The sequence below is a fragment of the Sus scrofa genome, chromosome 14, assembly GCF_000003025.6.
Source record: "Sus scrofa isolate TJ Tabasco breed Duroc chromosome 14, Sscrofa11.1, whole genome shotgun sequence".
NCBI classification, from domain to species: Eukaryota; Metazoa; Chordata; class Mammalia; order Artiodactyla; family Suidae; genus Sus; species Sus scrofa.
In genome coordinates this window covers 111793830-111929468 of record NC_010456.5, presented here as the reverse complement: position 1 = coordinate 111929468, position 135639 = coordinate 111793830, and the positions used below count along the sequence as shown (strand labels likewise).

Here is a 135639-nt window from a genome sequence, read left to right as displayed (position 1 = left end):
GTCTCACATTTGATTGATATTTTGGTTGCATATAGAACTCTAAACTTGAAATTATTTCCTAAGAATTTTTAAAGTTATTTTTCCTTTATCCAATAATTCCATTGTAGTTGTTGAGAGGTTTCCTGTCATTGTCAAACTTTTGTATGTCCCCTTTTTCTCTCAATCTGGAAGTTTTTCTTATCCTTTGGTGTTCCAAAATTTTAATTTTTTTGGTATTTATTTATTTATTTTTGTCTGTTTAGGGCTGCACCCGTGATGCTGGATGTTCCCAGGCTAGGGGTCCAATCAGCGCTACAGCTGCTGGCCTACGCCACAGCCACAGCAATGCTGGATCTGAGCTGCGTCTGCGACCTACACCACAGCTCATGGCAACACCAGATCCCCAACCCACTGAGCAAGTCCAGGGATAGAACCCTTATGGTTACTAGTCGGGTTTGTTAACCACTGAGCCATGATGAAACTCCTGGTGTTCTAAAATTTTATAATTATATGCTTTGATGTGAGAATTTGTAAATCCTTTGTGCTTGGTATTTGATAGTCCCTTTCAATCTAGAAATTAATGTCCTTCAATTTGGGAAAATTTATGGAATTATTCCAAAATAATTTGCTTACCTCTGCTTTGTTTGTGCTTCTTTTTTGAGACTCCCATTAGTCAGATGTTTATACTTTCTGTATTTATCCTCAGTTTTTCTTATTTTTTTCCTTTTCTAATTTCATCTCTGTGGCTACACAGTCTACTTTCTGGATATTTTCTCAACTTTACTTTGAAAACATTCTATTAAATATTTTTAATTCCATTATATTTATACATAAACACATGTTCATATATACACATATACATGTATTAATTTCTAGGAGTTACAAATTGTTTTTTTGTTTTGTTTTGTTTTGCCTTTTTGCCTTTTCTAGGGCCACTTCCTGAGGCATATGGAGGTCCCAGGCTAGGGGTTCAATCGGAGCTGTAGCCCTCGGCCTACACCACAGCCACAGCAACATGGGATCTGAGCCGCCTCTGCGACCTACACCACACACAGCTCACGGCAACGCCAGATCCTTAACCCACTGAGCAAGGCCGGGGATTGAACCCATAACCTCATGGTTCCTACTTGGATTCATTAACCACTGCGCCTCGACGGGAACTCCACAAATTGTTATTATTTTCTGAATGCACCTTAAAAGTACATCATTTTTATTTCATAGATGTGAGTTTCGCTTCCTCTCTGAGGTTATTAATTATAGGTAGTTCTTTGGGAGGATCGTTTTTAGTTTTCTCCTCTTCCATGAATTGGCTTTGATTCTTTCAAGATTTTTTTTTTCTTCTTGTGGTAGTTATTTCTGGTCTTTATTTTGCATGTTGTAAGCTTATTTTAAAACATTAGTATCCTTTCCTCTCCATCAATACACCAATGTAAGGCAGTAAAAGACTGCTTGGAAACCCTGTGTGCATGTTTGGGATTTGTTGAATAATAAACTTCACTGAAAAGTGATAAAGTGGGTACCCAGGTGTTTTGTGGGAGACCCCAGTTGCCAGAATTTAGAGGTATTCTCTTTCGGGCTGGTCAGATTCTTTAGACTCTCCATCCTGGACAGCTAAGCCATTGAATTTCTGAAAGTCAAGATGGGAGAGATTACAATTCCCAATTTTAACTAATTTAATCTAACAGTGGTTTAACATTATATTACTGTTTTTATTGGCCACACCCATGGCACGTGGCAGTTCCTGGGTCAGGGATCAAAATGGTGCCACAGCAGCATCCCAGGCCACTGCAGTGACAACACTGGATCCTTAACGTGCTGCGTCACAAGATAACTCTGACATTTTTATTATTGAAAATTTCAAACACATACAAAAGTAGAGAGGGTAGTATAACAAACACAACTCTAACAATTATCAACTACTAGTCTCCAACCATTCCACCCCCTAGATTATTTTATAGTGAATTCCAGACATTATATCATAAAATCTATAAATATTTATTTGTATTTCTAATATAAAATGACTTTCAAAAATGACCCTAGTATCACTAGCACATCTAAAAAAACCCTCATAATGTACAATTAGTGCAGTATTTACATTTCCCTGATTACTTTGTCAAATTTCCTCTTCCTGCTCCTCCTCCTCTTTTTAACTAATTGCAGGATTCAAGTGTATTGCAGTTAGTGCTATGTTTCTTAGGTCTCTCATATTTCCCTCTTTATTGACAAAGTCAGATTATTTGTACTAAAAGTTTCTCACAATCTGTGGAAATTATACAAGCAAGAGCCTAGATTAGATTGCATGCTTGTGGTTTCTTTGTTTATAGTATTTTCTGTAAAATGGTAGTTACATCTAGAGGCATGATTGGATTCACGTTTGATTTTTTTGGGAAGTACTGCTTTTAAGGATTTTTTGTTTTTTGTTTCTTTGTATTTTCATCAAGAGGCAAATAAGATTCTATTGTTTCTCTTTTTGTGAAATTAAAGCCATCAATGATCATTATTCCATAAGGGGTTGCAAAATGATGATATTCCAGTTCTATCCATTCCTTCCTCATTTATTAGTTAGAGGACTTCTATAAAGAGAAACTTCCCCTTACCAACAATTTTATTTTCCTGAGGTATAGTTTTTTTTTTAAATGAAATCAACATTTTGAGGTGCAATTCTTTTAAGAAATGCAATAGAAATGCCTGATCCTTTCTCTTTATTTTTCAGTTTCCTAAACTGTTAGTTCCCTCCCTCCTCTCCCCTCCTCTAAAGAAGATCAACAAGGTTTTTCCTTTAAGTATAATTATGTATTCATGGATTTACATCTGTTTGAGGAGTTTCAATCGGTTGTAGCTATTGTTCTCATTGATGCTCAGTTGTCTAGTTGTTGGTCAATGGGAGCATCTAGTTAGCACCTCAGTCCTTTTGACATGACCCTACTTGTCTTTATTAGCTTCCTTACTTTCTGTTATGACAAGATATCCAGGATCGTGTTGTACAATTCTTGTTTCAGACTTGACATCTTTCATTTTCCCCAAAGAATCCACATTGCTTTTAGTACAACCAGGTGGTATTTAAAGACCACAGTTTGGAACCAGAGGTGTTTACTGCTACTAAGTTGGTCAGTTTCTTGTCTTTTTCAGCATAGAAAGCCAGGACATGACTTTTTTTTTTTTTTTTTTTTTTTTTTTTTTTTTTTACTATTTTAGGGCTGCACCTATGGCATATGGAGGTTCCCAGGCAAGGGGTTGAATCAGCTACAGCTGCCAGCCTACACCACAGCCACAGCAATGCCAGGTCGGAGCCGCAACCTACACCACAGCTCATGGCGATGCCAAGGATCAGACTGGCATCCTCCTGGATACTAGTCAGCTTTATAACCTGCTGAGCCACAAAGGGAACTCCTGGAAATGCCTTTTTTAAAAAGGTAAAATGCATCAAGAGTTATTACTAATACATCCAATTAAATCTAGGAACACAAGGCTTTTACTTATCTTTATTGATCTTCCATCTGGTTTTGTTTGTTTTTCCCACACCAAAAAACTCCAAGAATATAATTATCATTATTATTTGCCTTATTGGTGTATAGCCCACTAGGGAATGTGTATATATATCCAATTACTAGGTTTAAATTATGTGGAATAGTTTCTCTCTATGTGGTTATGATACCAACTCAGTAGACAGTAAGGTTCATTTGCTTCATTTTGCTCTTGTTTTTCAGGGATTGCTTATTTGTTTACTTAATTTTGTTGTGACATTATGTGAAATATTTACGTGGTTCAAAAGTTGAATGTACAGTACAAGATATAATCAGTGATGTCAGCCTTCTACCCTGTCTTCTCCGTTTTGTTTCCCCCCTTCAGTAAATGAACGTTAGAGAAAACTTTTTGGTTTATCATTCCATTTTGTCAAATAACAGGTAAAAAAGTCTATGTATTCAATTCCTCCTTTATTTCTTAGATAAATGCTTGCCTATTATATACATTTTTGTCCACCTTAAAACTGGTCTTTTGATGAAATTTATGTCTAGGAATATGTTACATGTTTTTGCTGTGCCTCAACCTGCTCCCTGGTTTGCTTCTTACCATGTCAAGGGCATGGATGTGCCTTAAAAGGGAAATGAACCTGGGTTTGAACTCTAGTTCTACCCCCTACCTGTGGTATGACTTTGGGCAAATATATATAGTATGTCTTGATCTCATAATAGGGCTATTGTGGATAACGTGGGGAAAGCCCTGAGCATGAGCGAGTGCCTAGTTCATGCTGAAGTCTGGATAAATGTGAGTTATTTTCAATCATGTTATTATTAGTTCTGAGTTTTCTTTTATATTCTTGTCAATTTGATGATTCCAGGACTCTTACACTCGCTGAATGGGATTTACCATCCCTTTAGCTCCCGAAGGAACAGATGCCACTTGGGCTGAGTGAGTACTGGGAGCAGTCAATGCTGTCAGGCCTGCTCAGTCACTACTCTGCAGTTAGAGCCTGCCTTCTTCTGTCCCCAGCCCGGGCCTCTCCATCTGGCCAGCCCCACAGAGCTGTATGATGCCCCGCAGAGTGGGACACGACCATTAGTTCTTGTTTTCCCCACTTCCCTTCTTGGCCCAGCTCTCTCCTGTCCCCGCCTGCATCTTCCCTCCAAAAGCTGATTCCAGACCTCTGCTGCAGCCTGAGGAAGCTTCTTTTCAAACTTGGAAAGGGTTCCCTTCCTCCATTCTCAGGGCCCTTAGGCTCAGGCTGGGAGTTCCATCCTCTTCCCTTCCACTGTCCTTGAGGCTTTATTCTTCTGTGCCATCATCACCACTCTGCTATTAGGTCATGACATCATTATATCAGTACACCATTACTGAATTAACATGCCGTCATGTTACACTGTAAGTCTGTCATTTCATTGCTTGGTTGTGTGCTTGTTACAGTCATTTCAGCACAACAGTGTCCCTGATTACAGGGTTAGTGCATTACCCCAATCCAGCCTCATATTGTTAACCAATAAATCGACCCATTACCTCCTGGTTGCTATTAATAAATTATCATGGGGTTATCCTGTTTCTGGGTTACACCATCACAGCCATACCCTATCACTTGTACCAGGTGACACATCTTTACTGCATTATATTATTGGAGGACCACTTTTTTCAGTATTATACAGTTACTTTGTCACAGCGTTACATTGGCCCATCTGAACCGAATGCACATTTGGAGGATAGGAGTGGGGGCAGGAAGATAGATCTCCCAATCCTACATCCCAAGGCAAATTCACTCCCTTAACTACCTCCCTGTAATTCTTTCTATTGGACATCATGCTTATTGCTTCTAGTCCCAAGGCAGCCTCTCTTCTTACCTCTGCTGGGGGCTCACTCAGTCACCGAGCCTCTTGGAAGTGGTCATTTTTGCCCTCTCTTCCTCACCTTCAGACCCAACGGACAACCAAATCCAAATACGCCATCCCAGTGAGGCTGCCATGAGGCCTCCTTGAGCTGATTGATGGCGCTCCCTCAGCTCACCTCAGCGCCCTCTGCCTCTACTGGGAGACCTCTCTGTCACAAACTTTCCATCCACAGGTCAATTTCTCTCTCTCTTTCTCCCTCTCTTGCTCCCGCTCCCTCTCCCTCTTCCTCTCTCCCTTTCTCATAGCAACACCAGCCTCTTAATGGTGTCTCTGTATCAACCTGCCACTTCAACCACACTGCTGGCATCCAGAATCAACTTCGCAAATAAACCTTTGCATCTGGCTTTCTTAAGAAGCAGTCCATGATCCCTCACCAAGGGCAGGAAAAAGGCCAAACTTAGCCTGGCGCTCATTGCCCTTCCCAAGCTGGTCTCCTTCTCCTTCATCCTTTTCATCTAATCGGCATCCTCATCTTATCAGTTCAACCTTAGGTAAAGATATCAAAATCACTTCTGGAAAGTTCACTTTCCACCTGTTTCTTCCCCTCCACCTCTGATCAGCCCCATGCTTCACAGGCACTCACGTTGCTGCATGGAGCATGCTTCTTCCAGATCCTGGGCTTTGCTCTTCTAAGTCTTTCTGGCCATGAATTCGCTACCATTTTTTTTTAAAGAGCTGCACCTGCAGCATATGGAAATTCCCAGACTAGGGGTTGAAGAGGAGCTGCAGCTTCCAGCCTACACCACAGCCACAACAACGCTGGATCCTTGGCCCACTCACTGATTGAAGCCAGGGATCAAACCTGCATCCTCATGGATACTAGTCAGGCTTGTAACTGCTGAGCCACAGTGGGAATTCCTCTCTCTACCATTCTAACCTCCAACTCTCCACGGCCTCATCTGAACCCACCGAGCAGAGCTGGTTTGGGTCAGTCTGCTGGGCTCACAGGACGACAGCGTGTTCCTGAGGGTTTCTCATCTGTCCAGCTACCCTAGCATAACTTGGGCTGCCAGGAGAGGTCTGCCTCTGAGGAGCTTGGCCCCAGAGTCAAGCCGGGGATAGAGCCAAGACAAGATTAGGCCTTTATTCATTCAACAACTATTTTCTGGTATCCATGAAGGGCCAGGCTTGAAGGATAAACACACAAACTCCATTCTTGCAAAACAACATTTGGTGGCAAGAAAGACAATGAACAAGCAGGGTGACATGTTGATGAATGGGGACGTTTGGGAGCTGGAAAGCACAGTTCGGGGTCAGGGAAGGCTTCCTGGAGGGAGTGACATTTAATCTGAGATTTCAAGGATGAATAAGAGTTGGTCAAGTGAATGGTGAGGGTCACGGGGGGAAAGTGTTTCAGGCTGAGCTTGTGCAAAAGCAGGAAGGGAAGGTCAGTGGGGCTGGAGCAGAGAGAGCAGGGGAAGAGCCCTGGAGGTGAGATTGGGTGGGTGGCAGAGGTTGGAGCTTTGTGGCTGGTGAATCATGTGTTTGGACTTGATTCCCTGCAGGCCCAGGGTGGTCCACCAAAGAGTGTTAAACTAGAAGTTTTTGTGTATGTGTGTGAGTATGGCAGGGAGCACGGAAGGGTATTGTTTGCATTTTAAAACATAGTATTAGCTCCAAGCAAGAGCCTAAATCAGGAGAGCACGCAGAGCTGCTGATGGTGGTGGCAGTAAGCTAGGAGCAGGTGGCTAGGGTTTGCGATGTTTCCAGGAGTTTGAACTGACAGGATTTGGAGTCTGATTGGCTGAGTGGGATGAGGGAGAGGGATTCTGACTTAAGCAGTTGAGTGGAAGATGGTGCCATTTCCTCAGATTAGGATCAGCGATTGGGACCGTCATGGCTTGGACTCTGAACAAAGAGTCCCCCAAGATGGCTGAGGGTAATGATGAGGGCACAGGGAGTTATGGAGCCTACCCCAGGCAAGGTGCCAAAGATGCCTTCCTAATTAAGATAGCTGATGGCAAGGCCTTGACTATATGCAGCTAAGGGTCTAAGATATGAGGTTGGGCCTAGGCTTGGGGTCTGGGGGCGCCTGGAAGCTGAGGGAGCAGAAGACCTGGAGACCTGGAAGTGGACCCAGGGTGGCCAAGTCCTGGGTGACTCTAGTCTTGGTTGGTGACAGACGGCTGGGCTGGGCTGGGCTGGGCTGCCCTCTCCTCCTCTGATAATTAATCCCGCACGGGGGCCGCGGGCGATGACAGGGCTGTCTAGCGTGCACTTAAGCATTAAATGACCAATTTCTGTCAGACTAACTTCCCCAGCCTCCCCGTCCCCTCCTCTGCCGCCCACCCCCCGCCTGCACCCCCTCCCTCCATTCCCTGCACTCTGAGTTTTTCAGCAACTGATGGCTCCTGGTTCATTTCTGTGGAATTAATTGGTCCCTGAATGAATTCTGTTGACAGGGCAATTTATCATGTGTTTGGGCTGACAGTGCGGGTGTCGGGGGTAGGGGGTGGGGAGATGAATGGGGGGGCCGAGATGAAGGGGAGGAGGGGGTCTGGATTGGGGTGCCTATTGACCATAGATAGGGACCTGAGAGGTGCCAGCCCAAGGGCTTGGGATGCTACAGAGCACACTGCAATCATGGCTGCGTTCTTTGCTACCCATCCTTGGTCCCACAAGTTTGAGAGAGGACCCTCCAAACTTTGTCCAGCTTCTCTCCATCCTTTCAACCATCTCAAATGAGGTGTCTTCATTGGGAGAATTCAGCATCACACTACATTAACCCTCTGAAGGCTGGAAGAGGACCTGGGGCCCTGGGCTCTGGGAGAGAATAAGGCAGTGTGTGTGTGTGTGTGTGTGTGTGTGTGTGTGTGTGCGCGCGCGCACGCGCGCACTTGTGCTCATGCTCATGCACTCAAGGAGCAAAGGGACTGATTAGTCTGGGGGGTAAGGGGGCTGGTCCCTGGGGAGTTGGGCGCTCAGCCGGCCTGGCTAACAGGGACCTAAGGGACTAGCTAATTAGGGTATTGGGATGGTTTAGGCAGGTGTGGGTGTTGGGGGGAGGCAGGAAATGTCATTGGTCCCAAATAGCTGCTTCCTTTGTCTCTCTCCCATAGTCCTCTACCCTGCACCCTCAATGGTCCCCACTGTTCTCCTGGAGGTCTCTGGGCAGACACTGGGAAGAAAGACAGGAAAAGATAGCACAAACTCCCCAGTGGGAGTGATGGCAACCGATCAATAAATCCCTGCTTCTTTTTCTAACTTAAAAAGTTCCCCCATCCCCTTCCCCATCTGAATGTACCCAGTCCACCCCACAGAGCTTTCTTGACCTTCTCCTGGCCACAGAGATTGCTGGGCCACCTGCCATAGACAACTAGAGGATGTCAAAGAGGAGAGGAGGCCGAGGCGCCATCTGCCTTTACACAGGAGGAAACTGGGGCACAGTCACAGGGAGGGGCTTGTTGAAGGTTCCCTGGGATCCTGTGAGCCAACCTCTGGATCCCTTTTGCTCTCAGCTTGGAGAGGCCTCCATATGCATATGCTTTTTGTTCTGCCTCTAGAACAAAAAGCATTTTGGGGCTAAGCATTCCTTAGGGAGGGAATCCGTCTTCTACAAGCTTCTTTTACCAGGAAGTGGAGGCTGAGCCTGAGTGCTTGGGGATGGACAGTTACAAAGATTAGACCGGGGGAGTGGGCCCAAGGTGCTGCTGGGGTTCCATCAATTAGGGAGGCCACTGGAAGGAGGGGGATGTGGATCAGGTGGGGGAGGGGAGAACAGTGTACTCTGGGGGCCTTGAACTCCGTGTCCCGAGAGATGAGCCAGCCAGGGGAAGGAGAGCCCTGGATCCGGGCAGGGATCTACCACCTCTGTGTGCTCTCTCTGCTGCTACCTGGCAATGTGCTCCTTCTGCGCTCATGGACTACTTTCCAGATCTCCAGGAAAGATTCTTCCAAAACTCTTTATCTTCCCCAAGACTGGACCTAGCCCTGCTCCCACACTCTAGGCTGACAGCAATTGTGTCTCCTGCAAGCTCTCTGGGCAGCTAGGGCAGCCCCCACCCCATCATGATCTGCTCTCCCCTGCAGAATTCTCCGATTGTGCCCCAGCCCTCACCTCTATGCCGCCACCTCCTTCTTTCAGGCCTCCTACCCTAAGTCCCTTGGTCCACCTCTGAACAGTCTCTCTGCCCTGCCCTGCCCTGGCCTGCCTTAGCCCGCAGGCTTGTCCTCATCGCCCTTAGCCTAAAAAGATCTTCCACTGAGGTCACAGATCACAACATCCCCTGGTCCTTCTTGTTTTCCCCTTCCTTCCAAACTTTTCAAAAGAATTGTTTATACTCTGCCTCCATCTACTTTCTCAGGTCTTGGCCCTCCTCCCCTGCCAGCCCTCCTTCTACCTTCAGAAAGTACTAGCTTTCTGGTCACCAGGTGCCCCTAGTCACCAAATCCAAAGACCAGTGCCCTTCCCTCAGTCAACAACAACAAAAAGCAAAGTCTGGTGTATTCACTGCATGGTTATGCTCATCTGTGTCAAGGACTTGGTTGCCTCTTGTTTTTAATTTAAATTTTATTAAACTCAAAATTACATTTAAAAAAAGCATACTCACAGGAGTTCCCTTGTGGCTCAGTGGGTTAAGGATCTGATATTGTCCCTGCTGTGGCTCGGGTCACTACTGTGACGTGGGTTCAGTCCCTAGCCTGGGACCTTCCACATGCCATGAGTGTAACCAAAAAAAAAAAAAAAAAAAAAAAAAAAAAGTGAGTCTATTATGCCATTTTCTCTTGTCACAAAACTTTCCATAGCTCTCAATGTCTATAGAAAAAAATTCAAAGTTCTAACAGGGCATTCATGGCCTCCAGAAATGTTCAAGTCAGAACTTTTGGGTTACAGTTGGCAGACACTCAACGCATTTGCTTAAGTGAGAAAAAGAATATACTGGCTTATGATCCTGGAAGTCCCAAAGTGGCCTTGCTTCAGGTCCAGGTGGCTCCAGAGGCTCGAGGGGTAAAACTAGAGCCCTTTTTCTGTCTACCTCTCGGCTCTGCGTGCCCCTGCCTAACTCTGGGTGTGACTGCACTGCACTCTCAGGCAGGGACTCTCCATACTTGGGGAACTGTCCCTAGGAGTCCAACGCCCTCATCATTGCAGCTCACAGTCCAAAGGAAGAAGGACTCTTCCAGTCCCTAATAACAAGCCTTCTGAGAGGAATTTTCCTAACTTGAGGTCTATGTGCTTTGAAGAGAGACATGGGATCTCCACTGGCCAGACATCTATGGGCAGGAGCTGACGTAGCACCATGATCGACAGTCCCATTAAGAACTACACAAGATGCTGGAGGGAGAGTTTTGAACAGAAGGGGGGGTGCAGAGACCTTAAGGAGTGGAAGAGCCAGCCAGGATGCTCCCTGGGGGAAAGGAACACCAAGAGAAAATGTCCTGATGTCTTGAGAAGGCCAGTGCTTGGTGTAAGTGGAGCTCAGCATAGTGGCTGAAAGGCTCAGAGCAGAGTGAGCTGGGGGGTGGGGGTGGGATGGCGGTGGCGGGACAGGGTGGACAGTCAGAACAAGTGGGGCCTTATAGATCAGTTTTAGGATTCTGACATTGACTCTGAGGGAGAAGGGGAGCCACTGGGGGGGGGGGTCTGACAGAGGCGGGACAGGCTCTGGTTTACACTTTGGGGGATCACTGCTGCTGGGGGAGAATAGACTGGGGCAGGTGTGGCAAAGATGGAAAATAGGAAACCAGTTAGAACTATTTTTGCAAATCGAGGTGAAGGATCATAGTGACTTGGATTGGGATGATAACAACAGCGCAGATCATTGGAAGTGGTCAAATTCTGGGTCTGTGTAGAAGCAGAGCTAGAGTTCCCTTCGTGGAGCAGCGGAAATGAATCCAACTAGGAACCGTGAGGTTGCCGGTTCAATCCCTGGTCTTGCACAGTGAGTTAAGGATCTGGCATTGCCATGAGCTGTGGTGTAGGTCACAGATGTGGCTTGGATCCTGGGATCCCGCGTTGCTGTGGCTGTGGCATAGGCCAGCAGCTACAGCTCCGATTGGACTCCTAACCTGGGAACCTCCATATGCTGCGGATGCATCCCTAAAAAGAAAAAAAAAGAAAAAAAGAAAAAAAATAAAGGCAGAGCTGTCTGGTTTTGCTGGTGGATCAGATGTGGGATGGGAAAGGCAAGAGGAGTCAGGGAAGACTTGGGGTTTTAGCTTGAGTGACTGGTAGAATGGAGCTGTCCTTGACTAAGATGAAGAAGACTGCGGATCCCTTCAGGGTTTCCACTGGACTTTGCCTGTCATGGTCAATGGCCCCAATCTCTCTATACTTCCTAGTTCTGTATCCCAAGAGAGGTGGACTGATGGCTCATCTTGGATTTGTGCATAAATCCAATTCAAATAACAGAGGCATTGGTGGATACATAGCAGGAGGGGTTGTGAGTGGGGCAGCTTCCTTGAAGAAGCTGTCAAGTGATGGGTACCATTTTGACATTTCTAGTGTCCTGGCTCGCAGCTACATTTAAGCCTCAGCTCATGCCACCTCCTCCAGCCTCCCTCTGATACTCCAGCCGCCTTCTATCTGGTATATTTACATGCCTCTGTGTCTTTATTCCTGCTGTTCCCTCAACCCAGGACAGTTTCTAACTGTCATACGTGGTGAATCTCAGCTGGGAGCTCTGTGGGAGTAGGGTGGGGATAGAATTAGGTGAGTTCTGTGAAACAAGAAAGCTTGAGAACAGGCTTGTTTGTGTTAGGACTACAGTTAGAACAGCCAACTGGTCAAGGGCCGTAGAATATGTTTGGGTGGGTGGCTGGGGCCCTCAGGATCAGACCAAGCAGAAATCAGCACCCCAGGAGGGACACAGCATGAAAACTTCTGGGCAGAGGTGGTCTCTGTTGACAACAGACTCTCACTGTCCAATTTGGTCCTAAGGAGACCAGAAATAAAACGGAAAGTAAGATGTTCTGATGGGTTCCAGGTAAGAGGCCCTGGCTCCCAGTCTGACGAACTGAGCAGGACAAGGCCCCCATTCTGGAGGCAAAATCAGTCAGTGGGGCCAGAGAGCCTGCTCCATATGATGAGCGCAACATTGACTGGGCCAACCTGGTACCCCGACAACTTCCAAGAATTCACTTGCTGGGCATCAGGCAATAATCAGAAGTTCCGCCATGCTGGATTTTCGTGGGTTCTGAGCAGGATCTCTGAAGTGGGGTACACCTTTCCAGGGGGCACAAGGTAATCCACTTAGGCATGAGAAGAGAATATTAGAATGTCTATGTTTTCCAATCTCATCTTTTCTCTGTGTCTTATAAGATTCATAGTATGAGTCTAGTCATACATTTATGGAATTTGTAAATAAGTGAATATGCTTATATTGGGAGTACACATTTAGAATTCTTTTTACTGCTAGGGTGTATGATCAAAGAAGTTTGAAGACCCCTCTTCTAAGACCCTGGTGAGCCAGAGAAGGATGAAAAAAAGTGGGACTGTCATTTGCTAAGATGGTAATAGGGAGGGGACATAGGTGGGGAGTGAGAAGGAGGGAGACAGACTTGATTAGAGGCTTGCTGCTTTGTTGGGGGTCCTCCAGTGTCATGATGTAGGTAGGCTGGGCAAATAGGCTTGGGGAAAGATAGGCCTATTGGAATCATGATGGGAAGGAGGTTTCCAGGAGACACTGCCCCCAGCCAATGGGAAAGCTCACTCCTCAGTCTGCCTCTAGGCTCTGCTTGCAGCTGCCCAGCCATCCTGGCAGCTCAGAGCTTCAAGAGCCTTTCATGTGGGAGGAGGCAGAGATGGAAGCTGAGTGGGGAAGTCTTCCCAGGGGCAGAAAAGGAAAGTTACCCAAGGGTGGAGAATGTCTGGAAGCAGCGGCCTTTGAGGAATGGCTGGCACTGGGGGATTGCTGAGGGGATGGAGAGGACACCCCTTCCAGGTATCTCAGAAGCAGCCTGGACTATCCGGACAATCACCCCATCCCTCCCCCAAACAGGAACAGACTCACAGGGACAAACACACCAATCCTTCACTGGATACCCAGGCACAAGAACAGTAAAGATGCCTGAAAAACAAAAAACAAAAAGCAACCAAACAGTTCTCCCACTTCTTCCCCCCCCCAGACCCACCCAGGGACATAAGGACCCACACAGATCAACTGAAAAAGGAGCCACGAACGACCAGCCGACCCACAGAAATAGGCGCTTGCGCGCCCTCTCCGGGATACACCCAGACCGCGCCAATCCTAGCAGCTGCTCGCCCAGGCCGGGGCTCCGCAAGACACAGGGGGCGCACGAGGTTGTTTGAGCCCTCAGGTTCTCCTCGGGTTTCTGTAGAGCTGGATGCTGTCCCCACCTGGAAAGAAATGTCCAGCGAGGAAACTGATGGCAAGCGTTCGTGGTCTCTGTGCGAACTGGGGGATAAAAATTGTGGCTGCGCAGTGGAGCGGAGGAAGGACAGGGCAGTAGACAATCCCCTACCCTACGAGGAGAGGGCCTCCGACGTCGCATTCTAGGAGCCTGCACCCTAAGTTTGGATGTGGGTGGAGAGGTGGGGCGACGGAATTGGCTCATTCTAAGTTATTCTGAAGTTTTGCAAAGCAAAAACTCCTTGCCTCAAGGGCGGGGGTTAGTGGAAAGGAGGGGGCTACTGACGGGCTGACTTGTCTGGGCCATGGCTTGCTTTCAGCTGCGACAAGAGGGACTCCTCATAGAGCGCGGGAGCGGGGGGGTCGCAGTGGGAGGGTAGTTAGTTTGGAAGATTATCGAGGGTTTATTTGGGATCAACTAGTATGAGGGAAGGCCTGTCCCAGAGACAGGTAGAGACAAACCTGGAGCCATGGGGAGTGACATACAAAATTTTTATTATTATTTATTATTATTATTATTATTATTTATTTCTTATGTGCACAAAAGAAAAGAAAATAAAGGAAAAAGAATCAAAACGAACCGACGCGCTGAAAGTGGCCAAGGAGACCAGAGCCATCGGGGGAATCTTTCGAGGATTCGGCTGGGTCTGGGTCTGGGGCCCCCGTCGGGCCAGCCCCACAAGGCTGGGCCTTGGAGTTCAAACCTCGGCTCCCTCGCCACCCGGCTCGGGCCACGGAGCCTGCCTGGGCACCGGCGGTTCCCTTGAACTGTTCTCTTTTCTCGTTTTCCTTTTCAAATAAAAAGGCTCGAAGGGGAGAGAGATCTGGGCGAGGACTCCAAGCCTTTTCGGATTTGTTCAAGGATTTTTATTTATTTATTTATTTTTCACTTTTATTGACTTTGTTTCTCTTATTTCGAGTCGTCACGATCCACGGGTGAGGAGACATGCAGGGCGCATCGCCGCTACGGAGAGAGCAACTACGGGGCGGGGCGACCCGGCCGCCGGCAGCCCAGGGCGCGTGGGGCCCGGCTGCGAGGGGGCAAGCCCCGGGGGCTGGAGCTGCCACCTCTGATCTAGCCTCAGGGGGCAAGGCCGCCGGAGCAGGGCTGGGGAGAGAGGCCGAGGGAGGGACAGAGATAGACAAGAGGGACGAAGACCGAGAGAGACAGAGACAGAGGGGAGAGAAGCAGAGGAAGGAGATGGAGAGAGGAAAGATGCAGAGGAGAGAGAAGAGGAGGAGAGAGCGCAAACACGGAATTACAGAGAAATAGCCAACAAAACAGAGGCGAGAGGAGTCCACAGGACCACGTTCGTCATTTTGCATAGAGATTTCTTTCGTAATTTTTTTTTTTTGTAACATAAAAAATGCCCCCCTCCCCCAGGACGTGCTGTGCTTTAGTGGGCGTGTAGCTGTGTCCCCCCCTCCCCCCCAGCGAGCGGCGACTCTCACAGCACAGACAGCGGGGCGTATCTACAGGCAGGGCGGGCGGGCGGGCGGGCAACGGGGACTCTACCGGGCGGGGCTGGGCGGGGCGGGCGGGGCGGGGTTATATACACACTTGGGTTCGCCTTCACACGACACACACCGTCTTTCTACAAAGCAGCAGCCTGTTAGGTTTTTGTTTTGTTTTGCTTTTTGTAAAGACCGTCACATTAAATAAATGTAGACTTTTTGCAGCTCTGTTCAGTTCCTGCCCGAGGAGGAGGCTAGAGGCTGGAGGTGGGTGGGTGTGGAGTGGGCAGCCCCCCACCTTCCACCTCACGCAGCTCGAACGCCTGCTCAGGACCTGCTCCTACCACCGGCAGATTGAGAGTCTGTGTTGGGGGCATCAAATAACTGCTTGGGGAAGACTAGTGCCCGCCGCCTGTGGAAACTGGTCCTGAGGCAGGCGCGGGAGAACCTCCGGTGGGGCGGCGAGTTAGGGAGGAGAGATGCAGAGCGTCCCGGGATGGGGAAAGGACGGGCAGGAGAGGGAACTGCGAGGTCAGCAGATGGAAGAGGCGCTGAGGTAGGGGCAAGGCGGGGCTGAGAGTCTGGTCACTAGTAGGAGATGCCTGGACCTTGGGGTACAGGGCAGTTGGGGCGGAGTATGGTAGAGCCAAGAGTCGGACTCGGCGGGTGCGGGCTGCTGGGGCCTGGGTGCCTTGGGTCTCAACCTTGGAAACACCTGACGACCCCGAGCCCGCCCCTAGAGCCTGGCCCCCACGCCTTCATTCCATTCCACCTTCTGGGTTGGGGACACTCGGAAGGTGGGGGCAGTCCAGCTGGCCCGGGGGTAAGGACTTTTCCCCGAGGGCTTGGCAGGAGGCTATTCCTCCTTCTGCAGAAAATCGTTTTGTCCTTAATTTCCTTTGCCCAGTCCCTCCAGCGAAGCCTCCTGGCGCCGGAGCGTCCGAGGCGGGCTGCTCTGGGGCTGGGCCGCGCTGCAGTCCGAGCTGATTGTGTGTCACAGAAACGCGTCCACCGCGCGCAGCGGCGGGCCCGGCCAGAATTCGGCGGCGTGGCTGGTGGGCTCCGAGACAGGCGAGGACGAGCTGGGTCGGCCCTCCCCACGACGTCGCGCAGTCCAGGCAGGCGGGGAGGGGCGGCGGGCGAGGATGGGGAGGCGGGGCCGGGCCTGAGGGTCCCGCCCACGGCCCCACCCGTCTGTCCGGCCTTCGACCGGGTGCGGTGAAGGGCTGCAGGGATCCTGGGATGGGGGTGGGTCTGGGACGGTGGCCGGGAAGCTTCGTGTCGCGTCGGTCCTCCCTCCCTCCGGGGCGGGCGGTCAGACGGGGACGATGTGGAGGCCGAAGCTGTCGGCCTGAAGCTTGATGTGGTCCCCGCGGTAACTAGTGGCGGTCATAGGCAGCGGCAGCAGCGGCAGGGGCGGAGCCCCGGGGGGCGGCACTATAATAATAAGGGGAACCTGGAAGTTAACACAGGAGAAGAATGGGCTGGGTGAGAGGACAAACAGGAGAACAAAAAAGGAAAGAAAAGCAAAGAAAAGACCTCCCCGGGCTGGGATCTGGAGGGATTCGGGCAGGAGGCCTTGGCTGGGCTGCGGGGCCGGTTGTCCCCAGGAGAGCTGTATTCACCGGAGGGGAGAGGGACCCGATCGGTGACCGCCGCCGCCCGACTGCGGATCTTCAGGGGGGCGGAGAGTTGGGGGCGGCGCAGAGCTGCTACCTGGGAGGGAGCGGAGGGGAAGGAAGGGGCAGGAGGCACGGGCGTCCTCTAGGGATCCCGGGGCCTCAGTGCTGCGCTAACGAGCCTGCCCCGGCTGGGCACCCAAAGATCGGGTCCCGGGGAATTGGACCCGCGTTCGGAAGCAGCACAGCCGCGCTGGCCGGCGGGCGGGCGGACGCGCTGAGCCGCCGGCCAGCCAGGTGGCGTACTCACTTAGTAAGGCGGGGTTGCTGAATCTCCAAGCCTCGTTGTAGGCCGTGTACTGGGGGTGGCTGTACGGGTTGCCGGAGAACTCGCTCCCTGCGGGAGGGCGGGGGAGTTGGGATCAGACACGCGCAATGCCAGTGCGAACCCGACGTGCTGGGCCAGTGGCCTCCCCTTGGGTCCCACATGCAAGTGCAGCGGGCAGGGCGATGCCCGCTGCAGGCAGGTGGCCGGGCGGAGGCGGAGCAATCCACCGGGTCTGCGTGGGGAGGGCCCGTGGAGGTGGTGGTGCAGAAGCACCGACGCGCCTCGCACACCCGCGTGGAGGTAGCTGCCCGGCAGTGCCAGCCCAGAGCTCCCTGCGGAGGCGCTCTGGGCCAAACAAGGAAGGGTTTGTTCCGGTTCCAGGCGCACCTATGCTGCTGCGTTGGGGGTCAGGGCCTTTTCAGTGGAAAGTCTGGTCCTAGGAGCCACAGCCCCGCAGGGTGGAAGCGGGGGAGGGTGGTGAAGATAGGCCCTTGGGACACTTTGTCCCAGAAAGTCCTGAGAATGGCATCTCAGTACGGTGCCAATGCAAGGGGTGGGGCACTCTATTGGGAAGCACCCCCTCCCTCCTTTTTCTACAGAGATTTGATCTGTGGGTCACTCAGCAGGAGAAGGAGGCGGCGGGAGGCAGGTGGACTGCCCGCCGGTCAGCAAGCGGAGGGCCCCGTGAGCCGAGGGCCCCGTGGGCTGGGAGCCGTCGGAAGCTGCTTCCCTCCCACCGCGGGAGAAAGGCCAGGCCTCTGGGTTTCCCCCTCGCCCTTTCTCCTGTGTGATGACCCCAGACTGTTTACAGTGATCCCTAACCGCGGGTTAAGTAGAGGAGAAGGGGCCCCTCTCGGAGAGGGAGCTGGGGTGGGGGTGGGGGATGCAGCCACTGGAAAGCCTGTTTATTGACGAGGAGGGAAAGCATGCGTGCAGCAGGATAATGAGCTTCTGAGCTCAACTGTGACCAAGAGGAACTGAGCTATCTCCTTCCCCATCGCTAATGAAACAAGTGTAATTTCCTCATCAGCACTAGATTCTGTTTAACGACTCCCCCCTTGCCACCATGAGCTCTCTCTGCGGCTCCCCTCATCCCCACCTCCTTGCAGGCGCCCCCCCTGCACCCCCCACCTCTCTAAGACCTTCTCCAGCCTCCACCTGCTCACTGCTGGGACCTTCCCAGAAGAATCTCCTTGCACCCAACACTTCTGCTCCCCTTACCCCAAATCTGGGCAGAAAGCCCCCAACCCACATCTCCAACTCTCCTTGCCCCATTCCCCCAACTCCCTTCACCCCTATGCTACAGCACCCTGCAGCAGCCTCCCTCTCTGCCTCCTCCCTCTCCCCAGTTCTGCTTACCCAAGGCTGTCCCTGAATAGACGGTCCAGGAATGGGGTCTATTCTATCCCCTCCCTCATGAGAGCTGAGCTTCAGGGAAGGGGCACACAGAGGGCAGCCAGCAGGAGAGGATGCAGGGCAAGTGAGTCTCATCCTCTTTAAGACGTGAGTTTTTTGGTGTTTGTGTGAACAGAACTTCGACTCTCTTCAGCTCCCAATCTGCGGCGAGGGGTTGGGGACAGCACAACCTCCAGCTGTAGTCACTGGACCCCAAACATGACCACTGTCTCTCTGATCCATGCAGCCCAAACCCAGCTCCTTTCAGACTGGGATGGGTCAGAGACCCCAAGAGCAATGAGGGCCTGGGGTTCCTCTGAGATGTGGGGGTGCTCTAGCTTGTTTCTCTGAAGCCAGTCTCTTTGGTTCCTGCCACATCCTGTCCTTGCTTCCTCTTTCTTTAGGGACAAACTCCCTCCATTCCCTGGGGTGGGGTCGGCCCTCAACACTGGTCTTCCCTGGGGGTGGATTTGGACCAGGGTGGCTTTGTCTGAGTGACTGACATGCCCCTGGAAATGGTTCTTGGCTCCAAGTTTCCATGGAAACCAGGGCAGGCTCTTCTAAGCAGTGTCTGCTGGCTGGGGGTGGGCTGGGGCTGAGGCTGAGCGCTCCCTGGGCACAGGCTGGGGTGGGTGGGGCCAGGACATTGAGTAGGGTGCACAGACGGGGCCGCTTCTGCAAGCTCCCTCCCTGGGTTGCTCATGAGGGAGGATGAAGGATGGGCTAAAGCCTCTGGGGAGAGAAAGGGCTAGAACGGCAGTGGTTTGTGGGGGAGGGGATGGTGGGTCTCCCCCCACCCCCAACCTCAGACTACAGACCCCTTAGCAGCTCACCCACAATTTAGCTACCCCCACCTAAATCAGGCTGCTGCAACATTGTCACCTACCGGGCACCATTCCTGCCAGGGTGGAGGTGGGATAGCTTCCCTGGCCAGTGGGGGGCACGTGAGGGGGGTAACCAGGCAGAGTGGTGCTCGCCATGTCACGACCTGGAAAAACACAAAGGGGAAGGGGTGAGGCCTGGAAGAGAGGGGCCTGCCTCTGCTCACACCGGGGTGCTCCATGGAAAAGCAAGTGCTGAGTGCAGACATGTGGGAGCACATCTGGGTGAGAAGGTCCAGGTGTGCCCGTACGTGTGTCTAAACTTGTTACCTAAATGTCCTATGATCAGCTGTGTGTATGCACCTTGGCTCTATGTAGCTCTTTCTGTGTTTCTCTGTACATTTGTGTGTGTGTGTGTGTGCACGTGTGTGCGTGTGCATGTACGTATGTGTTTGCCTTTGCTCGTGTCTCTGTAGCCCAAACCCAGATGGAGAAGGGGGGGAGATGACCTGGTTTTACTCCTTCTTCCCAGCGAGAGACACTCAACTGTGATCTCTCCAGTAGCCAAATGGACCACTATCATCTTGCCCCCCTCTCTAACACTCCTTATTTCCTTCAGGCTTGGAGGACACCCCACCATCACCGCCCATAAGTAGCTGATGGGTTTTCCTTGTCCTCTCCAAGTAGAGCTGCAGGTGCTGGGCCTGGCAGGTGTAAAGAGTCGAGGGGCAGCCCAGTGGGCTATATTGCTGTTAGCGTTTATGGCATTTAAAGACAGAAAACCATTGCTGAAGCAAATCAGGAGTTTTGAGCCAACAGTGCAAATGGATCAGATCAAGTTCCAATGAGCAAAATCTGCTCCCCTCACTAGCTGCTAGCCTTTTGTCCCTGGAGGTGTCTACTAGCTAGAGTCTGAAGGTGGGAGGAAGGGCTTTCCTTAAGTGTCCTGGAGGGAAGACAACGTGAGTCAATACTAGGGAGATACCCACGGTCCACAGACATTTCCTGCGGACGCCTGAATGGCCTGCCCCATCTTTGGCCGCCCCCTCCATCTCTAGGAAGGGGTCACTGCCTTCTTTGCAATTTAGCAGCCTCGAACCTTTAATGACCATAATTTGCTCTCTCCCATACGTCCATGCCCCAGGGACTAGTTCCTCCTCTTCTGGGTCCTAGATGCCATTTATCCTCTCCACATTCTCCTTTACTCCTCTTCAGCCAGGGCCACTCTCCCACTCCAGTGCCTCTGTCCAACCCTGGGAAGGCAAGAGATGACTGGAGGGAGTCCCAGAACTATGCCTCTCTGGCCTACTTCCTCTGCATCAATTGCCCTAGTCCTCAGCCTCCCCACGGCTCTTCTCTCCTTACCACTCTGCCCTTAAATCTGACCCCACCTCCGACGTTCCTGAAGTGTGTGCGTTTCCTCACCACTATGGTGACACACCTGAGTGATCCATGCTTCCCTAAGCAGACAGAGAGACAACTGAGGTTTTTGCATTCCCAGCTACCTATGAACCATTTCATTAGCTGTCCCATTGTCACCTCAAACCTGCCAGGGAAAAAAGGCAGATCATCTCCCCAACCGTCAGTTCTACTGACCCGCTGGAACACCATCAGACCCAAACTCTGGAGTCCTTCTTGACTTAGCCTCCCCTCCCGGCCCCATCTGAAGTCAATCACGAAGCGCTGTCAGTTTGCCTTAATGATGTCTGTGACATCTGTCCCATCTCCATTTCCTCCACCATCTCCACTGCTCAGTTCCACAGCACCTGCTGCTGGTGGGCCACGACAGATTTTGTGCTTGGATTCCCTGCCTCCACATTCTTCTCCTTCAGTCTGTCCCACATGTGGCTGCCTGGCTGGTCCCCATGAAATACGACCTTCACCACATCACTTCCCTTGTAAAAATTATCCCTGATTCTCTGTAGTTGACAGTTGGGGTGTCTCTTTGGCAGTCTAAACTCTGCCAGGCGTTCAAAGCCTCCCAGGTACTCTGCCCCACCCCACTTCCTCGGCTCTGATTCTCACCCCTTCTGGTTTAGTTTGACTATTTTCATTGACTTGGATGCTGTGAAACCTCTGCTTTTGCTGTAACATTTTCTTCTTCTTACTATAGTGTCCCTCTCCTTCCATCTCAAGCCTTAAAACCCCTACTGTTCTACTCATTGGAGAATTTTCTCTCTTCTAAACAACTAGAGTGTCTGTGCTCCATGGTTTTCCTTGTCATAGTTCGTGAAGCCCCAGCCTTGTTGTTTGCTTCCTCAAAAAGATCACAATCAAACTGAGGGCAGGGACCTATCTGCTGCTCTATCTTGCAGTTGAGAACATGATAGATGCTCAGTAAAAAAACTTGTTGATTAATTCTCTATTAATCTTACTAGACTGCATAGCCAATTCCAAGTGGGTTATTTTGTTTTCTGTTTCATATATGTTGGTGTCCTTTGAAGAGGTAAAGGCTTAGACAAAATGTGAATGTTTGAATCTGCTTTTTCTCTGCAAATAGTTTGAACAATGGATTATGAATTTTTATAGGATGATGAAAGATTTATGTAGGATGATAAAAGTGAGGGACTCCTATGTTGTGACGCAGCTTTATCATGCAACAGAATGTTTTTCTTCTCTTTCTAATGTAGCTGATAGCTTACATTTTAAAACTCAGAAGCAGCAGACCAGAAGTGTCAAACAAGAGAACACTTCAGACTCCCAGAGAGATAGAAGAGAGAAACTGTGTTTGCTTTGCTGTGGGTTTCCTTTCATTGACTTCAAATGTCAATTAAAGGTACACTCCTCCCGACCATCTCTTAGCCAAGAGGACCTGAAGTGCACAACTCAGCAATATCTCTCAGTTCCTAGTAATGTGGCATTTCATGGTCAAAAAAGGCCCAAGACAGAGGAAAGTTAGAGGAGGATGTAGAGGTTTTAAATTAGAAGAATTCAGAAACCCAGTTACTGGTCCTGAGATCCTAATATCCACAGAGCAGTAAGGAAAAGAAGGATACTTCTTTTTCAGTAAACAGGAATTTAAATGCATCTGAATTCTGATTTTCAGCTGCAAAGTTCCCGAAACGTGTCACACACAAATTTCTTGTACTCTAAGGCGGTGCCACACAGTCCCTGACCTAGCTTCAGGAAAGAAGAGGAAAGGGGTGGTGACCAGAAAGGTGTTCCCAGCTAACCCGAGGCACCCCTATTGCAATGTTCATTTCCATGGATTTCTCTTTCTTTCCTTCCTTTCCTTTCCTTTCCTTTTTTTTTTTTTTTTTTTTTTTTTTTTTTTTTTTTTTTTTTTTTTTTTTTTTTCTTTCCTTTCCTCTTTCTTTCTCTCTCTCTCTTTTTCTTTCTTTCTTTCATCTTAGGGCCGCACCCGGGGCGTATGGAGGTTCCCAGGCCAGGAGTCTAATCGGAGCTACAGCTGCCGGCCCGTGTCACAGCACAGCAATGTGGGATGTGAGCTGCATCTGTGGCCTACACCACAGCTCATGGCAATGCCGGACCCTTAACCCACTGAGAGTGGCCAGGGATCGAACCTGCAACTCATGGTTCCTAGTCAGATTCATTTACCACTGCACCATGACAGGAACTCCCATGGATTTTTCTTTTACAAATGGTTCAACTTCTAGCATATAGAAACTTTTGCCTGTTGAACTGTTGATTAAGAGACACATTCCAAATGCTATTTTAAAAAACTGAGCACAGCAAAGGAAACCATAAAAAAAAATGAAAAGACAATCGACAAGGGATTAGTCTCCAAAACATACAAGCATCTCACTGAACTTTATATCGAAAAATAAAAAATCCAATGAAAAATGGGAAGAAGCTCTAAATAGATAATTCTCCAAAGAAGACATCCAGATGGCCAAAAAACACATGAAAAATGCTCAACATCACTAATTATTACAGAAATACAGGTCAAAGCTACCATGAGGATTTCACCTCACACCAGTCAGAATGGCTATCATCAAAAAGTCTACAAAGAATAAGTGCTAGAGAGAGTGTGGAGAAAAGTGAACTCTCTTACACTATTGGTGGGAATGTAAATTGGTGAAACCACTATGGACAGCAGTATGCAGGTTCTTTAAAAAACTAAGTATAGAACTACCATTTGATCCATCAATCCCACTCCTGGGCATCTATCCAGAGAAAAGTCTAATTCAAAAAGATATATGCACCCCAGTGTTCACTGCAGCACTATTTATAATAGCCAAAGACATGGAGGCAACCAAAATGCCCTGGACAGAGGTACATGTATACAATGGAATATTATTCAGCCATAAAAAAGAATGAAAGAATGCCATTTGCAATAACACGGATGGACCCAGAGATGATCATACTAAATGAAGTAAGTCAGACAGAAAGACAAATATATCACTTATATGTGGAATCTAATAAAATGATGCAAAAGAACTTATTTAAAAACAGAAATAACTTACAGATTTCAAACTCAATCTTATGGTTACCATAAGTGAAACCATTGTGGGGAGGGAAGAATTGGGAGGGTGGGAATAACACATACACACGACTGTATAAAATAGATGATTAGCGAGAACCTATTGTATAGTATATGAAAATCTGCTCAATAGTTTATAATAACCTATGAAGGGGAAAAAAGAATGGATATATTTATACGTATGACTGATTCACTTTGCTGTACACCTGAAACTAATACAACATTGTAAATAAACTTACCATGATAACATTAAATTAAAAATTAAAAAAACAATCTGGAAAGTGCTATTCAGACATTTTTAAATGCAAGAGAAGAGACCCATGATGAAGAAAAAGTACAGCTTCCTGATGTTCTGCAAACAGCTGTGCTTCTGCTGCTCTGGATTTTGTCACATCAGTATCACCACCAAGAGGCGCCCCTTCAAGACCCCTGAGCCAACAAAGGTATAAGCCACTGCATACAAAAGCACTCTCAGTCGCTTCATCAGCACACAGGTAACACCTGAAGAGCAGGAACAAATTGACCAAACTCTTGCCAGAGTCATATAATCTTCTGGAACACCACTGTCAATAATGGACAACACGTACTGTAGGAAGTTTTCAAATTACTCAGACCGTCATACAATTTGCCCAGCAGCAGTCTTTGAGCAGCCTCTTTTACTGTGAGCATATGAATGGATAATGTAATCTGTGCAAGGAAGAATCGACGGAGCCCTGGGCCTCACCTTACTACAGAGGGATGGACAAATGGGAGCAGAAATGGACTCTAAAACTTTAAGACACACAGCCACCTTCTTAAAACAAACAAGCAAACGCAGGGAAAGAGAAGATAACAGCTTCGCAGCAGAATAAATGCCAGGAACATGAAAGCAGCACCAAGAAGCACACATGGATAAAAACTCACATATTACAAGAGGATGGGCATTTCATGTTGGATAATTGTTTCCTAAGATTACAAAGGGTTTTTTTTGTTTATTTGTTTTTTGTTTTGTCTTTTTAGCCTGCACCATCGGCATATGGAGGTTCCCAGGCTAAGGGTCATATCAGAGCCACAGCCACAGCATTGAGGGATCCAGCTGCGTCTGTGACCTATACCACAGCTCACAGCAACGCTGGATCCTTAACCCACTGAGCGAGGCCAGGAATTGAACCTCCATCCTCGTGGATATTAGTCAGATTATTTTTGCTGAGCCACGAGGGGAACTCCCAAGATTACAAAGTTTTAAAGATGGAAGAGCCTTTCAGATGACCGGTCTCACATCCTTATTTTAAAGTTGAGAAAATGGGGGCACAGAGACACACCATGCCTTTCCTGTGGCTACAGAGCTAGTAAATGACAGAGCTGCAGTGTGAAGCCATGTCTGAACCACGCTGCCTTTTAATGATAACATAAAGCCAGAATCTCCCCAAAAGAGCCAAAGAAAAGGCGAAAGAAGTCATCTGACAAGCAAAATCTCATACTGTTGCTGCTGTCATTAGGATGAGGCAAGAAAAATAGGACACAAAGAATAAAATATTGACACTGCAAGTCTGTAGTAAAACTCCATGGGGTTGAGTACTAATATCCTTTGAGAGTTTTCTGAAAAACAAAGAGGCTCTTCAAGAAGCAGGAGTAGTTGAGAATCTAAAGTACCCAGAAGTGTTGGAAGCACTGTACTTGATGAGGATGTCTTCTCAGTTCAACTGCACAAGTCCCTGAAGATTCTAAAGCCAATTTCTACAGCAATCACTACATTTGAATCAGACAGTGCACTTTTGTCAGACATTCCTTACCAAATGGGCCAGAGCAAATCAACTCTTTTGGAGAATCTAAGTGCAGTTCCTCTTACGGGTACAGAGAAAAGCAAAGTGGAAGACTTCATTAAGAAAATCTTGGAGTTCCCTGGTGGCTCAGTGGGTTAAGGATCCGACATTGTTACTGCTGTGTCGTGGGTTTGATCCCTGATCCCAGAACTCCCACATGCCATGGGTGTAGAAAAAAAAATTCAGTCACCACTGGGTAATTTATGCTCTGTTGTCAGGTCTAAGAGGCAAGGGCAGAGTTGTGTTTCTACTTGCACCTAGACTAGCTAGCATGCACTGGGCACCTACTACTATGCTAGGTGCTGTCATAAATGTTTTCTGTATATTGTCTCATTTACTCCTCATCTCAACCTATGATGTTGATCTGTTTTTAATCCTCATTTTATAGATGAGAAGTTGAAACTCAGAGGTGATAAATATTATGTCCAAGATTTCACGGCTGGTAGGTGGCAGAAACTGGGCTACAGAACAAGCAGTAGTCTTGGGAATGGATTCTAGAATGACCTGCTCAAACACTGTAGGCCCACAAAAAAGATAGGAAGGTAACCTGGGATTTGGCTAAGCGAATCCTTCCTATAATAGAACACCTTGTTGCTTCTTATTTCTTGCATGTTTCAGGTTCTTCCATTTTCTACAGTAAGAGTTTGAAATTGGGGTTCACTGATCCTGTAGAACAGCACAGATGCGCTTCGGGGAGTCCCTATAAAGTCATACATAAGATGTTACAGACACACATATGTAATATCTAGATGGCTTTTATCAGGTTCTCAAGAGTACTGAAGGCTCAAGATTAATAAGCACTGTTTATAAAAGACCAGAAGAACCTCTGTTCTTTGGAGTATGAAAGACACTGATTTGTTTGAAACTATTTGAATGATACCAATAAACAAGATCATACAAAGAATAGTAAAATAACATGTGAGGCGGGCTTATCTCAAGCAATGCAAATGTCAGCATCCAGAAGACCAAGGAAATAATAAAAAGGAAGCCACCAAAACATCAGAGATGCTTTGGCTCAGTGACAGCAAGACAACAAGACTTATCAGACACAGATTTATACAGGAAAAGTTATATTCAGTGAATTTAGAGATGCTTTTCCTCAGCATCTTTCTCTGAAAATGAGCACTTTTGCTATCCACTTGACATCATGGAGCACCCTAAGGCCAGAAAACATAACTCTTGTTTTACTATCCTAACCTCAAGTTTTGTCGGCTTCTCATACAGTAGTGAAAATGAAAGCATTAGACTGCTTCAAGGTTGGCAGTCTGTGCCTGCATTTGACCCAAGCATTTATAATATTTCCAAGAATACACAGTTACTAAATTTGTAATTACTGCCTAAATATACTGGTCATTTACATTTACTGTACCAATTCTGATCACTTTATGACCAACCCGAGTGATAACAGAACACACCAAAGTAACAAACTTTAAATCTGTAAAAGGTGCTTTGAATGGAGAGGGAAAGTGTTTTCTACATAGTTCATCTTGTTCCTCACTTGCCAGGTTTCCAAATTCTCTTAAAGGTTTCTCCCTGGGGGTAGAGGGGTGGTGGGGGGCAGAGGCCCCACCCTCCTCATCCTGAGGCCGGTCTGCTCTGGGTTCCAGCAGAGGGGGCTGCATCTGCAGCTCAGGGCAGCTGCTCCCCCAGCTGATTTCCCTCCCACCCACAGCTGGACCTTTAGTCCCCAGTGTGTCCTAGGCAGGGATGCAGGCCAGGTCTGTGTGGGCTCCGTGAGGTCTGCACCTCAACAGCCAACACGCTGGACACAACCAGTCATGCTGTTTCCACGTTTTCGCCCAGCACATGGCCCTTGACTGGGCTGTGGTAGCCTGCTGGCCTAGGGCCCGCAAGAGGCAGTTTCTTTCTAACTTGGCTGGACCATGGATGAAGCTGCAGCCTCAGGATCCTGACAGCGGAGGGCGTGTTGGGGAGAAGCACATTCTCAAAGGGCTGAAAGGGAACTTGAGTATCTTCTAGGCTAATTCCCTTATTTTATAGAGGAAGGAACAGAGGCTCAGAGTGGGGAAGACTCCCACACCTTCCTCAGTTGGTTCAGGTCCCCCAGGCTACCTTCTCTAGCTCCATCAGCAAGTTGCAAATGAAGATGAGCTGGGCGGTACTGGCATTCTGGAGGCTGGGCCCAGGCTCGCTGATGGGCTCAGAGCAAGAGAGTTCCTTGTGCTGGGTGGGCAGAGGTTAAGCCTGTTTGCACGGTCTCTCGATACTCCAGGTCTCCCAGTTCCTCTCTGGCTTTATTTTGTTCTCTGAGAGCACTGAATTGTCAACTCTAATCCCTCCGAAAGCGCAGTGTTTTTCAGGCGCTCTGTGTAAGTGAAACCCTAATCCCAAGGAAAACGGCCACTTAAGCTGCCCGAGCATTAGGCTGCTTTCCGAGCCTGCGGCAGGATTTCCTCCCTCCCTGCCCGCCAGCCCAGCCGCCACTGAGGAGGACAGGGGAGGATTCCAGGCTGAAGGCTTGCAAAGCCCTCTCCCAAGTAACAATAGTGGCAGGGCTTGCCTCCCAAAGCTCAGGCTTGAAAAAAGTGCTGGCTAGTGGCTAGTTTGTCCTGAGGCTACAGCTAATGGGGAGGGGGGAAAGAGGAAGGATTCTGATCACCCTGGGGGGAGGTGTCTTCCTGTCACTTGGGGGTGGCTGGCTCTCTGGGGGAAACAGGTTTTAGGTCTTACCTAGGTGATGCTTAAGGCCACCAGGACATTTCTGAGCCCTTGGTCTCAATACAAACCTGTAAAATTCACTGGGACGCCACTATTTAGGGGTTCTGGTCATTCAGAAATGGTTGGGTTGGCTGACTTCCCTTTTGCTTAGCCAAGCTTTTCTTCTTAGAAAGTGCCAAATAATGCAGCAAACAGGCTTAGTGCTGGGAGAGACCGCCCTTTGGAGAAGTCTCCTTTGAGACGCCCCAAGCCGCTCTAAACATCATCAGCAGATTAAAGATTCCCTAAAACCCAGCTGACCAAGAAAACAGTGTTTTCTACTAGTGAACACTTTGTTAGCCTGAAGATGGTTACTATGGGCGCTAGAAATTGAGATCGTTGATTCCTTGAAAACATTCTGATTCAAATTCAAACTGTCCTCTCTCCTTGATCTCTAAATGAATTAGTGAGTTCATGCTGTGGGAAACCAAGCACAGCCCATTTGGATGCTCAGCCTTTGGATCTCATGGATGGAGCCAAGAGATGAAGGGAGGAGTCAAGAAGAAAGGCCCAAGGTAATGGGCCAAATTCGAGCTCGGCTTAGAAGACCACGGAACTACATCTTTGCTAAGATGCCTGGGAACGCTTCATACCTTTTTCCTCCTCCTCCTCAGGCCTTTCCTTCCCTCTGCAGCTCCACTGGCTGCACCACGGGCTTCTGCCCAGGCACCCTACTGGGGAGGGCAGCCCCTCACCCTTGGGATGGCTGGTGGACCCAGACATGAGTGTGGAATTGGGGCTGGAGATTTGGGTGGTACAGCTTTTATTCCGTTCAAATTTGACCTGCCTCTCCCAGACCTAGAGTCAATTAATGCCTTTTCTTTGCAAGATCTTTTCCCTCTAGAGATGAACTGGATAAAGGAGGAAGAGAAAGAGCCCTGATCCAAGGACTCCCTGGGCTGCAGACCCAGGGCACCCACCTTATCTGTCAATGTCTCATTGCTATGGAAATGCCCTGTAATTAAATCAGAGCTGAGCTCTGGGGGCTGGAGGTCCTTGTGGATGTGGCTGGAGGCCTCGGAACTGTTTGGAGGAGGCTAGCCTCTTTCCAATGGGCCTTCTCAGCTGAAGAGGAGCCCTTGGCTTGGTTCGGCCTCCACAGCAACAGACTCTCAGATTTGCCGTGTGTCTGAAGGTGCCCTAGCCCTCTCCTTTCAAGGTTGGAGAGGGACTCTGATGTCTGTGCCCTAAATTCCTCCAGCTAATCAGAGGCTTTGAGCCGACAGACAAGGCTAGGAGACTCCCAGCATCCTTCAGAAACATTTCTCAGCCTTTATTGCCCTCTCCTCCCCCAAGGGGCTGGCCAAGGGCTAAGCTGTTTGTTTTATGGAGGGAAATGCAGTCGCATTGGAAGGAGGTTGTTAACTACAGGAAAGGGGCACTTCCTAGCGGTCCTCAGGACGCCCTGAGCAAGGGGGAGGAGGGGTTCCCAGAGTCCACACCTCTGGCCCCTAAAAGGCCACTTTGCTAACCTTCCCAGATGTGGGCAAGGAGTCTGAATTTCTAAGAGTTTGCGACCCTTTCTTAGAAGGTGAGTCGACACTACCCTCCCAGGTCTCTAGCCCCTGGGGGCCAGCCCCTGTTTTTTTTTTTTTTTTCTTTTTAGGGCCATACCTGCTGCATATGGAGGTTCCCAGGCTAGGGGTCAAATGGGAGCTGCAGCTCCTGGCCTATACCACAGCCACAGCAACTCGGGATCTGAGTCGCATCTGTGACCTACACTACAGCTCACAGCAACACGGGATCCTTAACTCTCTGAGCAAGGCCAGGGATCGAACTTGCGTCCTCATGGATACTAGTTGGGTTCACTTCCGCTGAGCCACAACGGGAACTTGGGCCAGCCCCTGCTCTTCTTTGAGCTTTGCCTTACTGACCTCCTCCACTTCTGCTCAAATTTGCCAGCTTCCAGGAGACCCGCATCTTCTGTTCTTCCTTCCCAGTGTGTGGGCACTTCCCTCTCAGGCAGCACCCTCATCTCCTGGACCTTAGCTACAGATTCCCCCAGAGTGGCAGTCTCTGGGCATCAGGAGAAGCATCTCCCAAGCTTTTCAATAAAACCACCTTCTCCCGCATGAGGGAGGAATGGACTGTCCCTGTTACAGTTCTCCAATGTTCAGACATTTTTCCAAAGAGAAGGGAAGGTCTTCTGCTGAGACTTCGCAGTCTGAGAGCTTGGCTAAGCGAGGAACACCTCTGCTCTCAGGGATGCTGGGGCTCCTCTCTTCCCCTGCCTCCTGAGCCCCAAAGCATCAGGGACTATTGCGACAGGTGCATTCTCTGCCCTTTAGGATCTCCGTTACCTGACAATGTGCTGAGCAGCTGTGGGGAAGGGGATGTGGGATCAAGATCTGTAATTAAGGAGTTCCCGTTGAGGCACAGTGGTTAACGAATCTGACTAGGAACCATGAGGTTTCAGGTTTGATCCCTGGCCTCGCTCAGTGGGTTAAGGATCTGGGGTTGCCGTGAGCTGTGCTGTAGGTTGCAGATGTGGCTCGGATCCCGCGTTTCTGTGGCCCTGGCGAAGGCCGGTGGCTACAGCTCCTATTGGACCCCTAGCCTGGGATCTCCACATGCCACAGGAGCAGCCCTAGAAAAGGCAAAAAGACAAAAAAAAAAAAAAAAAAAAAAAAAAAAGATCTGTGATTAACACAAACGTACTTCTCTTGTATCTTTTAAAATATTAAATATGCTTACTTTATAGCTGCTCTGGATTGTTCTATGATCTCTAGTTCTTGGGGGGTACTGACTGCCCCATGTATTGCTTCTGCTAACTCTCCCTCGCGATTGTTTGTATTCATGTGAGGTGTCTAATTTTGTATCATGAGCTCATCTTTAGTGGTGGATTGTTTTCTGTGGGAGTCCCCTGTGTCCTGGATCATAGAATGTCTCTGCAAGGAAAGTGTGCCCTTGTTCCTGCTAGGGTTCCCGAGGGGGTTACTATCCTGGACAGATTTTTATGTCCATTCTTGACTGGGGGTTCCTACCACGTCTTCCTGGTAGAAATTTGGACTCTCAACCAGGGTCAGGCTTGGGGTCTCCACGTCTCACGGAGACATTATTTTCCCTCACCTGCTTCCCCGGGGCCTCTGGGATGAGTTTGTGGGTTTCCCTTCCTTTCATGCACAGTGTTGCCCTGTTCTGTTCCTGGCTTCGTGCGGAGAGATGCTCAGTTCTAGCTTCCTGCTGCTCTTGGATCCAAGGTCATGTCTTGTGTCTGGTGGGTTAGGGTCTACCTCCAGGTGATACCAGCCGTCTCTCACTGTTGCTCTGGCTCTGAGGCTCCCTCTGTTTCTGGCACAGAGAGTGAGGTTTGGTTGTATATTAGCAATTCCTATTATATTTATCCAGCTGTGTTTCGGTGAGTTTAGCCTGCCTTGTTTCTGGACATCAATCGCATCCTCCATTACCTCTTTGGGATTAAAATGAGAGTGGTGAGAACTACACTTGCACAAAGCTCTCTCAGTGCTTGGCAGCGAGGCCCGCCAGAGGCCCGTGAAGCCCACTCGGTGCAGCAGCTCTGGGCCCTGGCGCATCCCTCAGCTTCGAGAGAGAGCACAGAGCACCGCTATACCATCCCCAACTTCCTCCAGCACCCTCTTGCTCCATTTGGGCTCTGGGGTAGGAAACCTGCTCTCACTATCAGAGTGGATTTTCACCAGGCCGAGGGAATCTCTATTTAGGTGCTTAGAGGCATCTCCGAGTGACTCTGGGAATACTTAAACTAGTGTTCATCTTCTCCACGCAGATCAGCGTCACGGAGAAGATTCCCCTCACGCTCCTCCACGGCTCCGGGCCTGGCCGGGCACAGGGGGTGGAGGGAGGGGGCGAGGTAAGGAGGTCATGGGGAAGGAGAGCTCTTTGCTATCAGTGATGGGAGACTTGAAGGTACCAGCACACAGTTGGAGCCACAGTCCTCCCTGAAGAGGCCCTGGCCCAGAGGCCCCTGGGGCTACAGCAGAGTTGGTGGCATCCCTCTGTGGGGTCCTTTGGAAGGGGAAGAAGGCGGTAGAAGGCACACACCACAGCCAGCCAACCTGAGGAAGCCTGCGGCCAGCGTAGCGCCCCCCGCCCCCATCTACTTTCTCATCTAGTTGCTCCCTTTTTCCTTATCACTTAGGAGAGACTCGGCTCCGTTCCAGACCAGCAGCCTAGAGCACTGGGCTGGAGAGAAGAGATGCTGCTAAGCTAGAGCAGCCCAGCGGCGGAAGGGAAAGTGGGTGATAAATTTAAATAACCAGCTTGACTTGGCAGCTTGCTGAGTTGTGATGCAGTGAAATTAAAATCTCGGCAGAACTTGCAAACACTACCCAGAAAAATCAGTCTCTCTCCTTGGTTCCATGATGGAAGGTGCGGAGGGGAGGCTTTGGGGACGAGCCCCAGCCTCTGGCAGCCACCCTTGCCTGCAATGTGATTAGTTGTGTCCTGGCCCACTGGGCCCCGCTCTCCCCTCCACACAATAGTCCAGACTCCTCTCTCCTCTCAGTCCTGACCTTGTGGAACAGCTGCATCAAGTGGCTGGTGAAGTTTGAAATCAGCCTCCAGTGCCAGGAGGTGGCAGGAATATCAATAAGGTCAGCTCTTCAGGCTAGGCTAGGCTTTCCTGGGCTGGTTTCCTCAGGACCCACTCCCAGATCCTTGCGGCCCCAGCTGCCTGTGCCCGGGGAAGGTGAGCTGGGTGTTTAGGGTGTGGGGAATGAAGGGAGCTCCTTGAACACCTTGCTACGTGCGAGCCAGGCTATGGGCACAGGATGGCCTTGCCACTCTCTCACCTTTAGCACACACCTGGCCAGAAACACCTGCCAGAAAAGGCCTGCCTTTTCTCCTCCACCAGTGCCCTTTGTATTCTCCACCTGAATAAGCTTTTAAAGCATCTTGAAGAGGAATTTTAATAAACACACCAAAAGCCACTCCTCATCCCCGCTGTGCTTGGAGCTCAAGTCTCACAGATGCCAATGTCTTTCTAGAATGTTCTAAAGTCTACTTCTTTGGAGCCTGCTCTCCTTACACCACTGCTTACCACTCCCCGCAAACTCAGGGTCCGAAGGCCCACTTACGGGACCCGCTCCTGAGATGGCCCATGAAGTCTCTGGGCACTGCCCCGTTTCTCACCTTGACAGCACCTCCAGCAAATTCTGTTCATCCCCGTAATAAACACATCATGAATCATTCATCTTTAATAGATTATGCAAATTAGGAGGACATAAAATCAACAAAGATCAATAACTGCAGCCGTTTAATTGCCAGCAAAAACATTTTAAGAATGAGCATAATCTGTAGCCCTTTCTCGGGTAATGGCACCATTAATTCAAACATTGGATCTTGGCCTGAGTGTAGAAAAATCATTCCCTGCCCCCTACCCCCGCCCAGCACCCCTCCCCCACCTCTCCATACACTTCTCTCTCTTTTTGGTAATTTCCAGTTTCTGAGTGAGTTTCCCCGTCATTACCACTGGTGAACAGCTCCGAATGTTAATGGTTCTGCTTTTGTTACTCCTCGCTTGATTGAAATGTCGCATACAGATTGAGATGTTAGTGCTAACTTGCCACCTGGGAATGTCAAGCTGGGTCTGAAATGAACTTTTCTCACACTTGGATCCAGATGGATCAGCCGGAGATGTTCCCAGGCTGAGCTGGGACCGTTCCAGGGCCATGGGGGGGAGGCGGGCGGGGGATGCTCAAGGTGGAGGCACTTTTCTGCACCAGCCTGAGCTCTCCTGCAGCAGGAACCCTGCCCTGAAGATCCAGCTCTCCACTCCAGGAGGCCTCTGCCTTCTGGACTGTGGCCCTGGGCCCAGGGAAACACAGCTGGGGTTGGAGAAAAGTCTCCTGGACTCTGTTTTGCCACTGCCTGTGGTGGGCCACCTTTGGAAAGTGACCACTGTGACTCAGCAGATCAGGAGAAATGTGGTCTGGGCCATCGCCCTTTCTTGGGCAGAACCCCCACAGCTCAGAAAGCTTCCGAGCTGGGCTATGGAGGGCTGCAGCTGAGGGCCAGTGGATAACAGGCTGTGTCCTGGAGCCCGCTAAGACTGTCACTCCCAAAAGCCCATCCAGTTCTCCGACACTTCCAGAACTTAACCTCTGATCGCCCAGCCAAAGAGCTCAACTCTGTCCAGGCTGGAAACAGTTGTACCAGGACACCCCTGAGGGAGAATCTAGCACAGCTAACAGCAAGGCTCTCCCCAGCCCCCCAGCTGGAGGCTGGGAGGCCACTTGCAGCCCATCTCAGGCTGAGCTGTGTTCAGAACAGCTCCAAGTCAGAACCAGGGCCCTGGCCTCCAGTGGGGCCATGCCCGCTCCTTGTCTTTGCCATTGGCTGTGACGCTGGCTGCTTGCAGCTCTGCTGCCGGGTTCCCAGGCCGCCTCTGCTCGCCTTGCTCGGCAGGTAACGCCTCAGTGTCTCCCAATCCCCACCGAGACCCTTCTCAATCATTCTGTCTCCCAAGGAACAAACGGCACATTGGCTTTAGTGTCTCCAGAATAATTAGGTGAATTTTAATAACACCTCAATGTGTGTCTCTCCCACTTGGGCACTTTCCTGGCCTGGAAACCCTTCTGCAGTGCCAGGCGCCTTCCACAACCCAGCCCTGTGGCCTGGAGCTTCATCTGCTGGGCCCTTCACCTCACGGCACCTCAGCCTTCTTCCCTCTAGCTGCCTCTGCTGCTCCTAATCCATTCGAGCATCCGCGTAAGGTGTCTCCTCCCCTTGTATTTGACCGGGACGAACCTGACCCTGCCTGGCCTTGAAATCAAGCCTTGGTCTCAGTGATTTCTCTGGGAAGCTGGAGAAGGGCTGAAATAATAGAGCTTATCTATAACCACAGTGCTGGATGCCATGCCCTGAAGCCCAAAGCTACAGCCTTGGTACACCCAGGATGTCCAGAGGAGAGGAAAGCAGGTCCCCCAGGAGCCCTGGGGACACAGGAGTATGGAGGCTCCGCTATTTTGCCCTCTGCATTCTTCTGCACATGTCCTAACAAGAGGTTCATAATTCTGGTCACCTCGGCGGAGGTAAGAAGAAAGGCAAAGAAAGAATCGAGAGGATGGGCAGAAAGACCCAGGCATAGCCCCTTCCGGCTTTGACCTTTCGATTCTGAAGCCCACAGAGACCCTGACCCCAGTTTTTTCTCCCACATCTGCACACATCTGCTCAGGAAGCACCCTGGCTCACTCTCTCTGCAGAGATCATGGCAGGGGGCCCACTTGTCATCCTGGGCCCCAGATGGCACGGGCTGAGGCGCCCCCCTCTGCAAGCAGTTTCCCCAACCTCCTGGAAGCCCCCTTACCGGTCACAACGGGGTATGTCTGTGTGCCTGACACGTTGCTGCCCAGCTCGGGGTTGGTGGATGCAGATAGACTCGACTTGACTTCATCAAGCCCAGGGGTCAGGGCTGGGAGGGAGTACTCGTTCCCCTGGGAGGAGAGAGAAAAGAGACAGCTCACGATTGACGCACACAGGCGAGAGAGGGCTCGGAGCGCAGATGGGGAGGAGGACCAGGGAGCCCTCCCAGATGGGGTGGAAGGAGCTGGCCAGGCAGAGGGCGGTGGGGGGGAGGGGCGGGCTCAATGGCTGATGGAGCCTTGTGTGGGTGGGGGCGGACCCGGCTCTGGGAAGTCAAGGTGCAGCCTGCGCACTCTCAGTGGTCATCCCAGCGCCTCTCAGGTCTCTGTCCTAAGAAGCCCCAAGGGCGGGGTGTAGCTGAGAGGCAAGGGGTGTTTTAAGGTTCCCCTGGGGTGGGGAGTCTGGGGGAGGAGAGGTGGCAGTAGCTGGGGGAAGGGCCTCCTGGGGCGTCCAGCCTGGCACTGCTGGGCCCGCTGATGGCTGAGCGAGTGCTGGCGCCCCTTTTTTAAAAACAAACAAAGACAGCCCCACGGGCCCCTCGCTCTCTGCTTGTGCACTGGGGTATGAAATTGGGGAGGGGGAGAGTCCACATGGCTAACAGAAGGGTGGGAGGGGGCCAGTCATTGACTCTGAAAGGGTGTCCTGCCCGAAACACTCGGGTAATTGGCTTTTTATTGCAGCCACCGCCAAGCCAGACCCCAGAGCTGGGCCGACCAGGAGCCCGCACAAAGCAGGAAAAGTTGCTCTGATTAATATTACGTTAAATTAAAACTGATTTTCTGCTCTTTCGGGTCCGTTTTTTTCCCTTCCGCTTCCTGGCCCCCCCAGAGGGCCCCCTCCCCACACCGGCTGGACAGGATTGCCTCGTCATTTCCAATTCCTTCTCGTATTGATCTTCCTGTAGAAATCAGTTTTGTAATTAGCTGCAAATTAGGCCTTCTACTGGGGGTGAAGCTGCCCCCTGATTTATCACCAGAGTAATTCGCTGTGATCGGAGAGAAATTAAAATGAACTCAATTAGGCTTCGGATTTGCTTTATGGGCCCTGCTCCGAGTTTCAGGGGGAAAAATGACTGTGCTGGTGTTTAATAGTCTAATGAAAGTAAATAAAGGTTATTCATTGTAATACAGCCGGGGACTCGGGGAGGGTGCACCCAGCCGCCCGCCTCGGCCGGCTCCTCCTTTGTTGGTTTATGGCTCAGGGCACCTTAAAAAGACTTTTGATTTTTGTTTTATGAAGACAAACAGCTTATGGGATAAAAGGACGGGCGGGGAGAAAGGCGAATGGCTGGGAGCTGTTGGAGTCCTAGAGCGGAACTGTGCTGTGCGGAGCCTGTAAGGCTGAGCGGATGCGTATTTGAGTGAGTGTGTGTGTGTCTGAGTGTGTAACCACGGCAGGCTGTGTTGTGCTGCGGCTGTGGGCCTGGCCTGGGCTGTGGTATAGGGGGAACAGGTGTTGGGCCCTGTGCGCAGCAGCCTAGCCTGATGCATGGGTGGAGGCAGGCATGGAGCTGTGCTGAGCCGGTAGTCTGGGGGCGCTGGGCCAGGTCCTGCGAGCTGCATGGAGCAGGGGTGGGGACGGAGCAGGTGGGTAGTGGTGGTGTGTGGACACATGTACACGGGTGAGCGTGAGGAGTCAGGAGATGGCTTTCTATGCTGTATATTGTGCTGCTGTGTGGTGGGCTGCATCCCAGGCGGCCTGCTCTAGGCTGTTCTGCCTCTGCGGGAAGTATTGGGTCCGAGGGGTAGCTGTCAGCCTGCCTGGGGTCACACTAGACAGTAGGATTAGGGGGCAGGAGGTAAGCACAGTGGGTTCACCTCCTGACACCAGACAAGAAGAGCACCCCAGGATTACGTGGACTTTCCATAGGCTGCTGGGGGCATTTAGGTAGGAGGACCCCCTGCGTACTCTAGGTCAGAGCACAGAATGGCGAGGCTGGGAGGGACCTGTTGGATCACACATTCAAGGCCTTCATTCTACAAGACAGGGAAACCAAGGACTGGAACTGAAACAGCAGAAGGCTTACATAGGGCCATGCTCGCCCCGGCACTCACTATCTCTAACTACCATACACGACAGTGATTTTCCTTAGCTTTGCTCCCCAATGTCCCAGCGTAAGTGTGTCCATATGGTGCACACACAGCACACCCACAGGTGGCCCCTGCGATGCTGGGCGTGTGTGTGTCTCACCCGTGAGCACATCCTCCAGGGGCCCTGCTCTGCCCAGGCCCTTCCCACTTCTGTGAGCGGAAAGCGCCTTCCTCACCTGTTCTGATTTGATGTGCTCTGATGCCTGGAAGACGTCAGGGTAGGAAGGACGCTCAAAGACCCGATCCAAAGCTTCCAGCTGCTGCTGGGTGAAGGTGTCAGCTCGCAAGTGCTTCCGCAAACTGTCCACGCCACTCTGGGAGTCTCCATTGGGGACTGAGCCCTCGGACACATCTGGAGGACACATGGACGCTCGGGATATGAGCTCAGGCCGGCAGGGGCACAGAGCAGGACAGTGGGCCGAGGGGCCGGGCACCTGGTTCAGCCCCCAGAGCTTTGCACCCATGCTGGACCCCCTCACTCCCAGCTTGGAGGCTGGCGGGGCTGGCCAAGGGCTGGCCATGCCTCAGGGATCCGGCTGAGAAAAGGAAGTCGTCACAGCAGAGGTGGAGCCAGTGGGGCTCCTGGGGGCTGTGTCCCGAGGGCATGTCCCCCCTGAACCCCTCTGTCTCCCCGCCAGGGTCAGCCTCAGGGAGGAGCTGGGTGTCTCGGGCTGGCATTACTGAGCCTGTGGAGAATTGAACTGGGCTCTGAGATGAATTTCAGTTCCACTGACTCCAAGGGTGGAAAATCACCAAATCTCCGAGGCTGAGTGTAACATGGAGACTGAGTGAAGTAATTAACTTCATCACTGAGGGAGGAGGGCCTCCGAGGGCCCAGCTGAGGCATTCTGCTTGCGTTGGGCCAGGCCTGAGACTGGAGCGTGAGGACAGCAGGTGGCACGACAGCTGTAAAACGCTGACGCAGGCAGAGCCTGAAGACAGGGTGTCTGTAGATGCTGCTGTGCCCAGGCCACCCTCCTCAGCCTCTGTCCCTGACCGGGACTCTGGTTAGGCTTTTTCCAGGGGCCAGTTCTTTGGTTCCTGGTTCCTCCCGAGGTCTTCACAGGGAGCTGAGATTAGCACCTTGCGTGAAAGGCCAAGGCGGTGCTGCAAAGTGCTTGCTCCCTGGGCTGCAGGTTGGTACTGTCGGGGTACCGCTCTCCCTAGACTTCCCCACCACTCTGCTACCCTGCTGTCTACACCCTGTCCATCGGGGTTTGCAGAGCGCACAGTGAGCCAAGTACCTGCTCTGCCCATGCTCCCTGCACGCCCACCCCGCAACTCCCCCCCACCCAAAGCTGGGTCCTCCCAGCCATGCTTGGCCACTCCTTGGCTCCCCTCAGCCCAAAACCAGCTGGGGCGCCTTAGGGGCTGGCCCGTGCCATAGGCCCCAGGGTGTTCCTCTGGGACTGTTATATATATCAGTTTATAGGTGATTATATGATATGATATAATCAATATTGCATTATATACAGTAACACGGTACAGTATCATTCAGGAGACCATAGAAAATATTACATATTGATTAACCTCAACCTGCAGCCATCCTCTCTTGCTGGCCTCCCAGATGGAGCAAGGGGTCTGCTCTCCTAGTGAGGCTTCCTGTTTTCACTCCATCCTGGAGGGAGTGGCAAAGCGAAGAAAGAGTGTGTGTGTGTGTGTGTGTGTGTGTGTGTGTGATAGAGAGAGAGAGAGAGGGAGAGAGAGGGAGGAGTGGAGACCAGGATCATGTGGACAGACAGACGCAAGGACAGCCTTGATGATATTTCTATGTTCCCTCTGTTCTCATGGCCACAAAACCTGGTTGTGGTGGTTTTTTTCTGTGTAAGCCCCTGGAATGATTTTCTGCCTTAGGGGGAATGTATGCATCTCTGTATATGAGTTAGGATGTGGCATATTTATCTTTCCCATTTGTGTATTTTCTGTGTATACGCATTTGTACACGTATCAACATCCAGATAAATACATGTCTGCGTATGTGTAAGCGACAGAACAAGAAGCGTTCTGAAACAGTGCATGTGTACGTGTGTGACCGCCTGGGGAGTGTGAGCCGACGTCCCCTGTGTTTCTCCTCTTTCAAGGATTTGCCATCATCCTAATTCCACCCCTTGGAGCTATTTGCATGTTTTGCTGTGTCTAGTTCTTTCTTGCTGGAGTCCTCCTACCTTTCAGGAAAGCCCCGCTGTCAGGGCTGAGGGAGACAGCAAGACTCTTTGTGTGTGGTGACTGCAGTGTCCCTGATGGGTCATGGGGAGTACAGTGCATTTGTCTGTGAGCACATGCTCACACGTTATGCGCAGGGTATGTGCATATGTGTGTGGTAAGACTCATGCTATGCTTCTGTGTAGATTTGTGTATATGCCTCTGTGTGGCTTGGCTCAGCCCACGTGTGTGTGTGTGTGTGTGTGTGTGTGTGCGCGCGCGCGCGTGGAGGGGCTGAACTGAAGCTTTGTCCTCAGGTCACTGGCTGGAGGAGTCTCTTTTCCTTCATTTATTCAGGGGCCCTTCAGATCTTGACAAATCTGTCACTCTAAATTTGCGAGAGATTATGGCGCTCTCTCCCCAGCCCGCAGAGAGGTGATATATGATATCTGCTGCCCCTATTGATTGCCTGATCTGGTGGCAGAGGCCGGCGAAATGAACTTGAAATGAACATCATGCCTCAACTCATTGTGCGTATAATACACTACTTAATCCCACATTTTTCAGCCGCTATGGAATTCAATTGATCAATCATGTTCCACTGATAGTACTGTTTTAGGGGTTATTGCTGCTCCCTCCACTCACTGACCTTTTTATTTATTTATTTTTTTTGTATACTCAGGCCCTGGTGATAAGACAGGTTACAGAGGCAGCAACGGAAGGCGGGAGGGAGGGAGGAAGGAGAGGCAGGAGGAAGGCTGCTCCTGGAAGAGGTGGCCCGAGGGAGGTGGGAAAGGGAAGAAGAGGCGAGTGAAGGGGGGTGAGGTGAGGAAGGGACCGAAGGTGCTAGAGGAGCAGAAAGGCAACCCGGTGTGATGAAGGCATGAGAAAACCACCAAGAGAGGCTGCAGGAGACATAAGGAGACACGCCCCAGAGAAGAAGGAAGGTGATAGGGAGGTGGGACAGGCAGAGTCCTGATGATGAAGGAGCACAAAGGAAGTTCTGGGGGGCAGGGAGGAGAGTGCCAGGGGCAGGGAGAGGGCAGTGGCATTACTGATGGGGGAGGGCGAGGCAGTGCCCCAAGTCAGCTCTCGCAGGCTCTCTCCAGAGGGCGGGGCGAGGGGTGCTCCTCCCTCGGCTGGAGCAGGCAGGGAGGGGCAGAGGCAAGGAGGAAGGCCGGGAAGGGAGTGAGGAAAGGAGGCCAGGAGAAGCCTGGGCTCAGAGGTCCGAGGAGGAGAAGCTTAGGGAAGGAGGAAGCCGGGAGACAGAGGCAGAGAAGAAGAAAAGGAAGAAGCCTCCCACACCAGATGCCCAGGGAGGCACAGGTTGGGCTGAGGGCATAAGAGTGAACCCAGCTGGCTTTGCCTTCCGGAAGCCTGGGAGTCCAGATAAGGAGGGCAGTCCAGGACCTGGACTGGGGCGGGGGGTGGAGGAGGACAGCGCCACATGTCCTGGGCTTTCTGATTTCCAATATTCTTTCCCACTCTCAGGCCACATTTTTAAGATTGAGGTTGGAAAATGTTGCTGTAGGTTTAGTAAGACTGCCCAGAAGGAGGAAAGGGACCTGTGCTGGTCAGTCTCCACATGCGGAGGGCTTGGCCCTGGTCCGCAGTCCCCCGCCCAGCCACCATCCACCGCACGGTGCTGAGCACTTTGTACATGCCATTTAATCCTCCCAACGACCCTGTGAGGTAGGTAAGTGCTGTGATACCTGTTATAAAGATAAGGAAACGGAGGCGAAGAGCAGTCGAGTCGCTTATCCAAGGCCATGCAGCTGGTACACACGGCAGTCAGGATTTGAATCGGGGTCGGTTTGACTCCAGAGCCTGCCCTCCACCTCACTTCACCCTGTTACCTGGGTGCCAAACCCAGGGGACCTGGACCCAGCTGAGGGCCACCCTGGGTCCCTCCCTACATTCCCTCCTTTTTGCTTTGCACCCTCCCTACCCTGAGGTTGCTGACTATGGCCCCTGGGCTGCTTGAGCCCAGACTGTGCCCAGAATGACGAGGGGACACCTGGCCCAAATTCTTCATTTTATGGTAATGAAAACTAGCGGGATGGGTGGTGAGGTGGGAGAGGGGAGGTGACCAGTCCAAGGTCGCATAACCAGGTAGCAGGATTCACAGGACTGAGCCCTTCCAGGTGCTTTGTCCCCTTGGCGTGAGCTGTAGCAGCTCTGAAGGAGAGCGAGCTACCTCAAGTCCTTTTTGGAATGAGGCAGGATATACAGACATTAATTAAATTAAACAAACTGCTGAGTTAAAACTTTGACGCAGATTATTCTTTCAAGGGGAACAAAGGCTCATATTGTCTCCTCCTCTGACCGCTCCTTATTTGCTCAGCAGTTAACAAAAAGCTTTCCTCGACCTCCTTACATTTTTCGGGCTTCTTAACTATTCTCCAAGGTAACTAAGGATTCGAATCTCCTTTTTACTGATGAGGAAACTGAGGCTGAGAGTAAATGAAGGGCAGAATAAAGGAGGGTAAATAGCTAGATCAAGGGCATATCCATCAAGGAGCCTGATGCAGGGAAGGTGCCCCTGGATGGTTGTGGCCTGAGCAGCAATGAGCAGCTGCTGCTGCCCGCCCAGCCCACGGGCAGAGCCTGGGCTCCAGGAGTGGGACTGGATCTCCACGCAAAAGAAGAGAATTGCAAAGCCAAAGGTCACCGTGACCCCCGCCCGCAGGATAACAGGGGTTACTTCCTGACCATGAGCAAACTCTTTCCTTCTCATCTACGTTTTTCTGTATGGTCCAGTCTTTGTACAACAAGCACATACCACTTCTAGTATCATTAATAAAAATGGCTTTGATGTGATCTCCTCGTTCACTTAGCCTTGTCACTCCCCATCTAGTCCTGGGTGGTCCTGGAGCTGTAGCCCTACCTCCCACCTCTCTGACCCCAAACTAGAACCCTCTTGCTGGCCACTCATGAATAGAGCTGTCCAGGGAGGTCTCTGCAGCTTGGGGAGAGGGACAGTGCCTAAACACCATGTATCAGGGATGAGGGCTAGAGACAGGGGACAAAAGAGAAGTGTTCTGTCCTCTTTGTGTGTTGACATTATTCCTGAATCCCCAAAGTAATCACTGCAAGGGACAAGAGAAATTCTTGGGCACTGACCAAAAGGTAGGTGTGGGTAGTGGTAACAGACAGAGTGAAATAATGCCATTGCCTTGGTCAGAAAGCACCGGGGCTCATCAAAGTCTATGAAATCAAGGTAGAAGGAACAGGGACTGCTCACCCAAACCTAAGAAGGAGAAATAAGGCATTTAAGAGGAATTCTGTTAAAGCCCAGCAAAGAACTAAACTAACTTTAGTTTTCTAAGCCCGAATGCAAATACCTACCCAGCGATGGAGAAACTGACAATATTCCACCTACACTCATTAAATCCATTCCATTTTAGGAGGTATTTACCATTATGATTCTCACTTTTCAGATGAGAGGCAAAATTATTTGTTCAACATCATCCAACTAGAAAGTAGCCAAAGGCTGGATTTGAACTCAGGAATATCTGTCTCGAAAGCCCTCTCCATTCTATCCCATTTGCCTTCTTTATCAAAGATCATCACCACCCTCACTTACTGAGCGCTAACTATATACTAGGCAGCCTCCAGGTGCTTTTATACATTAGCTCTAATTCCCAGGAAACACTTGCAGAAGAGATGCCATTAGTTCAATGTTAGGAAGGAAGAAACAAGCTGAGGGAAAGTGAAAACATGGGTGTGATCCCACAGCCAGGGGGAAGCAATCTGGGCGAAAGAAGTCTTATTTCACCCACAGACCAAAAAGGACCTGAGGAAGGGATATAGGAAGAAAAGAAAAAAGCGTGAGGAAGTGGGAGGAGTGGGTGATGGGCCTCAGCCTGCAGGGGGCTAGGGAGGCAGGAGTGGTGGTGGTGGGGCGCTGAGATGGGGCGGGTGGCTTTGCCGCATCCCATTCTGACCCGTGGCCCCTGCCCCTCCTCTCTCTGCCTTAGTTCCTCTCACACCACCTTCCCTCTTTGAGGGGTTCAGCCCCAGGTCGTCCCCCAGTCTCCCCAGCTGCCAGTTGTTGCAGTTTCAAACTCAATTGTTCTCCTAGGTACTGAGGCAAATGGAGTCATTAATTACCTTCTATCGGCTGGGCTGAGTTCAGAATGCGATCAATATCCCCGCTTGTCATTCAGGGCAGCCCGCCTGTGCAGCCCCGGCCCCACCCCCACCCCCACGGCGGCGGCGCAGGACCTCGGGGTCTGGGCTGCCACCCTGGCCTCCCATCTGATTGAGGACAGGGAGAGAGGTGGGGATGCTGACGAGCGAGCGAGCGAGCCGGGCTGCTTTCCAGACTGGAGAAGGTCGAGGATTAACGGCATGGGGAGGGTTGGGGGCAGAGGGGAGCGGGAAGGAGAAAGGAATCGGAAGGAGCGTGGCGGGGCTGGGGGGTAGGAGATAGGAGAGAAGGGCAGGAGACAGGAGATCTAGAGAAAGGGGGGGGGGGGAATGCCGCCAAGTGCTGGGAAGGGGCTGAGAGGGCTGGGCCAGAGAAGGTGCAAACCCTCTCTGTCCAAGGAGATGGGATGACATTCCCCATGGCCTCCCGTCGTTTTAGCAGACAATTTGTGGCACTGTGCTGGCCAGGCACCCTGAGCCAAGCTCAAGAGGAGGGGTCAAAGAAGCCCTTGAAACTTGGCCCAGGAGTTCCTGTCCTGGCTAAGTGGTTAACGAATCTGATTAGGAACCATGAGGTTTTCGGGTTCGATCCCTGGCATCGGTCGGTGGGTTAAGGATCCAATGTTGCCGTGAGCTGTGGTGTAGGTCGCAGATGCAGCTCGGATCCATGTTGCTGTGGCTGTGGTGTAGGCCGGTGGCAACAATTTGACCCCTAACTTGGGAACCTCCATATGCCGCGGGTGCCGCCCTAGAAAAGACAAAAAAAAAAAAAAAAAAGAAAAAGAAAAAAGAAGCTTGGCCCAAAGCTTTGGCTCTGAGCAAGACCAGCTTCTGTCTAGCCTTCCAGCCTTGGCAAACCTACTGTCTTTGACCAAGCCCCACTTCTAAACATTCCAAGAGAAGTGGAAGGCAGGGCCAGACCTACAAACCTACCTATCTACCTGCCTGCCTGATCTCAGTCTTACTGGGCCCACATACACCCAGCCATGTGCCTCTGGGAACACCAGCTGCGTCAGTAGCCCTAATGTAATGCTACACTAGGAGTAACATCTCCTGCGTTGAAATCCTAATTTTGTCCCTCACTTGCTATATGACCTTGGCCAAGTCCCTCGAGATGTTCAACGTTGAGCTTCCTCAGATGAACACCAGAGGCTTGCGAACTCCTCCCTCAGCAGCGTTCAATTCTCTTTTCTCTGTGTTCCAGTAGCCATCTATCCAAACCTCTATTGTAGACATAATAATAATAACTAAAATCGATTCAGCTCCTATTATGGTACCAGGCACTAGGCCTAACATAAGCCACTGATTTAATCCGTACAATAATAGCAGCTAACATTAAGTGCTTACTATATATTGGGCACTCATCTAAGAATTTTACATGTATTAACTCATATAATTTTCACCAGAACTTAAGCAGGAAGCTTCTACTATTATCCCTGTTTTGTAGGTGAGGAAATGGAGGGCAGAGGTTCAGGAGCTTTCCCAAGGGTACACAGCTAACAAAGGACAGAGGAGGCAGAAGCAAAGCCAGGAGACGTGCCTCTGGCCATTGAGCTCAGAACCTGAAGAACCCGAGGGCTAAAGAGGTGAAGTAACTTGCCCCAATCACCTACTCCAGCCAGTAAGCGGCAGAGCCACGTTTAGAATCTGTATGTATTACAGTTATTTTTTTAATGTCTATTTCTTTCTTTTTTTTTTTGTTTGTTTTTTTGTTTCATTTTTTGCTTTTTAGGGCTTCACCCACAGCATGTGGAGGTTCCCAGGCTAGGAGTTGAATCGAAGCTTCAGCTACCAGCATACACCACAGCCACAGCAATGCCAGATTGGAACCACCTTTTCGACATACACCACAGCATATGGCAACGCCGGAACCTCAACCCACTGAGCGAAGCCAGGGATTTGAACCCGCAACCTCAGGGTTCCTAGTCAGATTTGTTTCTGCTGCGCCATGATGGGAACTTCTTTAATGTCTATTTTTTCCGCTAAACTGTGACAATTTTAAAGGTGGGGACCCATTTTTTTTCATTTTTGTAAACTTAGCCCAGGGCCTGACACACAGGAGGTGACAAAAACTGTTGGTTGATTTGTCAGATGGAATACATTCTATACTTGCCTTGCAAGTTGTCTTTTAGCAGGAAAAAGCAGCAGCCTAGGAAGTTGCTACTCTAGATCCAGCGTTATCACATTTCATAGGTAGAAAGTATCATAGAGATAATTTCATCTGATTCCCTCTTAGAGAGTTAAAAAAAAAAAAAAAAAGAGAGCGGCTCAGAAAGGTTGAATAATTTTCCCATGTCACACAGCTAGTCATCATTAGGATAGAAACCGAGGTTCTTAGTCCGTGCCCTTCCCACTATTCCAGGTTGCTTAATTCTGACCAAGAAAGAAAACTTGATGAAAGGAAAGTGTTGGGGATCTGAGAAGAAAGCAACCACGTTTAGAGGTGACGGTAGCAAAGGAAAGGGGTGTTGGCAGACTCTGACTCCAGGAAAGCAAACTGCTGTGTGCTGAGGGAAAGAATGACTGTGTGATCCCATGGCAAGAGACTGTAGAAGGGAATATAACTCCATGAGCACAGGATACTCTAAAAATGAAATTCTGCCTCTACCAGCGTGAATAATCAACCTGACAAAGTAAAGGGAGTGGGAGTGGGGGAGGGGTGGAGAGCGAGGGCATTTAAGGAAAATCATTGTTGTTGCACACGAATAAGCTTTAAAATATGATGAGTCTAGGTTTTAAAAGGACATGTACACCGAAGAGTGGAAGATTATGCAGCCATTAAAAAATCATGTTTTCAAAGAATATTTAATGATATGTGAAAACGGTCCTATATAATGTCAAGTGAAAATAGCAGACACAAGCTGCTTGTACCATCTCATTCCAATTCTGATAAAAAGTTCATATAATATATATACTTTTTATCAGAATATAGACATAATTTTATCAGAATATATATATTTCCTGAATATATAGTTCCTACATATACAGGAAAAAAAAAAGACTGTAAAAAATATGCCAAAATTCTAACAGTGGTTCTCTCTTAGTGATGAGATTGTGGGTGGTTTTTAAAAAATTTATTATTATCTTCCCAATGCTCTTTTACAAGGGCATGTATTACACTTATTATCAGACACAAGTTATTGTTTTGTTCTTAGAGAGGACACACAACAGATGGACGGAGGAGACCATAACCAAGGATGGATGCGAGAGGAGAGGAAGCCCGTCGGGAAGACAAAAGCTCAGAACAAGCTGAAACGACAAAAAAGGGCCTTGGTGGCTGTGTCTGGAGAAAGAATAAAAAGGAAGGCGGCATGAGGCTCTGTGCTTAGGAGGGGAGGGAATAGGTAGAGAAATGGGAGGAAGGGTAAAACTTCTCCACCCCCAGCTTGCCTTTGTCTTCTCCGTCAAAGGAAAGAATCTTGAAAATGGGACCAGCAGGAGTTGCCTGGGTCAGAAGGAGACCAGGCAGGTAACTCTTAGCCATTTCAATTGGGTTAACTCTCCCAGGCCCAGATAATTCATATATCAGAAACATGAGGTCAGGGGGCAGTAGGATCCTAAATTTTGCTGCTGTTGATCATCCTTGAAAAGTCACGATGAAAGGGCAAGGCTGTGACAAAACCAACGCCATCATGCTTCGCAAAAAAAGGAGGAAAAGAAAGCTCATGCGAATATCACTCTATACATTTAATATTAGGGCCTGGAAACCTCGTAGAAGAAACTATCATGCAGTTAATTCGTGGGCATTAGAAAAGAAAACAGTCATACCATGGAGCCTGCATGCACCCCCCAAGAATAAGCTGTAGCACATTAACTAGTTATCAATGCTTAGATCAAATGCCGTCCCCATCAAGACTTCCTCAATAGCCCTGGTGGGAAGAAACTGCTCCCTCCTTTTTTTTTTTTTTTTTTTTTATTGTTTATCACAGCACTTTCTACCTTGATCATAGCATCTATCACATTCTGCTTGTATGCACATCTATCTCTTACTAGATTAGAAGGTTCTTGAGGTCAGGGACTGTGTCCTATTTGCCTTTGTAAATCAATCCTGCTATGCATTATACACAGCAGGCATTCAATCTGTTCATCAACTTATACTGGATTTTTAAAATCTTCCTAACTTTACGGACAAGATGAAGAACAGTGAAATGGCTGATGGCTGTTGGGCTCAATAGTCCCTAAAGCAACCAGGTGAGGGGCGTCTCCACTGGTGGGTCATGTAGCTTTCTTTTATTTTAAAGGGAAATAACTCTATTTAAAAAACTGCTTGAATGATGACATAGAAGACATCCTTACAATCTTAATCAGGTGGAATTAAGAGCCCGAACCAATGAGATGAAATTCAACAGGGATAAATGGAATGCCCTATGTTTGGGTTTAAAAAAAAAATCAATTACACAAGTGCAGAAAGGGGTAGATCTGGCTGATAGCAATTGATGTGAAAAAGATCTCGAGGTTTTAGTTGACCACGAACTCAATATGAGTTGAGTCTGACACGGCTGCTAAAAAATCGAATGTAATCTAAGGCTACATTATGGATGTAGAATCTCCAGGTGGAGAACAGCAATGGTTCTACTGTACTTGGCTTTGGCTAGATTTTTTCTAGACTTTAGTGCTCTTTTAAGAGAGACCGCACCTGTCAAGAAGGAATTCAGAGATGGGTAATCAGGATGGTGAGGGACCTCCCTCCAGGGCAGGGACCACACCATGTGAGGAACGGAAATCCACCCAGGGCTCAGCCCAGCGCCTTTCCGGTGGAATGAATGGAAGGGAGAGAAGGAGGGAGAGGAGAGATGTTGTGTGGAGATTTTTACCACCACTCTACGTCCCATCTATTTTAAATGAAGGAAACCAGATTCGGAGAGATTATGTAATCAGCCAAAGGTCCCAGCCCAAGCAAGGGGTGGAGATGGAGCCCGCCATTCAGATATCTGAGTTCCAACTTCCATGCGCTTCCCTCCACACCTCAGTATAAAGGCAGTGCTGCGAACAGCGACAACTTTCTATCTATGTCCTGTGTCCAGGCAGGGGCTGTGACCTGTCAGGCAGAACTGCTGGCGGGGAGAATTCTATGGGAGTGGCAGATAAGAACAGAAGATAAGAACCTGACTCTGCCTTGTCACCACTCTCAGCCCAGCCACTGGCCTCCCTCCCCATGAGAGCCTCTCTGAATCTCAGCCAGTCCCAGGTTCAAGTCCCACTTCCTGCTTGCTATTCTAGCCACATCCCCGGATTCCTACCACATGCTCAGCCACATGGCTCGACATTTATGCAACAGCTTATGGTCAGACCCAGGGTAACCCTGCCTCTTCAAAGATTGTTAAGTTCCTTGGGATCCACCTCCTGGTGGTTTACACCGCTCATATATCTCAACCCAGCGGGAACTTGGGCCCGCAGAGATCCCTAGAGAGGTGAGTGCAAGTCTTCTCAATATCCCGCTCACTGACAGGCCAAAGCAAAACCACAGACGCTCAGCTCTCCAAAGTGGTTTATGGGAAATCTGCCCAAGGTCAGAGGGTTGGCCTGAATGATCACTTAAGACCCTCATGTCTCCAAACCAACCAGAGGCGAAGAGGAGACAGGGGCAGGCCTGGAACCCCAGAGAAGTTACTCCCCCTGCTTTTTTGTCTTTTTAGAGCCGCGCTCACGGCATTTGGAGGTTCCCAGGCTGGGGGTTGAATTGGAGCTACAGCTGCTGGCCCACACCAGAGCCACAGCAATGCCAGATCCCAGCTGCATCTGCGACCTACACCACAGCTCACGGCAACGCCAGATCCTTAACCCACTGAGTGAGGCCAGGGATTGAACCTGCATCCACGTGGATGCTAGTCAGATTCATTTCTGCCAAGCCACGACAGGAACTCCTACTTTCCCTTTTTTGAGCCGATTAGTCCCCCAGCTATTGTTAGAAAAGAAGGGCACGGGCACCCGCTGCCAACACACAGCCAGCCTGGTGTGTGAGATTCTGATGAGAAGTGGAAGGAGGGCGAGCGGGTGTGTATGGGGAAGGGGAGCAAACAGGTAGTGGGAGAGAGAGGACAGCTGTGCAGAGGAAGGGCTGGCCAGGGTTGGGGGGAGGTTGGGTGAATTCCCCGGAGGGATCAACTTTCCTGGCTGAGAGCCTGTGCTGTGCCTTCCTGCGGGTCCTCGGGGCTCTCTGGTGGCCAGCGGGCATGGAGGGCTGGCTGTGGCTCTGTCTGGGTGGGACCCGGTCCTCCTTCAGCCCTCCCTGGGCTCTTGGGAGGGACTGGGGCCTCCTGCCTGGTGCCAGGCTCCAGCTGGGGCCAGAGCCAGTTAGGAACCTCTCTGGAGCCGGAAGGGAAGGGGGCTTTGTTAGCTCAAAGGACACAAGCAAGGCGAAAAATTACATACCAGGCCGCTCTAAGTATGCTTGTTTAGAGAAACTGCTTGCATTTATGAAGTCTTTGGTGCGGAAAGCAGGGTTGCAAATGACTGCATCAGAGCGACAGTAAAGGCCATTAATTTCCTGTTATGTTTTCCTGTGTTGGGGGCTTTATTAATTTAATTTTACACTGTCGAACAACAGCGAGAGCTGACACTGCCACACCGCCACGGCTGGGGTTTTCTTTTTGTGTGTGTAGCAAGGCTTTGCCTGACATGCAAATCAACGCTATTACCGGAACCAATAAAGATGTGCGGAGGGAAGGGGGGAGGGATGAGGAGGAGGAGGGAGGGGAGGGGAGAGAAAAGGGGAGAGAAAGGGCAAAAGCCATCCCTGGGCAGTTCCTGCCTCCCTCCACGCCCCGCATCTCCTGGCCTCCCAAAGCATCCTCCACAATCAGCAATTTCTAGCCACCCTTCCCTTTCCCCTGCACCCTCTCCTCCTCGACTCACAGCCTTTGGATGACTCTCCCGCTGTTGTCCCCCTCTGTCCCAGCTCCTGGAAGAACTTGAATAGGGACACAGGGTTCCCAGGAAGAAGTGGGAGGTCAATTTCTCCCCTGCCAGTCCCCAGCCCAGGCATGTCACGGAAGCAGCACCGGGGGCAACAGACTGGCTGTTGCCAACACCTCTGCCCCCCCCAGAGCCAAGGCCTTGGCTACACATTTCCCTTTCTAGCCATTTTTCTTCTCCACTCTCCTTTTTCCTCTAAAGTCGAGTATTCTTATTGTCAGTATTAGTGTTAGTGAATTCACACATGAACCCATGTGCTTGTGCCCATGAAGCAGAGTCTAGAAAGGCAGGTGCTTCACCTTGCTTGTAAGTCCCTCTGAGAGCTCCCATATCCCAACCTAGTCAACCATTTATTTCCCCTGAATTCCCAGAAAAAAATACTGTCTCTGATGGTTTCTCCACAAGGAACTCCAGCAGCTGTCTTCAGTAGCTGTGGGGTACCGGGTTGGTCTAGACCAAGGTGCCAGAAAAATATGGATCCCTGGCACTGGCAAAAAGGCAGGTTCTTGGGAGACCACATTCTGGTCCCTTTTACTCCCTAGACCTCAGGACCACCCGCCCTGCCCTTCACCCACAGCAGCTTCCACAAGCCAGTTGCCCCAGTGGTCCACGCTGCCAAGGAAATGGAGATGGGGGGCGGGGGTAAGAGGGAAGGGAAGCTCCTGGGTCCCTCCTACCAAACACACTTGTCTGTATCCCTCCATCCTAGTTTTTGCAGGCTGCTGGGGCCGGGGGACATCTGTGTGAGCCAGTGAGGAAGAGAGAGAGAGAGAGAGAGAAGAAGGGAGAGAGAGAGAGAGAGAGGCCATGCATTTCTCTCGGTGTCACTTGCTCACACTCCTGCCGCACTTTCTGCTTCGGGAGCTGTCTGGCCGGCTCCAAGAGGCTGTTGGATGGACTCCAGCTCCCCCCAGGAGGAGATCATAAACTTCATAACTGCATTTACTTGAATGCAGGTTCCTGGGGCTGCTTTCCTCTGGCTTTTCTTTTCCTTCCCTCCCCTGTCTGCTCTGTCTCAATCACATTTTATCCCTGTCCCTGTATGCACCCAGACCACACACACACACAAACACACACACTAGCCAGTGCTGCTGAAAAAGATGAAGTCTGGGCAGGAGGAGAGCAGGCAAGGTGTAAAAGCTCTGTCGAAAGCAGAAGGCCCCGGAGAGACCCCCGTGAGACGTCCACGCAACTGTCTCTGGCAGAGATGAGCACAAAGGGTGCTTTGAGGCAGGCAGGCGGGCAGCTCAGGGAGGGAGGATGCTGACATTTCGCTGGGACGGCCAAACCAGGAGCCACCTGGAGCCTGGGCCATGGGCTCCGAGGAAGGGAGGGAGAGAAGGCAAAGCCTCCATGCAGGTTGAGGTCTGTGAGGCCTCCCTTGTCTGGTGCTGTCAAGGTCAGCAGGTTTGGGTTCACCGAAGGGTCAGGATGGTTTGAATTACTGGCTCTGCTGCAACTCGGCTCCAAGGCTCGTGATCAGTCTCCGGCCCTCCCCCAACCCCCCTTGCCTTCCCACCCCCACGGGGAAGAATGAGGAGGGTCCCGGAGAGCCCTACTGGCCACCGGGGCCCTGAGGAAGACAGGCAAAGGAGAGGCCCTTCCCTGGGCTCTGGGGCCCCTGTCATGCAGCCAGCAATGCTGGCTGGGACCCATTCCTCTGGCAGGTGGCAGTTCTGGATCTCCCTTGCCCTTTTTCCAAGTCATGTCATCCCCAGTCCCCTGCCCGTCTCAGCTGCCCGGGGCCTGCAGAGGAGATGGTGCCCAGGGACGTGAGTTCCCGAGTGGCAGGGACCGGCTCCTCCCTCCTGCGTCCATGCCCCCTCACCCCGGGGGAGAAGGGCAGAGCTGACGCAGCAGATTTCTTGCTGGGTCCCCTTGCCCGTGAGGAAGGAGCACCGTGCCCACCTGCAGGGCTGGAAGGTAGTTGTCGAGAGGAAGACAAGGGCTGAAGGTATATCCTGACAAGATGGGTGTGCATGCAGGAGCACGGGAGCCCGCAGCCACGGGGGAGGGGGGGGAACCCAAGGCCAAGTTGTACTGTGCTGCACCCACCCCGATTGCCACCGGTGGAGGGTCCCACGCAGCCCCTCTACTGCAAATCTGTGCATCCTCTGTTGACCTATCCTGACTTTTTGGCACTTGAGGAAACAAAAATCCTCTTTGGGGCTAAATCGCAACACACTTCCTCAAACAACCAAATACAACTCTCCACAACAGCAGGAACTGGTTGAGAAATTAGGGCGATGCATGACTCGACTGCGGACTCTGGTATAAACGCAGGGATTTAGGTACAAATTCACACGCCCGCATCAACTACACACAGCCATGGCTAAGCCCTGGTACCTCCCCAGGTACCTCCCCCATGTGTGCACGGGGTCCAGGTAAAGGTCTTAATAAAACCTTTAAACCCAGTTCTGGATAATGACACGGTCAGTGTTCAACAGGCTCGTAGCCAACATTCCCATGAGAGTCCGGCCAAAATATGCGATCCAACTAAGATAGAAAAAGTCCCCCCTCAGGTAAGAACGGTCTAATTTCCTAGGTTACTAGGAAGATATAATCATAACAATGAATATGTGTTCATAAATGGGCTTTGGGGGGGTGTCTTAGTGAATGCTGACCTTTGAACCTTAGCTCTCTCTTGGACGGGAGTGGCCAGTAGCCCGTTTTTGAATATTTGTTGGAAAATGAACATAGGTTGCGCTCTGTTAATGCAGTTAAAGTCGGCTACTCGTCCAGACAGATGGTTCCTCCACGTAGATTTGGTTTCTGGACTTTCATGGGACCTGCCTCCTGAGGGTCAGAGTCTGTGACCTGTGCCAGGCAGCCCAGTATGTGTGAAATAATGTAATTCCAGCAATAAACCACAGAGGTACTTTCCTTAAAGAAGCTCAAACTCTGCTTGGCTTCCCTCTGCCCATATACTGTCTTCTCGCCGTGCTTGGCCAGGGCCTGGAGGGGAGTGAGAGCAAACATAAAGGGGGGGGGCGGTGGTCTCTGTGACCCACCACCCACAATGTTAAGCTCACTCGAGGTCCGAGAGCCCAGCAAGCACCCCTGGGTCTGCCCCCCTGGGTGGGTATTCTCTCAGAAGGGAGTTGGCAGGCTGGGTATGTGTGTAGGGACTGAGTGGCAAACAGACTTAACGGTGTCCAAGTCTAAGCGAGGAAATCAGTGCAGCCTCGTTTTGTTTATCCAACAGAGCGCAACCTCCCCTCGCCTTCCGGGCCCTCCTGGGCAGGTACCCCTCCCAGCTCCTTTGGGCCGCATGCTGTCCCACTAAAATGGTGCAGATTCAGTGCACCTTTCCCCTAAGCTCTTCTCCGCAAGGAGTGCACAGACCCCTCTCAGCTCCTGCCAACCCCCTACCTCTGGACCAAAAGGCCACAGAGAACAGGCTCTGTGGGCCCCAGAGAGGCCAGCTCTGGCTCCTACCTCTGCCTCTAAACGTCCGCCCATGCACCCCTGCCAGGGAGCACACCCCTGCAAGCTTCCCCCTGCAGCCTCCTCCAGGACCACAGGCCCAGGCCGCATGCACCCAAAGTCCCAGGGAGGGGGGAACAGCTGGTGGCCTCTCCTCATCCCTGGGGTCCCCCTGGCCTGCCTGTTCTGACATCAGCACTCCTCCCGCTGGCCCTCCAGAAAGAGAGCGGGGAAGAGAGCCCAGTGACCAGGGCATGCCTGGTTTACATTAATGAGATACACCGAGTGTAATCCAGCCACGGAGGCAGCCTACAAAAGGAGGTGATCACGGGCGGCCAGGAGCAGAGCTGCTCAGGTAATTGGTTTATCTATCTGGAAGCAGGGGGAGCAATCTCAGCACAGACAGACTAGCAGTAAAGTCTCTTCCTTAAGGCTATTTCCTTTGTCTTTTCAATTGCTTGCACATCCATGTGCGAGAGGGAGAGAGTGTTAAAGAGAGAGGGAGAGGGAGAAATGTTAATTTGTGAATTAATGGCTTTTCTCAGCGGAATTGTAAATTCAAATGTCACCTCACACGGTGACACCACGGCTGGTCTGCTGAAGAAGCAATGATAAGATCCCCCACCTCCCTCGGTGCCCCTCCCTCCCCAAAGATAGCTGCGGAGTGGAACATGCTACTTTTAATTTGCAATAACAACACAACAGAGGTATGCAGTAATGACTGCCTTCTTCTCCCCTCCTCCTGGTGTCCTTCCCCCCAGTCCAGTTGGCTCCCCACTTCCTCCCTCCCACCCCTCTGCTCTTCTGAAACAACACCTCACCTCACCGCCCCCCTCCGGCTGCCCCCCCACCGCCCCACCCCGGCCCAGGGCCTGATCACATGGGGGGGGGTGTGCCTTTGGAATGGACGATGCTGCAACCCTCTCTTCTCCTTCAATAATCAGGGAATTAATGACCCTGAAGTTAAAGTGAGGCTGATACCGAGGCCCTGCCCAGCGCTGGGAAAAAGCCTTCATTGTTTTCAAGCAGGAGGCGGGCAGCAGTGAGGGAGATTCATGGATGGAGATTGAATATGCAATTTTCTTTCACCTTGCCAAGAGCTGCCCCTGGGCTGTGCCTGGCCTAAATTTTTCCTTTTACCATCTCTGCCTTATCCGGCCCTCCCACCTCCCTTCCATTCTTTCCAGAAAATTACCTTCAAAATTGATTTCCACTTTTACAAACAAATATAATGGGAACACAGGAAAAAACTTGGGCCGTGATGAATTAGGGCTGTCAGGTGCTTCCAGGTCTCCTTTGCTTTTGTTTTACTACCCGATCTGCTCTTTGTTTTTCCAAGGGCTGGAAAAAGGGCCCCCCATCCACCGAGGGCCTGACCCTCCAGGCCACCCAGACCTCAGCCCCAAACCCAGCAGTGGCTCATGGTGGAAGCGAGCCAGGCCCTGAGACTCCACCACCGTTAGCCTCTTGGTTTCCCAGTGGAGGCCTGGGCCACCTGTCCTGTTCTGCTCTCTGGCCTCTAGGAACCCGCTCTCCAAAGAGTCTAACCGCCACCCCCAGCTCTTTCCCCTGGCCCCGAACCATGGTCCCTCTGGCCCCCATACCTCTTAAAGTCCAGACCAGATGCAAACCTCCACCTCCTCTAATGTGGGCAGGATCAGTGTATACCTCGACTAGAGCAAATAAGAGATAGACAGACACTGAGAGATCGCGAAAGACAGGTGGGTGGAAAACGGGGGACAAACTCTGAGGCTGGGAGACCAGGCTCCTCTTCCAAGGGCAGCGAGAGGAATTCTGAGCATCACCTGCCACACAGCCTGAGAGTATAAGGGTGCCCAGCCTCCATGTCCCTGCCGTGAGCCCCGGGGCCACCGCTGGAGGCAGGCTCGGGACAACCCACGCTTTGGCCAGCAGAACACAGGGTGATGCCTGCGGGGCCTTTGGGACCAAACTCTATATGCACAGCTGTGTCTCAGGACCGTGGAGCCTTAGCACACCCAGGCCTGGCTTAGAGCTCTCCCCGCTCCCTGGTGCTGGCAACAGGGACATAGACAGGCACTTGCTCACATTTGATCATCTCTTTGAACGTATACACTATCCGGAAAACTTGGTGCCTGCCCAATGCCTGGCCTTCTGTGTCCCCTTTCAACCAAAGATCTCAGAAAGGTAGAAAACATACAATACCCATATTTGCATAACCCATGTAAAAAAGCTTTTATGTGTCCATAAAACGAACATACATTCCTCAAGGAGAACAAATAAGTCTGTATATGGGAGCAGAAATACACAGTAATGGAGAGAGGGAGGGATGACTCCACGTTAGAAAAGAAGGGGTCCTGTATTCATGTACACACATCTAAAATGCCCATGGAGACTAAGAGATGACACATGGCCCAAATGGATAATCTCAGAGCAAATGTGCTGGCAGAGATGGACAAAAGTCCTCCAATCACTCTGCGGAGGCTGATCTCTCTCCTGCTGCCCTGGTTCCATCCAGGCTGGCTTGTCCCAGTCCTATTTTTTTTTTTTTTTTCTTTTTAGGGCTGCACCCGCGGCACATGAGGGTTCCCAGGCTAGGGGTCGAATCAAAGCTGCAGTCGCCAGCCTACCCTACAGGCACAGCCACAGCCACAGCAACACCAGATCCTTAACCCACCAAGCGAGGCCAGGGATCGAACCTTGTCCTCATGGATGCTATGTTGGATTCTTATCCTGCTGAGCCATAATGGAAACTCGCTAGGCTGCCCTACTTAAAAGGAGCCGCACCAAGATGAGGGAGCCTGTAGCCAAAAAAGTTTCTCTCTGACACAACTTCATTCCCCCTCGAAACATAAACCCATCAATTACAACCTTCTTCCCCAGACAAGAGGGAGTTGGCTCCGTCCAAGATGGAGTTGGCTTGGCCCTCCATATCCATGATCTTGGGTAGTCCTCTCCACAGTTCCTGTGGAGTAAGTGCCGCCACCAGCTTCAATTTACAGAGGGGAAGGCTGAGCTGATGTAAGTTAAGTGACTTGCCCAAGGCACTAGGATTCAAACCCAGCTGTGCCTCCTTCCGGTGCCCTTCCGCACTGAGCCACCCTGCCCATCCCAGGCATGCTCCGGGGATGGGCTGCTGGCTCCCACCCCAAATCCTCCTTCCTTGTGTGTGTGTAGGGGGGTCTTTGCAGCCTTCTCTTGCTTGAAGCCAGGGCTCCTGGACAGGGCAGGCACTGCACCTTTCCCCAGCCTTACCCTCTCCTTTGCGCCACACACTGGGGGACTTCTAGGAGGAAAACTAATGAAGGAAATAAATAATTCTAATAATAACCACTTCTTGCAGGTACGGCTTCATGCAAAGCAGAAGGGAGCTATGAAAGGCAGTGATAACACTCGGCCATTTGCAGCCATGGAGCCTGCCCTGCCCACAAACGCACAACTGCCCCAGTTTGGCACCACTCAACTGCATAATTCATTGTGCACCTAATTAATGGAATGCAAAATCACGGCCCCCTGCAGTCCCACACATCAAAGGATGAGACCAACATACCTCCCCTCACATAGATGAGAAGACTCTTGTCATACGACTTCGTTTGGATTTTTGGACAAATTATGTAATTGCTCTGGGCTTCAACACCACCGATGGACAGCAGTGCTTTGGCCCAAGACCCAAATCAGCTGAGTGAAGGCAAAGGACTTTGGTCTTTCAGCCTGAAAAAATACGCGTCCCTCTCCTGCAGCCGCAAAAGCCAGGGCACGCAACATCCAGGGAAGCAGTGTCCCTTCGAAGGGCCCTAAGAGAGCCACCCATAATTGCAGCCAAGAAGGAAAGATTTCAGCAGGTCCTGAATGGGGATCTACCTTCTCAGACTGATGGGCAGCCTGCCTGCTGGGTGCTTGGTGACAGAACTTCCTCATCTATTCCTGGTCTGTCAACCTGTCTCACTCTGGGACCTCCTGAACTCTTGAGGGGAGGGGGGCGGGTCAGAGTTTCTTGACCAGCACATTTCTCAAAGGAAAGCCTGGGGATTTTTTCATTCTTCTCAAGGCCCAGGTGTGAGAAGGCGTCTCAAACAGCTTCCCAGTCACTGTCAGTTTCCTTTTTCCCCAGAGTCACAGCTGATCGGCCCTTCACTAGTGTCCCCACGGATCTGATTGCTGCAGATACTAATAACGCTGTCCATATTCTGAGTGCCAATGCCAATAATGCCCTGGGTATTATCACTGTGAACACCAATAACTACTGCTGAGATTGTCTCCAATAATGCCAGCACACGCTGCAGTGATTGTCCTCGCTAATGCCCACCACCGTGACATTGTTAGAGCTGAATGAATAGGCTGAACTGTACCCAGAGGCAGGAGTGGCTTCCTTGAGGACAGAGAGGCTCATGGCTTGCCCTTGGGCTATGACACTTGTAGGGAGAGACCCCAGTACTGGGGCCAAAACACAGCCAGCCTGGCAGGGACGCAGAGTCCTCCTGGAGGGAGACGTGCCCCTCCACTCCCCATGTGCCCCCGTTCCCATCACAGCACCCCTCAGTGCCCTGAGTCGGCTTTCTCTCTGCCTGCGGTGCTGGCCTAGTAGCTGAAGGACACACCTGGGTGTCTGTGCAGCCCATGCCCGAGGCGGCCTCCTGCGACTGGTCTGCCAGCTGCTGTGCTACCTTGGCCTGACTGCAGAGTTGGGCTACATCATCTTGACACATAATTATCTTTCCTCTTCTTAATCATCGGAGCTGCTCCCTAATGCGCACTGGGCCTGGCTGCTTGGAGGCACCCAGAGCGGGGGAGGGGGGGGCTGGGCTGTGAAAGGTCTGCCTTGCTCAGGCCTTTGCTTGCCTCTCCCTTCCCACCCGGGTCCCATGGATCCAGGGCGTGGGTGGTGGTGTGCATGTGTTTGGGCGGGGGGTGGATGGGGAGAACTGGCCTCCACCCGAGAAAGGACAGAGCCATCTGGCCTGTGGGTTGACCTGGGGAAGGGGGGAATCGAGACGAGAGAATACCACCCCCCCAAAAGAAGTTGGGTCTCGGATCCTTCTTGGCCCATGGCCCGCTAGGCCTGGGGGGTGAGTGTTTTAGCGGCGAGTTAACATGGCGGCTGCCCTTATCCCTCGCCTGGAATTCAACTGCCTCCTGAGATTCTCCCCGCTGCCATCACCATCACCCCACAGGAAGAAGGGCTCCGCCAACCCAGCCCTGCTCTTGTCCCCTCCTGCTCCTTTTCAGTGGCTTCTCAGGCCTGCAGGGAAAGTCCAAAGTCCTTATTTGGTCCCCTCTTGGCCTGCTCGCCTGTGACCCCAACTCCCCTACTTAGCCTAACCTCTGTGACTTCCCACCAGGCCCTTTCATTCCGACTAAAGCAGCCCCGTGTGTTTCACCACAGGTCCTTCTGGTCACAAGGCTCAGTCCGTCAGAATTTCACACTATCATTGTCTTGGAACATGCCTCTGGTCCACCCCTCAGGCCCCTCCTCAAAGGGCAGCCCTTCCTGGAGGTTCTCTCCCTCCCCGCTCTGAGTTCCCATGGCCGTTGGCCCTGACCTCCCTCACAACACAGATATCTAGGTATCTGATGGGCCTTTCTGCTCTCTGGGCTCACATGTCTTACACGCCCCACTAGACTATAAGCTCCTTAAGGACAAGAATCATATCTTGTTCTGCTTTGGGATCCCATAACACCAAGCCTCTCTTGCGACTGATGCCCAGGAAAGGGTCACTGAATTGAATTGACTTGAAACAATGAATGTGATCAATTGCTCAGAGAGGAGAGCACACTGTTCTGGACCAGCTGGGCCCAACCTGGGGTGGCCACAGCCTCGTGCTGGTGCTTCTCTACCCCCAGCCTCCCTTCACGGCCCATTGGAGCCCAGGGAGCAGAGCACGTGCTTGGTCCCAACCTCGGGCCGATGGGGCAAGTACAAAGGGGCCCTGTGCCCCCCTGGGCCCCCTGATCAGCTCATAGGTGCTGATGGTTAAAGGAGAAATGCTTAGGGTCTGGGGAAGAATCTTCCAAACTCCTCAGGGATCCAGGGAACCGGGCGAAGCCCGAGCGTAGGAAACCCCCAGGGAGAACTGGGACCTCGGCCCTTTCACGCGGCCGCCCCCTGCCCATCAGGGGCTGCCGCCAAAACAACCACAATGAAATTTAGTGAGTGGCAAAGGCCGTGGCAGCCAAATGGGTTTGGATATTTTGAAAGAAGGAGAAATAGAGCCAGACAAGCTGTTTTCCTGTGAAACGAGGCCATTAGGGCTTCTGGAAGGAGGCCAGCCCCAGGTCATCACTGTCTTGCCAGACCCGGGCCTCTCCTGCATGCCGCCCCTTCTGCTGGAGGCCGGGGCTCTCATACGCTCTCTTCCCTCAGCCTGGGCCTACGGATCCCGGCTCTGTCTCTCTTCTCTGCTCCTGATCCCCTAGAGCTGCCCCCGTCAAGGGCTTGTCTGTGCTTGGGGTGACCACATGATTTACTGTCCAAATGGGACATTTTTGAGAGAAAAAAGGAGATGCTGACTGGCCAAGATTCCGAGACAAAGGCATACATTGGGATTGTCTGGGATATACGGTCACCCCCTTGACATTCATCTTTAGAGGGTTCTGTCTATTTCATAGGTGATACCCTTAAAATCATGCGCCCTCCCTGGGCCAGGAAGTTACCGCCTCCCCAACAGGGACCATAAGATTGGGGCAGGAAGCAGGCTCCAGACACTGGTGTCTCCGTTTGTCTGGGCCTGCCACCCCTGCGCCCTGGCCTCATGCATCAAAAGAGAACCAGATGGTCACCGAGGGACCCTTAATGTCACAACATTTGAAAAACACCTTCTCCCAAGTTTATCGCCTCCATTCTCTCCTCCGATTTTTCCCCCTTCTCCTCTTCTTCGTCCCCCTCGCCCTTTAACTCCCTGCTGTCCCTGAGGAGTTGCAGGGAATGAGGGCAGGGGTCAGAGAGGAGCCTGTGTGGCATCTCCCCCCACAGAGAAGAGCAGAGGGGGCCCAGGTCCAACTCCCTGAGTGGTTTTAATGGGCGCAGGGTCCCCGTGCTCCAGAGAAAGGACACCAGAGTCAACTGTGCATGATGTCACTCCCCCACCTCCTGATGGGTGGGATCAGGGGAAGACAAGGCAGGGTGGCCATTCATCCTTGGGTCAGAGACCAGCTGTCCCCCAACCTCCAAAACCTTCCCACGGCCCATGTTCATGCCCTTCCTCCTGGCCTCCCACTGGGGTATTCGAGGGGATCCCAGTGGAAGGTGAGGCAGTCGGGGCTGCTGAGCAGATGGCGAAGCTAATGCCCCACCTGCAGCCTGCCTCCCTCTCTCCAGGAGCCAGCAGGGCAGTGGGGGGACCTGGGCTTTGCTACTAAAACTGATCTCACAGCAGAGCAGCTGCAAGGCCGGGCAGAAACCGGAGCTCTGAGTCCAAGGACAAAGCATGCACAGCGGAAGCCAAGCCTCTTCCCTCCACCCTACCTTCATCACGTTTCCTCTTCTCGCCATTGGAGCGAGGGATCCCCAGGATCCCGTTGATGGAGTAGGATCCTACTGGATCGTTGGAGGCGCTGGAAACAGGAGGGGAGGCCGTGCTGGGAACTGGATGGGAGTAGGGAGGAAATGCCATCAGGACAGTGGTTGTGATCATGGGCCAAAGCCCCAGGGCTGGGGGCACAGAGAAGCAGAGGAAATGGGGGGGGGTGCCCACAATCCCCTCCTTCCTCTGTGGTTTCAGGGGAATGCACTGCTACACACAATTCAGGCTATTCACTCCTGTCCATCCTGGGCTGAATGGGGACCAGTCAACCCCAGGCCTTCACTGTAGACCTAGAGATTTCACTCCCTATAGGCTAACCTACTCCCCGAGGATGGATGGAAACAGCAAAGCTGACTCAGTCTAGAAAGTGACTTAGTGCTCCTGCAAAGAGCACAGCTCCGAGGATGCCTCCTTGCACGGCTCATCCGATCCCCAATCCCCAGGCCAGGCAAGTCCTTCTAAACAGAGCCCAGTCCATTGCTTCTAGTCTCCTGGACAGTGTTTACCAGTCCTGATTTAGAGTCTGTGGCTTCCTAAGCGCTATCTCTGATTCTCTTAGAGACACAAGAATGCTCCTGATATTCCCTAGGAGTGAGAAGCTCCTCTCTCCCATTTGCTTCTGGTCTTGAAATCACTGGAGAAGCTCCTAATTTCCCCCTCAGGGCACAGAGTAGTGAACAGATTTACTCGGCAGTGATCAACTCAGGTACTGCCCGGCCCAACCCTCCCTCCCAGCACACGCTGTAACACAGGCCTGGTAAACGATGCTCCTGCCAACTCAAGGAGGGCTGGGACCTGCTGTTTCTAGTTCCTGCTGGTCAAGGGAGAGGGGACAGCAGCCAAGAGGGGCAGCAGGAGACGTTTAACCACATCCCAGCCCCTCGAGCCCCAGACCTCATCTACGGCTTCAGTGGCACCAAGTGCCCTGGGGCCAAAGGAAAGACAGTTCCTTCGGGCACGGGGGCGTGAGCACGTGTTCTGGTGGGCCTGGCGCATGCCTCTGAGAGGCTGGGAGTGAGGGCCAATAAATGCGGGTGGCTGGAGAGGGGCAGACAGTTACTGAGCTGATGAGAGAGACACAGAGATCAAAAGAGATGGACTAAGAGGAGAGAGGCCATGAGGAGGGGGGGAGAGAGACAGGGGAACAGGTGCAGAGCCACATGTACGGAGGGGAGAGGAGAGAAAGGGAAAGGCAGAGGGGAAGGAAGAGGAGAGAAGGAGGCAAAGGAGGGGAGAAGAGAGGAGGAGAATCTTTATAGATTTAAAAAATTTTTAAGCAAGTAGCAATGAGTAAGCAAGGAGATATGAAAGAGAGAGGGGCAGAGAACAAAGATCAGAGAAGGACAAGGAAAGCTAGAGAGAAGAGAGACAGACAGACAGACGCGCAGTCTGATAACGGCAAGGCAGCTGTGAGGAGGCGCCAGCCGGAGGCAGAGAGGCTTTCATGAGCTAGTCTCTCAAGCAGATTTTCTGGGCTGCCCAGGGAGAGCCCAGCCCTTGGACCTCAGACAGGTGGGCATTTCCCAAGGGTGGAGCTGTGTTTCCGGCTCTCAGGGACCAGGCCTCCCCTATTTCCTAGGCTCTCTTACCAATGGTGTGGCCAGGGGCAGTCACTCCGGTCCCGGCTCCATCCGTCGGGTGGAAAGGTTGCTGAACTTTGGTCCGGATGATCCTGCAACAGCATCGCAATAGCATCACACCTCACCTGCCCTCTCCTGCCCTGGCCACCTCCAGCCCCGGCCTGCAGACGCGCTCCCCCAGGCTCTTCAGCTCCCTCCTCACCCATCCCTCGCTGACTGCTCCAAGGCACAGAGCTTGCCCTCCTGTGGGCTCTGTGGATCCCACCTAGCGCTGCCCTGGGCAGAGGCAGTCTGCATCCTGTCCTGTCTTATGCATCATCTGAATGGCAGCTTGATGTTTGGTAGCAAGGATCGGGGCAGCAGGGCGAGTGGAGCCCAGCATCCTTCCCTTTCTGGGGGTGAAGGCTACCCTGGTGACCTGCTAGCCACTCTTCCCTCCTCAACCACACAATCTCCTCCTGAGAGGAGTCTGGAGATGGTTTTGGAGCTGGCTTTCCTAGCGGGACTGTATCCTTGTCCTCCAAAGTTTAGGGAGGGCTGAGACAGTCCCGTTTCCTGAACTAAAGAGAAATAACAAGGGAAGGGCTGGGTCATGGGTAACCCTTTTGTCTCCAAGATTCCAACACAGCACGCGGTACCTTTCTCACATGTTAGGCCATGGGCAGCTTCTTGAGCCCACTTAGGACCCTCAAACCCATTTCAAACCCAGCTGTCCCTGTCCAGCTCACTGGCCCACTGGGCTCCTTCTTGGAGGCCTTACTTGGATCACAGCTTCCTGACTTGACTATGCGAAGAGCCTGGTGCCCTCCGTATGAATTCTGGGGGGTGAGGGGGTGAGGGGTCTGGATCAAACATCCTGGGGCTGGGGACTGTCAGTGATCCAAGGACCCAGGACTCAGCAAGTGAGACCAACCCTGGCACCAGGGCCCACCCAGGAACACTCCCCTCCACCCACTGGTCAAATCAGGTGCCCTTGGAAGGCACTTTTCTGAAGGCGCTGCTCCTGCCCTTAGAGACGTGTGTATGCCAATTTCATCTCCACTGGCCAGGGAGTCAGAAGCTGTGTGTGTACTGGAACATTTCAAGGCAACCAAGAGAGGGCTCCTGCCTCACCTCTCAGTGCCAGGAATGAAGTTGGGTAGGGAGGACACACACCCGCGGAAAGTGAAGAAACCCCGAGGGGGTGGGGCAGTAAGTGCCAGGAAGATGCAGGGGAGGAGTCAGCCTCCTTGCAGGAAGGAAGTCACGGAGGAGGTGGAACTTGATGTAGTTCCTCAAAGCAGAGTAAGGCTGGATACTGGAGACACACACACACACAGAGGCACAGAGGATAGTGGAAAAGTCACTGGGGTGCATGAGGCCCTGAGTCTACCATTAAGTGACCAGATAGCTTTGGCCTCGTCATTCTTCTTTTCTGGGCCTCAGTTTATTCAGCTATAAAGAAAAGAGGTTAGCCTACAGGGTCTCTAAGATCTTTCCCCAGTAAAAATAATACGATGCTAAGATGAAATGAGAAGTGGAGGGAAGGGTGTTATAAGCCGGTGCTGGAGGAGGACAGAAGCAAAGCACGGGAACCGAGGGAGCACACGGGGTTAGGGGTCCATGCCTGGACAGGGAACTGTGGAGGTATGTAAGGGAGTAAGAGGAAATAAGGCTGAAAACTTGGAAGGAAGGATGATCCTGGCAATCTTCCACTTATTGAGCACCTTTTCTATGCCAATATTATATACAATTTCTATTGCCGTGTATATACTACTGTGAATTCTCACAACAACCTGCAGAGTAAATACGATGATCTTCATTTCTGCCGATTGAAAACCAAAGCTGACAGAGGTTAAGGAGCTTACTCAAGATCACACAGCCAAGCAAGGGCAGAGTTAGAATTTGGTCTCTAAAAGGTGTACTTTTTATTACGTTGTCAGACTTCCCCCAGTACATAGGAACCAGGATTAGACAGTTTCAAGCCATGAGTGATTCCTAAACTAAAGGAGGCAGATACAAGCCGATGCAGGGAAAGCAACAGACAGGCACGAAGCCATGAGGGGCTGGTGTCAGAAAAGAGAGGGAAGACTTTGTGAGACATTGTGAAGGCAGAATGGCCAGGACTTGACAATTAACTGGAGTCAACCATGGCTCTAAAACCCCAGTTCCATGTAACTGGAAGGCTGGTGGTTTGTACCACTGTCAGGAAGAGGGGTGCAGGGAGATGCCTGGTGTGGTCCTCATCACACAGCCTTTGAGATGGCAGGTGAGTGTCCAGGTAGGTGGCCGTGCACCAGCCCGCACAGCAGATATGAATTTAGCAGACAGCCCTAGAAAGGAGTGTTGGTTGGAATGAGAGGCCTAAGAAGCAGATACCGGAGGACATCTACTATCAGAGGCTGAGGGAGAGAACGTGACCTCGGACCAAGGGCAGAGTTGGACATACAAGAAATGGCAGAATCAAGATCGGGCAGCTTCTGCTAAGTCAATGGAGAACATTTCCAGAAGGAGAACAAAACCCACAGCAACCACGGTGACCTGAAGATTGAAGGGAGGGAGTTCCGATCATGATGCAGCAGAAACAAACCCGACTAGTATCCATGAGGATGTGGGTTCGATCCCTGGCCTCACTCAGGGGTCAAGGATCTGGTGTTGCCGTGAGCTGTGGTGTAGGTCACAGATGCAGCTCGGATCTGGCGTGGTTGTGGCCGTGGCTGGCAGCTGTAGCTCCGATTTGACCTCTAGCCTGGGAACTTCCATGTGCGACCACCAGTGACCTTGGGAGAGCAGTCTCAACAAGCAGCTGAGGTAGGAGTGAGACAGAAGCAGGTTAGGGAGCAGACAGGAGGAGAGGGAGGCAGCGAAAGCAGACTACTGCTGCAGGAGTTTGTGGAAAAGGAAAGTGTACAAGCTGAGGATGGCCAGCCCCAGCAGCAGAGGGGATGTTGAGGGGAGAGCAGACCTGGGTAAGTTTGTAGGCTGAGGACAAAGAACAGGTGCAGAGGGAAAGGCTGGGGTTGCCCGAGAGAAAGTGGATGACGGCAAGAGAAGGCAGAGCAAGGAGAGAATGGAATGGGGTTCCTCTCGGGGTGGGGTTAGGGGGGAGGCAGCGAGAGGCAGCAAGCTGTGAGATGGCCAAAAGCTTCTGGCTTTGGAGCTCGATCACAATGAGAAAGACCCGATAGTAGCTCAGCGTAGTGTAGACTGATCTACGCGCAAAGTCTAGAAGGAGGCTGAGCATCTTAGAGCAGCTGCTCCTAATTCATGGCACCAAAAAGCTTCTGGGATCTCAGTGGGCCTGCGGGTGGCTCTGGCTCAAAGGCGGATGGGCTCTGGACTGAGGGAGCCCCAGGGCGGAGGCTGGGTGAGACAGACAGCTGGATGGCCTTGCGGAGCTGCTGTCTTTGTTACCCAGAGCCTCTGACCCATGGGGCACTGGTGCAGATTTTGCTGAGGCAGGAAGTGATGGAAAATCACTACTCCCTGACAGCGGCGGCTTGGTGCTGCATGGGAGGGGTGCTGGGCAGGGTGTCTTCTGTGAATTAGCAACATTTGTGGTGTCCAGCCTTGGCCCCCCACCCCCCACAACCGGTGGTGGGCACTCACTGGTCCAGAGAGCTGATCTCATGGAATTGAAGAACTGATGGTCATCCGTTGCCCTCCTGCATCCCATACACAACCCAACAACTCATAGGAATATCGCTTGGGGTTGAAAGGATGAAGGAAGGAGGATGCTTTGCCTGACTGCCTGACTGCCTGACCCCCTTTCCCCCGCCCCTCCTCCTCCAAATCTTCTGCATTCTTGGCTCCCCAAGACATCCAGACACATCTATGGCCACCATGGCCCCAGGCAGGTTTGGCCTGGAAAGTCAAGTTCCCGTATATGGATCCTTGGAGGGTACAGTCAGGAGCCCTGGAAGACACTTCTCTACTGGGGTCTGGGAGATGCCACTTCCCATTTCCACAGAGAGACTGCTCTGCCAGAGCACCTGCTCCCCACTTTTCCTTCCAGAATGCTTTCCTTGACAGGGATGCTCCTTATCCCTGACCTTTCTACAGGAACCTCCCAGGCTTTGCCTTGGTCCAGCACAAGGACCACAGGCACTTAGCATCTCACACTCACAAGGGTGTGAGCAGAGCAAAGGGAAGACGAAAAGGATGGGATCCGGGCTCGGTCTGCCTGAGTCTGAGTTCCAGCTCTGTTACTTATTGCCTGAGAAATCCCTGGCAGTTTCTTCTTCCCTCATCTGTAAAATAAGATAATAATACTATCCACTTTGTAAGGATTGTTGTGAGGGTTCAAGAGGATGATTCATGTAAAATGGCTAGTATGATGCTTGGCTCAATAAATGCTAGCTGGACTATTCACAACAGCCAAGACATGGAAACAACCTCAATGTCCATCAACAGATGAATGGATTAAGAAGATGTGGTACATATACACAATGGAATACTACTCAGCCATAAACAAGAACCAAATAATGCCATTTGCAACAACATGGATGGAACTAGAGATTCTCATCCTAAGTGAAAAGGGAGACAGATACCATATGATATAACTCACATGTGGAATCTAAAATATGCCACAGATGAACTCATCTATCGAACAGAAACAGACTCACAGACATGGACAGCAGACTTGTGGTTTCCAAGGGGGAGGGGGAGGGAGTGGGATGGACTGGGAGTTCAGGGTTAATTGATACAATCTGTTACATTCAGAATGGATAGACAATGAGGTCCTTCTGTATAGGACAGGAACTATGTCCAATCACTTGTGATGGAACACGATGAAAAATAATATGAGAAAGAGAGTGTGTATAGACATATGACCAGGTTGCTTTGCTGTAAGCAGAAGTTAACAGAACAATATAAATCAACTATAATAAATTTGTTTAAAAATGCTAGCTGGAACAATAACTACTAGTATGATTATTCCTATGGGTGACCCCCCCCCCACCGCCGCCCCAAGGCCTGGCTGCTTTCCATGGAGGGGTAGGCAAGGAGGCCTCTCAGGCCAGTGTGGCCCAGCATGGTCAATGCAGCTATTTTGGGGATGCTGGGAAGAGCACCGAGAAGACAGTCAACAATGGCAGCAGGTGTCATAGCCTGACCCCAAAGGAGATGCATCAGAGAGACTCTCAGGAAGACAGACTTGGGGACCCCTGCCTGGGACTCCTGGGAAGGATCCACAGACAGTACAAGTAGCAGCTCCCTCAGGACCAAAGAGATGCCAGGCAGGCTGGGGTAGAGCTTTATAGTAAAGGATGACAAGGCAGGTGAAGCCACACCCTCTTTGGTTAAACTCCCCAGAGGTCTCCACTCGCCACCACAGTGGAGATCAAAACAGTCTCGTGGCTCTGTGAGTTAGCACGAAAGCACGTAATGAGTCTTCTATTAACAGTTTGTTAAACCCATGAAAAAACAAGTGCTCTCAATTCTAAGAAAGCGCTAGGGCGACTCTGAACTCCTCTTCTGGTTCTCCTCTCTTCCCGCCTTCTCCTGTCATCCTTCCTCCGTGTTTCATTCTCTCTCTCCCCTTCCTGCCTGTCTCTGCCCCTCTCTCTGTCTCCCCTCCCGTTGTCTGTCTGTCTCCCCGCACCCTGAAGTCCCACTGTGGCCGCGTGAGCTTATTGATTCCTGGGAGCTGGGGGAAAGTGGGAGGCAGGGCTGGGGTGCAGGCTCGGGGATGGAAATAGAAGGCTATAAATTATTTGTGACAGGAAAGCAATAGTGGCAGAGTGCTGAGCACAAGTCCTGTGTCACTATTAGATTCCTTTTAGCCTGATGACACTGTAAAAAAGGTTAAGTGTCTGCTGGAATCGTACACCTGGGGGGCCGGGGCAGCCTGGGAGCAGAACAAGCCACTGAGAGCAGGTATATCAATTCTCCAGGCCAATAATATTCCTCTCATTGATCGCCACGCAAAGTTCAAAAATCTCATTACAGCCAGGCAGACCGGGAACTTTTTACAAATCAATAGAATGATATAATGTATGTATACTTAGTACAAATGTATCTATTCATCTATCCATCCATCCACGGTCCGCCTCAGGGTTTCCAAGTTAACCTACCCATCATATTATGTTGTGTTATGTATGATTTTATATTGCCTTATATTATATGATAATAAATGGTGTGCAAAAACTCCCCCTAAGGTGAAGACAAGAAGAGGTCCTATTAGCATGGAGGTGACCTCAGACAGCTCACCTTGGAGGGAGTCAGGTGGCAGTACTTCTAGGCTTAGATGGGTCAGGATTTCTAGGAGCAATGCTTCCTTAGTGAGGGCTCCAGTAATAAACACAAAACAGAACAAAAACAAAACCATTGTCTTCTGAGTATTTACTATGAGCGAGGCAATGTTGAAAGTGCCCCAAATAGTTCACTTAATCCTCACCACAACCCATTTTGCAGATGAAGCATATTATAACTTGCCCAAAGTCAATTATTCAAAAAATGGAAAATCTGGAGTTCTTGTCGTGGCTCAGTGGTTAACGAATCCGACTAGGAGCCATGAGGTTGCGGGTTCGATCCCTGGCCTTGCTCAGTGGGTTAAGGATCTGGCGTTGCCGTGAGCTGTGGTGTAGGTCACAGACGCAGCTCGGATTCTGCATTGCTGTGGCTCTGGCATTGGCCGACAGCGACAGCTCCGATTAGACCCCTAGCCTGGGAACCTCCATATGCCATGGGAGCGGCCCTAGAAAAGACAAAAAAAAAAAAAAAAAAGGAAAATCTGGGGTTTCCAGGAGAGAGATACCCCAAAGCCCAGGATCCAAACTCCCGGATCCGATTGTTCTATTCTCTTGTTCTCTTGTGTTCTGAGACACAAAGAACGAGGGGCTCCCCGAGCATCAGCATTCCCCTCTACAGAGTGGGATCATCTCACCTGCTGGAACCAGTGGCTGGCGGTGTGATATACACGTGTCCCCATGAAATCCTGTCCAGCCGCCTAGAACAGCCTGCCTTTTCCACTTTGGAATTACTTTCTAGTAGAAATGCAGGCTGGCCCCAGGCCTGGTCATATCACTGGTTTGCTCAAAGAGTCTTGGGCCAAGAAGTCAAGCATTAACATCCATGTGTTGTATACATGTATAAATCAGTTTAAATTGCCCACTTTAGAGTCTTTGCAGAAAATATTTAATCTCTGGTATGGGGAAAGTCTTTCCTGATTGAGTAAATCAAAGGAACTCCAGGGTAGAGAATGTTTCAGACTAGCTGGCCCCACTGTCCATTAAGCAAGATGGCGGTGGGAGGGGCCTCTGCCAGGGACTTCGGGCTGCGTGGGTGTTATAGCTGGATCATTCGAGAGGATGAAGTGATATTTGCTCCAGCAAAGGATATTTTGCCCAACGAATGCAGGTAATTGCTTTAACTCAGTCAGGCCTTTGAGAGCTGCCTACATCAGGTGCCCAGCCCTGGCAATGCCCTGAGGCAAATCAGAGCTACAAAAACAGCTGGAGACTTTTCCAGGCAGAACCTCAAGTGAGATCTCATAGATCATTCAGGAAAAGTTTTGCCTCTCTCCCAAATGTTTCCTACCTCTCCCTACCCCTGAGAAGAACTGGAATCTCCCTTCTGTACTTCTCGGGAACTGGAGAATTGAAATTTACTTCTTCCTCAGCTCAGGAACCAAAAGGGAAACTGCAGTCACCCTGCCCTGCCCCCCACCCCGCCACCCCACCAGTCTTGGCTGGCAGCCTGGAAGTACTTCCACGAACTGTTTTCCTAGGTTCTGATTGTGTGGTTTGTGCAGAGTTTAGAGTTGTCTACTCACGCCCACTCACATGCCCTATAGGTTTCAGTTTGGACAACTGGCCATATGTTAGGCAGGGTTCTGTGCATGACAATGACTTCTGATGAGGGGAAGCTATGGGCAGGACCCTCCTTTCTGGCTGAAGCAGGATGTAGCTGGAATACACAGGTTCTGAAGGTACCAGGGTTCCCCTCAACCATATTAAGAGTTTCTGCCTCTTTCATTGCTTCAGAAGTCATGACTGGGCTCTAAGAGATGACAGTACCACCCAAAAGCTTGCAGAAAGGTGTCCTCGAACTACTGTCCTTGAATCACTTGCATCAGAATCCATCCCCCGCACCCACCCCCGGGATGGGGGGGAGGCGCTGCTAACCTGCAAATCCCCGAAGCCCCCTTCAGACCCCTTGCATTAGATGTTTTGATGGGGGGGGCAAGGAATCCGTATTTAAGCAAATTCTCCAGATTTTTCTTAAACCCTCTGATATTTGGGAAGACTGGCTTAAGCCAGGGGGTAAGGAAACTATCCTTGAGAGAGTTGGGAGAACATCTTAGTGAGTTAAAGAAGGTTCCTCACTCATATTCTATCAATCCACATCCCCCCACATCTGCTAATCCTGACTTCGTATGACACAGGATCCAAAATCCAAGAAGCTATCAGATCTTCTGTGGAAACTAAACCATAAGCTACAAATAAAAATAATTTCAAAATAGGTTTTGGTACCTTCCAGGCTAATAGATTCCTGGTGGGTTCCTTAGATATCAGGCATACAGTCTGCAACTTAGAATTTAGCCTTCTAAGACTGGCACAGAGGGCAATAATCCTTCTACCACATGTCCCGAGAGCCCAGGCGAGATACAATTTACCAGGCTAGATGGGCCATGGGGCTTGCCCAAGGGGGCAATAGTGATGGTTTATATGATGAATGGTAAGCATATGGATTGATTTAACTTCAAGATATGCATAGGTTTAAAAATTAAGGGGCAATGTGTTTAACTAACCATTTGGAACCCAGTCTGCGGTGCATGCCAAGCCCAGAGCGTGACCGGACTAACTCCTGTTGCCACTGGCCCTGCCCTCATCTGTCAGGGCTTCTGGGCTTGAGCTGGGGTCTACCATCCCTTCACCCCATGGTGCAGAGGCTAGAAGACTGCCTAATATGATGGCGAAAGGGGTGCCGCTGTAGACTCACTGCTGTCCATCTTCCCCTCCCTCCATGGCAGGTCACCTCCTTCTGCAAGCAGAAGACAGCCTGGAGGGAAGGGGCCCTCAGCAGCCCAGGCGGGGCCGGCCAGCGGCTGCCTGGCTTCCTTGCCTCGAGCCCCTCCCTTCTCTCGCCTCTCAGCTCCAGTATTCAGAAAGAATCCCTAGATCTCTTTGTGTCCTGCTCCTGAAAGAATGGGATGTGGCTAAAGCTCTACAACTGCTTCCTATTACCTATAGGAGCAATTCAATATTCCTCAGCCGGACCTTCAGAATCTTTCCCAGTCTGGCTCGCCCTGGTTTTCCAATCTATTTCTCTCTGTTCCCCTCTTCCACTTAGGGTCCAGCCCAGAGCTGAAACCTGTTTTCTTGCTTGCTCAGCTCAGAGGGAGTCCTCCCTTGGACTCTGAGCTCGGCAAGGGCACTTGTCACGCCTATTTTTCTCACCATTGTATTTCCTCGCACCTAGCAACAGTGCCTGGCATAAGCACTTAAAAGCAATTTGTTGAATAGCAAATGAGTGGTACTATTATTAATAATAACAGTAACATAATCCTAAGGGACACAGTGAACTAATATATGTTCACTCCGTGCCAAGGCACTGTGTGTGTTAAGTACTTTACGTGGATTGTTTCTTTTTTCACAAGTTTTTATGAAGATTGAGGCTCAGAGAGGTTGAGGAACTTGCCCAAGGTCACACATCTGTTAAGTAGCAGAACAAAGATTTAAACCTGGGAGCCTGACTCCAGAACCCATGCCACTAACTACTGAGTAGAGCGAGTCAGTTGTAATCAAGAACAGATAGTAGAATCCATGGGAAACTGGGCTTGAATAGAAGAGCGACATATAAAAATAGTAAAAAAGTAATCACTGTCATTTATTTTGTATTCATTCTATAACAGGCGTTGTAACAAATTCATTTTTCTCATTCAAATCCTAACTACAGCTCTATCAGATAGGCATGCTCTCTATTTTACCAAGGAGACAACAGAGAAGCTAAGCAACTTGCCCAAGGTCATGGGCTTAAGAGCACTGGAGCCAGACTTTGGCTCTTTGACTCCAATATCCGTAGGCTCAACCAGGTTACTTCTTCTGGAAATTTATATATAAATAGTTCTTAAAATTTTTCTTTGTGTTCATTAACTATTTGGGCATAAGCAATTTTTCCCTTCAGGCTTTCACATCCATGATCTGGACGACTGTACAAACGAATATGTAGACAACGAACCGAGTTTGCATGCAGCTCTCCTGTGCATATGCCATAGCTGTATTTGATAAGCAGCACATTTATGCTACAAACCAACCTCAATTTTAGGTTAAGGGGCTCAGGTTTCACTGTATTTTATGTGCATTGGTAGTTTGGGGGGATAGATTTTTCTAAAATCTATCTATCTATCTGCTTTCCAAATCATGTACAAGATCCTGATGGCGATACTGAATACAGATGTGTTTCTCAGTTTCTGTTTCTAGAAACTCTTTCTGTGATTAGTGTATCTTTATATTCATGCCTCCTCTAAGGCATTGATCCAAGATTTATAATACTGGATGTATTTATCAAAACTCCTCTCATGAATTTCTGCCCAGTTATGCCTTTCTGTCAAATCTGTAAGCCACAGTCATACTGTTCCCTTCCCAAGGTGTTGCAGATGCCCACATCACAACTGCGTTTTTATATTGGTCCGTGGACCGGTATTGATGTGCATAAATGTACATTTGTATACCTGTGTATCTTTCTGTCTATGGCCGGGCTGGGTGGGGGAGGGGGAATGTGGAAATGAGAGAATTATTAAATGCCAAGTAGATGTGCAATAAATTCCATTGATTTTATAAACTCCAACTTGTCTTCAGTCTCCTTCCATTCTTTATCCTGGGGGCATTGCAACAAAAACCTATTTTAAATACCTTTACTCCTCTCCTCCCCCTCCCCAAAAAAGTGTCAATATTTTATTTGGATTTTTAACTTCGCTCCATAACAGTTGTTTGACCTCCTGACTCGTGCAAGTCACATAAATTCTGGGACTTTATTCAGGAGCCATGTTCCTGCTATTGAATAAGCAATTTGGGAGGGTGAATTAATGACTTGTGCTGTTGCTGGAAAGTCCCTGAAGAAATATTAAAATTGCTTGCAGACTGAATCGATACTCAGTGAACACCCAGCAAGAGGGCTTTTGCTCTGGAATGGCCACGGAGGCAGGGCTTGGTGGAGGAAGGGGAATTCCTGCACCCAGCTTGGCGAGCCCCCTGCTATCCCACCCCCACCTGGCTCTCCATCCCTGGAGCGCTGTCATTTTCAGTAACAGCAAAGTCGTATTCAACCCCAACCAGGATAGGGCTGATTTGTCCTGTCTCGGGAAGCAGGCTCAGGGGACACTTTACTCTCTTACTAGCAACGAGAGCCCAGGGGCCTTATCGGAGGTGACGGTCTGGACACATCACCTGCTGGAGAGATGGGATGGCACTGCTGCTGCTTTCTGGCAGGCTGCCCTGTGCTGGGGATCAGGAGAGCGCTGGGCGTGGGGAGGCTGCGGCGGTGACCGCTTTCTGCTGGGTATGCAGGAGGCCTGGGTGTTGCCCTGCTGGCTCCATCTCCGTGTCTGTCTGACCAGTGTTTACTATCGCGCAGGGGGCCACCTGATTTCAGCCTTTGTGTATGGGTGTGCCTGTGGGATGGAGCAGTTTGAATTGTGCTGTGTGTTACCACGTATTGCTGACACATTCCAGCAGCTGGCTTCAGGTTTGTTACTTGATGTTTTGTGGTATTGTATCAAGGTGACTGCACTTTGTGTAACACTGAGTTGGAGGAATTTGGGTATTGTTTGCTGGCAATGTCTGTGTTTCTGCTTTGAATTATTGTGTTCGCTGATCATATCAGCATCTTTCTTTTTCGTAATGTATGTCTCAGAGATTAGGTTAATGGGTGTCTCCTTGGTGACGTGGATTGAGTAATGATGTTGGAGCTGGGTGGTGGTGTATGATTCGGTAATTACTTTCTCGGTGTGGGTGTGGGTGAGAAGACCCATCCTTTAGCTTTTTAAGCTTCCTCTGGCTTGGTTATTTGCACTGCTCCTTTCCAGAAGGAGGATGCAAGGGGTGCACGATAAATTTCCTCTTGATGACCAAACGCACACTTCTATTATTCTCAGAAGCAAGCTGCCCTTGCTCTATAGGGAACAGATTTGACCTCACCACAGCGACCCAGGTCCTGGTGCCACCCTCTCTCTATCTGCCTAATTTGGAGAGTTAAGCCCCAGGGCCAAAACCTATGCCTGTCGAAAGTCTAGATTCCTGATGGGACTAAAAGAGGATGGACGGGAGTAAATTTCCGGGTCTCAATGGAAGTAACAACATGAACTCTGTGACTCTGGCCATCAGCATCTTCTTCCTTCCCAGCATCCCCAGATGATGTGGCTCAGCTGTGGCCAGCACTCAGAGGGCCACACAGACACACCCACCATGGAAGAGTATAGAAACCCATACTAGGCATGACCTTCTATTAGGTGCAGGGTCTTTGTTCTGAGGTTGTAAGTATACATACGAATACATCCCCGGGCATGAGATCCCAAATATACAGAGATGCCCAAGAGATGACACATGACTGTACTCCCTTTGATCCAAAGTTGATATGAAATATGGAGGAGTGGCAAAGCACATGGGTTTTAGAGCCAGTGCTGCATGAGTTCAAACCCTAGTTGTTCTACTTAGCCTGGGATCTGAGAGAGTTATTCAATTTCTCTGTACTCCAGTTACCTTATCTATAAACAATCCTATAAAGCCCTGTGGGGTTGTTGATGAGGCTTAAATCAATTAATGCATGCAACATGCTTATAACAGTTCCTACTGCAGTAAGCACTTGTTAGCTGTTATTGTTACGAAATAAGGATTTACCAAGTAAATCGGCCATAAGATTGGCCTGTGCCTGTGTACACCACATACATGCTAATATAAATAAAACCTACATAAAATAAAGTGTGTGTGTGTGTGTGTGTGTGTGTGTGTGTGTGTGTGTGTGTGATTTAAGCAAAAATGTGCAAAAAATACAATCGGGTAGCATGAAAGCAGGGGTTACTTTTCTCCTTGACCTTCTGGTACACGTGGACAGTGGCGGCCGGGGGACAGGACGCTGATAAGAGTCCACCACCACCCATCTCCAGACAGAGGACTGTGGCCAGCCCTGTGCAATGAACACGCAGAAAGGAAGATGGTGGCTTTGACACGTGTTGCAATTATAAAAATTCAAGAATGATTGCGCTCTCAGATTCAAATTTAGCTCATTAAAAATATTTGCTTCCTAATGTTAAAAATCAGGACCTTTACCAGCTAATAGGCATAAATGAGGAATAATGGAATCTAGGTATTAAACTGGGAACCAAGGAAGAAATAAGAAAGGAATCAGATGAGTGAGTGTAAAGGTTTCTGGGTGTGGACCTTACGGGAGTCCAGGGAGCTGGACTTAGTTACCTAACCGGGCTGAAGAGGCAGGAAGAACTTGGGGCCGCAGCCTTATTCCATAGCGCTTTCCATGAGGATGGTGGGTCGGAACATTCTGTGAGTTTAGGAAACATGGGTTTTCATCTTTGCTCATGCTGGGCACAGAGTAAACATGAAAATTCACAGTGTTCAGTTTCTTTGAGTCATCATTCTGAAGACATTAAGCCCAAAGTGAATTTTTTTCCTGAATTTTTAAAAATAAAGTCTTTCATTCCTTAGCAATGGAAGTAACTGCGATACTTATCAGCCACCCATGCTTCCCTGGAATATCCACACACGTGGAACCATAGCAGACAGATTTGGTTCAAATCCGTCAAATATTCCCTCACTTCTTCCTCTCCTCCTTCTTCATCCTTTTCCTTATCTCCTTTTCCTCTCCTCTCTTCCCCTTCCTCTCCCCTCGATGACATTTAAGAATCAGAGGAACCCTTCAAACCCATCAAATAAGGATTTTTTCCCCATTACCATTTCATCTTATCTTTTTTTAAAAAAACGACAAAATGCAAAGCACCACAACCCATGAAAATGCCATGAAGCCCAGAAAATGCCAACCTTCAACTCCTCAAGCAACAGTAGGATCGTCCCAGAGAAGGAGTGTTCAGTCATAAGAAGCACGCATGTGGGCGTGCACACACACGCACACACACAGGCTGGGCTCTCAAACAAAGTGGACAAAAGGGACAATTATCTGACTAATTTTGTGCAATGCTCAGATAACTAAGTCATAAAGGTTTCTTTTTTTTTTTTTTCCCTGAAAGTACATAGGACAGGCCCCCTTCCTAAATCCAGAATTTTCACTGTCATTCATGACACATATTCTGTTCACAGAATATCTTTTTGGCCCCTCAAATTTTTTTATTTAAAAGATTTCCGTGTTTATTCGCACGCAAGCTAGAACTCACATACACTGACAGACACTTAATTTGATGATTACTATTGCCATAATAATAACATTTATTGAGAACTTGTTATCTGCCAGGTGCTATTCTAAGCAGGTTTATGCAGAATAACTCATTTAGCCTTCACAAGAACCTATGACAGAGCTATAGCTACACGACTACCCCCTTATTAGATGAGGAAGGAAACTGAATCCAGAGAGAATATGAGCTTTACCCACAACCATGGAGCCAATGAGCAGGGAAGCTAGATTCTAACTCTGGCAATCCCTTTTTTTTTTTTTGCTTCTTAGGGCTGCACCTGTGGCATATGGAGATTCCTAGGCTACGGGTGGAATTGGAGCTACAGCTGCCAACCTACACCACAGCCACAGCAAGATGGCAGGATGTGAGCTGCGTCTGCAACCTACACCACAGCTCATGGCAACACTGGAACCTTAACCCACTGAGTGAGGCCAGGGATTGAACCCACAACCTCATGGTTCCTAGTTGAATTCATTTTCACTGTGCCATGAGGGGAGCTCCTGGCAATCACTTCTCAGAGCCCACTTTTTTATGTTTTCTGTGCTACATAGGTTTATGTCTCGCACATAGTAGGTACTTAGCAAAGGTTTTCTGGATGGATGGATCAAAGAATAATTGAAGGATAGAGCATATCTATTAAGGACCCCTAGGTGTTCCCTGGTGGCCTAGCAGTTAAGGACCTGGCATGGTCACTGCTGTGGCACGGGGTTTAATCCCTGGCCTGGGAACTTTCGCAGGCCATGGGTGTGGGAAAAAGACCAAAAGCTGAAACTCCCTGACATTCCCATAAGATGGCCAAGTGGATTCCCTTGTGAAGTCAGGCCTATCAGATAGCTTATGCTCTCTTTGAACAAAGTGATCTGCTGCCCAACCAACTTGCTGGGGAAAGTGTCCATTAGCTGTGCTTGTTTATTTAGCTACTAAATGCTCCTCACCACCAGCCCTCCGCTTGACTTTCAGGCCAAGCCCAGCCTCCCTTCAAACCAGAAATGAGATCCAAATACATTAAAGATGCTTTCTAACCCCACCACCTTGCTTCCTAGAAAATTTCCCTCGGAAAATCAGTGCTTCCCAATGAAAGGAAACACCAGCGAAATGAAAACGGGTGTGGGTGCTGCACCCGGATAAAAACTAAGAAATTCAATCAATCACGTCAACATCTCTAAATCCCCAGATATTTGGCATCATATTGACAACCTTTGTAGATGATTGACTGAAGGTGTGGGTTTTCAGCCAGATGTTTGGGAGTTGCCACAGTCATTAACCTGTTTGTCAGCAAGTGCTCATGCATTTCCAAGAGACATGAGTGAACGCTAAAGAGGAAAAGACGAACCCAGAATGAAGCAGACTAAAGAGGACAGGGGTAGCAGCTATTCGACAAAACTAGTCAGGCAGACTCCATTCTGGGAAATGGGCCGCTGTCCTGGAGATCCCTGAGAACAGGGATCCAGCTCACAAGAGACTCATGTGCTCAAAGACCCTTAAATACCTCCTAAGGCGGTATCCCTGACTGTCTCCAGAACCCCACCCCATCAGATCAGTGGGGCAGAGCTGATGGATCAGGCCTGGAGTCTGGCACAGAGAGTTCACGTCGTGGTCAGTCCACCTTCGCACTGACACAGCCTCATCCTCTCTCCTGAGGCCTCGTGCTTGCGCGCATGCGCACAGTATGTCTCCATTCTGTCAGCCCCAGCTGGAGATTTTGCAAAGCTTGGCGTGCACCCGGTTTGTGCCTTCGTCCATGTACCCCTCGTTGCGATTTAGTGCTCTGCATTTTATCACCTCTCCTACCTCCATTTTCTTCCCCTCTCTTCTTTTTAATGCTATTTACAACTTCCTTAGCCATACTGCAGCCCAGTGATCTTTCAGTGTCTCTACTGATAAACCCAAATGAATTTTCTCACCCAGGTTTTCCCTCCACTGGTCTTAATTTATGTTTTGGTAAACGGGAACTTTAGATCACTTCATTCAATAGCAGTTAGAGTTACCGCTTTTATCGGAGGGATCATGGCACTAAAGGACTCCCTGCAAGGGACACTTGTTTATTCTTAGGAGTGATCAGCTCTCCTCCCCACGTTCGAGAAGGCTGTGTGCGTGCGTGCGGGCATGCACAGCGTCCTCGGTTTGAGCCTCTCTGCTCCACTGCCCTGTGTCAATGCTGCTTGGCACTGCCAGCAAGAGCCCAGTGAAACCATTATGTGGACCAGCATTATGTGACCCTCAAAGTGCTGGAGAGAAATCCAGGTCCTGGGCCCTTCCTCCTGATGACCCCTCGGTTCTTCAAGGAGTAAGCCCACATGTGCCTGGCAGGCCTGCTTCCTCCAAACTCTCCCTCCCATGTCCACCCTTCACCCTGGAACTGCAGAGGTGGCTTGCAATGACATTATTCACAAGCAAAGTCTGGGGTCCCTTCTCCTAGAGGTGTGAGCTGGAGGAGGAGGGTAGGAAGCCAGGACAACAACCCCCTCTCTTTCTGGGCTGGCTGCTGTCTTCTTCTCTTTCTCTTCAATTCTTTCTACAGCTTGTCCTCTATTTCTAACTCTATTTGACCTTGAACTCTGGCCTCTCCCTTCAGACTAAGATGTGTCCCAAGAGGGGCAGAACCTTCAAAGAAGCTGTTACCTGGCCTGACAGGCCTGGAGACTAGTAGCCAGAGGGGCCAGCCCATCACTCCACTCCTGGAAATAAATCCCATTGTATTTGCATTTTAATTTTCCACATAAACAAAGGCCCAGAGTACTCGCTTGGGCAGCATCACTGGACGAATTTAATTAGAAATGAAAAGTTTATAGGGCCCTCTTTAATGCGATTAATGCTCAGTTAACATTTATCACATTCATATGCTGGAATCGCCTTTTTTTAAGCGGCCACTAGCCATGAAATGAATTTCTCTCAACTTTTTCTGTACCCAAGCTGGGAGGTCATCTCCTAAGGAGTCCGCATTGCCCTCCAGGCTGTCTCCCTGGGGCCAGGAATTACCTAATCCTCAAAGCCAAGTTCAAGGGCCATGAGGGTGGGGGAAGAGGCAACTGTGTGCTGGGATGGGGGTGCAGAGGGTGGGAGAGTGGGGGGTGAGCACTCTTTCTAGGAGGGCTATACCCTGTGCAAAGAGCTGAGGGCTCAGTGCAGCAGACCAGCTAAAAGACATCAGAACCTCTTCCCTAATAATAAAAAAAAGACTACCTCCCCCTTCGCAACACACACACACACACACACACACACACACACACACACACACACAGAGTCCATTTCTCCGGCCAAAAACCAGGTTTTGGCTGCGGCTGGTTGATGTCGATCCCAGCTGGCTCTCCCTTCTCTCCTCCTGTCTTTGGCCATCTCTCTTCTACCCATTTGTTCTTCCTCATCCTGGGTGCTCTCAGACTCTCCTTCCCAGGCCCATGATGACTGGGGAAAGGAGCTCAAGGATCCAGCCTGAGGACACCTCCTTTTCTCTGGTTCTCCTACAGTCTGTGGGAAGGCCACCCCTGCCCTGGTGTCAGCTCCTTAGGGAAGCAGAGCAGAGTGGGGGTGGGGGGGCACGAAACCTCCTTTGGTCCCTAGAGGAAGGATTGCTTTCCTTATCAAATTCTCTTCACTCTTCCATAAGAGTCTACTGAGACTGGCCTCCTAAGCCAAACCGGATAACCTGGATGAGGTGGAGGAGGAGGAAAGGGAGAAAGGGAAGGATAAGGGACTGGGATTGGGGTTGGGGTGGGGGAGGGAGGGAGGGAGGGAGGGGCGGTATCCACTCGGCAGAGGATAAAAGCAGAGAAATCACCTGACCTTTGTCTCTCCCTAAATGCACACTCCGGACGAGGGACTCAGCACGTACAAATCTGGCAGCTGCTGCCAGTTTCCCTAGCAGCGTGTTACATACACATGTACCACCCCAGCGAGACGCAAAGCTCCACGCACCCTCACCTCTAGCAGCAGAGCAGGAGCACACGTGCTTGCACACAGACCGAATATGTCAGGACCTTCTCTGTACCCGACAGGAGCCCCCACCCCCCATCCGCCCACTGGGACTCAGACCATCCATGCAACCCCAAGCTTCCCAAATACATTTGCTAGCACCCCAAACAGGCGGGTTGTGCCAGGGATGGCAGCGACATTCGTTCTGAGACCAAACAATGCCTTTAGCTGGAAATTCTCTGCATGGCAAACCACCAGCTCCCTGTTAGACAAGGCTCCTTTTAAGAGCTCCCTGGACTGCCAGGGCCATTTAGACAGCTTCCTGGGGCACGAACACCAGGCTTGGCCCAATACCATAAGCCCACACGTGCTTTCCAAAGCAGAGCCACACGGAGGCCCCCAACACGGAGGCACCAACCTCCCTTGGTACCACACCCAAGGTGGGCACCATCTTGTCCTCTAGAATTAGGACAAAAGGTCACAGGATAAAGGGCAGAATGAGGGCCTTCTCCCTGGCCATCTCAGCGGCCTGTCAGGTAGGATGCTGCCCACGAGGCTCCTGGCCAAGACCCTGGGGACAAGAGGGAACACAAGGACTGGGAAGAGCTGCCCTAGTGCTCGCTCCCATTGTTTCAGCTCTGGGGTCCCCACTGTTCTCCTTCCTCACCTGCCTGCCCTCTCCCAGTCCCCTGAGGCCCCTCTCCAGTTCCTGACCTTACTGTGCCTACAAAGTGGGTAGGGTTCCCCTTCCAGCCTGCTGCCCTGTCTCACGGCCCTTTCTCCTCCTCCTGCCAGGAGCTGCCAAGAGCCACCGGCACGTCCTCTGGCTTCCTCTGTTCCCAGATGGCTGCAGAGGGAGCTCGCTGCAGAGACATTAATGCCAGGCTGAAGGCAGGCAGAGGAGAGAGTCCAGAGCAAAGCGGCAGAGGCTGGGGGAGGAGGGTGGCACTCTGGACCTCCCTCCCTTCCTCTTGGCCCTTCTCCCACACTCCCTTCTGCCAGGGACCAGGCTGGAGCAACCGCACTGCAGCAGCCCCACAGCCACTGCCCGCCTGCCTTGCCATGTGCTGCCCGGTGCAGGCGGCTGCGCATTCTGGGTCCTACGACTTAACCTCTCATGGCCCTTCCTTTGCTCTGCCACCTTTCTCCTCTTTGGCTGACCTCCTCTTTTTCTCCTTGACAACCTTCTGAGCCTCTCCCGGGGGCAGCCCCGCCAGCCTGCTCTACCAGCAGCCCAGAGCTCTGGTTCCCCGAAAGCTTTTCCTAGGCTCCAGCTCCAGGCAAGCTGCCCAGGCAGAGCCAGCTCCAGGCCTCTCCCTTCCACCTCGCAGCCCCATCACCTCCTTCCCCACTTCCATGCACATCTCCCCCCGCCCCGCTTTGGCGAGTTACGCCTCTCCCCCACTTCCCTTCCTTGGGGGCTTCTGGAAATGTCACATTCCCTGTCCTGGCACTGAGATTACTGCTCTGGTCTGAAGCAGAGAGATAAGTTAGGTCCAGCTACACAGACCTGAGGCTGCAGACCACTGGCCCATGGAACTGCATCAGGCCTGGAGATGTGTTTTATCAGACTAACTAGCACAAGGTTTTTAAAAACAAACTCTTACTGCCTCTAGGCTGGGCCCGCACACTCCAGGCTCCTGTTTTGTTCAGCTCTCACCTTTTCGGTCTCAGGCTCTGTAGCCTCTCCCACTGACCTTCCCTGCTGGGGGCCCAGAGGCATCTGTGCTCATGACCCCTGCAGCCACATGGCATCCCCGCTAACACATGACTCGCCGGTCTGGACTTTGGGGCACTACCTTCCTTCCCCCACAGCCCAACAATACATCTGAGCATCTCTCAAATGCCAATGACTCTGCCCCTCTCTATGAAAAACACAAAATATCTTCTTATCACGGTATTGCTCAAAACCAAAAGAAAGAGTCCAGTTATTTTTGTGGCTGTTGAAGATGAGCTCCAAGAGGAGCCTGGCTCTGTGGCCTCCTCGTCTCCCTGCTATATGCCCTGTCTCCCATCCGAGAGTCCCCAGGTCTACACAGGGCCTTGCTTCTCCTCCTCCAGTCCCAGGTTATCCTCCTCTTGTTTTCCACACCCCCAACAGCTCCCCTATGCCCAGCCCTCCCCAGAAGACCCCAAGCACCCGCCTCTGCCATCATGACCTGCCTGAGGTCCAAGCCTTCTCCAGTTCCAGGCTATGTGTTTCCTTCTCTTTTTCTTTTTGCCTTTGCTAGGGCTGCATCTGTGGCATATGGAGGTTCCCAGGCTAGCGGTCTAATGGGAGCTGTAGACGCCGGCCTATACCAGAGCCACAGTAATGAGGGATCCGAGCCTCGTCTGCAACCTACACCACAGCTCACAGCAATGCCGGATCCCCAACCCACTAGGCAAGGCCAGGGATCGAACCCGCAACCTCATCCACTGTGCCACGATGGGAACTCCCAGGCTATGTGTTTCTTAAACCCATCTTCTTCCTTATTTCCCCAGTATCCGGATTATTGCGGAAGGATCTGGAGGTTGGGTCTGGGGCCTGGCCCTTTGGAGAGCTCTGCCAATGACCATGTCTCCGTGCTGCTGCCAGGCCACGTGCTGGGAGGACCTGCAGGTCCCTTGGTGGGCCGCTCTACCAGATCTCTGCAGAAAGGGATGCACAGGGAAGAGCACTTTCACGGCTGCTTCTGCAGTTGGTCCCTAACTAGTTCTCTGTCAATAGAGCTGGGACCCAAGCGAAGATGGACAGTGGCTCACACAGCTCTCCATCACCAAGGTGGCATCACTGCAGCCAAGCCCCTCTTCTTGGGGGCTAACTAGACTATGGAGTGCTATGGTGCAAATAACAATTGAAGAAAAATTTGGTCCCAGTTTTCCCAAATTATGAAACGAGGACGCTTCCGCTCAGCTCTATCACTGCTGCCCAAAGGCCCAATGACTGCTTGGCTGATGGATTGGATGGTCTCAAGGACAAGACGTCCAGCCTTTGTCTGTGACTGCAGGTCACACCCTGTGGGCCTTCCCTGTTCTCCCACTTGGCCTCAGAGCCTTATCTAAAAGCAGACGCAGGCAGGCACAGACACACACACCTCCACATACCCTGGAGACATCAACCTCTATGCCCATAAACCATCATGAATATATTCAAGCTGCACCTTGAGACCCCAAAACAAATAACCTGTTCAACAGGAGAAAAACATTTCAACCCAGTAGCTTAGTGGTAGACAGATAAACCCACGGTGATTTAATTTTCCACGTGTTTAACATTTGTTATTTGGGCACTGGCTGGGAGACACTTTCTTGCTCCTCAGATCTCCCAGGGGCCCTTCTCTCTTTCTTGGGCTCACACATGACTGGGTGAGCCACCCCGGACACAGCTGCTCCTGTACCTGCTTCCCTGGGGTGAATCTGAATTCACTTTGGGGTGGGGGGGCACTGAAACAGCAGGGATTCAGCGAAGTGGCGCGCCAGGTTCACACTCTTGCCTGCATTCTTTTAAGGAACAGGAAGTGAGAAAGAAATTCTCCCCAGCATACACAGTTTCCTTTTAATAAAAGAATTCCTGCTGCAGGTAGCAACAAGGAAGGGCCAAGGAGGGACCTGAGCTTTAGGAAGCAAAGTTACAGAGTAGCTGGAGATCTAGGGAGCTGGAGGGCAGACAATGGAACCCCTGGTGTGGGCACTCCCTTGTGGGCTCAGAGGGAGCCCCGCTCAGAGGGCAGGGTCTTGGGGGCGGCGGGTTGGTTCATCTTCTGCCCTGGTTACTACTATCGCTATTCTTTCTCTGAAAGCATGTTTTGGTCCACAATATTCACTGTAACGTATACAGTCATGCGACCCCCGTGTCCTGGAACAAGTCCACATCCCAACCTTTTCCTACCGCCGCAGCTTCCACCAGTGCCTCTCATCTGCTGGACCTACTTTACACAATAACACCCCCTTGTGCCACGGGCCCATCTCCCGCCCTCCCTAGTGTTCCCTCCTCCAGGCACCCTGCTTCCCTTCCCTTCCCTGCCTGGCCCCATCTCCACTTGGCTAATTCCCCCTGTGGCCCCTGTATTGAACTGTTGTGTTGTCCATTTCCCTGTGACAAGGGCTCTGGTTACAGAGTTATTGATTGGTTTTCATGCAGACAGATGGGCCCTTCCCGAGCTCCCATCGAAATCCCTGGCTGTATGGGCTGATTGTTGCCTCTCGGGGTGTAGGATTGCGCTGGAGACCACCCTCCACGCAACCTCCTCTGCCCAGGCTGTGGACGGTAATAAATGGAGGCAGCCTGAGCGATAATAAAAGCAATTGAGTAGGTTACCTGTGCAGACACAAGATTTATGCCTCTTCATATTTGATGTGATTGTTTTATTGAGTTCTCGGAAGAGTTGGGACACTATTTATTTATTTATTTATTTAGGGTTTTCCCTCTCTTTTCCTCCTCGCATCACCCGCCAAAACCCAACTGGAGCTTCCGTTACGGAGCACCTGTCCTGTCTCCTTCTTCCCTAGAGTTGCCAGCCCAAATAAGAACTCAGGGCAACTGGCCATCGCTCTCACCAGAAAGCCCTCTTGTGGCCTGCCTGTCCACTAGGAGCCAACAGGGCAATAGTCAGACCAACACAACTGCTGGCCAAGAGGTCTCAAATAACTAAAGGAACAAAAATGGCTTTTCAGGCGGACAATTCCAGCTCATTTTAAGAAATAAGAAGGCCAGCAGTTATTCTAGCGACCCAGGAGGTACTCTCTGGGGCTAGACCGGTGACCAAAGATTCTTAGAAATGGACATGTCTGTCTGCTATTGGTGGCCTGAGGTGGTAGGCCCAGGGCCACAGAAAGCAAGTTCTCTGTCCTTATTTCTCCCATTCCTCTATGGAGAGAAGTCCTTTTCTTTTCTTTCTTTCTTTTTTTTTTGCTTTTCAGCACCTGTGGCATGTGGAGGTTCCAAGGCTAGGGGTTGAATTGGAGCTACAGCTGCCGGCCTACGTTACAGCAATGCAGGATCTGAGCTGCATCTGCGACCTATACCATAGCTCAGGGTAATGCCAGATCCTTAACCCACCGAGCAAGGCCAGGGATTGAACCCGAACCTCATGGTTCCTAGTTGAATTCCTTTCCACTGCGCCACAACAGGAACTCCGAGAAGTCCTTTTCTTAATCCACCAACTCACCTTGGCTCTTTGCCAAGAGACCCCCAGCCCTGACCACCCAACAGCTACAAGGGTATAGATGTGGCAGGCCATGCTGCCCCTCCAGCCCAGCTTCAGGTCAAGTCAGGTCCAAGAGCCAAAGGTACAACATTCTAGAACCTGAGTGTCAGAGAGACATAGACCCAGCCCTGAGTGTGTCTTCCGCATTCCCTTGGCTGGGATGAGTGGCTCCCAGCTCACATGGAAAGGTCTTTGAAGGAACAGCTAGACCACTGCCAGCCCAATGCCAAGCCTCTGATGAAGACACAAGATGGAGTTCTCTAACAGCCCTGGGGCTGGAGCCCTCTTGAAGCCAGCACTGCCACTGCTGGGAGAATAAATATGCTCACTTAGAGACAAACAGGCTAAGAGAGGGTGTGGGAAGAAGGTGCTCAGTTGGAAACTGACTCTGGAAGCGTCCACTCGAAAGATCTAGGAGCTGGGAATACCTTGATCCCCAAAAAGTGTAGGGCAGGCAGAAAAAGTTAAGAAAGTAATGGCCTTCTTGCCAGCTCAGTCCAAGACAGTGCCCTCAAGGGATCTTCAGGAACCCCAGACTCCATCTGGAATTTGCGCCTGTGCTTTCAAAGGAGCTATATTCCCTGCCCAGAGCAAGAGCCAAACCTGAAGACTTTGGCATATCATCAGGAAACTCCTTCTTGCCTAGCCAATTGCTCAGCAGTGTAACTAGGTGACTTTTCCCCCTTTAAGGAGTGTGGAGCTCCCTTCACCCCCTCCTGCCTCTGGGCCATTTCCCACACCAGGTTTCAATCTCAAGTCACCTGTTTATAAACACCCACCCTCTACAGCAGCGGCGTACAAGCTGGAGAGCTGGCAAGTCCATGCTTGGCGATCAGTAACCCAATATCAAGAGCTAGTCAGATAAATCTCACAGGCTAAGCAATCTAGTCAACCCTCCAGATCTCTGACGGTAGTCTCTGGGGGTGAGGGTGACGGTGGGAGGCCTCCCTGACCTACTCCATTGGCTCCCAGAGGTTTATCTATGAGGATTGCCGATGGGGGAGGGAGTTGGATGGTCAAGCCTACCTCGCGACAGGATCGGAGAGAACCAAAACCATTTTTAAAGCATGAAAAGCAATTTTGTCTATAACCATAACAGCTTATTTCAAGTGTGGGTGACAGCCTCTATTTTGGGGAGAAGAAGATGAAAACCCTTATGATTTGGCTCAGGTGGGTAAGCATGTACGGACTTCCTTTCTTGCCTATGGCCGGCACAGGCACACCCTTCCTCACGATGGTTATAAAGTACTAACCACAAATAGGCACCTCACCGACAGTAAAGCTCTGAACTCAAGAACCACCCTGGCCCCTGAGGCATCACACTCTCTGCACAGAGGAAAATGTCCAGGCTCTTCCTACAGCGAGTGAGAATCCGCAAAGTTGCTGGCATCACCAGCGCCTGCAGAAATCCCGCTTTTAGCAGGCTTTCCGGTGAAGCAATGCATCTCAGATAAACCATCTCCCTTCAGGGCAAAGCAGCTAGAGGGACGAAGCGAGGGACCCAGCTCGGCAGCACACTGGGAAGCCCCAGAATTCTTTCCAAAACATGGGCCACGGTAGGATTCCATCCCAAAGCCAAATGGAGACTACCCTGAGCTGCGCCTTGTTGACTGAGCAAGCCGGGAAGCCCAGCTGCAGCCCCAGGGCTGGCTGCCCATGCTGCGGGTGGCTTCCCCGTGCCTCTCCTCCCACTCCCTTGCCATCTCCAGCAACACCTGCCCACGGAAGGCTGTTTCTCCACACCCAATGGAAGCCTCTGTGCCCCTTGGTGGTAGGGCTCCACACCGAGCAGAGTCTGCTGCTGTCAGAGCTGTCAAGCCGAGGCCGCTCTTTCTCCCACTCCCACCCCCTTGGCTCACTCCTCTTTCTCCCAGTTCTGGTGAATGTTCCTCCCCCGGAGTTTGAGCCTAGGGTCACCTGTCCCTTGCTCTCTGTGGTTTTTCAGGATAAGAGCATTCCCAAACTTTGGCATAAGTCAGCCTCCCCAAACATCTCAGACAATGTTGGGAGAGGAGGGAGAGAGGGGGTGCTAGACAAGGGGTCTGCTGCCACATCTGCCTCAACTGCTCCAATCCTCCACATGTCAAGAGAAGCAAATGGCCTTAACCACATACGTCTCGGGTTCCTCCAAGGGCTTGAAAATCCTATCACTGACCACAAGCATTTCTGCACAAGCATTTTCTCCAGAACACCAGCCCTCAGCCCCAGCAACATTACTCCTCGGCAGGGCTGCTCTCCTCCCATGACCTTAGTTCTAACTCACTTCCAGAACCAGCAGCCAGCCTAGAGGCTGAGAGAAGGCGAGGCATCTGAACCACCACTCTGGCTCCAGCCTCTAAGCTTCCCCAGCCTCCTCCTCTGGCTTTTAAATGCAAAAGACTCATTCCTCTCCCCAACCAACCCGGAGTCTTTCTCCAGCTCCTTCGGAGGGTGTCTGAATGTCAAGCTGCAGTGTTTTCAATACCTAGCTGAGCCAGGCCCAGGGAGCTGGAGGGTTTTCGGAGGGTGTATAATTAGCTGATCAGTATTATGTTACCCTGTTCATAACTGAATAACCATTTTAATACAGATGGCACACACTGGGATAATTTCTGGGGTCGCCTCGCAGTACGTTACAGCACGAGTGTGGCAGAGGGAATCTTCTTTTAGCCAAGGTACATTCTACCAGCTAATTTTACCTGCTGTTTTCAGGACGATTTGGGATAATTCCATATCATTTGCAAAATATTAAAAAAAAAAACCCTTGATACCTGATGCCAGTTTCAGAAAAAGGCATCACCTGAATTATTAGTTATCCTCATAATGAGCCTAAGAAGGGTGTAAAGAAAAACAAGGGTATGAAACCCTCAACCTTCTCATTTGAGGATTTGTCTTAAAATGCAGGGGGCGGGGTAGGGGCAGGGGTTGAAAAGCCAACCAAAACTGTCTGAAACTTGCACAGGGCCTCTGCCCATGTGGGGTTGTATAGTTCTGTGACGTGGAAGCCATCCTGGGTTCCTGTGTCCATGTGCTATTTTTACGTGGGTGCCCCCTACATGTGCACACTGGCAGGGGACACGCCCTTGGCATGTGCACTTGTCCCAGGGAACACGCTGGAGTGGCTCAGGAACCGACTATTTGGTGCTACTATGTATCAAGTTGTCCCATGTGCCTAAGCCTGTCATCAGCACAGCCTTCGTCCTGGACTCTGGCATCTTAGTGATTGGAGGCATCTCCTTAAGTTTAGCCTTAGGGTCCAGGGTTCTCCCTCCCAACCTGGCATCCCACTCTTGGTCCAGCTTCTCTACTCCCTGCCCATTGCTGGCTGGGGGCTGGCGTTTGCTCTGCGGCCCGGATACTGGTGCGAGGAGGCCAGAAATTTGTGTGGAGCAGGCCAGCGAGGCTGGGCTTCCAGGAGGTCAGCTCTGTGGGAGTGGGCAGGGAGGGTAGGGGAGCCAGGAGAGGCAGCTGCCCCTGGGGAAGGGAGCATGCCGGTAGAAAGGGAAGTCTCTTTGGAGGTGATGAATAGGCACTGGTCATTTTAAAGGCTTCGGCTGTGGGCTGTGATTGTCTCTAGATACCGAGGCGCGTAATCTTGGAGTCTTAATTACCACAAACACTTGGATTCATTTCCAGGATGCCGGCGGGAGAAGCCTGGCAGGGAATACCCAGCCCTGAGCTCTGTCTGCCTCTCTCTGCCTTCCAGGTCCCCTCCCAAAGGACTTGGGGATGGGGAGTGGGAAGCAAGGGCGGAAGCTGGAGAAAGAGCAGCGGAGACCAGATCTGCTGGGCTGGTTCGGGACGCTGGCACCCCACCCTGCAGCCCCGTGTGGCTTGCTCACCTGTTGATGGAAGAGACGCTGGGTACCGTGTCGTTGTCACAGATGCCCTCTGCCAGGAGCCTGTCCCGGATCTCCCAGGCGAACATAGTAGGGTTCTGTCGCTTGTATTCAGCAATCTTGTCCACAACTTTGGGCGTTGCCACTTTGGGCTTGGAGCCGCCGATCACGCCAGGCTTGATGCTGCCGGTCTCGTAGTACCTGCGCCGGGAAGGCCGGCGGGGGTCAGCAAGAGGCAGGCAGTGGCAGGGACAGCGGGGGGCTGCGGGCTCCGGAGCCGCTGAGCCACTCTCCCGCCCGAGGCAGCAGAGCGAAGGGAAAGGCCCAGCCGGTCCGAGCCAGCTTCCAGAGTCCGTGTGGCTAGGGCAGGGCCGCAGCAGAGAACGGAGAACGGAGAACGGAGAATGGGAGGGAGGGCAACAGGACCGCTCCCTCCCAGGAGGTGGTCAAACCAGGGGATGCGCACACGTCAGCTGGACTAGGTACCCTGGGAGCAGAAGCCTGGCTTTTCATTTGGGAAGAGCAGGAGGATCAGCTCTTGGAGGCCTCGCGGCTGGACCAGGGCTAAGATACCACTCCAGCCCCTTTTCACTGAGCACAGAGCCCCTGTGGGAACAGGGACCATCCTTCTACCTCCCCAAGCCAATTTTCTCCTCTCAGGGACCCATTTTTACCTCCCACCCTATTCCTTCAATGCCCCCTTCTGAAGGAAAGAGCCGTCTTTCCCCTTCCAAAGATCAGAATCAGGCTATCCCCCAAGTGAGGACCCTGGAGCTGGGCTGGCGCTGGATGGCTCTGCTCTACCCTTGCGCCTGGGGTTGCAGTCACCACCTGAGCGCCTTCTCCAAAAGGAGTGACTCTCCAAATACCCGCACTCAGGGATCTCCCTTACCCGCTGGCCACCTCTAGTTTTAGCCAAGCCCTCGGCTGGAGACCCAGGGCCATCCAGCCGAGGAAGGAGCCAGGGCGTCTCCCAGGGGCAGCTCGGAGGCCCTCACCTGCCCAGGATTTTGCTGACACAGCCGTGGCTGACCCGCAGCTGCCGGGAGATGTCGCAGGGCCGCACACCCTGGTGGGCCAGCTCCACGATGCGCTGCCTCACCACGTCGGGCAGGGGCCTGCCGTTCACAAACACCCCCCCGAGCTGGTTCACACCCCCGTGCCCTGCTGGGGAGAGACAAGAAAAAAACACAACACCCCACACACAGCAGGGACCGGCCATTAGTCAGGGTCCGCGGCCCAGGACGTGCGAAGGGAACAGGCAGGGCGACAGGGCAGGTTCTGGGACTCGCGAGAGAACGATGGCTGCCCAACCACAACGCGGAGGATTGGGAATTGGGACCCGCTGGGGCCGTAGAGACGCAGAAGCACAGATGCTGGGCGGAGAGCTAGGAAAGGACACGGCTTGAAGACTGGTGCGACGCCAGGGAGAAAGTGCAGGAAGGAATGGGGAAGCGAAAAGGAAGAAGACGCGGAAAAACAGCAAAGCGGGAATTCATGCCGGCAGGAAAGAATGCAGGAAAGAGAGGAGAGGAATCTGCGCGATGCAGGATCCCGCCTGAGCCGCAGGCAAGAGGGAGTTGCCAGAGCGTGCTTGGAGGCGGTGATTTTGGGGTGTTTGGGTCTGGTCGACTCTGTACCCAAGGGCTCCAAGCACAGAGAAGGGCCAAGTCCCTGACATTCTCCCCCTTTGTGCCCTACCTCTTTCCTTGTATTTATTTTAAATCTCAGTTGGAGTTTTCCTACCTCTTTCCATGTGTTTTTGGTTGTTTTCCTTTCCTTTATGTTTTCTATCTTTAGATATTTGGGGAGCCATATTTCCCCTTCACCTCCCTTGTGTCTAAAGTTCAAAGAAAGCCAAGTGGAGGAGGGAAGGCAGAAGAGGCAGGGGCCCAGCGTCTGCCGCGCTTGGAGACAGGGAGGTAGTGGAGAGCAGAGAGGTGCCCGGTAGCAGCCACAGAACGCAGACTGCTTGAGTTCGCCCGCCTGCTGCGCTGCGTGGGGGGGCTTGGGGCCCACCACCTCCAGGACACATGATGCAGGTCGCCCAGGCAGGTTGAAGGCTCATGGGGTACCCTGTGCAGACAGCCCGAGCCAGCGCACGTCCCTCCAACCTTTTGGACCTCGGCAGCCAACCAGAATACCTGGCAGCAAGGGCGTTTGCTCTCCTGGGCAAGAGGAGGGCGTTGGGTCTCCAGCCTGACTCCAGCACAGGCTCACAACCTCAAAGCCGAGGTGGTCACCAGATGCCAGGTCTGAGGGTGCTGCCAGGCGCCCCGTTCTCTCTGGCTTACAATAGTCTAGAAATCCTGCACCCAGAGCCATCAATCTGCAGCCGCATTTACTGAGCAATCCAAGCGCAGAGTTCTAGCAGCAGAGTCCTACTGGACTGCAGCCCCTGTCCTGCTGGCCTCAGGTGACTTTCGGAGAAAGCGGGGACATTTGTGTCCTGCTTGTTTCCCTCCGGTCCCTTTGTGGGGAACCAAGAATAGGGGCCGGCAAAACCCCTGGGGAGAGGCCTCTGATCTAGAGGCTGGGGGAGGCAAGACCTCTTGTTCTACCCCCCATCCATGCGAGTCTCCCCATCTCTAGCCCCACTCCTCACCCCTCCCCCCCTCCAAATCCGACCATCAATAATTTAGGCCCCGAGAGAACTCGCGTTACCGGTATGAAAAGGCGGCAGCTGCGGGCAGATTAAAGATGAATAATTCAGCCTCCCCGGGCTCCGGGCCCGGTCCCTCGACCCCAGTCTCTGGGGTGGGGATGGGAAGGTGGCACGATGGGAGTCCAGGGCTGGGGCCGAGAGCTGGCGCCGAGTCGGGCCTGGAATGCGCCTCTGCCGCAGGCGCCGGCTCTGGCTGCCGCTGCTTCCCGGCCAGTCCGCCCGCTTGCCAGCCTGAATCCTGCTCTCTTCCTTCCTCCGACCACCTTCAGCTCGCCTGGCTCCCCTTTGGGTTTCGAAGTGACACCCAGCGGGCAGTCAGGACTCAGTAGATCCCGGCGGAATCATCAAGAGAGGAGAGCGGACAGCAGAGGCCGGCGGGCTGGGCGAAGACAGCGTGGGACCCGGTTTCAGTCCCTCCGAAAAGCAGCCAGGATCTTAGCCTCGGCTCTAGGAGACCTGCGGCAGCCGGTAGCCGGAGGTCCCTGGCTCGGATTTCCTGTGCTTGGAAATTAGTAGGGAAATATATTTTATTCCAGGAGTATCTTTTTTTAAAGCTCTCCTATATATACACTAAATATATGTTTAAAGAAAAATACAGCTGTCCCTCCTGGGCTCTCTTGTCTGAAGCACAGATCCAAGCCAGGTCTAAAAAGTTTCCCTGTGAAAAGTTACAAATCATCCTTAATTATTAATCCACAGAGGAGGACAAGGTTTCTGTTTAGAATCTATTTGCCTTAAAAAAAAAAAAGCCAGCAAAAAGATCTCTGAACTGTTTTCCAAGCTAAAGACATATGACTAGACTTAAATCCAAATTTCATCAAAATAATTCTCTTTTCCTATTTTTCATTTCTTTTCTCATCTTCTTTTTTTCCCCTTGAAACAGCCTTTCGGTTTTCTTGCTTTTCTTTCCTTTCTCTTGTTTTGATTTCTCTCTCTTTCTCTCCAGCTTTGGCATTTGCTTTCCTTTTGTTCTCCCCCCCCCACTCCTTTTCTCCCTCTTTTTCTACCTCCTGGCTAGGTTACTGGCTGGACCATCCTTACCAGGGAGTGGGAAGCCATCAAGGAGGCTCCAGAACTAGAAGCAGAGCTTTGCTCTGCCCAGGGACTGCCTGGAAGGCTTCTCTATGCGATCTCTCACTGACTTGGATTTCTCCTTGGAACCCTTCTTTGTTTTTAGAGCATCTCCCAGGGAGAGGAAGAGAAAGATGACCACTCCTGCCAATCTCAGACTCTCAACTCCAAGAAAAGAGAAGGAAAGGAGAGGGAAGGGAGGTAGGAAAGAAAAGAAGAGGAAGGAAGTAGTTCAAACCAGCCCCCAAGAAGCCTTGGCTAGGCTGGCAGGGTCGGGAGATGCTGGGAGCAGAGGGTCGGAAGGGGGCACCCCACCCCCACACTCTTCTGCCTGATTGTCCTGACACTGAGACAGCCCACTACTAGAAGTCTCCTCCAGGACAACCGCACTCTAAGTTCGAGAAAGGTAGAGATGAGGGGAGGGAAGAGGGGTAGGCAAACTGAGAAAGAGAGAGAAGATAGAAAACACAACGCAAAACCCTGAAAACTGCCTGCCCATTAGCCCTCTGGGCAAGAGGGTGGCTAGGAAGGGAATAGGGAGGCTGAAGCCAGGGTCACGACCTAAGAAGCAGGTGGAAGGAAGGAAGGTGAAGGGCACCAGGGAAGGTAGGAAGGCAGGTAGAAGAAGTATGGGTGACAGAAGACAGAAGGGAGAGAAACTGGGGGCTTTAGACACACTGGGAAATGAGGGAAACCGGAAGAACGAAAGGGGGACCGGGAGAAGCTAGGGTGGCCTCCAAGATGGGACCTGAGCGCAGGGGGCCAGGGGTGCGCCCAAACGGGTCCGGGTGGGACGGGGGAGCCCCGAGCTGGGACAGGAGCCGGGCGCCGGTACTCACGGTGCATCGCGGAGAAGGGGTCTGCTTTGCAGTGCATATCCATGGGGAGGCAGAGGAGCGGGAGCAGCGCGGCCGCCGCCGCCGTGTCGCCTCTCAAACTCAACTTCAGGACTTGAGGAGAAAAGGGAGGGACGGTGGGGGGGGGGCGGTGAGCGGGCGCCCGGCTGCGGTGGGGCGCTCGGGGGCGGGGGGCGCCGCGCTGCGCTCCCCGCGGGGACTCCTCCCGGGCCGGCCGAAGCTTGCAACCTCAGCGACCGCAACTTCCCACCGTCGGGGCGCGGGGCTGGGCGATCAGCAGAACGGCCCTAGGGCGGCAGGCCGGGCCGGGGGGACCTGGGGGCGCATGGCGGGCGCCGCAGCTGCGGCCAGGGCTGAGGCTGGGTGGGGGAGACGGCTCGCTCAGCTCCCCTGGAACCCGGTCATCCAGAGGCGGCGGTCGGAGCAGGCGAGGAAACAGAGGCGGCCCGAGGGCGCCGGGTGGGGAGCCGAGCCGCTCCAAGTGCCGGTGAGTTGGCGAAGTTGGCAAAGAAGTAGCAATCCTCGGGATGTCCGAGCTGGCGCCTTCGGGAGGGGAGAGCGCGAGCCGGACCCCCGCCCCCGGAAAAGGCAGGCGCGCGCCACCGCGGCCGAACGGCCGGGAGGGTGGGAGGGAGCCGAGCGGCGCCGCAGCACTGGACTGGCCCCAGGTGGGTTGCTTTTGCGAGAAGACTCGGCCGGAGACTGGAGCCTCGGCTCCCGGTGTGTGTCTCTCTAAAAGCTGCAAAGCCCCCTCCAGACCCCCTCCCCCTCCCCGCGCTGGGAGATGGATGACTTGTCAGACAAAGGCAATAGATTCCACCACTCTGTGATTCGCCAGCGCCGGAGCCCCGAGCTTCGGCGAGGAGGGCCCCGCGCCTGTCACTCCGGTGCCGGCGAGGGGAGGGCAGGGGAGGGGGAAACGGGAGGGAGGGAGGGAGGGAGCACCGGGCGAAGGAAGAGGGAGGGAGGGGAGCGGGCCAGGGGAGGGGGAAGGGGAGCCCGGATTAAAACTACACTAAGAAACGAAACTCGCCGATAAGATAAACGTTAGATAAGGATAAAGAGCGACCAGTCTAATGAATATTCAGGCAACGACACAGGGCCGCGGAGCGCGCCACGCTCGGAAGCCGGCTCGCGGTCCCAACTCACCCAGCCCTGCCATCCACTGGCCAGTGCCCGCATGAGCCACGGGGCCCCAAGCTCAGTCCGCTCCCCAGTCCTCTCCCCCCTGCCCCCCGCCCCCATTCGCAGTTCTGAGTTCCCTTCCGTTCCTCCTGGTTCTTCCTTCCTCTCTCTGGTCCTTCCCTTTCGCCTTTCCCTCCTGAGGTACCTTCCCACCCACGCACCCCCAATTCTCATTCCGGGGCAAAGTGCCCGGTAGTTTGTCCTCTCCTGTCCCACGCGCGGCTGCGCGCAGGGCTTCCCTCGTCCCTTTGCCTCACGGGGTCTGAACAGCCCAGAACGCTCGATTAGCATCGAGCTTGAGACCTCCGGTGGAGACCCACCTGCCTCAGTGGAGACCCACCTGCCTCAGTGGGACCCAGCAGACTGAGGGATAGCCCCGGAGCCTCAACTCCTGGACCTTCGGGTGCCCGGGGAGGGGGGCTCGGGGAGACGGTGCAGAACCCCTGGTCGCTAGCGGCAGAGAACGCGGGAGACCGAGGCTCGGCTCGTTCTCCCCGGCTGGGGAGAAGAGGCTGAGAACGAGGCTGAGCGCCGCCCGCTGCCAGCTTGGCGGATCCGGAGCTCGCGCAGGAGGCTCTGCGCGCTTGGCCGGCCCCCGCTCCTGCCCGGAGCCGCCCGCCCAGCCTCCGCAGCCCTGGTCCGCACTCGCTCCCTCTCTCGCTCAGGTCCTTTCGCACACACCAGGCAGGAGAAGCCCTTTGTCTCCTAACTGGTTAAGTACAGAATATCCGGGAGATCTTTATGAAATATTTTCCCTCGTCTCATAAATCATCTTGGCACTTCAGCTGATGTTTTAACTCTCTCTCCCTCCTTCGCTCCCTCCCTCCCGCTTCCTGGGTCTGCGAGAGGGCAGCTCTGGGAAGCCGGCGCAGTGCTCCTGACGCCCGGACTTGAGGCGACTCCTCTGGCCTCTGCCTGCCGAGCCTGGCGTTCTCCGAAGCGCCGCGGACTCGCGCCACTGTCCCTCTGGCCGGAGCCTAGGCAGCAGCTAGGTTGGGAGCTGAACGCGCCCGACTCAGCCAGGAGGAAACTCCTACAGGGCCTCTTGCACCCGGGTTTTCAGAGCGCCCTTCTTCCTCGGGCGGGGCCCGGGACAGGTTCAGCCCGACGGGGTTCCCAGCCTGGCACTCATTAGCGGGGCCAGATCTGCTGGGATCCTGGCATTTGCCCTTCTTCCTGGATCCTTCGGAGCCCAATCCGCCTAAGCCATCTGCGGAGTAACTTCTGGAAGGAAAAAATGCCCTCCCCCCCTTGCCCCCTCTCCCCCAGCCCCCACCCCTACTACCCCTGGGCAGCCAAGCTGTTTCCCTTGGGCAGGAGGTGGAAGGCTCTGGGGCCAGCCCCGAAGGTCAGTCTCTTCCTTTCTAGACCTGCAGATGGCGCTCCCGGGTTTGCTTTGGCCTCACAGCCCCACGAACACGCACTAACTTGGTGTTGGGAGCGAAAAAGGAAAACAGTTCCGGCAGCCTGAAGGAAAAGGCTCCCGGGCCTGGGAGGAAGGGGCTCTCAAGTAGTACGGCTTTGGGCTCCTTTCAGAAAGGTAATGAACCCCGGACTGGGGCGAGGGGATGGCATGAAGAGGAAGGGTCCTTACTGAGAGCAGCTCAGAACTAAAGAAGTCATTTGCCCCAGGTCTCCACATGTTTGTCTAGGAAATTGCCTTAGGAAGTCTGAACTCTTGGAAAGCAGGACTTTAGGCGGAACGCCTGTCCACACACCAGACTCACAGATTTTTCTAGAACCAGCTAGACATACCCCAAGGTTACACATACTATGAAGCGTGGGTGCAGATAATAGGTGTATTTACATGCCAGGCAGGAGAGATGTTCATGTTTTGTACAGAATGGGACTTAATGCACAAAGTGTGTTGAAAGTTGCACTCACACACCTATATTCCTCATGTACCCCCTGAGGAGTGAAGACCTTTCCATGACAGTCCAATTCTCAGGTAGCCCCTAAGAATCCAGAATCCTACTCTCCCCTACTCCTGGGACACTTTTCCCAGCACTGCTCCATGGACACACAACCTCCTCCAAGCCAGCCCCTGGCAGCTTCCTCCTTGGCTCCAGCCTGATCATGGTTTTTGAGAAATCAAAGAGAAATGCTCCCTGATGATTAGAAACCCTTTTAGCCAAGACTCTGCCTTCTCCCAGGGCTCCAGGCTGAAGGGCTGGCTCACAGATTTCTCTTCAGAGGTGCTGGCCTCTCCCACTGATGCTCCCTTTTCTGTTCTTCCCTTTCTTCTTCTTCTTCTGATTTTAGTAGAGGAGAAAAAAAAAAAAGCCAGAAAGGGAAAGGGGGGAAGAAGAAAGAAGAGGAAAGAGGAAAAGAAAGAGAAAGAGAAAGAAAGAAAACAACCCAACCCCAAACACAACCCGGGCTCCGACCTGTCAGGGTTGGTTGCTTTTCCCGTCTGCCTCTAAATGAACCTTTTCTCTCTGGTGTTTTCAAAGCGGCCCTTCCACCCCCCAACCTAGGGGCATTTACACTTCAAACAAGGCGCCCGCCTCCCTGCGGAAATTTAAAGGCAAATAAACTTTTGGGGAGTTGCTCTGATACCCATCTCGGGATTTGCTTCATTAGCTGCCTCTGTGCATCTGATCTGCCCAATAAATCTTCCTTGTGGATCTCCGTCCTTTCGCCTTCTCTGTGCTCCCTTGCCTGCCAGGCTCGCCTGGTGCCCGGTGCCCCTGCCCTTGCCTCCTTCCTTGCTGCTGAGCTCTAGCTGCCTGGCTCTCCGGCCATCCCAGGCCTGCTCTGTCGGGCGTTGGGGTCCAGGAAGTGGTGATCCCTATTGAGCTCCTCTCCCCCCCCCCCAGTATAAACACGTAAAGGTGCCCCAAGCCAACTCGAGCACGATTAGCACCCTGAGCTCCCAATTGCATTTCTGGGCAATGCTTTAAGTGAAGTATGGCACGAACCCTGTCCGATGCTCCCATTTGCACCCTCTCCCTGTGTGATCCTTCTGCTCCTTTTTCCATCTTTTCGTTCCCTGGCCCAGCGCTCTCTGCCTGAGCAAGGAAAGGCAGAGGCTTGGCTGCCTCCCCTCTGCAGGCTGGGCCCTGACCTGGGGCCCAGGCTCCTGACCTCGAGCAGTCTGGGAAGGCGGCTCAACTGCAGTGGGGTTGCAGAGCCTTGGAGGGGGGGGTCCCGGGGGTCCCAGGAGCTTCCCAGTCATGCCCCTCCCCCAGAGCCTGGGCCAGCCTTCCTCCTTCTACCACCTGGGGAGTGGAAAGGGGAACCCGGGCCAGGGCTCTGAGGGAGGGGATTAGAAATTCCGAAATTAAATGTATCTCCCTAGGAAATGCTCCCCACAGCGTGGACCAAATTAAATGCATTAAAGTTCAGGGGGGAAAAGCTGTTTAGAACCAAGGGGGGAGAAACTAGTCCAAAGGGAAGAAAAGCAGAAACGGAGGAGGGAAGAGAGGAGGGTACAGTAGCACAGAAGCTCGGCAGCCAGGCTCCTTTTCTGAATTAATCCCAGTTTTGGAAGTTGCCACCATCACACACACACACACACACACACACACACACACACGCACGCACGCACGCACACAAAAGAAACAGAGAAGAAAAAAAAGTTCATCTGACAATCCAAGTCCCAGACAGCCTCGGCCCACTCGCCCCCAGGGTCCCTGCGCGTACCCAGGGGTGCATCCCCTCTACAACCAGGTCCCAAGAAGACGGAGCCTGCACCCTGGCCCCGTCTCCAGCCTGGCCAGATCGGCTCCAGCCCGGCCCTTTCCCCTCCTCCTCCTCCCCATTCTCTCCCCGCCCCTCCCCCTTCCTAGCCCTCTGGTCACGTTGGAGGATGGTGTTTTTTTTTTTTTTTTTTTTTTGGAAGAGCTTCTGGTACAATATGGAGCACCATGGGCTGCAATTTCACACTCCACGGCACATTCCCCCTAAAGCTACTTTCTTTTTTTTTTTTTCATCTAAGACCCCCTAATTTCTGCTTCCTCGCTACTCCCCTTGCTCCCTCCCTCCCTCTGCTCTCACTCTTCTTTTCCTGCTTTTGTTCCCAATATTTGGGTTCCCTGCATGAAGCCCAGGGGGCCTGACTCCCAGCCGGCCCCGCCTGCTCCCCCCGCTCCGGGTCTGTGGGTCCTGTGAAGGCCCCGCGCACGTGCTGCGCCTTTTTCCTCCCGGCCCCTCCCCCTTTAACCCGGCTGCTCTTCACAATCGGTCCTAGCGACCTGCCAGCCCTTCGCAGCCCCATTGAGGGGAAACGACAATGCAAGCCACTTGGCCACCAAAGCGGCCTCTTAGTGGCACGGGCCTGTCAGGTGGCTGCTGCCGGTGGGCCCTCGGACTCAGGAGCCAAAAAAAATTTGTCAACCCAGGAGACACTGGGCCAGCAAGTCTATAGGGTGAGAGGGGAGGGCTCTATCCGACAGAAACTAGCCAGGAGGAGGTGGGGGGCAAGAGGCCCAATGAGGCCCTGGCACTCCGGGCTCATACCTGGACACACCCTTCCTCCCCCTACACTTATGGATCTCTGCACGGCTAAAGGGGCCACTCACACCAAAGCCCAGGGAAGGAGCAAGAGCCATCCCTTTGCCTCTCTGAACCTTAGTTTTCTTACCTGTAAAATAGGGATGTTTACACCTGTTTTGCCTCTCCATGGAGCTGGCCAATAGGAAAGCTTTCTAAAAACCAAACATTTCTATGGTAGGTTAAGGAAGGAGTGCATAACTTTCTGAACCCGTCGTAACCTTGCACAAAGAGGAAAAGGAAGAATTTGGGCATGTAGGCGGGGCAAGGGGTGGTTTTTCCATCCAACTTCTACCCTATAAAGTTAACTAGAGGATTCCTTGCTGCCTTCCTTCCTGTGTTCCTCCTCTTCGGATTTTTTGTTTCCTTCTGTTGACTACCACACCCTGTCCTTGTTTATCACTCTGCCCCCTCTCTCTTTCCCGCCGTTCTTCCATTCCCACTTCTTCCTGTGCCCCTCAGCCCACGGCACCACCATGCCTGCTAGAGGATCAGTTAAATAGCACCCCTCCCTGGACAGCCAGGTTAATTGATGCAGTCCCCTTTGGGCCACAACCATTGGGAGGAGCAGGACTGTTGGTAGAGACTTGGGAAAGGAAATCCCCTTCCAGTTTGGTTCCAAACAAAGAAAGTTGGTCCTCCCAGGACCTTCAGTCAACCTGCCCAAGCCAGAGTGGAGATGAGAGGTGGGGAGAGGTGTGGAAGAGGGGAGAGAACAGAATAAGAAAGAGCCGTGAAAGGGGTGCTGAGGGACCTGTGAAAGCATCTATCTCTGGAAGGCCTGAAGAGGCTGCTTTGGGCAAAGTCGAGGTCTCCACCTGGCCAACTGCCTCTTCCCTTCGTCCCAAAGGTGAGAGGATCCCAATGAGGCTGAGGGTCCGTAGGGAGCAAGGATTAACCCTTTTCTCAGCCAGGTCTTGGCTGATGGAGGGAGAGGTGCCGGCGGGCTTCGGACGTCCCCAGCGCTACCCTCCACCGCCACCCTCCACCGCCACTGCAAGGAAGGGGGGTGCGGAGGAAGGAGGCAGGCGGTGGCCAGGGGCAGCCGAAAGGGGACGGAATACAGGGCGGGCGGAGTTCAACTTCAGATGCTGGGCAGACCAGGGGACGCGAAATAACCACCGCCAATGCACGAGGAAAGGCAGGGGCCAGCGCGGGCGCGGGCGCGCGGCTCCTTGGCGCTGCGGAGTAGTTGGAGAGGGGCGGGAGAGCCCCGGCGGGCTGAGTTTTCCTGGAGTTGCGAGCAAGCACCAAATCTCTCTCGGATCGGTCCGCGGCGCGACCGCCCTCTCTGCCTCCTCTCTCAGCAGCTGTGCGGATGTGAGGAGCAGGCGGAGAACGCGCCAGAGCCGGGAGCGGGTAAGGCAGGGGGAGCCCCGCCAGCCAAACTGGAAGCGAGGGGCAGGGCCGCCCAGAGGGGGGACAGGCTGCTCTGCGCCGGAGTCGCCAGAGACAAAGGACTGGAGCGAAGGGAAGTTGGGATCGTGGAGGAGAGGGGCTGGTGAGACGGGGAGAGAACCGAGGTAGAGGGGTCTCTCTGGAGACCGGCCGAGGTTCGCCTACTTCTGCTGCCTCCTCCCACCCCAGCCTGGAGCCGGGACTTCCCGGGGGCTCAACCTCGCTTAGGTTCCTGGCCCGCGGGCCTGTGGCCTGGGATGGGGCAGTGTGTGTGTGTGTGTGTGTGTGTGTGTGTGTGTGTGTGTGTACACGCGCCCGATAGGGTTTAGGCATGTGGGGGAGGGGTGGGAAGGGGGAGGGGTGGGAAGGGGGAGAGACTTCGCTGTCCGGTTAGAGCCCTGCCCCAGGCGGCTGCAAACCTCCGCCCTCCACCCTTCGCGGTTCAGAGCCATCCATCCCCCGAACTTGAAACAAAAGAGTTGAAATGAATCCCTCAAGAGTCAGGGCGAGGGATCTTTCTGGAAAAAAGTGCTTTGATTTGTGACTTTAAGGGCCACCCGCATCCAAGATTATTTCTTAACTTTCTGCAACTGTCCCTAGGGGGAAAAGAGGCAAAGGAAATCTCGGTGGTAAAAAAGCCCAGGTCGCAGTAGTTCGCCCGGCTACGTCTGGACTGGCCAGCCATGAGGTCTAGACCCGAGGATAACAAATAGTGAAGTAACTGTCTAATGGAGGGAAGGAGCCTCTTTCAATTTCTAAATCAGTTAAGGAGAATTTCTGATGTGTCTCTTTGGGGGTGAAGGGATCGTGTGAGTGTCTGAATGTTGTGAGGGTGTGTAAAGGTGTGTGTGAGGGGGGTGGAGTGGGTGTCTAGGCAACAGCTGTGTCCCAGGCAGGGCTGAGATAGGAGCTCAGGACCCATATCAGCACCTCCCCCTCCTCCCTCTGCTCTCAGCCGAGGCTGCAACCGAGGCCAAGGCCTCCGCAGCCTCTTCCAGCGGGGCCGCCAATCAATCCTGCAGGTCAACACAGCAATTAATAATAGGGTGAGGAGGCCTGGCAAAAGAGGGCGGGGAGGCGTGGGGCTGTGTCTCCCCCAGGCCTGAGGGCCCAGCGGGCGGCTGCAGGACTATGGGGAGTGGGAGGGGTCTCCCTGTGCAGAGAGATCCCTGGGAACTTAGTGTGGGCTCAAGGTCCCAGGAGGGAGAGGCAGGGGACCAGGGACAGGGAGCCATAGGGACAGCTGGAACACACCAGTGGAGTAAAAGGAAGGACATCAAAAAGAAAACAAAAAGGACTCCTTTTCAGGATTTTAGGAGTTGAGGCCTCGATAGTCAAAGACCACAACTGACCTGGTAGCTGATTCTCTCCCCTTCCCCCTTCGCTTGCGTTTTCCTGATGGTCTTTGCTGTTCTGGAACAGGCTCCGTAAGACTAAATAAAACCCGCTTCCTTCGCAAACCCGGCTGCGGCGGTTGCGCCAGGGCGTCCACTGAGCTGGCTCGCTCGGGTGCATGTCATTTTCATTTTGAACTAGCTGGATGGGGCCAAAGCAGTGCAGGGGCCCTCTAGGGGATGCGGGGTCCAGGGGGAGCAGTGCACCGCCAGACGTGGGTAAGAAGATGGTGAGGGCCGAGGAGCCGGAGGGGCGGTGAAAAGAGAAAGAGAAGGCAGCTTGGAAGGAACAGCGGTTTCCTTCTCTCGGATCCAGCCCTGCCTCCAGCCCAAGTCCGCAGCTCCCCCCTCACCCTTCCCCAAGCTGAAGCGGTGAGAGTGTGATTCCCGCCCAGGCAAAAGTCGGGAAAGGGGGGAAGGGAAATGCTGTGCCGCACGCTGCCATCCTCCCGGCTGGCCGCCGGGCCCAAGAGCCGAGAGAGCCGCTCCCCGGGCAGACGCAGGTAGGCGCAGGCGCCCCTGGGTCTGCACCGTCGTCCCTTGTGGAGTGTCCCTCACACCAGGCAACTTGGATGAGGGCCCTGACAGGTGCTCCAGAACGGCCCCCACCACTCTGCCTTCTTCCCTGCGGTGCTGGGGAGGGAGACAGGCTGCATCAAATGGGAGCTTTGCTGGGACTGGGAATCCGGTCCCCACACCAGGCAGGGAGAGCCACCTTCCAAGAGGCAAAATGGAAAAGTGGGAGTGTCGGGAGCCTGAGCAGACAGGATGGGGAAGGAAGGAGGGGTGGGGGCAGGAGCCAGCAGGAGGCAAAATAAATAGATTCAGACAGAATGAGAGAGAGACAAGCCCTGTGCAGGAGAGGAAGAAAGGCGGAAAGAGGTTCTCAGGAAGGCCCAGCCATTAGGTCTGTCCTTGGGCTGCATATTTATACGGTCGAGGGGGTGCACAGATGGGCTCTCAATTGAATTCCATCTTCAACACCATCAGAGATTGATTTTGTACTCGCTTTTAATTTTGCCATAATTAATTAGATCATTACAACTGTTTGCTATTGATCTCCCTACTTAAACCTCTGGTGCAGAGGGGTGGCCCAGAGCCCTAAAAGCCCTGGAGGCCACAGTTGACACTCCTGGGGGCCCAGGTTCTCCAGTGGGGACAAGGCCCCCCCAGGGGAAATAGAGGCAGCCCAGGGACTAGGCCAAGAAGCTACAGGAAAGGCAGTGCTGAGGGTGGAAACTGAATTACCAGCTGAAAGAACTAGAACCTGAGTTGGTGGGGGATGAGGGTAGGGTAGGAGGGGAGGAAGGTGATTTGGGGAAGGAGAGGAGTGAGGCAAAAAGGGCCTGGAGTTAGTCCTTGACCTCTGTGGCCTTATTTGAAAAGCTCTTGGGAACCTGATGCAACCCTCTTCCTCCCCACAACCTAAAACTAAACTTGTGTCCCTGGCTTACCACCCCTTTGCTACACCAGGACACCTAGTGGGCAGACAAGGGGAGTTGGCAGGCCTGGAGGTAGGGGATGGGGGGAGAGAGAGAGAGAGGGAGAAAGAGAAGGAGGGATGGCTCCAGTGCAGCCCTCCATTCCCTTAGCCCTTTGGGTAAGCAGCTTCTGATTCTCCTCTGGGTCCCCTGGGGCCAGCCATCCCTCCCCTTGCCCCAGGCCTCCTTTGAGGTGTTTATTTGGGGAGTGGCCTTCTCTCCACACGTGTTATCTACACCGGTGCTTATACTTTGGTTCACACTCAAATACACAAGACCCTCACAAGTGTGCACACAGACGTGTGCACAGAGCACGTCCCCACTCACTAGCACACCTGCACAGACCCCCACACTCCATCCCCACTAGAAACTAAGGCCTTCCCGGTCCTCCCAACTTGGAGGAAGTTGGGCAAAATATTTCCACACTGAGGAAAGTGGAAAGATGGAGTCCAAAAACGACAACAGAAAGGAAAAGCCAGGTTCTGCAAAGAGACCAGGAGAAGTTGTAAAACTCGGGTTTTCTGGGTGGAAAGTTTTTAGTCGATTTGGTGGACATTGGTAGGGAAGGCCAGGAGGCCTCAGCAGTGGGAAAAAGGCCGAAGAGCCCGAGTCCCCAGGCCTACCGCCCACGGGGCAAGCACGGCATGAAAGACGGATGGAGTCCCTCGGCTCGGCCGCCCCCATCCCCCTCGGTCACCCCTCTTGCCTGTGGCGCCAAAGGGACCTTCCTCCCGGCTCTTACCTGCCCGGCCCGCGCGCTGTTCCATGCTCTGCTCCCCGCCGCTGCCGTCAGGGCCTGGGTCTCGCTTCTTGGCTCCGCAGCGGCCCGACAGCGCGTCTCGCCTTGGCCGCCGCCGCCCGGAGATCTGGGCGCAGCCACCCAAGACCGAGCGGCTCAGATAACCCGGGCTGCCCGCCGCCTCCGCCGTGCGCTCCGCTCGCGCCCGCGCTCACCCAGCCGGCCGCGCCGAGGCACAGCCACGCGCCCGGGAGCCCGGGCTCTCCGCCCCGCGCACACGCGTGCACACCCACCCGGGCCCCGAGCCAGCCGTAGGCGAGCCACCACCGCGCCGCCGCCGCAGGCGCCCGGAGACCGAATCCCAGCCTAGAAGCCGGCACAGCCTCTCACCCCACCCCCTCTTCTTCACTGTCACTCGCTCCCAGTCAGTCGACCGCCTTACACGCAGGGGCGTCTCCACTCTTACGCGTTCCCCAACTTTGTGCTGTGTCCCTTCCTGCGCGCTCGCCCCATCTTACGCTCTCTCTCCTCCAGCCTGCCACACACCCCCGGGTCTCAGCCCCAGTTTCCAAGATTCCTTCAGACACACCCCAACTTTCTTTCGGGCCACATAGCTGTGCCCTGTCACCAATACATAGTGGAACTGCTCACTAAACCCCTCACAAGCCTCTCCTGCTCCAAATAAATTTAAATATTTTTTCTTCCTTTTCCTTCCTTCTGTCTCTTTTTCTTCCTTCCTCCCTCCCTCCCCTCCTTCCTCCCTCCCTCCCTTCCTTCCTTCTTTCTTTGATCCCTCCCTTCCTTCCTTCTTAAAAAAAAAAGGAAAAAGTCCTGGCCCCTTTGCCTTAAGGAGATAACACAGGCCCCGAGGAAAGGGAGAATGACCAGCTCTCTCCCAGCTCAGGCCACGCTCACATGCCCGCCTCTTTGAACCAGAGGATTCCACAGGCTCCTGGTCCTCTCACTGCAAGTCTCTTGGACCTTGAGACTCACACCCTCTCCAAGCACACTCGTGCTTTCATCCCTGGTCAAAGACCGACTTGCGCTTTGTGCTCCCCCAATCTGGAATTTACATCTCTCACACCTTTGTCAAAGTTTTCCCTCAAACCTCACACACCACTTAGCTCACACACACCGTCTTGCACTCCTTCTTACACACTCACGCAGCTCTCAAGCACTGCTTCTACTCATGACCCCTTTCTCTTTGACTCACATTGTAACCCCACTCACTTGCACATAGGCTTGCTCACCCTGATGAAGTAACACTGAGACACGGGGAGGCTGGCAAGCAAAGTGCTGGGTAAGCCCCAGTGTCCAGGCGGGATGGGGGTGAGGGTGGGGGTGGGGGTGGGGGGGCCACAGCAAGGGTCAGGACCCAGGTCCACAGGGCCTACTGAACCCACTTAGGTTAGAAACAGAAGCTCTTCACTGGAGTCCCGGATACTTCATCTGAAGTTCTTCCAGAAAGAGTGTACATCTAGGGACAGGAGGCTGGAGGGGCACAAGAGCCCAGAGGCAAAATCTATATCATGGTTTCCCAAGTGCAATTTAAAAAAATCATCCTACAGGAACACGAACCCCTATTCTTTCAGGAAAATCATGGCCAGATTACCATCTTACCAATATTGTGATTTAAAACATCAGACTTTACTGGTGTTTCATTTCCTTTTTTTTTTTTTCCAAATCAGTGAATTTTCAACCTAAGAGCATAGAAACTTAAAAGTAAAAAGAAATTTTTTTTCTTTTTGTTATACACACACCACCACCCCTAAGGACAAGGATGGGAGTGCAATATACATATATGAAAACCTAGTCACACACTCACACATACACACATTCTCATGTGGTTACTCCATTATACACACGTGAGATGTTCACACACATAGTTAGCCTCTGTCACCCACTCAGAACCACACCCAGTCACACACATGGGCCATGACCTGCTGGGTCACACCGTCACTGTACTGCTCTTTGTGCCTTTGTTACCCCTTCTCTAAAATAGTGGTTAGAATCCTTGCTCTTCTCACAGGTTTCTCTTGAGAAACTTGTGTGAAGTGATTGATAAAATGTGAAGTGTGATTGATCACAGACACATTCTTTGCTCTTTCATGCCTGTGTTTTCAGAGACAGGAACTGAGACCCAGCATTTCACACACACACAGAGCAGAGAGGCACCCACTGGGGAACCAGGCGTTTTGAACTGGGGACATTCACATACTGCCTGCTCCTGAGCCAGCTCGTCACAGTTACCTGAACACAGGGCCCAGGGTTGGGGCAGTGCCAGGGCTGGGGCCTAGGCCCAGGGGAAGGCAGCTGAGGCCATTGTGCTAAGCAGCCTGTCTGCATACCAGAGGGACCAAGAGGAGGAAGGAGCTCTCTCAGCTCTTGGCTCTGGCACTTTTGGAGCCTGCAAAGCCGTGTCAGTCAAAGGGCAGCCCTGTGCCTCAGCTTCCCTCCAGCCTCCTCCCTCAGGTTCTGCTTCCCTTTGTCTTCCAGCCCTCATCCCTGTCCCACACTGCTTCGCAGGGCCCTGGTGCTCATTGCCCGCCCCATTGATTGAAACTCTCTCTCAGGTTCTCCAAGGAGTCCCAGGAAAAATGATCCGCCAGCCTATTGATTCTTCATTAGAATTACATTTTCACGTGTGCTAAATTGGTTTTAAAAGCTTTTTCTGTTGTTATTGTCTTGTCAGACCCTGCGGTCCAGGGCAAACCAAGTTAAAACGTTGTGGCTTCTTAGGGAAAAAAAAAAATCTTCGGGGCCAGGTCTGTGATTACTCGCTCCCCTGCCTTATTGCTGTCATGATGACAATTGTGATTTGGTGCAAGTGTCTTTAGAGGAAGGGCCCTGTAGAGGCCTGCTCAGGTCAGGCTGGAGCTAGCTGGGGAGGTGGAGGTGTGTGGAGAGGGCTCTGAAGCCCCTGGAGGAAGGACACTAGAGCAGTTTTTCTTTCCTTGAAAATTAAATTTAGCACTCGAACCTGTATTAATTGCTTCTGGGACAAGAGGAAAGGTGAAAGTTTTAAAAATCACTTATTTTCTCCTTCCCCTTCCAGATTAAATAGAGGAGAAATAGAAAACACACCCTCACGTATTCCCGCGCCCTCTCTTTCCCCCTAAATAACTGGGAAGGTGGTGTCAGTCTTTCCCAAGGTGCTGAGGGAGAGGTTGCGGCCTCTTGCTTTGTAGCAGGGCAGAAGCCCAGTCGAAAAGATGCTTTTAATCATTACACTCTGTGCTGGGGGAGGAAGGAAGCCAAATGAGGGTGGAGAAGTGGGAAGAGAGAGACAGGGACTCTCATAGAGAAAAACGGGTTTGGGGCCCAGACTATCAGAGAGAAGAGAGAGAGAGACAGATAGACAAACACAAGTTGGAGTCAGTCTGATGGACTGATCTTTGCAGAGAAAGAAAGGAAAGAAGGAAGAAAGGCAGGAAGGAAGGAAGAGGAAAGAAGGAGAAAAGCGGAGGGGCTGAGAAAAGAAAAGGTACAGGGGAAGGGAAAGAGACAGAGAAAAGGAACAAGGTAGGCAGAGGAGCAAGCCGGGGAACTGGCAGCCCCTCCAGCCCCCGCCTTCCTCTTGGCCTGGCAGCTGGCAGGCCGTGCTGGGGACTGGGCACCGGGTGGCTGCAGATCCCAGGCAGGAGAGCCGAATGTCTCCGTGATGTGTTTATCCCCTAATCAGTTCATTAGTTATAAACAACATGACATTAGAAGTTAGGAGGCAGTTGATATTAATTTTTATTTAACTAGTTGATGTTTAATCCGTCACGCCAGGCTGGGTAGCAGCGAGAAAGATCTTCCTGACACAAAACCAGTTAGAACTTCATAAGGCGCAATCAGTGTCCGCGCGTTGAAACAAACAAGAGAGACAGAGACAGAGAGACAGGGAGAGCCAGAGAGACAGAGGCAGCCCCGCCAGAGACGGAGCCGGCGAGGTGGGCGGGGGCGAGAGCTAACCCGGGGCGAGGGCTGGAGCGAAGTCTGCTAGAAAAGCTGAGGGTGCAGGGAGGATGGCTTGGCGAGCGGCTGGCAACCCTGAACCGGGGTCCCAAGCCCAGCCGGGCCCGACGCAATAGTGAGGGCCTGGGCCTGGCGCCCCGAGAAGGCCCGACCCCGGCAGCGACGCGGCTCTCCGCCAGGGCTCTAGCCAAGCCTGGCCGCCGCAACAATCAGCCTCCCGCCGTGGACCGCACTGGATTTCCGGGCGGCGTGGCGGGCGGTCAGAGGCTAACGTCCTAGCCAGGCGAGGCTCGGACTTTCCCATACTGTTCTCTCCTAAGGCCAGAGGCCGAGAACCTCCTTCTGTCCTGCTCCAGGAAGAGCGCCCGGGCAAGAGATGAAAGGAGGAAAAGGCGAGGCGTCTGTGCCCAGCAGCTCAACTTTGACAAAGTTTGCCGCGACCACAAGCCAGGGCAGGGTGTGTGTGCGCGTGGGGCGGGGGTGCTCGGCTGTGGCGGCGGGGGAGGACGCGAGACACTGTCTTGGAGTTTCTGCAGGCAGAAAAGGGCTTTCCCCCGCGTTTGCCAGTCTCTCCAAGGGCGTCCCCACGTGCTGGGCTCCGAGTAGGGACCAGGCTGTGTGGGTCGCGGGCTCCTCGGGTGGCTGTGCCCGGTTAAGCTCCCCCCTCAACCCCGCCCCCGAGCTCCAGGCGCTCGGCTTTTTCCACCTTCACTCCGGGCACCAGCCGGGTACTGGCTCGGTCACGGCTTCGTGCGCCGGCACGGGCGGGGGAGGGGGATGGCGGGGCTGTAGTTTTCCGCCGTCGCGAAGGACACTCTTTGGAGGGGCAGAGGCATCCTCACCCGCGCACAGACTCAAGCCGAGCATCTCACCATTTGCATGTTAATCTGCCTCCACCGCGAAAAGGAAATCGCTGAAATTCCTAAGAAAATTGCCTCTCGCCAGCGGTTAATAGTTAACTCAGACGGGAAAGTTCCCAGGGAAAGGCGAAAGCCAGGGCAAGAGGCGCAGCGGAGGTGGCCTGGGAGGGCTGCGGTCCGGCCCCGGCCTCTCTCCTCGCCCGGCGCGCTGGGCTAGGCGCGCCTCCCCTCCTCGGGCGGCGCGTCCCCCACTCGATAATTAGCATCGTTTAGTTCACAAAAACCCTTCCTGGGAGAAATCTGTTCCCTCGTTCCGGGGCTCAGTTCAGCACCTGATTCCTCAGAGTGATGAGAATAAATCACTGCGGCGGCGGCGGGGGAGCCAGCCGGACCCGAGCCTGCCAGACTGGGGCCGCCGAGAGAACGAAAAAGTGAGAAAGAGGCGGCAGAGTCAGGAAGAATGATGCATGGAGATGGTGCAACCCTAGCGCAGGGAGAACGAAGGGTCCGGGAAGGGAGACCCAAAGAAAGACAGGGACCCAGAGGCAGACAGGGGCCCAAAGTACAAGAGGAAGATACAGAAAAGGACTAAGAGAATAATAAAGAAAAGAGAACGAAAAGAAAGTGAAAAGGAGGATAGAAAAGGAAAGTTAGGGAAGAAAAAGAGCGAGAGGGGAGATTAAGAAGGAGGGGACAAAAGAATAAAGAAAATAAAAGCAACCCAAAAGAGCAAACGCTTTTGTTGCTCGGCAGTGGAAGCGCGCCCCGCGGCGGCCAGGGCTCAAGCTCTGGGGCCTCAGACCCGGGAGGTCCCGGCGGGGAGTGCTGCCTGCGCACTCCGCGCTCTAGGTCAGGTCGGCACAGAACCCGACTACAAGCTAAGTTCCAGGGCGTCGGGCGCACAAGAGTATCTGCTCCTGGAAACAACAGATTTTGGTGGTGGTGGTGGGATCATCCCGAACCCATGGTTAAGTAATAGGCACACGGCTTTTTCTTGGATGCTCATTGGACACCTGGGACTTCTTGCCCCAGAGCGAAGGGAGGCAAGGACCCAGGGAAGAGAGGCTTCGGCTGCTTGCGAAGAGCCCCCCCCCCCGAGCTTTCCCATAGCTAGGGACCCCCCCCCAACTCTTCGGCAGGGTCGCTGAGAACACCCACCGCCTGCATAGCCCCAGCGCCCAGGCGGGCGCGCCGGGGCAAAGCTTCGAGAGAGAAAAAAAAAAAAAAAAGTAATGCTGCGAGAACCGCGACCCGGCACCAGCGGAGGGCGCATTTCCTAAACCGCCTCCCCGTGGCGACTGGGAAGCGCGGCGCAGGTTCGGCTCACTCTAGGGGCTTCTCTTCTCTTCTGCGCGGCCCTGGGCTGCCTTGGACAGAAGGTGGGGAGGAGGAAAGGGAAAAAGAGAAAGAAGCGGGGATGAAGGCCGCGCAGAAGAGAAGCAGAGAGATACGAAGAGTGGAAATGCAGACTGAAGGGAAAGGCAAAGTGAGGATGTTAGGGAGCGTCTCCCCTCGGTCTGAAGACGTCTCTGCGTGGACAAAGGTGGGCGCACTCCGGTCTCATTCATTTCAAGCTCCTGTGCTTTGGCGCCTTCCGGACGCCAGGTTGGAGACTGAGACCCCAAAAGGCCTCTGTGTTCGGCATACAGAGGGTGAGGAGAGGCAGGCCTCCCTGCCCGCCTGGCAGACCCTGGGATGACAAACCAAACACCGGGAAATTTTCCAGCCTTTGGAACTTCCGGATCGATGTGGTCCAACCCATTTTGCTCCGCCTCCCAGCTTCTACCCCTCCCTCCTGCCTTGTTCTTCTGGCCTGGTCAGCCATTGAGCTGGACTAGGGGATTGGGGCGGGGGATCCCTCCAGCAAGAAAATGAGCAGCTCAGTCTACCCTACTTTTGCAGAAAGACAGGAAAAAATTTATACCTGGGCCAGAATTCTTTGGGCTGGGAAAAGTAGAGAGGCAGTGACCAAGCTGGATCAGGTGGGAGGGCATGGGTCAGTCAGTCAGCACATATGGGCCTGCTCTGTGATTGACACGGGGGTTTTAGAGGTAAATCAGACACTGGCTTTGCTTTTAAGGAGAATGTTACCTGGTGGCAAAGAAACTCTGGAAACTGTTGAGATATGGACTGGAAGTGTCAGAGAACACTTCATAAAGTAGATGAGGTCCAGCAAGATGATGAAATGTACACTAAATGCAGGGGATAGCAAGGTGAAATATTCCCAGGCAGAAGGAGATCAAAGGAGCAAAGGCACGGGGAGGGGGCAGCAGCCCACCTAGTTGGGGACCTGCAAAGGATTCTGTGAGGCTGATATGGGTGTGAGAGTTGAAGCAAGAGGAATAAGGCTGGTAGGTAGCAGGGCCTAGATCAAGGAGCACTTTTCTAAGGAGTTTTAATTTTCTCCTTGAGGCCATGGGATGTCATTGGAGGATTTCAAGCAAGTTAGAGAAATGATCCGATTTTGAGGGGAAAGACCACTCTCCGAGTGTGGACAGTGGGCTGGAGGTAGAGAGAGGAGCAGACACTGTGAGAACAGTCTCAGCAAGAGAAGATGGGACATCTTGAAACAAATATGTCTGAGGGAGGTAGAGAAGAGAGGGGAGATGTGAGAGATGGAGGCAGGACTCCGGCACAGATCGTGTGTGTGTGTGTGTGTGTGTGTGTGTGTGTGTGTGTGTGTGTGTTGTGGGGTGAGATGCTAAATGAAGGTCCATCTAGGTCTCTGGGTAACTTTAATCTCAACTCTGACCGTCCTCTCCCTCTCCAATCCCCCTCTCCTTGTAAACCTTTTCTGTTAGTGATCACAGAAGTGGAAACCTCAAGTGTCAGGTCTGGGGGCAACTCTTTCCTCCCCGTCTCCTGTACCTTTATCAGGCAGCCTCATGTGCACTGCAGAAGAGGAAAACATTTCATTAGCCCCAAGACAGAGAAAGCAGCCCCCAAGAGTGGAAATGGAGCCAGATGGTCCTGAGGCAGACCTCGCCTTTCTCAGTTCGAAAACATACCAATTTCGGAGTTCCCTTCGTGGCACAGTGGTTAACCAATCCGACTAAGATCCCTGGCCTTGCTCAGTGGGTTAAGGATCCAGCGTTGCTGTGAGCTCTAGTGTAGGTTGCAGATGTGGCTGTGTAGTGTAGGTTGCTGTGGCTCTGGTGTAGGCCGGTGGCTACAGCCCTAGCCTGGGAATCTCCATATGCCACGGGAGCGGCCCAAGAAATGGCAAAAAAGACAAAAAAAAAAAAAAAAAAAAAAAAAAGAAAGAAAACATACCAATTTTGTGACCTTGGGTGCATCCCTTGAACTCACTGTGCCTAAGTGTCCTCATCTGTAAAACAAGGGCGAGAATATTTGCCTTGTGGAATTACTGGGTGGTATTAAATAAGAGGTAGAGTAACCCCTGGCATATAGATGTTTATAACCACATTAATTCATCCCCACTCCCACCCCAGGCCCAGACCGCTCTGCACACACCGACTGAGCATGGTCTCCAGCACCCGCACAGGGTGTCAGGGGTACACAGATAGAGCAGTAATATAAAGATACTCTGGGGAAGTTGTCAATCCAGAGGGAAGGCCAGGTGCCTCATGGGCACAAGATTAATAATAAAAAACAACTTCCACGTCTGAGGGCTTACTGCATGTCAGGCATTGTTTTACGTGCTTTACATATATTAATTCTATGCATTCTTGCCTACTGTATTATTGACCCATTTTAAGGAAATTGAGGTACAGAGAGTTTTAGTAACATATTCACAATTACATAGTGAGTAGGTGGCCAAGGTAGGATCTGAACTCCCATAATGCCTCCGTAATCTACACTCCTAAACCCACGCTATACTAAGTATTCCCAGTGCCCAGAGGGGAGCCAGGGGGGAAGAGACGCTGGTGTAGCTCAGAGACTGAATGAGTCTGAGAGGATTCTTTCAGGCCATCCAGGAGCCCTCCTCCCCTCTTTCGTCCAGATCCTCACAGCGGTCTCCTTTCACCATCTCCATGGTTTCTTCTCTGCCTAGGGTTTCTCAATCTGGGAACTCAGAGTTGGCCTAAGCCAGCCATTCCATAAGGCTGCAGGGCGCCAGTCCTCACTCAGCCTCACAGGAAGCTGGCAGCCTCGCTCTAAGAATTTTCCAGCCAGGCCTTATCCTTTCCCATGGGCCCTCAGGCTTTCCCAGCTTCCACACCTGCAGGCTCAGTATGAGGTGGGACTCCCCTCTATGCTCTGCCCCCCGCCCCAAAGCTGGACTCTGCCTCTGCTCAGGCCTTGGTGGATCCTGACTCTTAGCACCAGCCACAGTCAAGGCTTCCCTGGACTGAACTTGATGCCCTTTCCTCACAGGCCTGACATGGGTTGTCCCTCTGGATCCCCACGAACTGGGCCAAGGTGCTCTGGACCTGCAGAGGAGCACCAAGGACCCTATGCATGAGCTCATCCTCGCTACTGGTTCCTCGGGTCCGCACAGCAGATACTGTGTTGGGCACCTTGGAATGGACCTCACTGTGGCCAGAGAGCTGCCCTTCCCTAGATCCTGGAGCCACCCTGTCGTCCCTCCTTTCTCTAGGCCCACAGGGGTCTGTCTTTTCCCCTTTAGGACAGGAGTTGTCCTTGCCAAAAAAAAAAAAAAAAAAAAAAACAAAAAAAAAAAAAAACAAGTTGAAGAGTTCTGGAACGATCCAGGTCGGTGAATCGTTTTTTTTTTACATTTTTTAAAATTTATTTTCCATCATGGTCTATCCCTGTGGAGACTATCTTTAACCCACCCAGGAAGAGTAAGGCAGAAATTAATATGTATGTATGGGGAGGAGGGGTCTGGGCCTATGTTTGGAGGGAGTCTCCTTTTTCCTGGAATTTAACCTGTACCTCTCCTAATATACTAAATGGCCTCTTCGACATGACCTGTGAGTTCTTTAAAATAGTCACTGTGGCCAGGCAGATATTCCCCAAGGGCTAGCACCATGGAGCAAAACCACTTATGGACTTCTTTTGGGTGTCTGCCTGCCCAGTTTGCAACGTGGTCTTTTGAACATCTTCCTGCAAGATGGACAGTGTGTTAGGCAGTCCGCCAAATCACTCAGGGCAGACACTAGGGATGAAGGTGACTGGATGGATGTAAATTAGAGAGAGGAGCTTGCTTCCTTGCCGCCCTCTTCCTCCCCGAAGCATTTGGACAAGGGAAGTTGTTGGGGGTGGGGTGGCGGTGTGTGTGTGCTGCCTGCAGAATCCCTAGAGTATATACACCCACTTCCAAGGAGAGTTATTCTCTAAGTCTTAGTTTCCTCATCTGAGAAGCGGGGAAATGAAAGCATCAAAGCATCTGACACAGTTCCTGGCACACGTAGGGGCCTCCATAAATGCCACTGTTATTATCATACGTCTTTAAAGGAGCCGGCCCTCCGCCAGTCACAGGTTTGGGGTTCACTGGCACACCTCTGGGAGCTGGGAGCTGAGAGGCAGGAGGGTGCGCTTCCTGCGACAGAGCCACGTCTTGGGCCCAGGGCGGCAGACCCACTTGTCTCCCGGACTCTGGGCTGCGCAGGCGCGCGGGCCAGGGCGAGAGGTGGGAGGGAGGCCGGATTGGAGGTGGAGGTGAGGGGGTGCGGACCGTGCCCAGAGGCCTCTGCCGCCCCGGCCAGTGTGCGAAGCGGACCTGGCCGCCGCCGCCGTGGAGCCCTCGGGGCTTGGAGCTGCCAGAGGCCTGGCGCGTCCTCCGCGCTCCGAGCGCGCTCGCCCGCTGCCCGCCCCGCCCGCCGAGCGCCGGCGCTCGATTAATAATCATAAACCCCCCGCTCACCCTCCTCTTAAAATTAATAACTCTGTAATTAGAGTCATTTCAGAAGCCTCCTGAGCCGCCGAGGCCGGCCGGGCCGCCGGCCGCCCCGCGTCTGGGCAGGAGGGAGGAGGAGGCCGGGCGCGGCGGCCGCGGCATCTGCAGGTAGAGAATGAGAATTAAAATCGCTCTCAACAATCCAATACACTTTTTATCAGCCATCTATCTGAGAGCCGGGCCCATTCATCATCCGAGGCATTCTCCCTGAAAACAAGACCCATTCAGATTTTATACAAATTATCATATTTATCATCGTCTCCAACTCCGGAGTAACATCTCCGCAAAGTGTCTGCCGTCTCCCCGGGGAGCCGCGCAGCTCGGAGCGCCCGAGCGCCCGCCCCGCAATCCCCCGCGGAGCCCCCTTCCCTCGCCCCTTCCTCCCCCTCCCCCACCCCACGCGGGCCCCGTCTCTGGCCTTTGATCCACTCTCTCTGCTTCCCCCGCCCCTCTTTTCTCCCCACTCCCCATCAATCTCTCGTTCTCGCATCCTCCCGCCTCTCCTCTCTCCCTCTGGCCTTTGATCCACTCTCTCAGCTTTTGCCCTTCTTCCTAGCACGCTTGCACGCTTACACGCTTACACTCTCCTGCCACCCCCCCACGCCCCCCACCCTGGTCTCTAGGGCCTGGTCAGGTCTTCCTTGGACACACACAATCCACAACCCATACACACCCACACACACGTCACAGCCTCTACCACACATACCACACATGCACACACATGTAGTCATCCCAATACACACAGCCCCTCACCCCCCCCACAGCCCCCAATGCATGCATCTCTCCATCACGCACACGCCACACATACAGCTCATTATACAAACACACCCTTTACCAGGCCGCACACACAGCCCCCCAGTACAGACACACCGAAGAGCAGGAAGTCACACACATTCTAAACACATGCACTGTCCTCTCATCTTTTTACCCAGAGTCTCAGCCCTCCTCCCTCTCCCTCTCTCTCAGCACATACATACACTGGAGGGTTAGACAGGAACAGGTCAGGTACCATAGCTTCTGGAACAACTTCTGGCTTGGGTGGGGAATTTTCCGGTAAAGACCTCAGCTGCCCCATCCAGCTGTTGGAAGAGCTCCGTGCTGACTCCCCGGGGGGTTAATGAGGTCTCCCCAGCTCAGGCTCACAGACATCTGGGGCATTTCAGAAGGGGCTTTTATTCAGATTCTTAGGAGGGAGACCTCACAAAAAGTGACAGCAGGATTGTTTAGAACACAGGTTTCTAACTCAAATAACCATCCATGGGTGACTGCTTCCTTTCTAGGCCTTAGGCCTGGAGGTGACCCTGCTGGCCTCCCTGGGGACAGCCAGGCTCCAGCATTATATTGAGGTCCCCTCTGACCTAGCCCATCCTCAGGTTCCCCTCAAAAATCTGCCTCAGTGGGTTGCTGTGGAGGAGGCTGTGACTGTGTCTCCTGTGAGCTGTTGGTTGGCTGATTCATTCATTCCTCGTCATTAATCGTTACAAAGTGCCTTCTCTGTGACGGCTCTGTGCTTAGCATGGGGTTACAGGGCTACCACAAGACACACTCAATCCCTGCCTCCATGGAGATGACAGTCTAGAGCAGCGCTGTCCAACAGAACTTCCTGTCACAGTGCAAATGTTCTATATCTGCACATCAGTATGGTGGCCACTAGCCACATGTGGCAACTGAACACTCGAAGTGTGACAAATATGACTGAGGAACTGATTTTCAAATTGATTTATTTATTGAAATTACCTTTCATTTGATTTAAGTATTTAATTTAGTTGGGGTGAATGGCCACTATACTGGCCAGCATAGGTCTCACGGGCAGGTTAGTCTTCATTTTGCTGAATGGAGCAGGATATATGTGAAGGAATTTCCTCCCTCCTTGCAGAGTTGTCAAAGGACTGTGAGCATGAGCGAGGGGCTTCGGAGCATGGCTCCTCTTCCTGTTTGGACTGTCAGTTCCCCACATGCAGAAAGAAGGCAACCCACCCACATGGGTATGAACATGAGAGTCTACACCCCTCAGACAGGCCCATTCAAAAAACTGCAGATCAGTAATTCCCCAGGAAAGAGTAATAATAGCCTTTCCTTTTAAATGTATTTTATTACCTTTTTTTTGTACAACAATCATCACAACCCGATTTTATAGCATTTCCATCCCAAACCCCCAGTCCATCCCCCCACCCCCCAACCTGTCTCATAAGTTTTTCAAAGTCTGTGAGTCAGTTTCTGTTCTGCAAAGAAGTTCATTGTGTCCTTTTTAAAGATTCCTTATGTAAGTGTTAGCATATGATGTCGGTGTCTCGCTGTCTAACTTCACTTAGCATGATAATTTCTAGGTCCATCCATGGTGCTGCAAATGCTGTTATTTCTTTCCTTTTAATGGCTGAGTAATATTCCATTGTGCAAATGTACCACATCTTCTTAATCCACTCCTCCGTCGAAGGACATTTAGGTTGTTTCCATGTCTTGGCTAACAATAGCCTTTCTAGGCTACAGACACTATTTGCACATGCTGTGTCATAAGTCTTACCAGGGGTTCATAAACACAGATGCCTGTGGGGGTAGACATGGCTGGGAAGACACAGGGAACGGGGTTCTGCAGGTGGCTGCAGAGGGCAGAGCTCTCTCTAAAGGATGGGAGGATGGCGTTGTATAGAAGTGGGAGCCAGTGTTGCCTAGTTGTCTAAGCTTCTACCCAGGAAATCTTGGTGTTTCCTTGAATTCATTGGAAACTGTCTAAAATTAAAACCAACATGATCAGGCAGATGGATATGTAAGGATAGTCACTGTAGCCTTGTTTGCAGATTAGAAATAATCTAGATACCCACTGTTAGGAGCCTGGGTAAGTAACTTATGATACATCTTCTCAATGGAATGTGAGGCAGCCTTCCCCGAGAATGAAGTGAGTCTTCATATATAAATAAGGAAAGATCTCCAAGGTTACCTAAGTAAAAAAAGTAAAGTGTGGAACAATATGTAAGTTACCATTTATTGAAGGAAAAAGAGGCACATGTACATATATACATGCACACATTTGTACCTGTACAGACTAGCTCTGGAAAGACACACAAAAAACTGGAAACAGTAGTTGCCTCAAGGAAGGGGGCAGGGATGGAAGGAAGACTTATTTTTCCCTGTATACCCTTTGGCATGTTTTGACTTTCGCACTAACTACATGATCTATGTATTTACCGCATAGGCCAAGCAAACCTAGCTAAAGGCCAGTTATGGCTTTTCAGCCACATATTTACAAGCTCTGATCCTCAGAGTGTGTCCCTTTGGGGTAGATATTACTGATCCTATTATACAGATGAAGAAGCTGAGGCTCATTTGGATTAAAGTTGCACAGCCGTTCAAGCTTATATAACTGGTTAGTGGTGGAACTTCGATTTTAACTAGGTCCCTCTGGCTCACAGGCCACAGCACCACACGGCCTCTTCCCAGAAGAGGGGAGGAATGATAATGATAATGTTTTTTTTTTCTTTTTTGGTCCTTTTTTTTTTTTTTTTTTTTAAGGCCACACCGCGGCATATGGAAATTCCCAGGCTAGGGGTCGAATCGGAGCCATAGCTGCCGGCCTACAGTAATGTCACACAGCCACAGCAATGCCAGATTCGAGCCTATGTCACAGCTCAACCTATGTCACAGTTCACAGCAACACCAGATCCTTAACCCACTGAGCAAGGCCAGGTATCCAACCCGCGTCCTCATGGATACTAGTCAGGTTCTTTACCACTGAGCCATGAGAACTCCAGGAACGATAATGTTGACAATGCCGCCATAGTCAGCAACAGTGTTTATGGGGACTTGTATATTTCAGGCACTGTGATAAATATTTCATGTCTCATTCAGTCCTCACAACAACCTAACGAATTAGAGACCACTCTTATCCCATTTTACAGATGAGGAAGCTGATGCAGAGGGGTTAGCTAGCTAGCTACCCAGCGTTACATTGGCCAGAAGTGGAGGGCCTGAGCTTCCTGCCTGGTCATTCTAACTCTAGTTTGGTAGCAATGCACAAATGCACAAAGAGAACCCCACATCCTGCTTTTGTACCCGGAGTGGGTTCATCTCAAGGATATTCTATCACACCTCCCTGGGGCCTGTCACTGATTATATGTGGTGTGATTCCTATAGTGTGGACCTACCTATACATGTGTTGGCTCAAATACATCTGCATAGCCCTGAAGCAGAGGCCCACAGGGGACAGACTTCCTGTGCCATAACTGTCCCCACAGGGGGCAGACTTCCTGTGTTATCTTCCGTGGGGAGAAGAAATGGATCTCTAACTGTTAGCAATGTTCCTTCAGATTCCATGTGACTTGCCCTTTCTTTTTATACCTTTGCACTGCCCCATGCCCAGGAGAGACCAGAGTTGCCTCTTTTCTCCAAGTAAATGTGTGTTCGGCTCCAGGGTCCAGGCATTAACGATGCCAAGTGATTGTAGAGCACTTGCTCTTTCAAGGCTCTTAACATCCAGTGAGGAAGGTAGAAAAGGACTGTCTCCATGTCTCTCTCATACACACACACACACACACACACACACACACCACGCACGCATGCGTGCACACGTTTGTAAGAATTAAACATATATTGTGGTGCAAATTAATCCACTTATTGCATCATCACCTGGCAATTATCTCCAAAGTCCTTGTCCCCATCTGGGAACCATGGGAGGAGAATTCCTGGAGGGGCTCCAAGCTGGAGATAGGGAAAGACAGCAAAAGAAACAGAGAGCTAAGGGAAGAGCCATGGCCTTTGAGCAAGAACTCCCCCCACTGGTGGCCTGGGTTCTAGGGCTGAAGTGTGAACAGCGACCTTGGGAGCTCGCTGTGCATAAGGACATGTGTATACTCCCCTGGGTCTTAAGGCACTGACTTCCCATAGAAGTTTCCCTTCCTCCACACAACACTTCCCCTACCAAGACTGAGCCAAAGAGCAAGCAAAAAGGAAAGTCTGAAGATTCTCAACCTGTTCCCCTAATCCCCTCAACCACGGGGCTAAATGCATGTGCCAGCCAGTGCGTGATTAAAGAAGAGGAAGCAGGCTTATATTGGGGGAGCATCCCCTCTGCTCCTCGAGTTGTGTCCATGCTTATTGATGGCAAAACACAAGCTCTGGCAGGATCCAGAATCTTGTGGGGCGGGGCTGCAGGGGGAGGGCCCAGGGTCGCCAGAGGCAGCCTTAGATGTAGATGGCAAATCTGGCAACGGGTGAACTAGGCCTTCCCTTGGGCCTCAAGCATCACCTTCAAGGAATTTCTTTAACAAATACTTATAATGCCCATGCTGTGTACTTGGCACTGTTGCATATACTATACAAGTGTGTTAGTTTCTAATTGCTGCTATAACAAATTACCACAAATGTGGTAGCTTAAAACAATACATTTATTATCTTATATTTCTTAAATTCAAAGTTTAAAATGGGTCAGCAGGGCTGTGTTCTTTCTGGAGGCTCTAGGGGAGAATTAGTTTCCTTATCTTCCTCAGTTTCTAGTAGTCACCCACATTCCTTGGCTCATGGCCACATCATTCTAATTTCTCCTGTCTTCCCATCTTCTTTGACTGATACTCCTGCTTCACTTTTATAAGGATCCTTGTGATGACATTGGGCATGCTCCAATAATTAAGGATAATCTTACGTCAAGATTCTTACCGTGATCACATCTTCAAAATCTCTTTTGCCGTGTAAGGTAACATAAGCACAGGTTTGGGGCATTAGGATTGGGGGGGCAACCACTATTCTGCCTACCACAGCAAGTATTAACTCATTTACACTCAATAACAGCTCTGTGAAATAGGTGGTGTTATTATTACCATTTTGCAGATTGGGAAGCTAAGGCAACCAGAGGTTAAGTTTGCCCAAGGTCATACACTTAGTACATGACAAATTCAGTCCCATAATTCAATCCCAAGCAGCCTGCTTCCAAAGCATGTGCTCTTAACCATAACACTATAAGTACTTGGTGGCCTGACAGAAGCAGATGCTCTGTGACATCCACAGACACTCCCTTACGCAGACATTTCTCATAATGTCTATATATTTTCACACACATATGCACATGCCATACACATATATGTATTTTGCTCACATGCACATGCTCTATAGATACTTGAATATGCACAAAATATCTGGACACACACATTGGCACACATCCTCTGCTTATATGCACTCACACTGCATACAGTATACATGTCTTAAACACACACACAGAGACACATTTATGAATACTATCCCATACAGAGCCTATGCATAAATACATATTCTGCACACACAGCAAACATATACTTCTATGCTATTTGCACACACAATCATCCTGTGTTCAACAACCACATAATGGTCTGTGATATATATACCTTGCACACGCATGCACACAGAACCAAGCAAACATATATCCCCTTTATAAACACATCTTGCAAAAACACAGATTATATTCTTGCAATAGCATAATATCCCATACATAAAGACACCATGCACACACATACACTCAGCAAATACCTATCTTGTGTAGACAAATATCTTACCTACACATAGATTCTATGCATACATACCCTACATAGAATCTCACTTGGCATACATACATGCATATTATGAACATACATACCTTGAACCTCAAAGCTCTGTGCTCTGCATACCCTGCATACATACTTATGTACCAGGCACATAGTTTCAAAAACCATGCACATACACACAGAGGCCCTGGGTACACACATCCTGCACGTGCACACAGAGCCCACCCTGAATGCATACATTTATGCATACATACAATCCTTTCTTAATACATTTTTCATGCACATCTTGCAGTTAGGGAAATGTATATCACATTCAGCAGGACTAAATCTGCGGCGAATTTAATCAGCACTTCGCACGCAAAAAAACCCTCAGGAGCGTATGGCCCCACCAGAGGTTTTGAGGTGCTTCCTTAAGCATCATCCAACCCTTGATGGACAAGGGTTATCCCCATTTTCCTGGGGAGGAGGCTGAGGCTGAGAAAGGAGGGGCTAGCCCAGGACTGCCCCGCCCCCTTCCGCTGCCAAGGTGTGATCAGCCTCCGGCTGGTATCCCTGAGCCCCAACAGAAAAGTAGTTCCAATACCATGTTTGTTAACTAGGTTATCTAGGCTGTGGAAGATTTTAATGTTGAATTTTATAGCTTTACCACGCTCTGCCGTCCTTGTGAATATTGTAATATTGCATTTTTTACAAGTTACTCTTCTGTTAATGTTCCAGCTAGTAACTTTTATAATCCTCCTCAATGAAATTTTTTTGTATTCTTCCGCACCGTTAACCCCAATGGCGGCGCCTCGGCCCCTGGCAGGAGGCAGATACGAGATGAATTCCTCTTTAATCAGAAATAATAATAATAAAAACACACACGCGGCTCGGCTGCCTCTCACTCTGGCTTCCTTCGCCGCCGCCGCCTCTCTGGGCCGCCTGTGGGCCCTGCGGCCTAGGCCGGGGGCGGCTCCGAAAGCCGGTGCCCGGCTGGGACAGGACCAGGCTCAAGGAGCTTCGCCCCATCAGAGACGCCCGTCCCTTGGCATCCCCGAAGCTGCTGCTCCCGCTCCCGGAATCCACTCTTCAGGCCCTAGAGCACCGTCCCTCTTTTCCGTCCTGCTTTCTGCCAGTGTCTGTCTGTCTGGGCCTCTTTGGCTCCCTCTGTCAATCACAGTTTCTGCCTCTATCCTCTATATTTAAGGAGCTCTTCTTTTCTTCTGTGAGCCCTGGCCTGCCCCTGCCTCTGTGGTGGATCTCCTCTTCCAACGCCTATTTTTTTTTTTCTCTAAGGCTTTTCTCTTTTCCACTCTTTATTCTCTGCATTTCCAATCTCCATATCTTTCTCCTTTTTCTTCTCAGGAGACCAGAAGCTATTTGGGATGGAGAGTGGGGAGTCTTGCTGATGGAATGGACCACGCTTTGTGAAATGGAGCTTTGGATTAGGTTGGGGCTGGGCTGGGACTGGTGGGGGTGGGGAAACAGGAGTTTCAGAGAGGGTAATCGTGTCTGTGGCCATGCAGACAGCAGTCAGAAAGGGGAGAATGTCCAAGAGTTGGGGGTGAAGGCTAAGTCCAAGGGGCCTAGCTCAGGGCCTGGGGAGAGAAGGCAGCTGGCCAAGGGAGCCCTGGTTTAGGGTCAGACATACCCTTGCCTTGGAGGCTCCTTCTAGCTAAAGGGAAAGAGCCACCATGGAGGTAGGGGGAAATGGGCTGTTTCCTAGAGAGATAAGGCCTGCAGTTTGGGAAGAGTCTCCAAGGAGGGGGATGGTGTGTGCATGCTTAGGTGCATGGGGTGAAGGGCCCGTGTTCAACGATAATGGCCCAAGTAAATAGGCTCCAAGGCTACAGCAGACAACAGAAATCCCTTCAATTCAGTTAGAAAACATTTATTGAACACCAGCTATAAACAGACACTGAGGCCCAGTGCTAGACCCAGGGAGCACAAGGATGAGTGAAAACACAGTTCTTGGCCTCATGGAACTTATGGGCTAATGGAAGTGACAGATATTAATTAAATAATCACACAAACATATCTTTGCAAAATGAGATCACCACTAAGGATTTCTGAGCTGGAGGCAGAGTTCCTCCCTGTGGCTTTTAAGGATCCTATGGAGAACGGGGGAGCAAAGTGGCTTCAGGGCTTGATAAAGGCTCCAGAGATTCTGATCTTCCTCCTCCCACTCAAGCTCCCAAGAAGCAAGAGGGACTCCTGTCCCCATTTTACAGAAAGCACTACTTCTCAACTCAAGTGAGATTTTACAAGCTGGTTCGCAAGACTCCACCTAGGATCTCCCGGATCTGACCACTAAAGTACTCTCTTCCCTCATCATGCAGAAGCGAGCATGGTCCCACACGTGAGAACAGAGATGCCCAACAGCTGGAAATCGCAGCCCCAGCCGCAGCCGAACATCTGGAGCGCTAATCGCAGGAGCCGCGGGCGGCCCTGGAGGTGGGGTCGTGAAATGGGACGGGAAGGGGTTAGTGATGGAACAGCTCAGCTAGCGGGGCACTCGATGGCCCATTCTTCGCGCCCCCAAATTTGGACCTGGCCGGGAATTCGCCTCAGCGCAATAGCGAGGGCCGTCCCCTCCCCGCCAGTGCCCCCGCGCGTACCCCCACCAGCGGAGCCCCAGGTCTGCTAAGAAGGGTTAATGGCCCTGCGCCCCATTCCCAGCTCCATTGCGGACCAGGAGCGTGCAGGTGAGGGAATATTGTTAAAAGACGACCTGGGGGCGAAGGCGATAGAAAGAGGGACCGGAGGGGGGCGGGCGGGGCGGAGCGGGGCGGGGGCGCCGGCGCGCCAGTGCTGAGCGCTGAGCTGCGAGCGCCCGCGACAGTAAAACATCTGTAATGTGCCATTCGCCGCTGCTCGCTGATTGCTCATGGATTAAAGATTAAAATCTCGGCTTTGGCAGATGGGGAGAGAGAGGAAACTCTTACGAGCACGTTTTGCATCTGCATTTCATTCTGGTCGGTTCCCTGCGCCACGCCTGGTGGCGCCCGCGCTACTCCGCCCACCCTGCTCCCGCTCCCCGTGCGCGGCCTAGCTGGGCCGGACCTCTCGGGCCAGCAGTCTTCTTCTCACCCTTCCTGTCGCTCGGAGCCCTAGGTACCTGGCCACCTCGTCTTGTTCTCATTTGGGGTTCTTGCCTTTGATCCAGTGTTGGCTCCCCGGCTCCCACCCAGACTCCAGGCAAGGTAGACTGAACCTCCCCAGAAAAGGAGTACTACTCCCCCTTCCAGGGGCTGGGGGCGCCATCCACACGCCCACAGTGCTAGGCTGCCTACCCACGGCGACTAGAAGGGCAGGGAAGGCTGGGGCGGTGGATCCAGTGGTGATACTCCTGGCCCCTGAAGGTGTTGAAAATTAATTGTGACCTGGTCAGGTGGGCTCACCTGGTTGGATGTGTCCACTCTCTTTTTCACACTGAGCTGCTGTGGAGGCTGGGAGTGAGACAGGTGAAGACACAGGGAGAGGAGGACTCTTAGGAGCTCTTCGGGCTGGGAGGGCTACTCCTGGAACAGGGTCTGTTTTGGCTTTTGGATAATCCCTGTAAATTAGCCTGGTCCTGGACCACCAAGGAGTTGAAATGTGTGTTTAGACACCTGGGGTAAATTCACAGACTTCCTCATTTTCCTCTCTCTCCCAGAGTGTGTTCCTGGCATTAAACTTTGTTGCAGAGGGAAATCCAGGCAGAGAGAACTAGAGACAAAGGACTGTCAGAAAGACAGACAGGTATTAGTGACACAGAAAAGGCACGAAAAGCTGCAGAGTAGGATGGCAGATGTGAGCACTTGCATCTGGTGGTGGGGGGAGAAGGCTGGGGAGATGGTGGAGGGGGCCCTGCCTTGGTTCCCAGGCCCCAACTGGGAGGAGGAGGTTGGTTCAGGGTGAGCAGAAGAAGAGTTGAAGAAGGATGAACGAGAGGAGGGTCGGTGCGGCAGATGTAATTAATTACTGCATATTAAAATGTTTGTTTACAGAGATGAACAGCGGCCGGAGGTCTGATGGTAATTAATTCACAGCATTTCCCAGCCCTCTTGGAGACCAAACCCCTCTGGGGGCCTGGGGGTGGGCCGAGGAGGGTGAGGTGCTGGCTGTTCTTGCCCTCCTCTCCACGGGGATTGGAGCCCAGATTGCTGACATTGGAGGGAGGCTGAGACAGCACCTATGCAAGCCCCACCTCACTCCACACAGGCCAGAGTGAATTTGTGACTAGTGATTTGCCCAAGGCCACTAGCTAAGTGTCAGGGATGGAACTAAGACTGTAATCCATTTCCTTGCTCCTGGAAATGTGTTCAAGGCCAAAGGCACACTGAGGAGATGGTGATCTTGAGCACAGACGATATAACAGAGAGGGCAAAAAGGGGGATTAGGGGAGTTCCCGTCATGGCACAGTGGTTAATGAATCCAACTAGAAACCATGAGGTTTCGGGTTCGATTCCTGCCCTTGCTCAGTAGGTTAAGGATCTGGCGTTGCCGTGAGCTGTAGTGTAGGTCACAGACCACAGCTCAGATCTCTTGTTGCTGTGGCTCTGGCGTAGACCAGAGGCTACAGCTCCGATTAGACCCCTAGCCTGGGAACCTCCATATGCCGAGGGAGTGGCCCTAGAAAAAAAAGGCAAAAAGACAAAAAAGGAGGGGGGATTATGACCCAAGAAAGGGCTTGGGAAGGAGAGAGACTCAGGGCCCATAGTGAAGAGGGGACTAGATGCCCCCTCACTCCGGAGAGTCTGGGTGGGACAGCATGGTTATTAGAAGGTAGCCTCACCCCACCCCAAGCCCCACCGGCACCACTGCACCATCCTGGGCCATGAGGGGGGAGACAGAGGCAGCTAGTAGCTTTGGCCTTAGAGTTTGCCACTTCCAACCTTGTGGAAATAATGTTACCTTTCTGAGCCTCTAATTCTTGATCAAATGGACATTTCCCATGTAGTAGGGCAGTTGGGAGGCATGCACTTACCCTATGTAGCTGCCTCTACTCCCACGTCCTCTTCATTCATATGGTCAAACTCAGCTCTCAGACAAGCCATGTTCACTAACAGCCTTCAGCTCACTCATTTGGGCTGAGGGACTGCCAGACAGGTATGTGGGGGTGAGGGGATGCAAGATGCAGCCAGGATCTGCCCCAGTTTCAGGGGCTTACAGGATTCACAACCACGAAAAAAGAATCAAGGCACAAAAGGAGTGTCACCTGAGTGAGGGGTAGTCCGTGGCTCCACAAGGGGATGCTTCTGGAGAATCTGGGCCCCAGGCTAGGCCACAAAGCACAGGTCAGAGAGAGGTGGGAGAAGTAGGAGTGGAGGAAGAGGAAGGCTCTGTGTTGTTTCATAGATGGAAGGCAGGAGAGGCATGCCCCCCCCCCACAGCCTCCTGCCCCCTGCAGCCAACAGGGATCCCACACGGGCCTCGTATTTGGGGAGGCATAGTAGGGGACCCCCCCCCATTGTCTCCCTCAGGCCCTACTCCTTCAGTACCAAATAAAGGGCTGAGGTCAAGTGGTAGAGCGAGCAAAATTTCCCTTTCCTCTCAACACCAAGAAGTGGAGTAAGAGCTTAGGGGAGAGAAGAGAGGCCGGTGGCAGGGAGAAGTTTGCATTGAGGGAATCAGCAAACAGCTGGAGAAGGATGAATGAGGGTGTTTGAAGTGAACAAGGCTGGGCTGGAGGAAGGCTGGGAGCAGGAGGCCACAACTGTGGTATTTGGCGGGAGCTGTGAGGGGCAGGCTGAGTGTGTGAGTACCTCAGGGCCACACACTCCTGTGAGCATGTGCCTGTGAAGGAGTCCATTCTTCACAGGTGTGGGACCGTGACTGCAGGGGTCAGTTTATAGGTGTATAAATGCATGTCTGTGAGGGTGTGTGGATGTGTGCCAGCATGTCAGTGTGCCCTGAGTGTCTCTGAGTGTCCATATGTGAGGAAATGCTGAGAGGCTGCTTTTGTACATCTGGGCCTTCTCCTCCAACCAGAGCCCCCCCTCCCCATACCTTCAGCCTCTGCAGGCGAAGTTGGGGGAGGGACTGGTGCTCCCCCCTCAGGGTTCACTAGCCTCCCTCCCTGTGGCTGAATCAGTGCCAGGGCCTGGGATCTGGGCAGGAGCTTCCCCCAACAGTCTCTCTGCCCTGGTGTGGCTTTTATACCTTTGGGGGGGAGGTCACACGTGATGTGATTATCGCACACACACACACACACACACACACAGACAAAGGAAACCCAGGAGATATAGATAAGCAAAATGTATAAAGGAAAAACCCACTTGCCAATTTACAGCCCTCTACCAGTCGATGTATGTCTTTCTAATCTTTTTTCTGTGTGAACACAGTGAAAGCAGAAGCGGGGTCCTGCAATGCAAATATGTGGCTGCCTTGTGCCTCACCGGGAAGGGGGTGGGGGTGGGGGTGGCTTTTGTCCCCACTCCCCTCACACCGGCTCCAAAGCCAGGGCGCGTGGGAGGCGCTGCTCCTCGCTTCTCCCCACCCTAGGACGCATGGGAGGGCTGGGTAGCAACTTGTTGGGCTGGGGTGAGGGGGCCGGGGCGGGTGGGGGGCGGCACCTGCCGGGCGCTTGGGGCTCGGGCCGGGCTGTGCCGGGTCTGCCGCGGGCCGGGGAGCGAGGCGCAGGGGAGGAGCTGCGGGAGGGAAAGGAGCCGGAGGGAGGCGGAGCGGGGCTGTCGCTTCCCATCAGGAGGAGGATTGTTCCCGACACGCGCAGGCCCCGCGGCGTTTCTGTGTCAGGGAGTTTTGCCGGCGCTGTGACCCATGCGAGGGGGGTCGGGCTGCGCGCGGGGAGCGGCCAAGAGTGACCAGCGCGGCCGGCCGCATCATCACCACCTGGCCGGGTCACTGCTTCCCTCTCCTGCCGGGGAGCGGGGGCGGGGCTGGAGGCTGCGGGGGGGGGGTGTTCTCCCGGTATCTCTGCCCCTCCCTCCCCCTTGGGAAAGGTCGCGTGGGAGACGCTGGAGAAGTCACCACCGTCGCCACCCGGGCCTCAGTTTCCTCCCTTTGGAATGGAGGAGAGGTCTTTCCTGGTCTTGAATTGAGGATGTCTCGTTCCCTGAGAAGTGGGGGAGGCCACTGGCAGGAGCGTGCAGTGCCTGGGGGTGGGTGAGTCCCCCAAAGAAGCGCGGGGAGCCCTAGCCAGGCCTAGGTTGACCCCAGAGCCAGGACCGGAACCTAGACTGAGAATTGGAGACCAGAGACCTAGAAGGCAGGGGTGGTGTGGGGTGGGGGTGGGTTTCTATGCAAATCAGATGATAATGGGGGTGTGGGTGGCCTCGTTTCCCAAGCAGGGGTGGAGGAGGGGCTGCAGGGAGGGAGGGGCTGGCTCCTGACCTCTCCCCACCCCACACCCTGGTCCCATCTGAAGTCTGCGGCTCCCATCTTCTGCACTTAATGATTTTGACGGGCCCCACCCGCACACCATCGGGGCCTTTGTGTCTGCCAGACCAATGGCCCCTCTCCTGGGCCCACCCATCAGTCACCCGGAGCTCCAGCTGTTCCCAGCCTTTGGAGCAACCTCGGCAGTCACCACTACAAATTGGCTCTCAACAGCCACTCAGAGACCCCTTCTCTGCCATTGTCTCGGGACAAATGGCCCTTCGCCTGCACACCGCCCCCCAGGCCCATCCCAGGCTGCCTGCTGCTTCTGGGAAGGGGAGGGAGAGCTCCCGGAACTCCTCTGGGAAGCCTTCCTCCTTCTCAAACCCCAATGGTCTAGGCAGGCTGGGCCACCAGACAGTCCCCACTGCCCCATTCTGGCCTAGATGCTCTATGGCCTTTCCAGATCTGGGCTTCATGAGGCCAAGGACTGAAACTCTTCCTTCTGTTTCTCTCCCAGGCCTGACAGCTGAAGTCTCAGGGTGGACTTGTTGACTGAGGCTGAAGCGAAGTGAAGGGTAAAAGAGGAGGGAGGGAAGGATTGGCGGAGGAGGGCATGGAAACTGGGAGCCAGGGTTCCCAGGAGCCGCCACAGCCAAGCACAGAGCCAAGACAATTACATGCCTAGTTTTGCTGATTGCATTAAAATCATTAGAATGAGGGATCTGAAAATCGTGCATTAAGGGGTAGAATTAGAAAGGGCTTTAGAGACCGGTGCAGGCATCCCCAAAGTGAGTCTGGTACAATTAGCTCAAATTGCACTACACAAACAGACACGTTCACATACCATCTGAGTGACCTTCTCACAACACCCCTCCGAACGCCCTGTCCTTCTTCCCTTCTGTCTCACGTGCAGATCTGCTCAAACTCCTTCTCCTCACTCCTCCTCCTCTTTCCCTTCCTTCCTCTCTCGGACCCCACCTTGCTCCTCCAGTGGGTGGTGTCTTTGGCTTGGGGGGTGGGAGACAGACAAGACATCCCTCGTGGAGCTTGCCCTTAGTCCAAATGCCCATCCTAGCATCTGTCCCAGCATCTGTGCCAGGGCAGCAAGAGAGTTAAAATGGCCTGATTTGGGGTGGGGAGGGAAGCCTGTCTGCTAGTGTCTGTATGAGAGGCGGCCTGAATGACAGTCTTGTTGAGATTGAGTCTATGGCTGCCTTTGTGAGGTTGATGCTGTGTGTGTGTGTGTGTGTGGTGTGTGTGTCCCCTCTGCACCTTAATCCTGTTGGTAGATAGGCTTCCTCCAGTGGATGTTGGTCATGAGTTATGGGAAAGGGAGCCAGAGAGCCTCTCTTCTGATCTCAAGCAGCAGCAGGCTAGGGGCTGGCTCAGACCTGGCTAGACTGCGCTGCCATGGGAGAGCCTGTTGTAGCCCTGGTGAATGGGCCTATCTGGTTGGTGGAATGGTGGAGAAAGGCTAGGGCGTGAGTGGGGGGTGGAAAATGGAATTGCCAGCCTGGAATGAATGGATGGTGGAGTTTCTCTTTTGTAACCAGGAATAATTAAGATAGATGTGCGGATGGATTAGCTGTCCTGCAAGGTCAGGAGCGCATTGCCGGATCACTCTATTATTTCGCCGCGCCACAGCTACCCAGCTAACGCCTTTTTCATGATATTTTGAACATCCACACAGAAAAAAAACCAAGTGAGTGCACGAGAGATACAAATGGATCGTTTGGTGGAGAAATCCGTCTTCGTCACCGCCGCCAGGCTGGGATTAATGCGATTGAAGGCTCCTCCAGGCTCCGCCGGGGAGACGGGCTCGGGAAAGCAAGAGAAATTGGTTTGTACCCCTGGGAGCAGGATTGATGGACCGGGCCGCCAGGCTGGGCTGGGCCATAGCGTTCTCAGGCTGGGCTGGGGGTGGGCGGGGGTCTGGGACCTGGCCTTGTCCTGGGTGGGGCCCTGCCCTGGATGAGAAGCCTATATTGGCCGGAACCTACAGGAGCTTGCTTTGGAGGCCGTGGAGGTGCTGGTGGGGAAGAGCTCAGGCTCTGATGCCCCAGGTAGTCTGAGAACAATAACAGAGGTGCCTGATCCCCAGTGACTCCCATCTTCCTGGAGTGGCCAGGAAGACTGCTAAAGACTCAGGACAAGGGCAGTGTGGTCCATTTATTCTCAGAGCAAATATTTACTGAGCCCGAACCATGGCACTGTGCTGGGTGTGATAAACATAGTATGGTTCCTGTCTTCATGGAACTTGTAATCTAACTGGGAAAGAAAACACTGAGCAAGTCATGCCAACCAAGTGTCATGGGGCTTGTGACAGTGTTTAATCTCCTTGACTAGGAGATTAGGAGGTTTTCCTTCAGGAGTGATGTGAAGCTTGAGTCTTTTTTTTTTTTTTTCCTTTTGCTTTACAGGGCCGCACCTGTGGCATATGGAGGTTCCCAGGCTAGGGGTCGAATCGGAGCTACAGCTACCAGCCTACACCACAGCCACAGCAACGCCAGATCCCAGCCGCATCTGCAACCTACACCACAGTTCACAGAAGCACCTGATCCTTAACTCACTGAGTGAGGCCAGGGATCAGACCTGCATCCTCATGGATACTAGTTTTTGTTTGTTACTGCTGAGCCACTACGGGAACTCCAAAGCCTGAGTCTTGAAGGGTGGGTAGGAGTTACCTTGATAGGGAAGGGAGAAGGGCAGCATTTTATAGGCAGAGGGGGCAGACTGTTAGATGATCTGGAAGTTAGTGGGCTTATGGCAAACTCTTCACCCGCCTGATGGAGGAGGCAGAACTTAGCCTCTGAGAGGTCCAGTGACTTGTCCAGGATTACACAGCTAGTGAATGGCAGAGCCAGGACTGGAACGAAAGTCCTTGGCCTTCAGGTGACTGTAGATTCCTGCTCTTCTGGTAGAAGAGACGAGGTCTTCCGTCTCTGACAATGGTCCAGTGTGTGGGTCCCCCTTGGGAGGTCTCCATCAGAAGAGGGGAGCAGGGCACACCTGTGAGCCCAGTAGGTGCACACACTTTCACATAATAGAGCAGAGATGGGCTCAGGGGAATAATCAGAGAAAGCTTGAGAAAAATTTTTTCAATTTTATTATTTTATTTATTTGTTTTTAATTTATTTTTTTAAAATGAGGGTTGCAACATTTATTTCAAGTTCCCTCTTAATATTTTTTTTTTCCTTTTTTGCCGCACAGGCAGTATGTGGGAATTCCGGGCCAGGGATTGAACCTACACCACACAGCAGCAACCAGAGCCACAGTGGTGAGAATGCAGGAACCTCAACCTGCTAGGCCATCAGAGAAGTTCTGAAAAAAATAATTTTTCTTTGTTTTTACTTTTCTGCATGTGAATGGCAAAAATATAAAAATTATACATGGTATACAGGGAAAATTACATCCCTTCTTACGCTTTACTTTCAAGTCTTATATTCTCCTTCCCAGAAGCAGCTACTAATGTTGTTTTGTGTGTGGAATTATTGTACCCATACACTGTAGAAATATTCTCTACATTTACAAATGATAGCAAACTATACATGTTGTTTCATATCTTTTTTTTTTTTTTTTTTTTTTTTTGTCTTTTTAGGGCCACACCCACGGCATATGGAACTTCCCAGACTAAGGGTCAAATCAGAGCTGCAGGGAGTTCCTGTCGTGGCGCAGTGGAAACAAACCTGAGTTGTAGCCATGAGGATACAGGTTCAATCCCTGGCCTTGCTCAGTGGGTTAAGGATCCAGCATTGCTGTGAGCTGTGGTGTAGTTTGCAGACACATCTCGGATCCTGCATTGCTGTGCCTGTGGTATAGGCTGGCAGCTGTAGCTTTGATTAGACCCCTAGCCTGGGAAGCAAAAAAAAAAAAAAAAAAAAAATCAGGCTGCAGCTGCTGGCCTATGCCACAGCCACAGCAATCCAACCACGTCTGTGACCTACACCACAGCTCACAGCAATGCTGGATCCTTAACCCACTGAGTGAGGCCAGGGATCAAACCTGCGTCCTCACGGATGCTAGTCAGATTTGTTTCTGCTGAGCCACTATGAGAACTCCTTGTTGTTGTTTTTTTTAACAAATTATTTTAGAGATGATTTCAGAGTGATGCATGAAGATCTCCCTTGTTCTTTAGCTCAACAGTATAACATCCCCTTGGAAGAGGTACTCTTCCTTGTTAAACCAGTACTGATGCACATTTAGGTTGTTTCCGGTCTTCCACTACTGCACAAAGTGACTGTCCTTGAGGTGGAATTGCTGGATTAAAGGGACTGTGTCAGAGGGAGTTTTGGCTTTGGGTTGGAAGGGAGAAACCTCTTTCCTTAGAGGAGTGAGCGGAAATGGAGAGGGAGAAGGGCCAGGAGGGATGGTAAGACCGAGGGGCTCCCAGTCAGTGAGGCTGGAAGCTTGTCTCCCCATCTTGCTTCTGTTTCCTGTGGGCTCATGAGCAAGTTGTTGAACTTATCTGAACTTTTTAAAAAAATAAGAATATGGGAGTTCCCATCGTGGCGCAGTGGTTAACGAATCCGACTAGGAAACATGAGGTTGCAGGTTCGATCCTGGCCTTGCTCAGTGGGTTAAGGATCCGGCGTTGCCATGAGCTGTGGTGTAGGTTGCAGATGCGACTCGGATCCCGCATTGCTGTGGCTCTGGTGTAGGCTGGCGGCTACAGCTCCGATTTGACCCCTAGCCTGGGAACCTCCATATGTCGCGGGAGCAGCCCAAGAAATGGCAAAAAGAAAAAAAGAGAGAGAAATTCATTGACTTGTGTGAAGGTTACAATTTTGTCCACGGTTGTGTATGGGGAAAAGAGTGGCCATACTCTGCAATAAAAGCAGCCACTATCTTTGGGGAGTGGTGTGTGAAATGTTTTTATTTTTATTTTATATTTTCTGCATTATCTAGGTTCCCTAAAATGTCTACAATGTACACACATTAGTTTTCACAATCAGAATTAATACAAAGGATAGATGCTTGTGGTGGAGCATGGGAGAGATGAAGGTAGAAGCCACTGCAGACTCAAATATTGGGCAGCTTACTTGGCAGAACCTGCCAGGGGTGGGATGGATTTACAGAAAACAGAGCTGGCAAGAAAGCATATCAAGTGGAGGGACATGAATGAGCATCTGTGGGAAAAGCAGTCGTGGAGCAGATTGTACTTGTTTCTTTCATTCATTCCTTTAACATGCATTTACTGAGGTTCAATTCTGGGCCAGGCACTGCTGTGCCTTGTGGACAGGATGGTGATCAGAAACA

At 51.9% G+C, this 135639-nt stretch overlaps 1 protein-coding gene across 7 annotated transcripts; it reads right to left on the bottom strand.

Annotated features, from left to right (window-relative positions):
• On the bottom strand, nt 14519-107135 carry PAX2 (paired box 2). Of its 7 annotated transcripts, none has more exons than XM_005671388.3 (12): nt 105938-107135; nt 95226-95336; nt 91649-91817; nt 90654-90851; nt 63403-63485; nt 61756-61875; nt 55919-55987; nt 37856-38031; nt 35534-35660; nt 19350-19451; nt 17051-17137; nt 14519-16558 (listed from the first exon to the last, which is right to left on the bottom strand). In XM_005671388.3, exons 1-12 carry the CDS (start codon nt 105960-105962, stop codon nt 16437-16439), a joined length of 1389 nt encoding a protein of 462 aa, XP_005671445.2. In that variant the 5' UTR covers nt 105963-107135; the 3' UTR covers nt 14519-16436. The 7 variants fall into 7 exon arrangements, with proteins under 7 accessions (XP_005671445.2, XP_013839123.2, XP_003359377.3 ...); XM_013983669.2 differs by having other exon boundaries at nt 91649-91814; XM_003359329.4 differs by having other exon boundaries at nt 14519-16577; nt 105938-107134.

Coding starts and splice junctions, on each gene's coding strand:
- PAX2 (XM_005671388.3), bottom strand. CDS start 105,962: ATGGAACAGCGCGCGGGCCGGGCAG. Junction 17,138..19,349: donor CCTGGCAGGAATGGTGCCCG/GTAGGTGACAAT, acceptor GCCCTCCCGCAG/GGAGCGAGTTCTCCGGCAAC. Junction 16,559..17,050: donor CAGCAACCCCGCCTTACTAA/GTGAGTACGCCA, acceptor TTATTATTATAG/TGCCGCCCCCCGGGGCTCCG.